At 37.6% G+C, this 109270-nt stretch overlaps 4 protein-coding genes and 1 long non-coding RNA gene across 12 annotated transcripts; 4 read left to right on the top strand and 1 right to left on the bottom strand.

Annotated features, from left to right (window-relative positions):
* Window positions 1-13666: 13666 nt before the first annotated feature.
* LOC113110986 (DNA-binding protein inhibitor ID-1) lies at window positions 13667-14747 on the top strand. The gene is made up of 2 exons (XM_026275338.1): window positions 13667-14139; window positions 14253-14747. Exons 1-2 carry the CDS (start codon window positions 13789-13791, stop codon window positions 14286-14288), a joined length of 387 nt encoding a protein of 128 aa, XP_026131123.1. The 5' UTR covers window positions 13667-13788; the 3' UTR covers window positions 14289-14747.
* A 2354-nt stretch (window positions 14748-17101) lies between these two features.
* LOC113110985 (uncharacterized) lies at window positions 17102-18876 on the top strand. Its single transcript, XR_003293242.1, has 2 exons — window positions 17102-18240; window positions 18650-18876. It is a non-coding gene; the product is annotated as an uncharacterized LOC113110985 (long non-coding RNA).
* ncoa3 (nuclear receptor coactivator 3) lies at window positions 18657-54902 on the bottom strand. Its single transcript, XM_026275337.1, is given in 25 exon segments — window positions 18657-19461; window positions 20301-20481; window positions 20923-21103; window positions 21234-21257; window positions 21260-21365; window positions 21368-21406; window positions 22097-22162; window positions 22248-22349; window positions 23181-23534; window positions 23674-23845; window positions 23956-24070; window positions 24167-24385; window positions 24485-24643; window positions 24833-24959; window positions 25548-26542; window positions 26890-27368; window positions 27473-27620; window positions 27860-28003; window positions 29675-29761; window positions 29891-30076; window positions 30186-30360; window positions 30488-30588; window positions 31416-31576; window positions 31671-31775; window positions 54773-54902. Coding segments are annotated over 24 exon segments (4419 nt in total). The 5' UTR covers window positions 31757-31775; window positions 54773-54902; the 3' UTR covers window positions 18657-19449.
* Window positions 54903-59048: 4146 nt separating this feature from the next.
* Window positions 59049-78423, top strand: LOC113110982 (protein kinase C-binding protein 1-like). 8 transcript variants are annotated; one of them, XM_026275335.1, is made up of 21 exons: window positions 59054-59147; window positions 59221-59501; window positions 64747-64814; window positions 64958-65109; window positions 66798-67019; window positions 67997-68110; window positions 68557-68649; window positions 68767-68854; window positions 68935-68990; window positions 69073-69150; window positions 69256-69371; window positions 70552-71048; window positions 71504-71641; window positions 72504-72665; window positions 73095-73634; window positions 74839-75342; window positions 75775-75956; window positions 76072-76152; window positions 76253-76331; window positions 77591-77830; window positions 78179-78423. In XM_026275335.1, exons 3-21 carry the CDS (start codon window positions 64790-64792, stop codon window positions 78343-78345), a joined length of 3534 nt encoding a protein of 1177 aa, XP_026131120.1. In that variant the 5' UTR covers window positions 59054-59147; window positions 59221-59501; window positions 64747-64789; the 3' UTR covers window positions 78346-78423. The 8 variants fall into 8 exon arrangements, with proteins under 8 accessions (XP_026131117.1, XP_026131121.1, XP_026131116.1 ...); XM_026275332.1 differs by lacking the exon at window positions 59221-59501 and having other exon boundaries at window positions 59049-59147; window positions 75778-75956; XM_026275336.1 differs by lacking the exon at window positions 59221-59501 and having other exon boundaries at window positions 59050-59147; window positions 66876-67019.
* Window positions 78424-81230: 2807 nt separating this feature from the next.
* LOC113110981 (death-inducer obliterator 1-like) lies at window positions 81231-101761 on the top strand. Its single transcript, XM_026275328.1, is given in 18 exon segments — window positions 81231-81354; window positions 83610-83659; window positions 84704-84817; window positions 85170-86061; window positions 88540-88885; window positions 90221-90436; window positions 90710-90926; window positions 93460-94039; window positions 94284-94443; window positions 94546-94662; window positions 94740-94904; window positions 95169-95325; window positions 95458-95923; window positions 96040-96187; window positions 96280-96369; window positions 96462-96657; window positions 97707-98109; window positions 98111-101761. Coding segments are annotated over 16 exon segments (7404 nt in total). The 5' UTR covers window positions 81231-81354; window positions 83610-83659; window positions 84704-84735; the 3' UTR covers window positions 101280-101761.
* The last annotated feature ends 7509 nt before the right edge of the window (window positions 101762-109270 follow it).

The following is a 109270-nucleotide window of genomic DNA, read 5'->3' as shown; positions in this document are numbered from 1 at the left end:
AAGTTTTCACCTACTGTAAAGGGCTTTGTGAGGCGGTGCTTCCTTTCATTAAGGATGCATCAGGTTGCTAATGGATCATTAGCACTTTTAACACCAGCCCTTGAACCTCAGGACCTTGAGTCTAAGGCAAAGTCAAAGTTTTATTTGACAAATGCAGCAAACCACAAGCCTGATAACGAAATAGATTTTCTGCTAGGTCCTTTGAGCAATAAAAAAACTATAAGTAATAATTCTACAAATATAATTTTTAAAAATAATACTTATTTATTTGCTTTACATTCTTTTATATTATATGACATATGTATGATTATACTATGTATATGAAAAAATGACTATATTTATATATTAAAAATAATATATTGTCAATATAATAAATTAATAATCAACTCTGAATGATCCTATTTATTGTTTATATATTTATATTATGTTATTTAGTTTATATTATGTATATAATTATAACATGTATATGTATAATTTATATTATGTATATAATTATTAATTTATATATTTTTATATATTAAAAATGAAAAAAAAACATCATATCTTGTGCGTGTGTATTCTGTATGTTTATAATTTAGATTGATTTTATAGTTATAATTATTATTTATAATTTATTTAAAAATTGTTTCTCGGTAACAATTTTTATATTTAAAAATTTACTTTGAATACTCATTTTTTGTTAATTATATAATATATCAATAAAAAAATCTAAATATATTTAAAAAGAAAACTTATTTAGTTATTAAACATTGTTACTGCAAGACTTTGTTTTTTTTTTATAGTAACTTGAATTTGGAAAAAATTAAGAACTGAATAAATAACTAATATAGGCACAAAAACACAAATTTATAACAAATGCTGATCAAGTAGTCTTACTTAAAAATCTCTCACATAGAATGTCAGTATCTCCAACTATGTTAATTAGCAAGACCTCCTTTGTTTTGATTATTGCATTTAAGTTGGACAGGGTGTGCAGGGAGCAAATAAAGCAGTAAGCATAATAGTTTCTCTTATTATTAAATCAAAGGTGCCACATTTCATGTGACCTTTTCATGTTATTAAGATATCAAACTCAAATCTAAAAGCAAATGAAAAACATCACAATACCACAAGGACAGACAATCTGAGCTTTTACATTGCTGCGACTGACTGGCATTAGCTTAGCATCCGCGCAGACAAAACACAGCTCCCACAGAAACATCGCAGACATAATTCAGCACAGCTTTATCACTATGTACGATATTATATCACATTGTGTTGCATTTCCACAGGGTGCACACAGAGACGGAGACACACACAGACACACATCTTGGCTGATAGAAACATGGATCCCTTCTGCTCCTGGTTGTATTACGTCTTACAGAATTTCAGGAATTTTGTGTCTCAAACTTTGGTCATTTCAAACTCATTTTGAGCAGAGGCTTTGATCACCTCACACAGCTGCCCTGAACCACTTTCACTGCTCTCACAATAGAAGAAGAGTGTTTTTCTGCAGAAGAAAGGCTGGGGTTTAGTTCCCAAAGAAAGCTGAAGTTTAGCTCCTTCACTTTCTCAGCATTGTTATGCTAACAGGGCCAGGGCTAAAGAAACATCCCATTAGCATGTGAAGAAGACCCCACATCTTCCAGAAAGACAATCTCCCATTCCTCTCTTTCACTCTCTTTCACTTATTCATTCACTCCTTCTCATTCAGCTCTGATCCTTCTCTCTCCTTTTCCCTGTCTTTCAGGCTTTTATTGTTGTGTGTTTCCAAAGATCCTCCATCTGTTTCCCTCTCAAACTAAGAAAGTGCATATGATTTCTTTTTTGGAAATTTCTTTAAATATAGACTCTAAATGCTAAACAATATTTATTGTTAATCACATGGCAATGATCTTTTCCATGGCTCTCGCTGTTATAGCAGCCCTAAATGTATCCTTCAGAGTCGGGATGAATTCATCACGTATATGGCAACAGCGTGTGGCTTAACTGGTGACAGATGTGCAGATCCTCAACACGGGCCGAGTCTGTGTGTGCGTTCAAACGTGCACGTGTGTAAATCACGATAAGTATGACCACACCGATTTCTGTCTCGCACTAAAACTCCATCCGTCTTATAACACAGAGCCAGAGTAAATGTATATATGTTTAGATGCCATATTGAGCCCAGAGCTGTTGGATTACAGACATATGTTTCTGCTGAAAGTCAGAAAGCTATCTAGGTCAAAATGAAGCACATACCTCATAATGACAATCTATCTGGGTGTGTGAGCGTTTTTACTTACTTAGCTATACTTTAGGGAAAAAACTGTCCTTGAAACTTAGCTAAAACTGTCAAAAATAAAATGTACCTCAAAGGTAAAATAATAAAATAAAATAAAATGATAAATAGGTTTTAATAAAATGCTTTATATATTTTTGATTTTATTATCAATATTATACATACGATTTAGTATTTATAATTATTACAATTACACTTGCAAAATGAAATGTATAAATAATTATATATATATATATATATATATATATATATATATATATATATATATATATATATGTGTGTGTGCGTGTGTGTGTGTGTGTGTTATATGTGACCATGGACCACAAAACCAGTCATAAGGGTCAATTTTTTGAAATTGAGATTTGTACATCATCTGACAGCTGAATAAATAAGCTTTCTAATGATGTCAGGATTGGACAATATTTGGCCGAGATACAACTATTTGAAAATCTTGAATCTGCTGGTACAAATTATTGAAAAAAATCGTTGTTAAAGTTACCCAAATAAAGGTCTTAGCAATGCATATTACTAATCAAAAATTACATTTGAAAATATTTACAGAAGGAAATCTATCATTTTGACCCATACAATATATTTTGGGCTTTTGCTACAAATGTCCCCGTGTTCCTTATGACTGGTTTTGTGGTCCAGGGTCACATATAATTTATATTATATTAATTAAATTACTTACTTTTTTTCTCCATATGTATGATATATATTCCTCTAAAGGTTTCTCTTATAAGTGAGAGAATTCACTTTTTGAATGATCATAAATAAAAAATAAGATGAAGGTGCTCTGTAGGCTATGCTGTGCCGGTCTGTATGTTGATACACAAGCTTGTCTATAGAAGCATAACATCAAAATCACACCATGCTCTGCCTGAGCTATGGCATGTGCTCATTTTGATCGCTAGGTAAACTTGTGAAGGTGTCAATAAGCAAGCTGATTATCACTCTGAGTGTATGATAAACAGTAGTGAGTGATGTGACACTCAGCCTGCTCTCGTCTCTAGAAACAGAAACTCCTGCCAGCTGTACAAAGAGTCAGAAGCGGTGCACAGGCCCATCTGCCAGAACACACACACACACACACACACACACATATGAAAGCCTGGAAACTCCAGAGTCATGGTCCTTGGCGCCTGCGTGTGTGAGTGATGCTTTCAGTAAACACTGAGACAGCTGGGCTGTTGGGGAGCAGCTAAATTGTTGATTACAACATGTACCTGTGACTAGCACTGTGGTGTAACTTAACATCACATCACGCTCGCTTAATAAGGAGCTGCATCGAGTCACCCACACATGCTTAAGAGGATGACTAAGTCCTGCACCTGCTGGGCTGTCAGGGCATTTCACTAAAGACACTTACACAGGCAGGGAAGGGGAACGAGGGAGGAAGGGAGGGGAGTTAAAGAGGATATTTCCAGTGAAGGCAGAAGGAGGATGTTGTGAAATCATGTTGCGTATGTGGCTGCACAGCTGCAGCTTCGTAGAGAGGGCCGGACTGAGCATGTGCAATCACGAGGAGTCACATACAGCAATGCTGACATTTCTTGATTGGGGATGGTATCACAGATAATGTGCGAACATGATATGACCTGTCAACGTGGGAGGACTGGCAGTGGTGGAGGACGCAGAGAGCTGCGCACATAAGCACATGTACCTTTCGTTTCCTGTATTTATTAGGCTCTGATCCAGCACATTCCTCTGTTTGGGAAGGAAATGCCTTACAGCTTCGGCCTCTCTGATGGTTCAAACCAGAGAAACACCCTGCACATTGACTTCTTTTGTTCTTGCTGACATATTTATGAAAGGTCTTGCAGGTGTTGAGGTCAACTATTCGTTAATACAAATAATGAATTAAAAATCTAACTCAAAATCATGTTTGAGGTAGCCAGCTTTTTTGACTCCATAGATTCATTTATTTAGCAGTTCATTAGCATTTTTTATTTTTAACTTCAGGACATGACCCTGAAACTGAATGCTTGATGTTTGAAAATAAACTTTGTAAATAATATGAAAAAATAAAGTAATTCACCTAATTAAATTATTATAATTTATAACTTTGATTTATAGCATCATTGATATAATTATTTTCAACATTAAAATTTAATGTTTAATATAATTATCGATGAAACACTTTTATAATACAATAAAATATAGAAATGTACAAAGTAGTTACAAAGTAATGGAAAATATGAAACACTTCATTATGACAAATGATTGTAAAAAAAAATAAATAAAATAAACAGTTTAATTTAGAGTTAGTCTTTGGTATTTAAAATTAGGAAATACGGCAATATTATACTAGTAAAAGTATAAAATAAAGTTTAAATTTAAAGGTAATTTTTATATGTAGAAGGCTCTTATGCTGACCAAACAGTAAAAACAGTAATCTTATTAAATATTATTACAATTACAAATATATATATATCAGAATGTATTATTATTGTCAGTATATTATTGAATGTATTATTAAAAATGTATTATAAAAAATGATGACAATAAACCTTTTATCTAAATCTAAATGTATATTCACATATTTTTCTAAATTGAATCTTTCCTTGTCACAAAACCGCTAACGCGAACCAAGTAGTGCATGTTAATTTAGACTTGTGAGGTCTGTAACCACTGAAGCCATTTATGGTGAGATGGCCTCCAAAAACACAGTATAAGGGTGAATGAAGCCAAGCGTCCTTCCATACAGGCGCTGTGTGGTCCAGCTCCCCCAGGAAATGTGCGTGGGAGCCCTGGGTTTTGCTTTGATGCCCGATCTAAAGACTAGTGCAACGGGTGGTGTATATGCATTAAGATATATGCATGACCTAATATTGCATGTCTTTGTTCACAGTTGCGAGGTTGAGTGTGTGTACATAGGTAAGATGTGTCATTTAGGTCCTCATGTGTTTTGTAGATATAAATTTGTGTATGAGAATGTGTTTGGGGGGGGGGGCACAGGGGTCCCCTCCTGTCTGGTTGCCAAGCAAGCACCATATGGGCTGCCTGTTAGGGTGCAGCTGAGGTCTCTAGCCCGTTCCCAGAATTGAAATGGTAATGAGAGTGGCTCTCTTTAACTGGACACTGGACTCAAGCTGGAGCTGAGAGGAGACGCTGCCTTTCACTGCCTTCAACAGGCTGTGGGACAGCCCACCTCTGCAAGACGCAGCCCCTCCAACAGGGCCAAACCACCTGTTTGATTTTCTCATGAAGAGGTGCAGGGGGCACGGCAAGAAAGAATAAAGAGAGCGGGAGAAAGCAGAGGAATGTGCTCTGTTAATTCTGTTCATGAGTGTCTCCTTCTCTTCATTCAACTTTTTCCACAAACCCACTCGGCAGCGCACACATACACACCAGAGTAATTTAGAGTCTGTGCTCACAGATGTACTGCAGTAGAGGACGATGGTGTGAACGTACCACACACACAATGTTCACCCATTCTCCTTTTGTTACTGTAACCCCCAGAAACAATGCAAAGAAGAAAAGAAGAATGTCAAAGAACTGGGGCACCTTCTGCTGCCTGTTGCACACAATTGGATTCCTGCAAGTCAAGCCTGGTAGATGCATGTGTGTCCAAGTGTATGGCGTTGCTCGGGTCTGACTGTGGGAAAAGAGATAGCGTCACTGTATGTGTGTGTGTGTGTGTGTGTGCAGGGGACACATTCTTGTACCGTGAGAATGCCCAGGGGAGATGGGATGCATCCTCTGCATCCAGATTGTAGCCTCATTCATTCCCATTCCCGTGGTCATTCCTATGGATTCTCAGGCTTGTTCACAGACAAACTCTTCTGATTGTGTTGAAAACGGCAAAAACAGGATTTTGATATTAAATATTAGATCTGTTTGTGTTTACTTATTTGTTTGTGTGTATGACAGTGTTTGCCTGACATGTTGTGTTATTTGTATTTTATTTATACAACTCAATAAAAGGCAACACACTGCAGAAAAACTAGTTTAAGCATGTGGCCAAATGTAACATTTATGCAAAAAAAATGCAGATGCTTAACTATTTTTTTACAAAGATCTTTTTTAACACAACACATTTTGTGCTTAATGTGCGGAAGTAGTGCTGGGGTCCAACTAAAGATACACTTAAGTAAATTTGATTGTGCTTAAACGTCTTAAATATAAATATCTGATATTATACAGATATCATACAACTTTTATTAATAGTGACATTTAAACACAGTAAAAACTCATTAAAACATATTTTAGGCATAATATTAAGAAATGTGCATTGTGGCATAAAATAACTCTTTTTTATATATAAGTAAGTCTTGCGTGTCAGTAAATATGATAATTGATTACTTAGTAAGAAATAAATGTATTTTATATAAAATATAGCATATGTTTTATTTTTTTTATTATTTTATTTTTTTACTATGGTGAGATTGACAGATTATTCCACTCTTGTGGTTTAATTTTGTACCTATAAAACAGGTGAGAGGTTGAATTCTGGCTGTATTATATTTAACAGCCCAGCCCTGCCATATGGCAGATGGGCAGCTGAATTGATCCAGGCAGCTTTAGGCAATGAGTGTACATTTTTAAACTTAAAGGCAAAATGGCTGATGTGCTTCACTTGTATTAAAGCTGCAGGCTAAACACCTGTGCGGAGGGTGTATGTGTGTGTGTGAGAAACACAGGGTGAGTGTGTGTATATTAGGGTGTGGCTAACTGCCTCGCGTCTGTGGACAAACAGCCTCACAGCAGCACCTGATACACGTGAGTTTCTGGTTACCTCTTTCTGATGTGATTTCAAATCTATTTACACTTTAATAAAGGAATGAAACCAATGAGTCAAAACTAAACTATTCTTGCCTGCAGACTCAATTGCCTCACTACGTTCTGCCATTCCTCGCACCTGTTGATCCCGAGGCTTAAGAAGCGGTCGAAAACATTTCTTAAAGTAGAACGTCATCCCCACAGTCGAGCTAGTCTGCTTTTATATGCAAGAACAAAACATGTTGATGACCAACATAATTAAAAAACAATCACTAATTGTGTCTTAAAGGTATATTCTGGGTTTAGTATGGTTAAGATTACTTGACAAGCTTAACTGTGGTATAATGTTGATAACCACAAATATACCACAGAAGGTTAGGCACTTCAAATGTGATTTTAAAGTCTCCAAGATATATATGACAAATATGACTCTTAAAATGCATACATTTCTGCAAAAAAATGTATATTATTTGAGCTGTAATGTTGTTTTCATAATTTGTATGACCATTCTAAGTCTTGTAAAATCATATATAACTTCTCATCAAAAGTGTTAGTTTGCATTTTTCACACTCAAATAATCTTCATACTCATATGGCCCGATTAACTTTTATTTTTGTGTTAGTCAACATTATCCCACAAGTGCCTAGAATATTCCTTTAATGACCATACAACTCGAATCAAAGTATCTTGAGAGTGCCGTACCACCCAGAGGGGAACAATCTTACAATCCACAATGATCCAGATTACATAGGTGCAATACTGAAAACAAAAGAACTGGAAAGGTCTGTTCAGTGTCAACGCCGGCGGCCATTTATCAGGACCATCAACGGGTTTCATTCTCAGGCGACTAGCACAATACGCCCTGACAAACAGGAGGGCTTCCCATTCTTTGAGACTGCCACTGGGAAAACGGATTTGAGGAATTAATCTTACTGTGGAGCTGAAGAGGAGAGAGCAACCAGGCTTAGGTATTGTCCCCTTTTCTCTGAATAGGGCTTTGTGAGGGAAGCACAGCTGCCACCATCATCACACCCATCTTTGGGCCGTACTTTTGTCAAGTATCCAGATGGGTTCAGAGGTATTTTCGCACGTAGAGGTATGTGGAGGAAGTCAGGTGATTTGAGCACACAAAGATCTATTAGCTGCAACCCGACCATACTATAAGCAACAAGTTGCGACAAGCTGCGGGACCGTGAATAGTTGCTGACGGCATCTTTTTTGACAGCTCCATATGGTAACAGAAACAGCACTGCACCTGACACACAGGGAGCTCTGGGTTTAGAATAGAACGAGCAGAAGCTCTCCAGAGGGTCTCTGGTTAAATGGCCTCTGTCCCTCTCCCCTGCTGGTGGTGACAGCTGCCCGGTAGTAAGGGTCTTCCCTCCAAAATTTGGCCATTATACCCCAGCTGTGAGCAGCTGGTCTCCCATAAACACACACACACACATCCTCTGGATCTGCCTTTTCAATAGCAATGTGATGTAAATGAGGGCAAGGCGAGAACATCATTCAGCTTTTCTTGTTTTGAGGTGGGACCAGAGTCATCTAAACATCTTTAGCAATCAACTTCTATCCACCTGGAAGGATTTTAAGACATTTGAATGCAAATAAAAAAAAATCACGTAATGAAGAAGAAGGTGCAGTCACATTAGTAAAATCCATTAGTGTCTATAGTGTAGCTTAAGGTGACCATAAGCCCTCTTTTTCCAGGACATTTCCTTGCCAGGATTTCTTAATTGTCCAAAATTGATTTTTTAATATATATTGACATTATTTATCCTTGTACATTATATGTACAGAATTATGCATAGTTTTGACTGTTCCCTGTAGATCCCACCTTCTTGCACACTGTGAGCCTGGATTTTATTGGTCGACCTACCTTTCAATCATTACCTCCAGAAAGTATGAAAATAGAAAAACAAAGGCAAAATCTGGACATTTTTGGTCATCTTATTGTAATACACATACAAATCACTTTCAAAACTAAGCAGCTCTCTGTTGGCCGGCGCAGCAAATACACACAAAACTTAAAACCATTGCAAATCTGCGTAGGGATCGCATGGGTTCCTATTGAAGTGACTGGATTTAGCCAGCAGTAATAGTGGCAAATGTGACCACAGCTTTAGTGTCCACTTTGTATTTGCTTTGTTTACATCACACAGACCGGACGTTACCACCACTATGGTTCTATCTGAAGCTCTGCCTTCTGTCGCTTTTCGAGGATGTTAATATGGTGCTGTCTGGTTGCATTTATTACCCCACTAACAGCACAAAACAAACGTCTGTTCCCAGAAGATGACACAGTCACAGATTAACTCGAAGAAGGAGAGCTGTCTCCAATGAGCATGAGAAAAAAGGAGGAGGAAAACAAAATGTGTTTGTGCGCGCAGGGGGGTGGCGGGGGGGCATCCAGGGGACAGAAAGAACTCCGACATTATTAGATTTGCAACAAGCCTCTACACTGCGGCCCTTTGTGTACCGGCGTCCTCCCCCGTCCAATCCCGTGCGCCTCCTGAAGTCCAAAGCTTGTCTACTCCCTTTCCGTAACCCTGGCTCCCCTGTCCCATCCCTTCCAGAGGTCCAAGTCCTCTCCAGGCAATCTCCAATGAAGTGGAAACTATTCCGGGACACAATGCCCACTTTCTGAATGGGCTTCAGCATACCACCGGTGCTCTGTCACCAGCAGATGGGGAGCTAATTAGGAGCCATTAAGGCACTTTGATATTGTGTGTGGTTGCAGGCGGAGAGTGTGGAGTGTGAAAGTGTGTGGCAAGCGGGGACACATTAACAAGCTGCTACAGCAGGACCACTATATAGAAACAATATGTCAGGACCGTTGACATATCATCAGGACCAAGACATTATGATGTCAAACAGACTGTATTTGATCATTTCTAATAAATGCAAATGCAAATGGAATTGGAATGTTTATTTTCAATGTAACTTCACAATGTAACTTCACAATGTAACTTCACAATGTAACTTCACAATGTAACGAAAGTAGCATTAGATATTTTTGTCTGTAGTGTCATGTACATCCAAGTAGAACAAATTATTGAAAAGAGTGTAAAGCAGGGCTTACGTTCTGCACATTGGATGTTTATTGGATGGAGGAAGATTTGATAGCATGAAAGGGGCAGAATTTATGCAACCAAAATGGTTGATCCAGTTATGACATTTTGATAAAGAATTACAAAGTAAAAAAAAAATCAGGGATAAATCACTATAAGAGCAATAAATGCTATATGAAAATATCAATAACATGCTTTTTGAAAAAAAGAAAAAAGGCTGACATTACTTAGGTGTCACTTAGGCCTTAGAATATTTAACCATATTCTGTTTGAATATGTGGAATAATCTCTAAATAGTCATTAAGCAAACATTTATTATTTTTGACTTTTAACGGCCACCATCCAATCAATTCTCAAAGGATAAAATCAGTTCCCGCCCTATATTTCTTTCCTCATTACCATGTTTCAGAAATACATAATCCTACAGTAGTCAGATGTGTTGTCAAAAGCTATTCTTTTTACTTTATGTCATAGTATGACTCACAAAGTCTAATTAGGTCATTTGATGTCTGTTCCTGTATTGTCTTATTGCGTTTTGCATTGAACACTTCCTTTCTCTGTCTACTGCTTTGTGTCGCTGTGATGTTGTGAATTAAAGAGTCCATAGCCAGCTGATGACACAGCACAGAACACTACAGCCTTGTCAGAGAGCGATCACATGACTTCTGACAGGATGTGATTCCCTCGAGGACAATTATCTGAGGCCACTATTCCCATGAGAGGGAGAAGTCAAAGATACATGCAGATGCTACAACAAGAAGAAGAGCATTCGCACTCATCCCACACCAGATTTTTCTGCTATATGACATATTGTGAGAAATAATTAGCCATAAAACAGTTCAGGGTGGAACTGGGAAAAGAGCAACATGTCTGGATTCACCATTTAAAAACAAGCTTTCTATTACACATTTCAGACAAAGAGTCATTTACACAAATAATGTGTATAGCCTATTTTTACAGAATGTACATGCATTTATATATGTGTGTGCTAAAAACCATAGGAACACTAGATGCAGATAAAACAGATGCATATAAAAAAAGAGAAATTGCTGTCCAGTGGTCATCACATGAGGTCATCAAACAATAAAGCATATATATTTGTAACTTTTTCTTCGAACTTCCTTTCTCCGCTTCTAAGAATATGTTTTGTATTTTACCAAGAGTTCATAAGGGTGTGCGAGTATGTCAGGGGGATGTTACACTCTTTGCCTCTCTTTGCATTGATGTGCAGTAAACAGGCTTTGGAGAGCCCAGCTGTGAGGGCTTATTGTTGGAGTCGGTAGGAAGTGCTGATAGCTTGCGCAGCTGAACAAAAGCGGGATGAGCGAGTGGAGGGGCGCTCCAGACTCGTCGGCTCCAGCCGAGGTTCTCTCTCACAGTCCCGATACTGCACACCCATTGTTCAGCTCCTCCTCCGCCTCCCCTCAACCCCGCTCAGCTGTGACCGAGCCAGAAACGCTCCAGTCCCTCTTAACTCTTGCAGGATGTACAGCTAGCATGTGCTCGAGCCATCGGTAAAAAATAAAATAAAAAATAAATACGTGCGCACGTTTATGCACGTGCATTTAGGCACTATTTTGACAAAAATATTATAAAGGCATTTTGTTTTTACACACTGCAGCTTTATTAGGATTTTTAATTATGAAGGTGTTCTCTGTTTTCTTGTCATAATAAAATGGCTTATTGCATGTATTTTTTTATTTTATTGCTTATTTTCCAGAAATTAAAATAATATAAAAATGCATATCTTCCTAAGAAATAAATATTTGAAAGTTAATGTTAAAGGGTCATGATTACATGCGGTCAACAATTAATTAACTTTCTTAAAATTGCGATTAAGTAAAATGGTCCATGGAATGCAAAAAGAAAAAAGGCTCAATAGGCTATTTTTCACTTTGTCTCTTACTTTTGTGTCTTAACAAGAGTCTTTCGGCACAACAATGGCAGTTTGCAGGTGCGCGGAGCGGTAATCGCATCAGAGGTTTGAAGTGATAAATGAGCGCTGACCAGTTTGTTCTCAGGATTCAGCCGCGCGCAGGTGAATGGGGGAGAGTGGAGGGATGCGAGCCTGTTGTTTGTTGTTGCTATAGAGACCGCCCGCTCGGCGCCAGGCTGACAGGCGTCAAGGCTCGAATGAATGGGTGACGTCACAGCGCTGGCGCCCGGCAGTCTGCTCGGGTTTGTTTGGACAATCTGGGGGAAGAATCAGAGCACAGCGATGCAAAGTTATGCGAGTGTGAGTGCGCGCTCAAGGCGACGCGCACATATGAAGGAATTTGGAAGTTTTCGCGAGGAAACGCATTCAAAGAAAGACAATGAGAGACGAACTTTTGTGCATGTGAAATAAACAGAAAGCGATACATTTGAATATAAATGGGATTGTGGCAAGACTCGATTGCACAATAAACCTCAGCACTATACAAGTGATGCACTTACTGTTGGTTATTGGCCTATGAATATTTTATGTGCATACACAATAGTTTAAAGCTGGTAAAAAAAATAATAATGATAGCCTACTTATCATTAACAGTAGCCCAGCATGTAAACGTATAATTAGGCAACAGTTAATACAATAAATGTATTGTTTATTGAAACATGAAATCTCATACAATTCAATACTTTTGGACCACGATTTTAGCAGATTTTGTACAAACCACAAAACAACTATTTGATATTAAGCAACGATTTATTAATGTATAACTTTTTGGTTTAAAATGCATTGTAAAAAAATTTACTGAAAGTTTAACAGTATGAAAATCTTGCAAAGCAATATATCATAAATAGTTTGTTTGGCATAGCCTACACCTTTATACTCTTTTTAAAAAAAACAGTGAAGCAGAAGTTTTTAAAAAATAAAACAGCTTAATGTCAGGGAAGTTTTAGAATATTATTAATATTGAACAAATATTTGTTAGTGAAATGGCATAGCCTAACTAAAATGCATGAAGCCATTTTGATGTCATGTGACAATAAAATAACACCAGAGATGATCCTTTAGTCACTCATAATGTCAAGGTCATTCAGTTAACAGAAGAAAATATATGTTTCGTTCAGGTTGTTATTTTCTAACAGATCCACATTATATTATTGTTGTTATTATTAGCTATTGAAATGTTATTGTTTTTATTATTATCATAACTTATAAATATGTTATGTTGGGGCCGTATATTCACGCACGTGTTCAAAGAGCACAATTCGCCCAGTAATAACAGAAATGCCTGTGACACGCAGTAAATGGATGGACACAAAGATGCTGATGAAACATTTTACAGTGTGCTTTGTTTCTTGAAGCAGCCCACATACGAAGAAAGCTTGTTTCATTTGAAAGTAATAACTGTTGTCTGTTGATCCTCGACCACCCCCACCCTCCGCGTGATCTGTCTGCTTCACCTGTGGACTGCACAGACAGCTGGATACCCACAGATCATTCGCAGAAGACACATTTGTTTCCATTTGTAACACCATCCCCCAACATTATTGTAACTGCGATAACAGAGCCGGGTTGTCATTGGCTGAGCGAGCGACTCCGGTGAAACCCTATTGGCCAAAGCCTGCAAACACGAGCGTTTGGTGACGCCCACAAGCACCGACATCCTATAAATACCGAACAGCTCGGCTCTAGCAAGCATGTGGTGAACTGTCATCGCGAATCCCGACGCCTAAAGAACCTGAAGGAGTACGAGCGAATCGCCTCAGCTAATCTCAGTGATTAAACCGTCAACCTTTACAGCCAAAATGAAAGTTGTGGGACCTACCTGCGCGCTGAAGAGCGGCAAAGTTGGAGGGGAAGATGTTGTCCGCTGCCTCTCCGACCAGAGCCTGGCCATCTCCAAATGCAAGATCCCGCTGCTTGACGAGCAGATGACCATGTTTCTCCAGGACATGAACAGCTGCTACAGCAAACTGAAGGAACTGGTGCCCACGCTACCGACCAACAAGAAAGCCAGCAAGGTGGAGATCCTGCAGCACGTTATTGATTACATCTGGGACTTGCAGGTGGAGTTGGATAGCAAGAAGAACCAGAGCTCCGCTCCCAGAACTCCCCTGACGACCCTGAACGCGGAACTGGCCAGCATCTCTGTCGAGGTAAATATTAAAATACATAGCGTGTGATATCTTGCGCTCAAATAAATGACATTCATAAACAGCGTACGTGTATGAATGACTTAACTCATGATGTTTCCTCTTTTGTCTTGCAGAACGGCTGTTCAGATGACCGAATCATGTGCCGTTAAAGTTGACCTGGTTTCACGTCAACTGAACGAGAAGCATCGCAAAGAACGAACAAGGTGCGCGGAGGAGACGATGGAGCAGAACCGCCGTGATGCCTTGAACTGTTGTTGTTGGGAGACTCTCCTTCTCCTATTGTAGAAGAAAACAACTTTCAGTGGAGAGTCACAAAACTGTCACGAGCAGTGAAGTGTGATGTTCCCTGAGATCTTCCCAAACATATCGATGTGTGTTAGCTGTGGAATCCATGGCGATTATTCACTTATAATTCATACATTTCCATTTCGATCAAAGTTTCTCCATTGTTTTGATAACTTTTTAGAAAAATGTCTATTTTGTTGTAAAGTGTTCTCAGATTACTGAGCGAAATAATGTATTGTATATTACAATGACATACTATGTGAATGCCTTATTGTGTTTTTTACAATGTATATTGTGTTTTTAATTAAAACAAGTAAATGAGAGATTTCGGATTTGTTTTATCACTTGTGTGAGGGTGAATGAATGGAAGTTGGGCTGAACTGAGAAAATGCTGCTTAGCTACTTCGTAATTACAAAGTTTAGCTGTCAGTTTTACTGACATCCAAAATGAGTTAGTCTCACAAGGTTAAAGGTCATCATTTAGCCCAGTTAACACATTAAACGATTAGCTTTAACGTTATCATGTTACAACATGACAATTTCAGTCATTACAGTCCAACTTTTGTCAATAGCAACTTGAATTGAAAGTATAACTTCAGATTGTAACTAAGTGCAAAATTTAACTTTCGCTTTAAGTGTGTTTTTTTTTTATAATAGCTTTTTAAAAAATGTAATTGCAGAATGTTTGGAAAATAAAGCATTCTGTTCGCCTATAGTCACGTTTCATCTTCAGATATATCTAATAAATAATTACAATGAGTGACTATAAACAAACAGCAAAATAAAAGTCTAGTGTAGCCTACATGAAAATATCTATAGGGGTAAATACATGTCTCGTTAAATTAATAATTAAAATAAATATTTTAATTGGTAAACGTTTGTTTCATGAGGTTATTTTTAGCTAGTGAGGTTCGCAAACTCTTTCTAAACTCAGCTTATTTTTACGCATCCCAGTATTTAAAATGCGGGTAGCGGAAGGGTTAAGTGTTTTCCGAGAAAAAGGCAGTTCGTTATAAGATTTATTCCGTCTCCCTGGTGCAATGTTTTTCTCATTTCCCTGCGGTGTGATGCGCGCAGCTGCAGGCCTCGCGATGTGCGGCTCGGCCAGTGTGTGTGATTGTGTTTGTGTGAGCGCTTTGTGCCAAGGGCAGGGGAGGGCGCAGACTGAGCGGCGCCGCCGCACACCTGGGGAAGTTCAGGTTAAATCGCTCCACATTCCTCGGCACACAGCTGATTGAAACATTAACAAACAGTAATCCGCAAGCCCGGGCTGCAGATGGGCCGGGAACACGGCCAAGGAACTCACTCCCTCTGTATAGTTTCCCACATAGCCCACTACAACGAAAGCTTCTTTTAATATGAACTTAGCGCATTTAAACATAGCGCCACGCAGCCAATTTTTCCACTAGAGCATCAAATAAAACAAAAGCAGGCGCTTTGAAAACAGCGTACAAAGGGAACACGCTGTTTTTTGGGCTAGTGTGAAATACTTCAAATTAATTTATGTAGCCATAAAGTGTTTTCCCTCCTAAATTAAGGCAATTTTATGTCAATTAAGAAGCGTTTAGCTAGTCTAAGCATGTTTGTATACTGAAACTTCACTCAGACAGACTTGACAGAAAAGTGATTGATAATCTGTAGGCTCGATCAATTTTTTGTTAATTATTATGCTCGTTGTTGTTTTTGGATGCTACTCACGCTTTATTAATAATGAGGTAGATGAAGACAATCCTCTTTTCAAGGATAAAGCTCGTTTTGTAGCTCTGAAGACGGACATTCTAGCCTCTTGCGCCGCTCTGTGGCAACACGACGAGCTTTATTTTCACGTCATGCCAAGCACGTACACAGAGTGGTATTATTATTATTATTATTAGGATATAATCACTAACAATATTTTCTGTACCTTAACCTACACAGAAACCTTTTTAGGTATTTAGGTTTTAATTAAATTCTTAATTGGTCACGTTAGGCCACTTGAACAGATTGGGAGATAGGCTAAATGATTTTAAGTTGCCTTACATATTGGGGACAGACTCAGTTAAACTGAAATTTTGAAGCAGAAAACCAGAAATAAACAGTACGCAAACAGTCTTTGTTTTCTGAATTATTATGCAAGCCCTTCAAGTGATTTTTTTTTATTAAGTTCAACGTTGCACTATATTCTGATATTGGCTATTTTCAACAATATGCCCAGGTATAGGCAAAATTATTATACTGTAAAGCTAAAACCATTAAAAAATAGGTTACCTGAAATAAAGTAAACATTAACATTAACTCATTTCATTTAGATCCCAAGACAAAATTTCTCATTTTCTTTTAGTTTAACTTGAACTAAAAAAAAAGACAATAAAAAACAATAACTAATAAAAATTAAAACAACAAAATTATTTAAATTACAACTGAAAAATGGAGAACAAAAACGATTTGATATGGTTAAAAACTACATTTTTTAGTTTTAATAGTGTTAAATTATTAAATCAAAATCATTTTATAGTTTTATAGTGTTCCTGTGGCTCAGTGGTAGAGCATTGTGTTAGCAAAGTAAAAGGTTGTGGGATCGATTCCCAGGGAACATGTTAAAAAAAGTTAGCCTGATTGCACTGTAAGTTGCTTTGGATAAAAGTGTCTGCTAAAAGCATACATTTAATAAATTGATCTCACTGAACACACACACACACACACACACAGAGACTATATGGAATACATGTCCCGTTTAAATAGAACTTTTATTTACAACGATATCAACATCAAGCAAAATAATTAAGTGTATTGTAATTTACATCCTGTAAAATTTGAGCTTATCTTCCATGTTCACACCCCTCAGTCAACCTGTTCTGAAAACACCAAATTAACCTCAATTTCCTGGAATTATGATTCCAAAATATACTCGTCACAATCAACAGTAACCTATAGCGAAACGAACACAGATGATAGTGTTGCTTTCCTGAAAAGACTGAAGAGAATGATGTATTATTCGTTTCCCCACTGTATTTCATTCCCACATCTGGGAATCAGCACTATTTGAAGTCACTGATGGTAAAGACTGGACTAATGAAGCGGCCGAGGATCACTTCACTACACTACAGAGACACATGGATGAGCACCTTTGTCAGAATGGATTCCTTATTACTCGTACTTTTAAAAAGCACATCCAAGAGGCTCTCAAAAGTGGTTTAGGAAAGGTTGTTAAACGAGGTGTGAAGTAACAAGTTATGAGTCTTGGCAGTTCTGTAGATAAATCATAATCATCAAAATCATACAAAACTTAAACTGAAGAGCGAATAAACCGCATGATAGAGAAACCCTCCAAAAGCACAGACAATACTGCTAAAATATTAACTGGCCTCAAAATAAAAAACAGGTATACTTTGTTTTTGTATGTATACAGTATATAGTACAAAATCATAATATGTAGTAATATGTTCATATGATATGTACCTTTTACCCCGCGCATTTGCACGAAAACATATAAATGGATACATTTCTGTAATCAAACTTGAGAAAACAGGAAAAAATATCTTTGGATTGTGCATGTTTCTTAAAGGTAGATTTCTGAAGAACCAACAGTATGATACAGTGAGAAAGTGAGTCATTTTTCTTATTAAGAGCTAGCTTAAAAAGCAACAACAAACAAAATCTTTGCGCATCATTGGACAACTTGCACCAATTTTTTTTTTTTTTTTTCGGTCAGGAGAACAAATAGAAATGAAAATAAAATGATGAAACCATCACTGCACAACATTTCCGTGATGTTAGAAAAAGTGCCATCCAAAAATAATGGAGGTCACTGTTGGAAGGAAAAAAAAAAAGAAAAAGGTGGAAAAATAAGATGGACCTAACCGGGCCCAAACTCTGTGCAAAAAAATATGTAGTAAAAGCATGTATAATACATATGTAGCATACAGTATTTACAATTCCAATCTTATTCACACACACAAAAAAAAAAGAAAAAAGAAAAATCCTGTCTAATACTGCAGTACCATATGCTTTTTGTTGACACAACCACTTTGAGCCGGTCGCTTTGAGAGGAGGATTATTGCTTTGATATGCGTAAGTCATGAAGTTCTGGTGTTTACAAATTCCCACGGTTTTCTTTAAAACGAGGCTTATCCGAAACAAATCAAAATAGACAATATGCACATAATCGTTCTATAAGGCTAGGAAAGCAAGAAATATATTGCACTACCTTTTCCGTGCTAGCCTTAAAATAAAGTGCTCCCCCAAGGAAAGAAAAAGAGCTGTGCTGGAAAAGATACAAATCTAATATTTTCTCCCTTTGACAAAAGTTATAACAGATGTAAAACCCAGAGCAGTATTGACCTAAAATATAGATAAGATGGACCTAACCGGGCCCAAACTCTGTGCAAAAAAAGTATGTAGTAAAAGCATGTATGATACATATGTAGCATACAGTATTTACAATTCCAATCTTATTCACACACACAAAAAAAAGAAAAAAAAAATCCTGTCTAATACTGCAGTACCATATGCTTTTTGTTGACACACCACTTTGAGCCGGTTGCTTTGAGAGGAGGATTATTGCTTTGATATGCGTAAGTCATGAAGTTCTGGTGTTTACAATTCCCACGGTTTTCTTTAAAACGAGGCTTATCCGAAACAAATTCAAAATAGACAATATGCACATAATCGTTCTATAAGGCTAGGAAAGCAAGAAATATATTGCAACTATCCTTTTCCGTGCTAGCCTTAAAATAAAGTGCTCCCCCACACTGTCGAGTTGTACCACAACCATTCCTACTCTGATCCCCCTGGTGGTTATGTTGTGTACTGCAGTAAAGCCACATGGAACAGGAGAGAGAGCCTTCTGCACTCGCTACTGGGCATATTCAGAAAGAAGCCCACATGTCCATGTCTTTCTCTCTCTCTCAGTCAAGTTTTCACTGGAGATTTCCAGTGATTTATCCCCTACGAGGGGGATTTTATAGCTTTCTGTTGACCTTTCCTCACTGGACTAATGTGTGAGTCCGAGTTCGAATCCAGCTTTGACAGAGATGGCTCATCCCCTCAGCAGTACTTCTGTAAAACACATATAATACATGTGCAGATAAGTAAAAGTAACATATTGTATCTTTTCATGCAGTTAGAGAAGAGTTCACCCACAAAAGATTCCTCACACTTAGACGATGTTTCTTCATCAAAATCGATAAGCAAAATTTAGCATTACATGACTTGCTCACCAATGGATCCTCTGCAGTGAATGGGTGCTGTCAGAATCAGAGTTCAATAAAAACATAACAATAATCCACAAGTAATCCACAGTACTCCAGTCCATCAGTTAAGGTCTTGTAAAGTAAAAAAGTGTTGTGTTTGTAAGAAACAAATCCAAATCTGCATTTTATCTTTAAACGGTCACTTGTGGCCAAAACAGCAGTCTGTATAATAATGGTTCCTCCAATAAAAAAAAGTCAAAAATCCAAACCAAAATCCACCAACATATTGGTTTAGAACAGTTTTGGACTGTTTTTGCTTTTAAACAGCGTTTTGTCTGTGCACATTTCTCTCTTAATTCAGATTCAAGTTTTCTTTCTTTTCTTTTTTTTACTGGAGAAAGCAATATTATGGCTATTGGACACTCTTTCAATTTGTTACAAACATGCATTGTTTCCCTTCACAAGATGCTCACTGATGGACTGGAGTCATTTGGATTAGCTGTAGATTATTGTAATGTTATTATCAGCTGTTCGAACTCTCATTCTGATGGCACCCATTCACTGCAGAAGATCCGTTGGTGAGCAAGTCATGTAATGCTAAATTTCAGTAATTACTGTTAATGAAGAAACAAGCTCATCTACATCTTGGATTTCAGGAAACTGAATTGCTTTAAGCAAATGTAACTAAATCAATGCAGTCTGTACCTGATCGGGTCCCATTGGCATGCGCCCCATACCCATGGCGTTCATGCCCATCTGGCCCTGCATTGGGGGCATCTGTCCTGCACCGTTGCCATTTACACCTCCCTGCATGGAACCGTTCATCATCATTCCCCCATACTGTCCCGGCGCCCCCTGCTGGGGATATTGCTGCTGCGAGTATGAACTAAGAAACAGATAAAACAGAAGAATAATCAAATTAAATACACCCAATATAAAGATGAGCTACGTACTACGGATTGTGAGGTTCATTTTACTTGACAGGTTGATTTTACTTACTACTTGGCACAGTGTTCCACACAAGTCTAATTGTAGTATTATTTCTATACTTTTAAAGCATTAGTATATACTATTAATATTATTTATATTTTGAATTACCTTTAATGTTTATATCTTTATTATCTTTCAGATGTAGATTTAGCTTTAATATATTTTTATTTCACATATGGTTAACAATAAACAATAATTTTACAGTAATTTCCATAACATTTGCAAGACTAACTGTAATTGTAATTTCATGATATTTGTAACTGTAAATATTTTTCAAGACCCGAAGGCAAAAAAATCACTGACATTTTCAGGGTGCTATAAAGGTTTTATGACTTACTTATTCATGGGCATAGGACCCTGTCCCCAGCCTTTCATCTCTGCAGACTGGTACATGGGATTGCTCTGAGGGTGCTGTTGCATCATGGGATTCTGAGGGCCACCCATACGGCCAGACATCATATTATTAGGGGGGCTGCTGCCTGTTCCCACAAATGAAGGATCCCCCTGCTGGCCCATACCTGGAATCACAACCCAGAGACATTTATAAAAAGAAAACAACAAGAAATGCATAGCATGTTAATCAGCAATCAATCTACCCAAGCAAACTGATATTCTATTCCAATGATTTTATCCCCCAATTCTCCTTACCATAGCTGCCTCCATAGTTAAATGCTGCTGGCCGGGCTGGGTCATTGGCGGGCCACCCATAGGGTTGTCCATTACTGTGGGAGCTGTGACATTAGGAGGGGGACTGAAGCCTCCGGCTGCAACCTGCTGCTGTGCTGCTGCTGCATCATCATCATCATCCTCTGTCTTCTCATCTATAGAAAGGAAGAAAATAATGGTTAAACATTTTACATAAGACACTGGTTATGATCAGTCTTATATAAAATAGAAATAGTACATTTCAGAAATTCAGGAAGCTTATAGGTGCTGGAACCTTCTGTAAAGTGTTTTTTTTTTTTTTTTTTTTAAGTAAAACACAATACTGTCAATTACATTCAGAACATTGGAAACACTGACTATTAGAAAACATCTCTCTGTTGCTTCAGAGGCCATAACATACTAAGTCCAACTCTCAATAACCTTGGCCAAAACAATAAAGAGTTCAACATAAACTGTTGCACCAACAAAATAATACATAGTTCAACATAAAGTGTAAAGTCCACGCTAGCTGCTATATGTTTTGTGTTGAGGTGATACTTGAGACTCGATGTGCTGCGTGATATGCGAACGCTAGTTGGTGCTCCAGTATAATCGGTCCTGCCGAAACTCATCCAGTGAGAAACGTTCCGCGGTGCAAAAATAAGTTATTAAAAATGCGGGAATTTTTTTTCCTGTAATTAATCAATCTTAGTTAACGCGTTTTTTTTTTGTGTAATTAATTAATCTCAACGTAATTAATTTCAGTAACACTACATACATTGTCAATGGGGGTCAAGTATCATATATGCAATTCCACATCACTGACAGACACACAAATGCATATCTTGAAAATGACATATTTATACCTCTGTTTGAAGATTCATCATTTCTCTGCTGCGCTGGGCCATCATCTGTGCATTCAGAAAACCAGGCTGAAAGATAAAGGAGGGATGATATTAGAAAGAGAAAATGAACACGTATAAGGCTTCAGATATCATTAAAAGATAAAAAAGGTACCTGGCCGCCCATGCCTGGCTGCATGGTAGGTCTCATTCCAGGGTTTCCTGCAGGGTTGTTATCTGGCCTCATCCCCATGCCCTGCCTGCTCTGGTTCAAAAACTGTAGCAAAGGAACATTTAAATGTTATGAGATATGCTAAATTCTAAAGTTGTCCTTAATCCAAATAATGAAGTGATTCTGGAAGTATATTGAGTCAATTGTCTTAAAAAAAAAAAAAGCAATGTTCTTAATAAAAGCACCACATTTTCTGCAATTCCTAAATGTGTTTGAAATTGTATTTGAATTTATACCTCTGAAACTGCGGAGCCAAATTTGTGAAGTGAAGTACTACAAGCAAACATTACCAATTTGGTATTTAAACTTAAAAATATTATTTTTGAACTAAACTTTGGAAGGAAAATTTTTATTATTAAATTTTGTGAAATGTTTCAAATATTCACTGCTTAAAAACAGGAAACCATACAACTGCATTCCTCAAAAATGCAAACTTTCAATACAATATATTTTATTATTTTCTTAAAGATAATGTTGTCATTAAAATCTACCATTATACGGTTAAGGTAAAAAAAGAACACTCACATTAAAAACAATTAAATTTAAGTAATTTTTTTAAATACACATAAGAAAAAATATATATATATAAAAAAGGCAACAAGACCTGTCTTATCAATACTGCTTTATAATTTTAGATTATAATGCTTAGAATGTTCACTATTTTTTATCATTTTCACTATTAACTGTTATTAATTAATAATCACAGCCCTACATTACTCAAAATAATATAGCCAAAGAAATTCTGGGACACTATAATTTCTAAAATAGTAATAGCCAAAATCAGGTTTTTGATTACACTTCTACACTGACCACTCATATTTGTGTCTTTTTTTTATAGAAACTATAAATTGAGTGTTATTGGATGCAGGTGCTTACCTGCTGTCCCTGCAGTCTCTGCTGGAGCTGGTATCTGGTTGGATTCCCCATCCGAGGCCTTGTCATATTAGCACGAGGATGCATAGCGCCCATACCACCCATTCCGGGGAAGCCACCCTGCTGATTCATCGGACTCATCATGGGGTTAAACCCTGGTCCAGTCTGCCCTGGCATGGGACCAGGTCCAGGACCAGGGTTGGGACCACGGCCATATCCACCCTGCATTCCCATGGAAGGGGGGCCTGGGTAGCCCTGCCCATACATGCCCTTGGGGTCCATACCCACAGAGGAGTCAGGTCCCGGACAAGGACCAGAGAAGGGGTCCGTCGGAGGGGGCTGGTCTGAACTATGACCCTGAAGAGAGAAAAGACCAAGACGCTGGTTTTCAGTGAAAGTGCCTGGCAGCAGATCTAGCATATTTAACACCACAGCACTGAGGGTTGTCATTTATAAACGGAACGCATCTCTTCCATGAAGCGGACTGGCTGGGTACCTGGTTGATGAGATCTGGTATGCCAAGGGCACGGTCGATCTCCTCCAGAGCGATGACGTCGGTGTTGTTGAGTAGAGAGTCCAGCTGGTCCAGAAGAGCGCGCTCATCACTCTGACCCTCAGTGGTGGACGGAGGGACCAGAAGGTCATCCAGAGAGTTATTAAAAGGCAGCCTGATGTATAAAAAGCAGAAAAAAGGATGTTATTGACATTTATAAAAAAATCATTCCTTAAACCAATGATTCAACTTTATTTAACTATTGGAACTTTTCGTTTATGTTACCTGTTTGCATTCTGTGCTCCCTCCATTCCCATCCCACTGTCTGGCCACGAAGGTGACTGTGGTGGAGGTGCCTGCCCACTGAATGAATTCATACCCATTCCTACATCATAAGGCCCTGCAAAATCAACATCATGCAGTTTGAAAGATTTCATCGGATGTTTTATCCGTCGTAACAGGCCCACACTGCTGGTGTTGAGTTAACAGAACTTACCCATATCCATCAACTGCTGCTGCAGCATAGATCTGGTAGCAGGAACACTGTTTGATCGGTTAACCATGGGTCCTCCCATCATGCTCTTGGGATTGTGGTCGATGCCTGTGCGACCCATGCCAGGGTGTCCAACAGGGCTACCAGAACCAGACATTCCCCAGTCTCCTGCACCTGCCATTGGGGGCCGATTGGGCATTCCCATTGGCCTGTTTGGACCTCCTGGGAAAAGCATGTCGGGAATGTTAAAATTCAGCTAAAAAATGAATGCATGTAGAGTTGTAGCTACATAAATTAAAGCTGAATACATGAGACACTCACCCATGCCTATCAGGGTGTCAGTATGCTCCTGTTTGACAAGAGAGGAAGGGGCGCTCCTCCTACCAGTCATGCCCGGACCACTCAGGGGTTTACCATCGACAGACACAGCCCTCTGGAAGGGCACACGTTGACCAGAGCCCATACCAACACCCTCCCGGTCTGAGATACACAGCAATTCATACACATTGCATTATGAATAAAAACAAAGGGCAGGATTTGTTTTTCATCCTCATGGTCATCAGCAGTTACCTGCATAATATATGCTCAATATATTTTCTATTGATCTTTACATTCAATTTTAAACATCCCTTTCCAGACTTTTGAGGCCCTTAAGGTGTTGTTACTCACCATGTGCGGTGCTGTTAGGTCCATTTCCCTGCTTATTGCCCCCTTCCGTTCCTCCAGTTCCAGAATCAGCAAACATTCCAGAACCAGAATTCCTCAGACCTCCGAGAATACTCTCCAAATTATCCAGCTGGAAAAATAAAACAAAAAGATTGATGTTAGAATGATAAATGAGTAATTGCACATTTGCATGAGAGTGCCGCATGTCAACAGAGCAATTTAATAACTGCCAGTATTTTTTCAAAATGTGGAAAGATAGTCTGAAGTTGTTTATAAAACTACAGCTGAGATTTTTAAGCAATGACTTAACATAATAAATTATAAGATCATGTTGAAAAGTATTTTTAATGCATTATGTATTTATTGGACCAAAAACAGATATATTTACAATTTAACTAAAATATTATTACAATTTAAAATGACTTGAGGTTTCTATTTTAATATATTCCAAAATATAATGTATTCCTTGAATGGAACTTACTTTGGATTCTGTCTTTTAGATTTTTGATGAAAGTTTATTTGAAAATAGAAAACTTTTATAACATTCTAAGTCTTTACTCTGACTTGTTCAGTTTAAAAAAGTAATAGTGTTATATATTACATTTATTAATTTATTTAAAATTAATTCCAAAATATAAGACTGATGTGATCTTGAGAAGTATAGAAATATGAACCCAACATGAGAAGTACTTGAGCAGTATGAATCAACCATAAATACCTCATCGGGAGGTTCGATCTTGACTTTGCCCTCCTGGCTGTTAGAATTTGAGGTTGTGACCCCTGACCCCTGCCCTCCAGTGACCCCTCTCCCTTCCAGCTCCTCCAGCTTTGGCTTGACCTCTGCTGCATTGGGCTCTTTGGAGTCGTCCTTATTGAGGAGGTAGTGAAGGAGGGCTTGTGGTTTTTTTCCTTCTTTCGGGCTGTGCTGTTCCTGCTTGAGATCTAGATTCCTCCCGTCAGCGCCTGGGACCTCTGAACCAAGAGAGGCCTTCCCAGTGGCCTCGGCTGTGATGCGAGCCACCTCGTCGGGTGTGTTTCCATTTTGAAGAAGTTTGTGGAGTATCTTGTGTTTCTCCTGTAAGGTGTGAGAGCCGTGTTGTCCACCGGGACAAGCCGTGGATGACACTCCTCCTGAGCCTTGCTGATTTACGTTATTCCCCGATGAGGAGGACACTCCTGTTGATGAAGGACTCATCATGCCACTTCCTGCCTCCTTTGAGTCAGGGCCCATTGGAGTGGAGGCACGACCTGGGACAGGTCCACCAGACCCAATCCCAATCTCTTCAGTTGGGGATGTGAGCAACTGAAGTAACTTCTTGTGACCCTTGCCATCAGGGACTCTTCGGTTGGCTTCGGCCGCGGTGGAACCGTCCTTGCTGGACTGACTGTCTGGTTTATCTGTGGCCTCCGATGAAGAAGCCTGTTGCTGCTCTAAACCTGTGCTGTGAGCACCTGATGGGCTCTTGGAGTCCCCAGCGGTGGGTTTGCTGATGCCGGTATGGCTTTGCTGACTGGACTGGGTCGAGTTGATGCTGGGAGAGCTGTCAGATTTGTGGGCAGGTGAGTTGAGAGCTGAAGGTAGAGAAGAGCCAACGCCTTCACTGATGGCCTGGAGAGCATTCAAAGAACTATTGGAGAAAGTGTTTCCAACTGATGGACCAGAAGATCCACCACTGCCGCCCATTCCCACAGAACCCATGGGAGAATGCATGCCTAAAACAAGAAAATATAGCCAAATCTTGAGCTTGTTTTCAAATTAAGCACTAATGGAGACAGCACAACTATTATATTTTTCGGAATTCATCGAAAATATCTTAATTTGTGTTCTGAAAATGAATGAAGATCTAATGGGTTTGGATCAACATGAATGTGAGTAATTAATGACAGAATTACAAATTGTGGGTGAACAATCCCTTTAATAAGCAAATGCACAAGGTGCCTGGGATGTTTAGAACTTTGGAAGGGATATTTTTAAATTCTGTGGAACTGAATGGAGCTGTCTATGGAATTCTGTTAGATTCCTATCTTACTTCCATCTAATGCAAAAACAGGACACTTACCTCCTGGTGAGAAAGGACTTGCACCCATTTTAGGACTCCCTCGTATCCGTGGTGAGCCCATGAGATTCTGCTGAGCAGGGTTCATACCAGGGCTTCCTTGGGAGGGACTTGTCATGCCCATTCCATAGCCACCACCGTGAAACTGACCCTGCTGGTGTTGATTCATACCGGGATGGCCCATCTGATTCATGGAGTTCATTTGATTCATAGTGCTCATCTGATTCATGCAATTCATCTGATTCATATTCATTTGATTCATTGAATTCATCTGGTTCATTTGATTCATCTGATGCATCGGGTTCATTTGATTCATCCTGTTGCCTGGGCCGTACATAGCTCCTCCTCTGGGTCCCATGTGACCTTGCTCATTCATGCCATAGCCTCTGGTATTGCCCATGCCCATCTGGGCATTCGGATTGGCATTGCTCATAACTGAACGCATTACACCACCCTGATTAGGTCGGTATCCATTTTGCTCCCTGTGTGAAAGTGATTGAAATATAAGTAAAGGTGAGGATATTGCAGGGGCATTTTCATGTAAAATCAGAGTAGTGTATAACTGTTGACTTGGAGAGGAACAAACCTCTGCAGAAGATGAGTAGAGAGGAAAGTGACCGGGTCATTGGTGACAGGGTTTCGGCAGAGCTCACTGCGCGTTTGTGCTGTTACTGGAGTGCCATCTGACAACGAGAACCGATAGAGTGGAGTCTCTGCTCTACCATGAACATATGCTGAAAAGAAGATGAATACAAACAACATTAATAAAACATGTATTCAATCTGTCAAACTCATTTCACACCGCATGCAAAAGCAGCCTGTTTTTATTTCTGCCATATTAAGAAGTTACAGAATTCACATTTCTATTTTATAAAGTAAATGAAGTAATTAACTTATTTTACACAATTAACTAAAGTAAAGACTAAAGCTGAGAAAAATCGGAAAAGATCCATGCAGGTGTAGTAGCACATACCTTCATGATAGTGTCTCTTGTAGGACCAGGGCTGACCCTCACTGCGATGCAGGAACATCTGCATACACCTGCGCACTAAATCCTCCCAGCCAGGACGCATGGTGGTGTTCAACAGGCTCTGCTGCTCGATCTCGATCAGTTTACCTGGGGTCAAACATACACGCTCAGATGTAGTACTACAGCTGACTCCAAATAGAATTCTACGTTACCTATGTATGTATGTGTGTGTGTGTGTGTGTGTGTGTGTGTGTGTGTGTGTGTATGTGTGTGTGTGTGTATGTGTGTATATATATATATATATATATATATATATATATATATATATATATATATATATATATATATATAAATATAAACAATTATATGAATGTAAATATATACATGTAATACATATTTCCACAACATATCCTGTTTGTGTGTGTATTTATAAATACATACAAATATACACAGTACACACATATATATTTTGTAAACAAAAACGTTTATTTTGTATAGTATGATTCATTTAATGTAATGTGGTTATGCATTTGTTGAAGTAATATAAAATGTTGTAGTTATTATTTAGAATTAAAGGGGGGGTGAAATGCTATTTCATGCATACTGAGTTTTTTACACTGTTAAAGAGTTGGATTCCCATGCTAAACATGGACAAAAGTTTCAAAAATTAAGTTGTACGTTTGAAGGAGTATTTCTGTTCCAAAAATACCTCTTCCGGTTTGTCACAAGTTTCGGAAAGTTTTTTTCGAGTATGGGTCTGTGTGACGTTAGATGGAGCGGAATTTCCTTATATGGGTCCTAAGGGCACGTCTGCCGGAAGAGCGCGCGCTCCCGTAGAGCAGAGACATTCACTGATCAGAGCGAGAGCGAAATGTCACAAAAGAAGTGTGTTTTTGGTTGCCAGGGCAAGACAACCCTGCACAGATTACCAAAAAAAAAAAAACAGCATTAAGGGACCAGTGGATGGAGTTTATTTTTACAGAGCATCAGCGGAGTTGTGCAAGTGTTTTTGTTTGTTCCCTGCATTTCGAAGATGCTTGTTTTACAAACAAGGCCCAGTTTGACGACGGATTTGCATATCGTTTATTTCTTAAGGATAATGCAGTCCCAACGAAAAAGGGTCACGATCGTGTGTTGGAACCGCAGGTGGTGAGTAAAACTGCTTCAAATATCTCTGTGTTGTTAACTTAGCTTTCGGCGCGTAAGCACATCAAGTAAACAACATGCAATGTTGTCATCAAACTACACTTTCCACATGTACAGCTTAAAAAAAAAAAAAAGACAAATATATACAGTTTGAAAACATACCACATAGAGACGTCGTTGCTGATGCTGCTCTTGTTAAATTTCAGCCTCTGGATCTGATTCTGGATCATAAATATACGCTGAATCTGACTGTTAGCCGTGGTTTGTTTTGGTTGGTTTTGTCCTCACAGTGTCACAGCTTCCAAACGCTCTCAACGCAAAAGCCTACTGGCGCTCGTGATTCTTTAGTTCCGCCCACACGTCACGCCTCCAGGCGCTCGTGTTTTTCCGGGAAAAATCGGTACAGACTATCTTTCTCTTATAAATATAATAAAACTAAAGACTTTTTGGAGTTACGAAGGATGCAGTACTACTCTATAGGTACTCAAGATTAACAGGATATTGAGTGAAAACGAGCATTTCACCCCCCCTTTAAAGTAATTTTAATAAATATTGTTCAATTACTGTCATGACAAATTTAAGACTTATTTTCAGATAGATAAATCAAAGAAAATCAGCAGTTTCATTGATGAGATTAACACAGAGTTAAAATTGCACTGTAATCAATTTTACCTGTCAGTTCGTGTCTAGTACTGAATCGTTCTGTCCTCTCCACTGCCGTCACTCTCCGTGCTACACAAATCATACAAGACTGCAGATCTGAAAGAAGAAAAACACCCTTAATACTTAGACGACACTTTAATTCACAAATGGCACAATAAAACAAAGTATATCGACTTCAATCTTTATAGAAGTACTGAAATCATCAATTCTAAATTTACTACAGACCTTCCCCTTCCTCCATCATTGCTTTAGGCTGTGTGAGAGCGAAACATTGCATGGTCTCGTAGCGAGGCCCACCGGTGCCATCTTCACCTCCAGGACCTCCATGGCCAAACTTCACCAGCATTCGACAGTTAAACGTGTGACTCTTCTGACGGGAGGCATCACCGCCCCATGACACACTGTTGGGACCTTTAAATACATACAAAATGCATGATGCTTAGTCATATCTATGTGTTCATGTTTTAGTGACCAGATAAAGAGCAACATTCACTTAAAATATATACATTGACAGATATACCATTGTTTTTGGGCAGGTTTTTATGCAGTTCGTCTCTGTCTTCCTCATGCAGTATGTTGTAGATGCTGGTGTTAATCAGTTCCTCCTGTTTATACTGCAAGTACTGAGTCACATTATCTGACACAAACACGATGCTGCCTTCACGACTCACCACAAACAAAAACCCATCCAGAGCCTGACAGAGAGAGTGACATTCAGAATTATTATTATAAAACTAGTAATGCTAGTATGAGATAATGCTAGTATGAGATGTGAGCAAATGTGCTTCTGTTGACCTTTGACCTCTAGGTCCCTGTTCTTACCTGCAGCAACAGAGGACCCAGATGGTCCTTGTCGATGACCCCTTGACCGGTAGAGGACACATCCGCCTTCTGGACATCATCATTACCACATGAGCTTTTACCTGTGAAGCGTGTGAATACATCTCAGAAACATTTCAGAAAAATATTCATCTGTAAAGAGTTTTTTTGTTGTTGTTGTTGTTGTTATTTTTTTGTGCAATACATTTTTTGAAAGGTAGTGTTAGTGCATATTGGTCTCACCATATTATAGCAAGGGAACAGCAGAAAAACGGTCTGCTTATTTTGATATGTAGATTTGTAGGTTTCATTCCCGTAAGACACTATTAGCCAATGGAATGTCAAATAAGGAAGAATGAACAACAATGCCTTATCATCGTTTCACCGTATGACCTCCGGATTATAGTCCAAATGAAAAAAGGCATGCATCGGCCTGTCTCGCGCAACAAGCTTGTGCAGACTACAGTTCTGAATGCTATATATAATTATGAGAAAAATGAGCACAGGAGTATAACTAGAAAATAAACCTCAAATCTGATAATTAAGTTACATTTTTCTTCATGAAAAATAATTTACTGATTTTAGTCAAATTAGATTTGCTAGGTTTTGCTGCTGGATAAACTCACTTATACATTTAAATCCACAGATGTAGTCATATTCGCACTGCACGAAAAAAAAAAAAAAAAAAAAAAAAGAGAAAGAAAGATTTTTTTGTTTAAATCTGCATTTTCTATTAACTAAAACTAGCAAAGGTGTAACAAAATAAACAAAATGTCACTCGTGAATATTTGCAATATCACAATATTCCACATGCCACCAGGTGGCAGCGTTTTTATTAAACCGAGGAAATTCATCCGTTTCCCCACATTGTGGGTTTAGTAAATATTTTTACAGACCGATATGTAAAAGAGCCGTTTGAGCAGATGTGTACCTTGCTCTTTGATCTGTCGTATCTGGCGCACTGTCTCTTTAAGGATGGCACATTTGTCTGGTTTGACATTGAAGCTGTCGATGTCACTAAGGTTGGCCGAAATGAGTTCGGCCAGCTCCTCGATATACTTGCTCTCCTGTTCCCTCCTGCGCTTATCACATCTGTAGATTAAAAACACACACACATACAATTTTAGGAAGAAAATCATTACAAGACCTAAAACACCGCTTGTTATCACACCCTAAAATGTCTCACCCTTGTCCTGGTGTGTCACATGTGGAGAGTTTGCGCTTTCGGTCCGAGCACAATGGCTCCAGTGAGTTCTCACCCACTCCGCTCATGTTTAAAACATATCAGCACCTAAGAAACATGCAAAGTTTAGATTAGGGGCAGAAAACACACAACCAAAGGCATATTATGATCTCTAAAAGAATGGAAAACTAAACTAAAGCACTTCTATTTCAGCACAAGTGCACTACAAACAAATAATGAGCTGACTTTGGCACTTCTAGACAATGCACTTGAAGGTTTCATCTCTTTTCAAACGGTTTTGGTAAAAAACTGCAAATGTGTGTACGTGTCTATGGCTTATTTTTAAGTGTTCCCACATACAGCTGAATGCGTGGAATGTTCCAGGCCTCAGCAGCGGTGCTGCATGTGTGTGTGTGTGTGTGTGTGTGTTTGTGTGACAGTTTGTCTGAGAAGAGACACTGATTATGATGGAGTGAAACGGGGGCCCCAGGGGAAATGGATCAACCCTTAGTGTGTTTGTGTGTGTGCGTGTGTATTTCTGTAGCAGGGACTGGGTCAATTATCTCAATCCATGAAGCCGTACGCTGCACAACATATAAATGAAATGTATGAATGATCTAATTAAAAAGCAGCCTAATGAATCTGAATAACTAATACAGAATTAAAGCTTCAGAATTCCTTTCATAATGTATGTCAGAAACATAGTGATAAAATGTCCTTCCTCCACACGTCTCATGATGACACACAATCACACCATTTCTTCCTACTTTTACCGTCACCGCTCCGCCCACTTCACTAACGACAACACTTCCTCCTCTTTGGTGATACTTCTCACTTCTCTGCCTCTCTGTGATCATGTCCTGTTTTGTTATTAGAACTGGCCTTTCTGATTGTCTGTCTTCCTTCAAGTTATGTACGCAAAGACATACTGTGGCCCAAAATATTAATCGCACTTAAGCCACACTTAAAATGTATGAAGGTCATTGCATTAGATATAAAATATCAAACCATTTGGCATTTATTTGAAAGGTGAAGTATGATTTCTGTGCCACTGTAAGGGCTGGATTAAAATATTGATCTTAAATTGGCTTCTTTTAAATAGTCCCAATATTGACTTCAATATCACGCAAGCCATTTGTCAGAATGAATGAATCTTCTGAGCCGGCTCTTATTGGTGAATCAGAATACAAACTGATTGACCTGTGTAGTCCGGTTCTTAAAAGTGAATGACTCTTATGAGCCAGTTCCTGCTAGTAAGTGAATAAGACAAAAACAAAACAAGAAAACTGCCAGAGCAGCATAGTCTGATTCCTGAAATGAATAAATCTTAGAAAGCCGGTTCTTTTTAATGAACCAAAAAAAACAAACAGCCAATCATACGTGTCAATCAAAACTGGAACGCCACTAGAGTGCAAGAACGATGACCATTTTGCTAAAATTTGCATGTCTGTCCCGCCCCAAACCCACAGCACTGTTTGAGTTCAATGTTCAACTTTAGTTTGAGTATAGATTTTGGCATTTTGAATGCATTTCTATTTGTGGTGTAATTATTATTTATTACTCAAAGCCTATGGTGACTGCACCTTTTTGCGAAATATATATGGCTAATGTGTTAAACTACACCTGTGGTTACTCTGCTGGGGCATTAGTGTGAACTTGACAGGGAATTACATCATACATTCACTAGAAATCACTTGAGGTAATAAAAATACTCAGAAATGTCAACTTATTTCTGTTTTCATTTGGTTTAATATTTAAACAGAATTGATTTTAAACTGTGCCTTCAGCGTCCAATTACTATTAAAGAGTCACTGTATATAAATGCACACATGGCTGTCTTTTCGTCTCCATTCTTTTCATTCTCTCTGGCTTCTGCTGCTGTTATCAGTCTCTGTCACTCTGGTCATAGACCCTCTGCTGTATGCGTGCATGTGAGCAAGTGTGTTTGTTTAGAGCCCTGACCTTGCCCCGTGCCTGACCCCTCCCAGAGTTCAGCGGAAATCTCAGAGCACAGACCATCGGCTTGCAGTCTTTTCCCCTTCCCTCGTGGAGCACAGACAAGCGAATTTGCCTTTTCCTCTCATTTAAAGGGATAGTTCACCGAAATATGAAATTTCTGTCATTTACTCAACCATGTGACACGTTAAGACTATTTCTCCTCTTCAAAACAAATGTTTTGTTTATTCAATATTCTTTTATCATTTGTGTCCTGCCTTTTAAAGCATGTGTCACCATCATTCTCACATTTCAAAGTTTATGAAAACATCGTAAAAGTGATCCATATGAATTGAGCCGTTGAATCCAAGTCTTCAAAACTGGTACAATTGCTTATAACAAACTTGATTTCATTTAGGTTTTAATTAGCATAAACACTGATAAATGCACATAGCGCATCAAATAAGGTAAAGAGAAGCACAAACAAGCCAAGTCTTGTGGATTACTTTTGGATGTCTTTATGTACTTCTGAAGCACGAAAATGTTTGACTTTAAATGGATGGACAAATATTTGAGAGAGAATTTTAATACATTCATTGTTGTTCCAAAGATGAAGGAAAGTCATACAGGGTTGGAGCAACACAGGTAAATGATAATAGTAAATAGTAAAAGATAGTAAAATGATTTCAGGGTGAACTATTTCTTTAAAGAAAACTCCCACAGTTTGCTCTCAGTCACCAAAAAACTTTAAGTATGAGTTCATCATTCCTGAGTCTGACAGAGAGACATTACACAACTGTGCCCATACTGCACTGCCTGTGCTGACACGTACAGCTGTCTGTCACAAACCTATAACACACCAGAAAAATGCTGCAGAACCGACTGCATCTTCACTACTTTTATCTCCTTCACCCTTTCTATCTCCTTGAACTTCGCAGTTAAATAGAGTTGAATAAATGATAAGCGTACAGACATTCATGATGGTTAAGGTCAAGGCACCAGTCAGATCTAAAAGTCACATCTTTAAAGAGACAGTTCACCCAAAATCAAAAATTCAGTCTTAATATATTTACCTTTTGTCATTCCAAATGTTTTTCCTTCATGGAACAAAGATATTTTAAATCTACATGTGCCGGTCAAATCGTTAGAATATCATCAAAAAGTTGATTTCATTAATTACATTCAAAAAGTGAAACTTGTATTTTCATTCATTACACACAGACTGATACATTTCAAATGATTATTTCTTTTAATTTTGATGATTATAACTGACAAGGAAAATCCCAAATTCAGTATCTCAGAAAATTAGAATATTGTGAAAAGGTTCAATATTGAAGACACTTGGTGCCACACTCTAATCATTTAATTAACTCAAAACACCTGCAAAGCCTTTAAATGGTCTCGCAGTCTAGTTCTGTATGCTACACAATCATGGCGAAGACTGCTGACTTGACAGTTGTGCAAAAGACGACCATTGGCACCTTGCACAAGGAGGGCAAGACACAAAAGGTCATTGCAAAAGAGGCTGACTGTTCACAAAGCTCTGTGTCCAAGCACATTAATAGAGAGGCGAAGGGAAGCAAAAGATATGGTAGAAAAAAAGTGTACAAGCAATATGGATAGGCGCACCCTGGAGAGGATTGTGAAACAAATTCAAAAATGTGGGGGAGATTCACAAAGAGTGGACTGCAGCTGGAGTCAGTGCTTCAAGAACCACTACGCACAGATGTATGCATGGGTTTCAGCTGTCGCAAAAAATAAGTATTGAGTGATGTACTTGCTCATACTTTCCATGTTCATACTTTTCAGTTGGCCAAGATCCTTTCTTTGTATTGGTCTTAAGTAATTTTCTAATTTTATTAAAGTTGGCTTAAGCTGACCAATCCACATTCAGGACTGAAATATACATTTTATAACTAAATATGCGTGTACGCACATGAGAGTTCACATTTGGGTGTTCCTCAAATAAACTATAACAGGACCAGAAAATTTGAATATAGTGAATGAGTCACAAGGACCTTTTTTGTAATGCTTTTATGGCGTTTTTATGTAATTTTGAAGCTCAATTGCCCCAGTTCCTATTTGTTTTTATTATATTAGATGTGGAGGTCATTTACAGGTCATGCTAGCTTGGAATAACAGTTGTACTGAAAAGAGAAAAACTAGTTCCTAGTTTTCTGATGCAAATTGGTCTGTGCTGGTTTAAGATGTTTTTTTGGTCAGTTAAATGTTAATAATACTGTTCCTCGTGTATTATTATCGTTATTTTTTAAACTCTTTCTTTGCCTGAAATAATAATAATAATAATAATAATAATAATAATTATTATTATTATTATTATTATTATAAGGGCAGTGTTCTCTTTACTCAAATTCTTTTTTTTAATCTGGTATCTTAAACCGCTGTGCTTAATCATAGCCAATACACCATCATCCTTTCTAGATTTTGACATATTTTAAAAGTATTTTTTCAAGATATTAAAAAATGTTTGCTACATTGTTAAACAACACTGCTCATATAAAATTGAATTTTGAGAGGAAAAAAAACATAGGCCAAGTCACATATAGACTCACATCTCTTTTTATGATTACATTGAGAAATAATGTAGGCAAAAAAATGCAGGTAAAGTTCCCTTCTCTCCACAAAAAAAATCCATTTGGCGATTTAAAGAGTTCAGACTATATAAATGTCAAAAGACAAATTAATTAATTGAAGAGTTTGATTTTTATGCATGGGGGGGTACCCACTGGCAGACAAGCCTTGAGTACTTTATATGTTCTACATCTCTTATACGTTCTACATCAATGCTGGTATACAGATAGAAGCAAGACATTCAAAACTGTCAAGCTTTTTTTTGCAAATTGAATACAACTTTAAAATAAATAAAACTGTAAAGCTTTTGCAAAAAGAATACTACTTTCTGCTGTGTCGTTTTCTTTTCCATGAACTTTAGATCATGTCACAATAATCCTTAACTCGTTTTGTTAATCTGTCAATGATTTAAGTGAAATCTATTTTGTTTATAGGCCTACATTTCCTTTTTATGCAAGCCTACAGTTGTATTCCATTTTCTCCATTCACAGAATGGATGTGTGCGTCAGCGTCACATTTGCAGGCCGTAGCTACTATTTTACTTCGTGATTGGTTGACAGCAAATTTCAAATATTAAATGGAATGATAAAATAACATTATCAACCGGTTAATGGCCATTTAAAATGTTCTTATTCTTTTCAGAACTATAAAATTTGATTTAGTTTTGGTTTCTGTAAAAATTAAGTTAAGTTTCCGGTTTTGTTTTCATTCCTTGAACTGCTTCAGAGCCCTGCCAGCAACAAAACCAGACGGCACATCAACATTCTGCTCAAGAGAGCATAAAAGAGCCAGGGCGAGCATGAATGAGAATGTGAGGAGATGAACACAACGAGTTAAAGCAAAACACTGAAAGGAAAAGAACAAGAGCGAGAAAACTTCAGTCCAAGCCGAGGATGAGCACTTCACATACGCCTTTAATTAAGCAGGAGATGTGGAGCCCACAGTAGAATCAAGGATACAAGCAAGAGTGAAACTTCAGCCTGTATCTTGCTCTAATGTTTCCGATCTAGCAGTCATGATAGCAGGTGGGTTTAAGGTCATTACAACTCCATTCTACAGTGATACAATTCCAATTCTTTCAGAAGTTTGAAAGTGAACACTGAACATCTGATAAAAAACACAGAAAAGCACAGCTCATTATTGCCGAGCTTGTGCAAAGACTTCTTACAGAATGCACCAGATGAGCATCTCCAAGTGAAGATCCACTTCCAGTCTATCTGAAAATAATGGCTATTTTAATGGGAAAGTTATCAAGAATATCCGAATCAGGAAGCAGCAAAAGCAGGCATCCTGTTTGCGCCTTCCTACACACAAGTTCTGCGTCACCACTTCCTCTTCCTGGAAAAAGCCTGGTGGCTCTTTGCAATCATATTTACATATTCAACCTCATGGGTTCAACCGGTTCTTGTTCTCTCTTCGAAGCTAATCTGTCTGTCTCTTTCTGTGGGGACTTTATCTCTCAACAACACCCATTATCTCTCTCTCTCTCTCTCCCTCTCGATCTCTTAAAAACTTTATTTCAGAAAATTATGTTAAAGGAGCTTTATTTACAACTCAGAAGTTTTTATAATGAATAACTCTATAAAATCCAATTGATGTTATATGAATAATATATTACATATACATAAAATAATTAAGTACACACGTACATTAAATACAAGAAAATGTTTCATTTAAATGGAAAAACGGTAATAAACAACAATTGATAAGCACAGAGGATTATTCTTCACAAAAACATTTTAATACATGCAAAATGTCTCACTGGGACAAATGGTTCAGACATCTGAACTGTTTCACTGAAGCAGACAGTTTGAACTGAACTTCCCAAATCTACCACCATTTCCGCAACTTAGTTTCAAATCAGGCGTGATATTAAATGGTGACGAGACAAAAGCATATTAATCCACTGCATTATTCACAATGATTTAAACATTCAGACGTCGACCAGTCATAACTAATAAGTGGATTACTCTAAACACAATCATTGTTTGCTATTCAGTTGTAAAACTCCTGTTATAAAATGCAGCACCAGTGAATTCAATGGCTTTTTGTAAACACAAATCTATCTGTTTTATGGAAACTAATACACTGGCTGGAGGGGAAAGAATATTTTATAAATGAAAATTAAAGAGATGAACAAAATAGAGATTTACTGACTGCAAATTCTACAGATATAGACTACAAAACCACAACCACCCTCCCCAATTGCTGCTGTCTCCTCTGCCTGTTTCCCTGACGACCAGTAGGGTAACATCTTAATATCCCATCATGCCTTGACCCCATACAGAGAGAACCTACATTATTGATGGGGCTGCCTCCTGTCGCCACATACACACCACACACAGTCCAGCTCAACACCTTCTTCATACATATCAGCAGTCAAATTCAATGGGCCGTTCAAAACAATCACACCGAGTTAAAGGGAGAAATACATTATTGAAAGAAACAGACTTATAATTATGTCAGCGGCACCTGTGACTGCCAGTTCTCCTTGTACAATAAAAGGGCCATCAAGCCATTTAACAAATCACACCTCAATCATGCATTAAGATTAAAGACATTATTAGCTTATTTTCTATACCTCATAAAAACTCCGCTTGGCATTTTATATAAAACTGACGGTGTTTTAAAACAAACTGCCACTTACAGTGAAGGAAAAGCAAGACATAAGCCATGCACTGACTGTCAAAGGAAACCAGCCATTACACAGGTTCTCTCACTGAATACCCATTTATACTGGGAAATGTGCACGTCAGACCCGGCATATTGCCGGAACATTGCCGGGTCGCCTTCTGTGTGAAAGCAAACACGTCCCGGGATTGATTCCGGCATTGATCCAGGGTCGGAGGCCTAGTAACATTGCCGGGTTCAATCCCGGGATGAGCGCTGTGTGAACAAAAGCCAGATCTAACACAGTGTCGAAGTGATGACGCACGTTATCACGCGACTCTTTTACCGGCTGTTTTGAAGAAAGATCAACATAGTAGTAATAACAACAATAACATGTATTTTAATATTTTATTACCATTAAAAAAAATGTATAATTATAATAACAATAGTGTTATTATTAATAATAATAGCATGTATTTTGATACTTCTTACTATTAAGAAAATAACAATAACAATAACATTATTATTATTATTATTATTATTATCATCATCCATTACAATACATTAAATAGTCTCGGCCTCAGACGTCACACCCACAGACCGCTGGCTGAACGTCTGATGCATATGGCACATAACAGTGGAAACGCTTCAGGAATGTCGAAGTCCTCATCGGATTGGTCGAATTCTACAGGATTACCGCGAGACGTGTGTCGCGTTCTGTAACATTCCACCAGGAAACAAAGATACCGTGGCGCCAAACCCTCTCACGCAAGAGGAAAGCCTAGTGTTTATAATTGTGACAACGAGTGCTTATCAGGATCAACTAAATGCAGGATTTTCAAAAGTATTGAAATATTTAAAGTTCACGGCTTTAAAATATGTCCGAGAGTTTTACACACCGGTCTGTTATTGTGCCAACATTTGCACGCCTCGAAACGTGACGATGAACGAAACGAACTGTGATTGGTTGTTTTACATGTCGGTCAAACGGCCTCATGGGTGGGCCTTGGCCAATGAAAGCTGCTACAGATTCCAGACCTTCAGTCTGAAGCTCTGGCTATGCGAGACTATATATTACATAACATAGCCATATTTAGCCAATTACACATTTACCGAACCAGTTCACTTTGCATTTATATTGTATCTGGAGTTGGATTGGACTTTAATTTTTTGTGTACTTCAATTTGAATTCAATTGAAGTTTCCTATATCAAATTTCATAACAGGTTATTTTGTAATTATTCAACAACATGTTTTATTATTATTATTATTATTATTATGATGATGATGCAGTACTTTTTGACCTACTTCAGTTTCACTTGCATCTGATAATTTATTTGACATCATAAAAATAACACTATTATTATTATTAGTTATTTGCACGAATGCTTTTAACTGGAGCTTTTTCATTAGGGACAGGCAAGTACTACATATGTCTGCACATGTATCTGCCCAGTCATGCTTTCATTGAGTATATGGTGGATAATGTCTCAATGGTAAGACAACACAGTGTTAACTGTGCATATGAATCCAATGCATCTTTACAAACAGATGAATGAATTGTAAAGGAAGGGAAGAAAAATAAGGAACATATAAAGAGAGACATGAAGAATGACTCTAAAGCAAGACCCATTCAGACCCAAAATAGTCACCCCATTCTGGCAGAGCCTGAAATAAAAAGCATGAAATCTGAGCTCAGTGCAAACACTCACTAAATAACAAACACATTCACAACAAAACCTCTGCAGACTATACGGCACGCACACGCTCTGGATTTTCAAAACGAGGATGAAAACCCTGTGGAAATGAACTGTGGCAATATCTATTCGGACACGCTGCAAGAGGAGGATGAGGTGGCACAAGTTACTGGCTGCCGCCGCATGACCACTCTGGACGGCTCCATTCTGCAGCAGAGACGAGCGAGACAGCAAGTGCAAGAGATGAGCCAAGGTAGAACAAAAAGAAAAGGAGGGAGGGAGTGAGAAAGAAAAAGAAAACAGCACAAGAGCAAGGGACATAGAGTGGTTATGACTGGAGGAGGAGGATGGTGAGAAAAACCAAGAGAGAGAACAATAGCGAACAGCCCAGACACGCAGACATGTGCCAAGCATGTGTGTACATGTGCAGAGATCCAAAAGCTTTTCACAGCAACACTCTGCATTATCTGAACTCAAGCGTACTGACACACAATTCACTTCACCAAACCTGGACGCACTCACTGTCCAGCGCTGAAAAAAAGTGGCAAAGATATCTGAGGATGCAGTAGGTGATGAAATAGTCAAGTAAAGAAGATCACATTCAAAGAATACTGCATAAGCGCACTCTTTAATTGAAGCTTCTTCCCACTAAACTGTTTCCAACAAAGTATTTTAATTTGTGTACCAATATAGATGTAGAGGGAGTGGCCATAGCTGTGTGTTAAGGTGCCATACTTGGATTAAATATTATATTAAATACTTTGATTTTAAAGGGTTAATTCACCCAAAATTGAAAATTCGGTCGTTAATTACTCCTAGTAACCGTAGGACTTTTTTTTCATCTTCGGAACACAAATTGAGGACAAAGCAAGGACATCTGTAAAATAGTCCATGTGATGCAACACCAGTAGTTCAACTGTAATTTTACGAAGCTACGAGAATACATTTTGTGCACAAACAAAACAATAATAACAATTTATTCAACAAATCTTCTCCCGGAGTTACTGTCCTCCACCATTTTACAAAGTGGCCCAGAACGTAATCAACATAATCAGCGTTCACCAAAACATTATTGAGGTCATGTATATAAAATTATATAATAATTTTTGGTGAGGCAATATATCGCCCATAATATTTACTTAAATTAAATGTCACCATGTTTTTGGTACATTCCACTTGCGCCGGTGTCTTCTGCAGCTTCTCGTGCATAACGTGTTGTGGTCATGAAGTGCTAGTTCAAATGTAAAAAATGCTTCTACCAAAAAAAAAAAAATAATAAAGTTTCATCTGAAGATATGGCTTTGTTTAGGGATCTGTGCCTTTGTGCATACGGATATCCGGGTAGGAATTGTATTTTACAGCAATAGTGTAGACCCTTAATTACAGAGAAAAGAAGGTCAGGAAAAAATCTGCAGTTGTGTAAAAAATCTGTACAAGTTCTTTGTGCAATTTTCTTTTTTCTACATGTTACTTTTCACATTTTGTTGGAAAATGTTCATATTATTCATATATATATATATATATATATATATATATATATATATAGTCATTAATGTTAAATCTTAAGTTGAGATTTAAAATAAATATTTTAACTGGTATGTAAAAGGAATACTGCTGTAAAAAAAAAGCACCTTATTTATTTAAAGTGTTTGCAAACCAAATGTTATTGCACGTTTTTTATAAAGTAGTACTTTTAAGTGAAAAAAGTGCACAATACACTACTTTTGAATGAATTATTGAATTTTGTGCTTAATGCGATTAATTAAAGACAATTGTGATTAATCACTATATATATATACAAACAGATCAGAACGCATGTCCTTCACTGTGAAGCACACTACACAGTTATATTTATTGAATTAAATCACAGCCTTTTGAGGTTTAATACCACCATATCACACCAGGCCATATCACAATTTTGATTTTAAGCCGATTAATTGTGCAGCCCTAGTGTGTATGCTGTGTTGCTTATGGGTGTGCCACAGGCCCACTTTTTGATTCATAAAAATTAATCTGTTAATCCAACTGTGTTACTGTAACAGACCACCAGATAATAAGTCATTCCTGCTGTGCAAAACTAACACATACACACATTACACGTCTTTAAGTACTATATTAGGGGGAAGATGAAGCGTCAGCCTTCCCTCTCGTTCAAGAAACCGGCACATGCAACCTCATACCAACATTGCAGAGCAAAAACTGTAGAGTTCAAGGAAAAATGCAACAAACTCTGGGAGAATCACCTCCGCAGGAAAGAGAGAGAGAGCAAAAACAAGCAAGCATAAGGGTAAAAAAAAAATTTGAACACAAAGTCCATACAAATTCATTCATTAATCTATGACAGAGAGGCTTTTCAGCAGCCTGACGGGGGGAAAAAAACAAGGAAGGAAAGAAAAAGACTGCAAAAGGGATGGAGAAAAGGGAAACTGGTCATCCAGCCTCGGTTTTATCCAGTGAGCTAATGCAGCATCGACTCTTTCAAACACATAAAAACACAGCACTCTGAGGGCAAATGGAAAAAGCAGAGGGTGGGCCTCATTTTCCTCATAAAAAAGTCCATTTAAATAGCACAGCTCCATTCTGGAAAACAACCACAGATTTTGAACCCAGAAGGAAGGGAGAAAAGAGAGAGAAAGAAACTAGTGCAGCCTAAAACTCCACTGCATTTCTTTCCAGAAATGTTTTTTTTATTTTTTCTTGAACTCGCGTTGACTGCTCTGTGCTGTTGAACAATTTATTCATTCCAGACTGTGACTGTGTCGATTCCTTTTTCCAGCCTCCGCTCTTTCTCCCTCTCCCTCTTTCTCAGAGTAAACATAGGAAGAGCGTAGGCTCCATTCCAAACTGGTTCTGGGTGTTCCTGCGCAGCTCCGGCAGGGTCAAAAGTTTACAGTGGTTTTAATTTCACCTTTCCTCAGCCAATAGCGACACAGCAGCTGAACTCTGACCTCTACAAAAGGATTCTACTGGCAGGAGGATCGCTGCTCTCTTTCGCTCTCCCATATCCCCCTGCACTCTCTCTTTTACTTATCCGTTTCTTTCTCACCGCTTGGATTTGTTTTGAAATTGGTAGAATGTGGGATTTCAAACAATGTTAAAAGCAGGATGACTCAAGAGCTACAGCAAAGGTTTTAGTGCTCAAGAGAAAGTAATGTTATAAACCTGAATTTGAAAACTTTTTTAAAAGGTTTTTTTTTTTTTTAATGTTTACTATATTTTTGTTTGACATCAATGTCCAACCTCAAATGCCAAACCAATGTTGAATGACAATTAACTTATGCCTCTACAATTTATTGTTTTTGGTCAATAATATGTCAGAAATTTGCATATGGCACTGTAACAATTTTAATTTTAAATTATTCAATAATTTAATAATTAAATGAAATATAAATAAATAAATGAAACAAATGAAATAAATGAAAGTCGTGACATTTGCCAAGTATGGTTACCCATACTCGGAATTCATGCTCTGCATTTAACCCATCCAAGTGCACACACACAGCAGTAAGAAGTGAATACACACCCGGAGCAGTGGGCAGCTATAGATCCAGTGGCCCGGGGAGCAACTTGAGGTTCAGTGCCTTGCTCAAGGCCACTTCAGCCATGGGTATTGAGGGTGGAAGAGAGCACTGTTCATTCACTCCCTCCCAACTACAACTCCTGCCAGCACCAAGACTTGAACCGGCAACCTTTTAGTAACTAGTCTGGCTCTATAACCATTAGGCCACAGCTGCCCCAATACATTATTCATACTGTATTATTTAGAGGACATTTTGAACAAAATTGTTTAGTGGTCAACCGATATATCGGCCGATATTTGTAATTTTTCAAATATTGGCATTGGCCGATAAGTTTTTCTGCTTGGCTAATGTGTTCGAGGCAGGACGACAGCATCTGAGCACACAGTGCTTATATTCGCCCTCTTGTGTCGTTGTTAACAGTGGTGTCTAATACGGTAAGAACTCGGTCTAATAATATAATAGCACGGTTAAACAAATGAATTAATGTATACAGAAAGTATTATGACGATTGCTTTTATATTATTAGTACTAGAAAGGCAAATATTATAATACTTTCTCATTTGCCGTCAGCATTAAGCAAATACGCATTTATATAATTTAAACAAAGCTTTGAATGAATAATGAACATTTAATTTTACAAACCTTGCAAACTTCGATGGTCGAATCCAGCTGTAAGATCTTGTAAAGTGTGTACGTGTATCCAAACTTCCGAGAATACTGAAATCCCTGTTGATTACAGTGTTTACTTCATTTTTAATTATATTTTTATTAATATTTATTTATTTGTTAAAAAATACTTTGTCATCTAAAGTATAATTATGTTTATTTTACACAGTTATTTTTTAATCCATTGTCAAATGATTTCACATTTCTTAAATATTAATAACAATAATAAATAATATCGGCTTTATATCGGCTATCGGTACCCCTGCTTTTCAAGATATCGACATTGACTGTAAAAAAACAAAACAATATCTGTCGACTACTATTTTCTGTAATGTAAAATGAAGACCCTGATGCAAATCAGGACCGGCCTAAAACAGGCCTTGTCTGTGTCTTTCTTTGCTTTTTTCTCCTCCATCATCCTAATTCACAAATCAAATTATGCAGTTTTCATAGTAAAGGGAGCTAAGTGCCCCATGCTGACCTCTTCTGTTCTCCAGGTTCTCTTTCCTCTCCCTCACCACATGCTGCCCCAACACGGGCTAAACGCCAGTTCAACATAGACTAACACTATTAAAAGCGTGTTTAAATGACTTATGAGCACTGAGACAACAGAGAGGTCGAACAGGCCGAGCACCCAGGGAGCACGAGAGAAAGGCCGAAGGCTGGGGAACGCTCCAAAATTGCAGATAAAAATCAACTAATCGAGTTTTAACTGCCAATACGTTTGATGAAGCCCGGTCCAGTTCTAAAGGCTTCTCTGAATATTTCAAGGTTACACTCTTAGTCACCTTGGCAGAAAACCGTTGGCTGACTGGCAAGTCACAGTTATTTCATGAAAACGAATTGAGCTACAAGCAAATTGAAGGTCTGGAACCAGTCAAATAGTAAAAGCTACACGAAAGGTTTGATCGGGACATCACCTTTTTTCATTTACAATGTCAAAAGAGAAGGAAAACAGTAATTAAATGTGTCGCTCTCAAAAAGAGGGGTGCGTGATGGAAAACTAACTGCAAAATGGTGCTAGCAAGTCTTTTACACAGCCAACAAATGTCAACCAAGTCAAATTCTCCAACATATCAGTGCAAAAACCACAGTTATGCTGCGACCTTCCTCACCTGAATTAAATCAAAACTAAACCTATAAATAAACCTAGAAACTTCCTGTAACAGCGTATTCTACATCTAGAACTGCTAAAGCAAAGTGGCAGCTAGCTTTCAGCGCTCTACAGAGCAGAATAAGCAAGGTTAAAGGCCAGTTGCTTTTGTTGGCTTGTTCTTTTCTTAAAGATAACCTCTGACCTGCTCTGGGGTCAGCAGTGTGCTCTCGCCACTACTGATGGTGTCTGACTGGGTGCTGAGTGAGAGATCGGTCACTACGCACTGATCCTGAACACTGTTTGGTCAGATGCTGATTGGAGACAAGCTCAGGTGATGAGTCAAACTGTCAGGAAGAATTGTGACACTTTCCTTAGGCAAAAAAGACACATCGACCTTTTAAAGTGCTCCAATGTCTAAGCATCTGACAACTTATAAATCATTTTGGATCAATTTACTCTATAAGGCAGATATTGGTAAATTTCAATCAATCAGTGAAATTAACGGCAGTATCTGCACAGTAAGTAGCCTACATTCAGTACAAACATAGATGGTACAGACATCAGCATTTAGCTTTTGTTTTTAAATTGGGTTGAAACTACATAGAACTGGCCTTAAATTAAAAGATGAACTGAAACCATGTGAAATTAAAGTCAACAACTGCATAGTTCTACAGTCCAAACAACACAATCAACACACATTCAATAAGATGTTTCTTAATCAGCATTCAGTATTAAATTTGGTTTTAAATTTTTAAAAAAAGGTCTCGAGTTAAAAAAATAGAGATGTGAATCATTACCCTAAATTTTTTTTATTGGATAAATGAAACACTTTTTTCAGTGTGCTACAGCAGGTGATTTTATATCAAAAGTCGATGTAATTTTAATGTAAAATAAAAAATAATCATCCTATAAGTGACGTTTATTTCTGTCTTTTCAAATGTTTATGCAAGTTCTTTTTTACAAAAAACCTTTACCTTTCAGTTTTGTCACAGGTCGCGCAAATTCAGTAAACGCAGGAAAGGGGCTCTTGTTTTTCCGCTAGTACACCAACAGCTGATGGCTTCCTGCTATCTGTGACTTAGATGTGTAGCTCTGCACTTCCAGGGCTGTACGGATGCCCGTGTCCTGCACACGGATTTCTAAATACCACACACAAATGACATGATAGCGAATGATTAAAGTAGGCGCGTTCGACTTTAAGCAGCGTTACACAGAATGATCACTGTATGACATCATAGTACCACGAGAGCGATTCGAATGCATTGGATCCGTGGTACTCTCGCGGTACTTTGATGCCATACAGTGATCATTCTGTGAAGCGCTGCTTCAAGTTGAACGCACCTAATGTAGTCATTGCATGCGACCACACATCCGTAAAAATTCGGCCGGAAAAAAATTTTTTTTATGGACCAGTGCATCCCTACTTAACTGTAGGGGGCTTCAAAGTTGCAAACCTTAGTTCACCTAAAAATTTAAATTCTGTCATTAATTACCCTTGTGCTGTTAAAAACACATCAAGACCTTTGTTCATCTTCTAAGCACAAATTAAGATACTTTTTATGAAATCCGATTAAATATTTTCTGATCCTACATAGAGAGCAATGCAACTACCGCATAGATGCGAAATCAACATAACAGATCATCCAAATTGTGTATATCTGCTTTCTTGGCATCAGGGTTCTGTATCATAATTTCCAAACCACAAAGGGTGAAAGGTAAAGCAGCTCATGGCAGTATGATGTGATATATATAGTGGTAGGACTTTGGCTTTGTGTGTGTGTGTGTGTGTGTGTGTATACATAATTCAATTTTAATTAAAATTTAGTAATGACAAAAGGCCAATGCATTTGCCAGCCGCTCTATTAATAGTGCATTGGATAGATGGACCTCCTAGAGGGAAGAGGACGCCCATCATCTTTTCCACAGCGAAGAGAGCTGTCCCCGCCCACGAATGGCCTCGTCACCTTGACAACAGGCCACAAACATGAGTGAAGCTATGGCGACAGGCAGACAGACAGCACAGAGACCAGGATGTAATCTGTTTTACCACACGGTCTTGGACTCTAACCAGTAGAATGACATGCATTTCAAACCGAAAGCCATAAAACCCTCCCACATCCTGTGGCACAAGCATCTAAATGCAGAATCTTAATATGGATCGACATGGATATTTTCAATATATTCAATGCAAATATGCACTGGCGAACCACAGAACGCAGATTGTGGTGTCCGTTCAGTCGGTCACGCTCTGTGATGAGTGACACATGTGTCTCAGGTGTGTGACCGCCTCTGCACAGCACACAACGGCTGTGACAGTGGCTAATTAAAACATAAATGATGTGATTAAAGGGACAGAGCGTTGCTTTTCCCCACCTGGTGCAACCTATTCTACTGAGGCCGGAGCATGAGGTGCATCTGCTCTGCTGCAAAGCTATGATGGCACCGCGTACCAGCTTGTATTCTACCTTTGATTTAATCACTCCAAAGCTAAAATCCTATTCAGCGTTGTCCCTTCAACATCATCAGATTATCGGCCTGAGACCGAGAGATTATGGACTCTGTGACGCTCCTCAGGAACAAAAGAATAAGCTGAAACCTATGGAAATACATAGTGCAAAAGAGGGGTGCATCAACCTTGGATGCAAATTGGCTTTGCGGTATGAAGGCTGACATAAAAAGAACATCAGACACCATGCAAAAATTATAGTCCACCTTTCAAATAGTGTTTGCAAAGGGTGCTTCCATAACATGCCTTGTCTAGTGTACTTATTTATAGTCTACTAAATTATTAAAGATGTTACCTTTTTTTTGGAACACGTTATCAGAAAATAATTATTACAACATAATTGTATGATTGCAAGTCAAAAGGTGAGGACAGGTCCTACTTTAAGCAGGAAGAGTTACACATTCAGATATAAAGGGGAACGTGAGAGTCGAAAGAAGTGGAAAAGAACAGTTAGTTCATGTTCAACAATCACTTTCAAATGTCAGCAGCAATACTGAAAGACTGAACTTGTACATGAGACTAAATTTGGCCCCATGACCCACAACCGCACTAAAACAAAACCCTCACTTGGAGTAATGCAGAGTTAAAAGGCATCGTTCACCCAGAAATGAAGGTCCTTGATATACTTTCTTTTATGAAGTATAAAATAAGATGTTTTTAACAGCAGGGGTGTAACAATGCACACATTCGTTTTGAACCATTCGTTACGAGTCTTTCGGTTAGCGCATAACAAACCGAACTATTTAATTTCGTTGGACTAGTCCTATTACAAATTTTTTTATTAAAATTAAAATTAAACTGCTTAGTATGTGAAATATAATGTTCTCAGTGCCACTGCGCTCAACAAGGCAGCCCAAACGACGTAACAGGCAAAGTGCTGTCTGCCCAGTGGCATAACGATAGTCAACGGACACGCAAGGCACGCACTGCGAAAAGGCCCTACGATAACCTCCCCTTGCTGGGGTGTGTCTAAAGACGATGATCTTGTATCGATGATAGCCAGAGATATTGTCAAAAACATCAATTGTTGGCAATGATAAGATATTTGGCATTTCTTATTTTTACTAGGCCTATTATTATTATGATTTCGTTATAATAAATTGCCCTGCAATAATTTCCAAAATAACTGATGCAACTGGGACCAGGATTAAAGTGGTAGTTCACCCAAAAATGAAACTTCTGTCATCAATTACTCACCTTCATGTCATTCCAAACCAGTAGGAAATTCAGGGTTCTACCACAGTCAAGACACAGAAACGCAGCAAGGACATCAGTAAAACAGTCCATGTGACATCAGTAGTTTATTTTCTTTCCACACAAAACGTAGCTTCATAAAATTACAGTTGAACCACTAAAGTCAAATGGACTATTTTAACAATGTCCTTACTGCATTTCTGTGCCTTGACCGTGGTAGTTCTCTTGCTGTCTATTGAGGGTCAGAAAGCTCTCGGATTTCATCACAAGTACGTTAATTTGTGTTCTAAAGATAAATGAAGGTCTTGCAGGTTTGGAACGACATGAGGATGAGTAATTAATAACTAAATTTTCATTTCGGGTGAACTATCCCTTTAAGAACCGCTGCCTTAGATGTTCTTCAAAATATATTATTTGGCGTTGCACAGATAAAATAATAGTCGCACAGGTTTGGAACGACATGAGTGTGAATAAACAATGACAGCACATTCATTTTTCAGTGAACTAATCCTTTAATTGTAGAGTAAATATTCTACAGTAATGCAGCTCAGTTGTAAAAGTTTTCCAGCACTACAGTGGAGTTTTGTACGTTTGGAATTCTGAGTAACTCTCCACAAACCTTTCGCCAAATTGGGGGGTGGGGATGCTGGCAAAATGAAAACAAGGTGGCCGCTAAGCAGTTGAAAAGTTCATCCAAAGTTGACTTTTTCTCTTTCCATCTACTTCTTTTTCTCTCTCTCTCTCTCTCTCCCCTGTTCTTCCTCTAGGCTCGACTGCTGGAGAACGCATCTGTTAACGTTTACCTCATGACTTCTCTACTATTATACAACAGGGCCCTAAACACAACACAAACACACACAGAGTCTTGCTAACTTTTTACAACGGTAACAAGACCAGACCAGGGCTAACTCTCCCATGGGCTTATTCAGGTGAACCCGTTTTACGAGCATTCTTCAGCAGAGGGTGAGAAAGCCAAAAAAGCGAGAGAAAAAAAAAACAGGAGTGTGCACTTTTCACTCTTTAAACCTCATTAGCCACCCCCCCCCCTCCACTTTTAACAGGAAAACAACTACGGATCGCAGTGAAATGTGTACTGGGCTGGAAAATTTACCAAATTAAGTTTGACGGCATTGAGAAAATAAAAAACCAAACACAATATTTTCCTTCATGAGCCCGATCACAGTCTCAAGTGAAAGTCTTCATGCACAGAACGTGTTTGCATGTATTTCCAAGTTTCACTTTCAGCCACCCACAGCACTGCAGAGAGCTTCCTTCCGCGTATGTGTGCATATCGTGCACACGCCATCACAAGGCACATCCAGCTCGTCGTCACCGCCCAAACGACCTTGAGCCAGTCGTGCAAGAGTGTCGTCATGGCAACACAGCTTTACACAAGCAGCCACAGCTGGATGCAACTTACACATTCCTCTTAAATTCGACTCGTGCTATAGGACACTGAAGGAAGCTGTAAAGCGAAGCATCAACGCTCGCACACAGATGCCATGCAGAGACTCTTAATTATGACTCACAAGTTTCCAAATGATTCGCGCAGAATTTCTGACTTGTGAAAGACAAACCTTCACAGTCGAGCTCTTGACTGGATGTCAAAAAAGTGAAGGGAGAAAGTTGCTGTTTAAAAACTGGAAATTTTATTCCATGATAAACAACCTGGCATTCATTCGAAGGGCTAAAGATGTCCAAAAGTGGATGAGTGAAAGGAATTCAATTTATTACTCACTCCGGTCTTCACTGAGGAGGACTAACTTTACTTTTTCCCCTGGTTAGCAGAACAGAAAGTTACAAGGATCTACAAATTAGTGCTGTAAATCATGGCACAGGCTGCAAATCAGAAATATTTATGTTTGAAAATGTTTTCGTTGCAAAATCTGCACGGTGCAATAAATCTTTAAAATCCTGTAACCTCCAAACGGTTCGTTTTCCGATTCATTTTGCACACATGAGTCACTGAGATGTGAGTCAACCTCGGCACACGTATTAAAAGTTAACAGGGCTGAAATACCCGCCTGCACCGACACCTTTAACTACTCCAAGCAAAAAGCCATCACAAGTAGCAGGTATCACATTTCAATTAGTGCAACAATCAAGCTTTTGTTTCAACCCACTGCCACCAACACAAGCGCCTCGGAGCAACACTATACACCCCCCACCATTAATCTTACATTTGAAACAAACACACAGATACGTGATATAACTGGACCATTTTCCCTGTTCTGAAAATAACAAGCACACTCTTGACGCGCTTAGAGAACAGCAGCAGTTCAACTCCTTCAACTATTGTGGACAAACAAATGCTAAATGAGCGGGGACCATCAGATAAGTGTCTAAAGGTGACGAGAAGCACATTAGTCATTCTGCTGTTTCGCTAGTCACAACCTCCTGCCATCCAAGAGGAAATGTGAAATATGCAAAAAGGAACATTTATAATAGATAAGACATTTATAATAACAACATTATTTCTGTTTTTGCGTGGAGCGCAAAAGGTGAATTCTGGAGGAATGCACTGATCGCTCTTTTTAAAATAATGGAAGTAAATGAGGACTGGGGCGGTCAAGCGCCAAATTTTATGAAATTAAATAAATAAAACCATAAAAGTGGGTCATAAGACTTTGTGCAAGTGTTCTGAAGTCACATGATAGTTTGTGATAAACAGACCAAGACTAAAGTCATCTCTGAAACATGTGAATGAATCGTTCTTTTGAGTCGGATCATTTCACTGAAAAGGCTGATCCAGTTCACAAAAATGGAAAGTCACGGGTTCAAATCACTGACCGGTATTTATTCAAGACAATTAAAATAAAACTATTAAACTGACAAAAAGCATGTTTTTACCCAAAGGAAGAAAAAAAAGCAAAAATGTTAATAAATACTATATTATTATTTAAATAATACTAAAATAACAGTCACAGGCTCATGGTGCATCAGTTTACGGCCACTAGATGGCAAGACTATCAGCGAATAATAACTTAAATTTTGGTCTGTTCACCACACAAGGCTTCAGAATACATGAAATAAAGCGCACAAACCAAACAGTTGACTTTTATGACACTTCAGGGTGCTTTTGCCGTCAGGATGTTCTTAAAAATGTTAATGAAAATATGATAATAATGACAGTTTTCATATTATTTGGATTAACGACTCCTTTAACCACGACAATGGACACTAAAAGAAGACAAAACATAAGAAGTTTAATTGTTCAAATCAAAACTCAGATGCTCCTTCAAAAATCCTGGGAAATCTTTTCTTCCCCTGACAGCGTCCGAGTTAATGAGTTATAGAACCCAAGCTAACAAATGGACGAGGACAGAGAATCTATGCGCCCTTTAATTCTTAACCCCATCTGCAGTCAAAGCGTTCAACACAAGATTGATTCATAGTTAATGCAGCCTGACGCTCGGCGTGTGAGAGAGAGGGAGCTGGGGAGAAAGAACAGATAAAGGGGGAAGGGGGGCTCAGCCTGCGTCCAGTGTGAAGAAGAGTTCAGAGGGTCTTTTCCCACACGCAGTCAGGGCATTTGTGGGTCCCGTAGCGTGTGAGCACCAACATACACTGCTGTGCATAAAAGCATGTTCTGTTCTCATGCCTTCAACTACAGAATTGCATGCTTATATTAAACTATTTTTATACACTGAATAAGTGCACTACAGGATAAAGGGGCTGCAGCTTTGAAATGTAATAACATAATTATTAGGAAGATTCTTACTGCACTGTGGAGGCAATAAAAGCTAATCGGCCATGGTTCTAAAAATATGTTATTAAACAGTCAGAGTGCAAGCATGCTATCTACCTGTACCTTCAGTGTCCAAATAACAAGCAGAATACATTTCAAGGCGTCTATATGTGTCAGCGTGAGTGCATGTGGATTTTGGGGAAACGTTGTTCCTACAAATGTGGTTCTGTGATCTTTCTATAAATGGTCAGTGAATATTTTCAAAACAGTGGGATGTGGTCAAGCTCTCCTAGCTCAGAATCTGTTGCACTTGGATCACTACATAACATGAATCGCTGTGAATTCAGAGAAACTTCCACCAACTTTCCAGCAGCGCTGCAGTGCACTGAATACCTCAGGCTAAATCATTGCAATTAACATTGCAAGAGCAAAGAATAGGAGTGTTAAAAATAGTATCTCTGATAAGAATCGTTCACGTTCCTGCGTTCACAATGTGCACGTTTAAAAGACTCCGGTCATGTCCTACAACACTCTCTGGGTGGCTAGAGAGTTCAATGGGGTTTGAGACACAGCCATAATTACAGCATCTAATACAGTCAGTATGACCTACATCACACTTTATCATGACAAATATGACAGCAAAAATAAATAAAAAGTCTAATAGTTATCACAGGGACATATCCTCCATCATAAATCAAGTGGCCAACACTGACGTGAACAGTTTTCTTATCTAATCAACACACCACAAAGCAAAAACAAAAAACATTGTAAATATTCCCCAGCTTCAATTTGTTCATTTCTGACTTATGGTCATTCAATCTCCACCCTCTTTTTGTCATTGACCAGGAAACTATCTTGTTTGGGTCATTTGAATTTCATCATATTGAACTGAGAGCAAAGTTACAAAACATCCGCATAATAAAACACACCACTCGTCCGAGAACAGATCGTTTGAGGTCAGGAAGTTGTTCATTAAAGGTCAGAATGAAAGAGTTGGAAGAATTAATAAGAAATAAGTATTTAAGATAGTGACAGATAATGGGTTAAGATTATGTTACGCTTAAACAAACTATCTTTAGTCCATGTAAACTATCAGGTGATCCAAAAACTGGTTACAAACTTGATGCTGACAAAATAATAAAAACAACCAAAACTCCATATTATATTAATCTCAATATTATATGAACCAGCAACGGGAATTGTACAGCAATTAAAAAAAATAACTTAATCGTTTAGGGTTGTTGTGTATCTAAACAGATTCAGAATGGATTTAAAACCTTTACAAAATGTTCATTAACTTCGGAAACAAACTGAGACTTAATGGCAAAATATTAATAAGATCGCAAAAGAATTAAAGAAATAAAATCCACAAACGGATCTTGTTATGAAAAGTAAACAAACATGCTGGAGAATGTTGTCTTTGGCAACACTGTGTTACTACGATTATTGTCTCAAAGGCAGAGTAACTAGGTGGCAAGATCCCCACCGTGGACAAGAATGTACTTCTGAACAACCGGCATCACGTAACATTGCTTAGCGAACACAACAATTGCTTAAATGTATCCATTTACGAACGCGATGAAGTGATTCGGTTCACTTACCGGTTTAAATGTATCCTGTGAAACACTCCAGTTTCTTTAAGCCACTTCTACGCATCCGCCATCTTCAGCATTAGCTATGTTTGTTTAAATGGGAAACACTCCCAAAGCTTAAAGAAGCCTGCCCGAACCATGCGCGCGGGGACTTCTGGGTAATGTAGTTGCGCCATCTGGCCGATCCGCGCATTCTACACAGAGCTAGAGAGAAAATAAACTACAAATACATGAACCCCCGCAGATCGAAAAATAGACACCCAGTAGGAGATGGACAGTAGTAGCAATATCGTAAAACAATGTAGTGCATTTATTTTTAGCTCATCCAAGGACCACATAGATGTAACAGTAACGTATATCTAATGAGTAGGCTGACGTACGCCTTTATTTACATAAATTGAGTGTGATGAATTCGCTTGTTTTCGCTAGAGATCGATTTATTTGTTTTTTAGCACACCTTTTTATTCATAATCTGTAAAATCAAATCACTTTATTGGTACTAAAACATATGCATGTCTCGTGCGGTCCACTAACAATGTAGCCACTGTGTGAGTCAATGTACAAGATCACACTGCACAGTTTACACAATACACACAAAGTTTAAATTACACAATATCCACGATGTACAAGCAATTTAACAGTTAACGCTACTTGAAGTTATACACGTTGCAGAATGCTTTTCAGTATGCACGATGTTGCATAATAATAATAAATATATAAAATAATGTTCAAACTGGAAAGTGGAAAGCCTACAAAAAAGACTGTAATGTGCAATATATATGCTTGATAGCATTACTGTAAATTATCAAAGGCATGTGTTTCTATGACTGATATACATTACATAGACTCTCATATTTTCGTGCATATTTATATATTTACATCTTCATGTAAAGAGAAATAAATGGTCAAAAAGGCATTTTAGGACACATTCATATTGTTGTGGTCTGCAGAGGCTGTAAGTGCTCTGCCCTCTGAAGACCAGACCTAGAAGATAGCAATGAACTCGTCTCCATGGTGATCTCTGAGGCATACCAGTGTAGAATTTCAACTGTTGGAGGAGACAGCACTAAAGAGGGAGGGAGGGAGGGAGGTAAGGAAAAAGAGAGGGGAGGTAGGAACAGTGGGAGGGAGGGGGAGGGGAGAACGGGAGAGAGAGAGAGAGAGAGAGAGAGAGAGAGAGAGAAGTAATTAGCTCAATGCTTGCTGTTTCCGGTCATGATAGTTCCCTGCTATACAACCCTTGATCTGGCCAAAAAAACATAGACATGAACCTGAAGAATTAAGCAGTTTAGCCATAATAATCATGGAGGGGAAAACCCATATAGCTATAAAATATATATTTTCAAATTTAATTTGTGGACTTGTATGTATGTGCAAAGTTGAAGCAGAGTTGTACTTTTTAAATCTTAATTTTAAATACCGAAGAATAATAACATGCCGTACGAGATAAAACATTTCAGTTATAGCATATTTGACCACAAAACTGAGAGTACCCCAATAACATTCTTCAGAAAGAGGCCCGTAGACCTGTTGTTCCCTCCCCCAATTCACAGCACAATCTGACTTCCCCCTTCCTAGAGTGTGAGATGGTTTACCCCCCAACCCCCTCACTGTTTGTCCCCTTTGAAAGGACAGGGGATTGCAGTTTTTTTATTTTTTAAGGACAGGAGATAGCCCCCAATCATCAGGATCTATAGATTCTCTACCTGGCAAGCATGCAGTCATGAACCTCTCGTTCGCCCATCCCCTCTCCAGATGAAGTGCTTTTAAGATTTACTAGGTTAAATCACCTCTTCAGGAATGTATGAATGAAGAGTGAGTAAAAAAAGCGCAATGATTTCATCTGTTTATTTCAAGGTTAGGAAATTGTATCACTATGCTTGCCGCTCTTTAAAGGGATTGTTCACCTGAAAATAAGCATTCTGTCATCATTTACTCACTGGGAAACCTGTATTACTTTACGAAATGGCTCAGTGTTGTTGTTGTTTAGTTTTTTTGTTTAGTTTTTTGTTTTTGTTTTCCCACAATAGAAGTCAGTGGGTACTGAAACAGTTTGGTTATCAAAATTCTTCAAAATATCTTCTTTTGTGTTCTGCCGGGGAAAAAAAAGACTTGAAATGACACAAGGTTGACTAAATGATAACAGATTTTAAATTTTGGGGTGAATTATCCCTTTCAGGCAACTGAGGGTTTTAATAAGAGAGAAACTAAATGCTATATATATATATAGAGAGAGAGAGAGAGAGAGAGAGAGATAGATAAATAGATAGATAGATAGATAGATAGATAGATAGATAGATAGATAGATAGATAGATAGATAGATAGATATTACCTCTAGAGATCGTCTAGGCTGTCGATATATATATATATAAAAACACATACAATATATTTATGCATACAGTTTTAATAACTAAACTGCATTTTAAACCTGTGACTCATGTGAAAGTATTAAGATACTGTAGATATGGAGCTGAATGAAATCAGTGTGCCTTTGAAAAACTCTCCATATCACCAATATTTCTTTGGCTTGAGATCTTGCATGCTGTGTGAGTGTGTGTCTGTGTCAGTATGTGTTTTGATTTATTAATGCAGCAGGGAGTCTCAGACAGCTGTCCTCGGCATAGATGACAGCATGAGGAGCAGAAAGCTGAATAGCCTCCTCTAGTGGGAATACAGTGACATGACCTACCAGCTCTCTGAACGGTACTGACCTTAATGTGTCTTGTTAATTGACGAAGGACTGTGTTATGCATTCTGTTTAATGGTTTTGAATAATATAATTACAAAAGCTCCTGTTTTGCTTAGCACTATAAATCAGAATATCTTCTCTTGTGTTCCACTGAAAATAGAAAGAGGTTTGGAATGATGTGATTGTGAGTATACGATGACAGAATAATTTTTTTTGACGAACTATCCTTCAGGAATTAGTCATGGAACAGCCCATGTTGATTTACTGCTAATATTGAGGTGAGCCTGACCCTTTAATTTTCTTACTGTGTTGTCTAAGGAACTGGGCTAGTAAGGAAGCACCCAGAACACAGCATAGCAACAACCCACAAAAGCCTGGCAACCTGTTATTGAGATTTGCATGGGCAAGAAAATCTAAAAATCCAAATGTGTAATATGGAGCATCTAGTCATGTTCGCATATTCATTGTAAAACTAGGAATTGATCCTTGATTAAATGTGCACGTGTTGTTGGTTCATTTTAGATATTAAAAACACAAAATCTGGTTTTGTAAGGAGACAACGAGCGTGGGGTGTGTTTTGGCAGCTGACTCACTGCAAGGTGCTTCAGAACCTGTCTAACTAGAGTGGGTTTTAGATAAGCTGTGCCCAAGCCCAACCCCCTCTGATCTGTTGGAAACATATGGTCATGGCATTCTGAGTATAAGTTAAGGATTGAATACACTATCTGAACAGCTTTTAAAACAATAGGCATCACACATTTACCGACTGTTGAAAATTGGACATCATACACTAAATGCCTGAGGATCACACACTACCAGCCTGTTCAAATTATTCAGGACACAACAAATTTACATAGACACGTGCATCATTAGGAGACTCATTACACATGAAAACAATGTATTTTCTTAAACAGGCTCAAAATATCCCATCCTCCTCTGATAGAACCGATTCATTATCCGAAGATGGAAAATCAGAGTCTGATATCTAAAAGCATTGCTGCTGGTCCCAACTGACTTGTATTTTCCCCATACTATTGAAGTCATCGGGCACCAGCAATTGTTTAGCTGCCAAAATATCGTAGAAAGAAACTTGAGAGTGATTAAATGATGACAGAATTTTCATTTTGGGGGAAACTGTTCCTTTAAGGATCTCTCTGTACTGTTCAAGTAGAAAAATCACTTTTAACGGTAATGTACTTGAAGAAACAACTATTACCAATCCAATCATTTGTAAAATCAATGATGTGGTAAGAATTTGTGAATGATTCAGAGTTTCTATCACTCAAGGCCTTGACTGTGTATAGTGACACCTTTTTATTACAGGAGTAATTATTTGTTTTAAATGTAACGTAAAACGCCTTTAACAAGAGGTTGACTGTAAGTAATTTAGCTCAGTTTTTAACTGTTCACATCAAGGCCTAGCTTCTTTTTCAATCCTGCCACAGCCTGTCTACACTGAACAAAAGACATTTACTCAGGAAACCCGTCAGCCAATCAGCGGCTGCCTTTCATCCTGCCTGTACAAACCGGCCAATCACAGAAGTGCTTTCATAGCTGTTATCAGAATGTTGGCTTGGCTGGCTTGGAGAGCAGAGACTACTGTGTAGAGAGAGAGAGAGAGAGAGGGAGGGTTGTCCTCCATGTTTTAATAAGCATTGACATTACCAACTGTTTTAAGCCATGCATCCACAGAGGTAAGAGGTTTTTCATTGCTTGTATGCTTTTTACACTACCTGTTCATGCTAATGGTTGAATTGTGTCATGCAGAAATACAGGATTTTCTGAGAGACAGGGGACAGAAACCTGTCCCAACACCAAAGAGCTGGATCCTGGCAGGCAGAGGCAACTCAGAAATCACACTCACACTGTGTTTTAGTCTCCAGGCTCGCATGGCTGACCTGTGCGAACACATGTGACCAAAATGGCCTCTCCTGGCCTCTCTCCTAGAAATGTTTCTTTAAAGCTGGAGAGGAGCACAGCCGTGTCAGGTTGTGTCACAGGCCAGACCTCTCAAAATGGAAGGCCCTGAGGAGCAGACAGTACAGAGTGTAAGAGGAAGCGCACATGTAGACTGGCAGAAAGATCGAGCAGCAGTTTTGGCTCAGGTTGCAAGTTAAGGGAACACTTTTCAATGGCTGAATGACGCTGAATGTCCATTTTGCTCAGGATATATGCCTAATTAGCAAAAGCACACATCAGAATGCTTCTGCTGAAAGATTTATTGGATTATAAATAGAAGAGACTTTATTTTCTATAAACCGATGCATATAGATGGTGAATTAGTCTTGTGTTTGCCTTTCTTGGTTAAATAGCTACAGGCTTCTGTCTGTTGACTCAAGCTGTAAAGACTCTGGACAGGCCAGGCATTTTATCAAAACTTTAGTTGTGGTATGAGCTGGCAGCCATTTCAGACAGACTTCCGCTTATGACTTTGCAACCACAAAGACTGTATCTGTGTCTGTGAATGCAAGCATTTTTTCTTAATGTGGCATACTTGATGCTACATTTGTAGCCAGTATTTCAAATATTTCTCTTGGATGGCATGTCATTGGATACTGTATTTATTACAGCAGGGGTCTGATCAGAAGGTCAAAGCAGTGGACTAGTTGTGTTTTTCCACCACCATAATGTCAAACTTTAGGCTTTTGTAGTTGTTCTTGATTTGCTATAACAGTCATTGTCAGCAAAATAACCTGCGCGTTTGACAGTTTGTCTGTTAACGCAAGTTATTAAACCTGATTGTTTATCGGCCTCACCTGATTGACAGCACCAGGCACTTGTTGAGTTCATGATATCTCTTTGAGATTATAGCCTATTTCTAGAAATATGATTTATTATTTAACTGCTGATATTTGAGGGGGGTGATTCAGTTTGGTTGTTTAAAAAAAGAGCAGAGGATTAAATACGCGCGCTTTTTCTGAGCACTTAACGTTACACCACAAAAAAAAAAAAACGAGTGATTACTGAACTAAGTTAGCTTTTGCGCTAATACTATTAAAACACTGAATATTTATGTATAGACTCAGTTGGTTATGTTTCAAGTGAAAACAAACCATTGAAAGAGAAACGGATAAGTGCCTGTATATTATTAGATGCGTGCAGCTCTTAAAGGGACAGAACTAAACATGTCATGCTGTCGACTGTCATTAAAGGGATAGAGCACCCTGAAACCCTGTAATAACATCTTTCTTGTGCTGAACACAAAAGCAGATATTTTGAAGAATTTGGGTAACCAAACGGTTGCTGGTCCACGCTGAATTTGATATTAGGAAAAAAAAAATACTATGGAAGTCGCTGTGGACCAGCAACTGTTTACATATTCACATTCTTCAACATAACATTTATGTTCAGCCCAAGAAACCCATTAAGGTTTTAAGCAACCTTTGAGTGAGTAAATTATTATTTAATGTTAATAAAACACAAAGAGAAAAATCACTCACTGTTGATTTAAAAACGTTAATAGAGTTGCTTTAAAAGGAATCAATTTATATAGTGTTTTATTTTTATATTTGTTGATTCAGTTTCTTGAATTCTCCTGCTAATTACACACATTTTACCTGAAAATAGTTTTTTTATTAGTAAATGATGTGTATTTGTATTGTGTAACTTTGGTCTCAGTTTTTAATAATAAAGATAAAATCATGACAAAGATTTTTTTTTTCTTTGACCTAAATATATGGCATTCTTTTTACAAATATTTTGGTTACCTTGAAAGGCTTTGTGTTTGTTATAGGGAAATTAGTTTGGCTGTAATGCTCAGACCACTTGCAAAATAGTTAAACCAACAATGATGAACAATCATGATAAATCATGATTGAGAGAGATGATATTTTTTGCCATATCGCCCACCCCTAATTTGAATGATAAAATCATTATTAATAATTGTAGACAAATGAAAGTTACCATGATAAAAAAAAAATATTTCCAAAATAATATTCATTTTTGTTTTATTGTAAAAAAAAAAAAAAGATAAGTTTAAATGTATTTTACTCCAACAAATGTCATGTGTAACCATAATTTTTTGCTCCTTGAATAAAATTGCACATTTTAATAATCATTGTCAAAAAAAGTTGCAATGTATTTTTTCAAGGTGAAAAAAAATACATATTTAAAGCTGCAGTAGGTAACTTTTGTAAAAATATATTTTTTACATATTCGTTAAACCTGTCATTATGTCCTGACAGTAGAATATGAGACAGATAATCTGTGAAAAAAATCAAGCTCCTCTGGCTCCTCCCAGTGGTTCTATTGCCATTTGCAGAAATTAATCCGCTCCCTGTAAGAAACAACCAATCAGAGCTGCGGTCCGTAACTTTGTTTGTGTTCAAAATGTAGAAAAATTTATATAATAAGCGAGTACACCATGAATCCATTTTCCAAACCGTGTTTTTGGCTTGTCCTGAATCACTAGGTTGCACCTATAATAAGTGTTTATATTCAGACTATTTTAGATTGCTTCGGGGATACCGCGGCGGAGTAACCCAGTACCTTTGTGATTCTTCATTGAGATAAACAGAGAGAAGTATTTCCGGCTACCATGTTTTTCCGCAAGACGCAAGCAGTTCTGTTTATTAACCGCTAGAGCGTCAAAAGTTACCTACCGCAGCTTTAATATAGGCTTTTTTTATTTTTTTTTAACTTTTTATTATTATTATTATTATTAATTATTTTTTTATTATTTTAATGAAGCTTTTTTTCATTATGATATAAAGACTTCGGGGTTCACCCTAACTAAAATAAAAATAAAAATAACAGATGCATAAAGAAAGCTCATTAAAAACAGTCATTGTATGTGCACATCTTTTAACATGCATGTGAATGAATCAATGGATCCAGACTGGACAATGAGCATCCTTGACCCTATTACAAAATCACTGTGCAATTAAAATTATTTTAAATGGGTATGTGAGCTCATTTTGGCAGCCGACTGAGTGTAAGTCAGTCTTGAGCATCTATATTCCCCAGACATGCAATTTAACTCCCGTTACATTTTCCAGCCTTTTCTTTGACTCTTGGTGTTAAAAGGCCCTTGCTGCATTCCTGCGAGTCGCTCATTTGTCAAATCTCCATTCGGCTCCTACTTAACAAAATGGACGCCCTTCACTGTGACCGCAAGAAGGGAAGGAGAATAAAACCAGCTGACATGTTTGTCCGAACATCTACATCCTGTGTTTATTCACACTGGTAGTTTTCAAGGTAGAATATGAGTATTTTCTCAGTGAATGGCAGCAGCAGCCCTCCCTGCATTGCAGCAGTGTATCAGAGCAGAGAGAGGGGAGCAGAGAGAGCCTGTGTGGCACACACAGCCCCAGCCGTCCAATCACGCGTCTCCGTGTGGCTCTCAAACCAATCGGCAGCACACGGCTGAGGTTAAAGATTGACAATCGCTCTGAGAGCAGCAGGGAGAGCAGCAGGGAGAGCAAGGCCCTTCTGGAAAATTCTGCACCTATCTTTGTCTCATCCCTCACTGCCTTAATATCTGAAAAAACACATTTAAAAGGCTCAGCCTGAAGAATCTGTGTACTGTGCCTGTAAAGAAAAAGGTATGCTGTTATTATATGTCAGTTTTTAGATGGACAGTCATGCAATGCTAGTATGACTGTGTGTTTTTGGGGAGGAAGCTTGTTTAAGGGTAAGGTTCTAGGTGGATCTGTGATTGTATTTTGCCTTTTTTAACTCATGTGTTCGGGTTGTTGTTTGCGTAAGAGGAACTGGATCTTGCTGCGGGTGGGGAGTGGATGGTGCATGCAGGTTGGACGTGAGAAGGCCAAAAGATGGCAAGAGCTCAAGCTCTACAGATGTTTGCCTTGTGCATGCTGTCAGCACCCCCCTCCCCCTCCCCATCTGCATCTCTGAAGGTTGGGGGTGGAGGACGGAGCAAGATATCACTGCCACTTCAGGGCAAGCGCATTAGATAGACCTGGTAAATGTCAATAACAGTGTGATTCTCTGATCAGCTTGAGGTTTGTTCATGGAGGATGTTCTGTGTTCCTCTGTTTGTGAACAAGAGATGGTGGGGATGGCGTGTGTGATAATAACCCAGGCATCAGGAGAGAAAAGGAGCCTTTTTAAAACCGCTCAAGCTGCAAAATGATCGGAAACGTTATGTCGCTTGGAAGGTCTCAAGTCCAAGTGCCGCATCAAAATGGAAATTTACACAGAGGTTCAGCAATGGCATCAAACGACGCCTAATCTGATGAGTTATGGGCCATCGGTCTGATGTGCATATCATATTCAGATGGCATTTGTGAGTTTATTGAGATTTCTAATGGAAAGTTCTCTCTTGGCAATTAGAGGAAACCATCTCGACGCTACTTCAGGCAGTAATAAACTGCAAAATATAATTCTCTTACTCAGTATTTTTGTATTGTTTCAGTAAAAACATTCTTAAATGTAGATATTTCATTGAGAAGCAAAATTATATATTTTTTTATAAAATATAAATATCAAAATTCAGAGTCTTTGCTTAAAACAAAATCAATTAAATCAAGTTAAAAGTTCTTACCCCATAGGCAGATATTTTATTTTGTTTTAATCATAAACTGGCATAATTGTCATCTGTTTTTCAGTAAAGAAGACCTAATATCTTAAATGTTTCTTGTTTTGAAGAAATGGTGGGATATTTTAGCTAGTATTTCGGTTTTTGCAGTGCATAATTAAACTGGGTTGCCGGTTGTGTTCTTGAAGTGGAGAAAAGCACATTATTGTTTACTGAAATTAAAAAGCTTTGTCTTTTGTGTATATTATATAAAATTTTATGTTTTTATGCCATGTCACTTGTTAACGAAACCATCAGAAAATGCCACGATTCGTTTTTGCTAGTATCAAATACTCACACTTGACACAAAATGTTTTATTTAATCAGCTTATCCTTAATGTTGGATTTCTACAACAAAAAAATTTAGATTAGAATTTAGTAGGAGTGCAGAATAAGCATTCTGTGTCGAGTCTGATGGAGGCCATGCTGTGAATTTGACAAAACGTCCTTTTCTGCATTCAAACTGTTGAAATAAAACTTAAATTCAGTGAAGTACCTATATGAAGACATTTGCTTGCTCGATGTTTGATCAAATGGTGAAGTTATGATAGATTTTGTTGTCTTTTTAGCATCACTGCTAAAAAGACTACTCACTTCCCAAACACAATAAAATCAAAAATTCAAGCATAATTTTCTTCAACCGAAAAGAATGGCATGAGGAATAGCGGTGCCTTAATGCCAAAACAGCAGGTATACAAAATGAATATTTAAATATCACTGATTTTCTTTTTCTTTTCTTTTTTTCATTGTGGCAGTTTGGCTGAAGGAGGAGGGAAGGAGTCAGATGCAACTGAAGGGATGGAAATCGCAACACGATCCAAGGGTGAGAGCCACATTGATTTCCACATTCAAGTGTGAACCCAGTGCAAAAAATGTCCTCATATTTGTTGATGCTTTGTGGTCAAATTACATTTTTTTCAGTATGGTTTAGTTTATAAGTCAGTAATTTGTACCATTGCTGTGCAGTCTCTGATCAAGGGTCAGCAGAAAGGACCGTCCCGAAGCGCAAGGTTTCCAGCCCTCCTCATTCCTCAAATGGACACTCGCCTTCGGAAACCTCCTCTAGTCCTGTAAAAAAGAAGAAGAAACCAGGAGCTGTCAATAACAGTAAAGACCAGGTGCAACTTTCCCTCTTTTTACAAGCCCTTGTTCGGTCCGGCATGTCCATCATTCACTAATCACAGTGTCCATCTGTTTTTTGTTTTTTTTTTGTCTTTTGGTTGGCTTTGCCGTGGTGATACACCGCAAGATTATATGGTATTAATCATTACCTTCTCCCTAATAGGGATAAACAATTTAATGATGTAGTTCATTAAAGGTCACTTGTTTTTCAAATTTTCACCTGATTTGCTAAACGTGTAAAGAAGGCTACCCAGTATTTGGCCACTTTTAAGATTTGTGTGAATTTATGTGGGAAAAAAAATGAATAATGCAATTTTCCGGCTACAAACATTGTTAAATTTATTTATTTAATTTTAGTTATTATCAAAATCTTGTCACTCTTAACACACAAAATATTTAGGCCTATATTTAAGATTTATGTATTTTAAATACCATATTAGATTTAAATTCATTTGGATTAAACCGTTTTAACATAAACTAATAAATATAATCTGATGGATATTTTTTTGACATTTTTAGACAACTGAAATAAGTATTTATGTAACTGTACAAAAAACTAAACATGTTTTAAATAATATAAAGGTGTTTATATATTTGAATCCAATGTATTAAATTTAAACTAATTCATGCATGTTAACCACTTTTTTCATGTAAAAAAACATTTTACTGATTAAATGTAATTGTTCTAACAATTAAAAGATTTATGCAGATTCTAAAAATCAAACAGAGGCAAATACTTAATTTTCCTGTTGTTTTTCAAGCATATTTTCTTGAAACATAAAACATTTTGTTAGTGTTTTAGCAAGAAGAAAATGAAACATTTAGCTGTTTTAGCCAAGTTTTTTAATGAAGTGTCAGATGTGGAGTAAATTATCTTTAACAGTTTAAAACGTCAAGTTTAAACTTCGTTTTTAGGAATTAAAGAACTATAATAATATGGATTTATGATTTGAATAACAGCTATATATTTATACAAAAGCAAAGCCACATCTTGAATGCATAAAGGACTGATCTTAATAAATAAATCAAAAGTTCTGTTTTATCAAGCTATTATAGTAGCAAGAGTTTATACATTTCTTAATGCATTCCTGTGTTCTTGTTTTATTTGTGAATTGTTGGTATACATGTTTTGACCAATATAGCCATTGCATCACACCTTAAACATCATCACATCCACTATTTCACACCATAAGCATTTGCTTAACGCCAACCATATGTGATCAGACAGAGCATCCTTACTGTCAAGCCCTGGTATAGGTTATTGATAAATCCTGGAGCTGACCAATACTGTTTTTGCAGGGGATCCAAACAAAACATTTTACCTTCTATAAAAGTGTCACCTTTCAACAGTGAAATTCATTTTTGCAAACAACCTAAGGTCCCAGCCCAGCCAAACAAACGCAAGGCAGGTGGCAGTCATGCAAGCTAAGCGGGGACAGCCTATGATTCAGCTGCAATGAATTATTAGTTTTTAGCTTGTTTTCTTCTCTAACATGGTTGCGTTTCCTTTCATGTTACAAGTTGAATTCCATTAATTCAATGTTAATTAGTCTACATTTGCCGCCGCCTGTCCTTCCATGCCACTTCTTGATCGATAACCTTTGTGCCTGTTGGTTTTGTCTTGTTATCTTTAATACCCATGTTTTGAAACCCCAACCTTCTGTTTCTCTCGCCCGCATTCCAGTCAGAACTAAGACACGGTCCCTTTTACTATGTGAAGCAGCCCGCACTCACCACAGACCCTGTTGATGTTGTGCCGCAGGACGGGCGGAATGACTTCTACTGCTGGGTGTGCCACCGCGAGGGCCAGGTGCTCTGCTGTGAGCTCTGCCCGCGCGTCTACCACGCTAAGTGCCTCAAACTGGCGGCAGAGCCCGAAGGAGACTGGTTCTGCCCTGAATGTGAGGTACTGGCGCACCCGGGCTCCACTTTGTCTAAAAAAAATCATCTTCACAATGCAGATTGTTAGTAATTTGTAAATATTTTATTTAGGGCAAGATACTACAGGCAAAAATGTTGTTTATTTTATGAGCTTTCTCTATTTGTGTCTAGATTTCAAATGCAATACATATCTTTAAGGCTGTTTTCAGACCCCCCACTCCGACTTAATTTTACAGTCTTGTTCCATCTTTATTCTAAAAATAAAGTTGTTGTTTTTTTTAGAAAGGTTTTCATATTTAATTTACATGATTATACATATTTTTCCCATTTAAAAAACATTGTGATTTTTTTTCCTAGCTGTATTTTTTGATTTATGAAGTGATAAATAAGGACAGAAATCAATTCTGTAAAAACCTTTCATCTTGAATGTCAACAAAGTGAAAGAATCATTTTGAATCTGGCTTTATCTTGTGTTTAATTATCATACATTTCCAGAGCAGAAATGTATTGCATATTGATTTAGATAATACAAGTTTTGTATATTCTTAAACATGACATTTTAGAAAGCTTGCAATACAATTTTTTTTTACTAATAAAGAAACTGGGAAAGTATGGTGATATCTTTCAGCTATGTTTACTTACAACTTTATACTTTTTTTTTTTTTTCAAATTCCATTAATAATAACAATAATAAAGTTTTCTTTCACCAAGAAGTCAAATTTTAGATTTACCTGACAATTTTCTGACTGGTTAATTTTGCTTCTGTAATTTTATAATATAATAACACTTTTATAATTAAATTATAATTTACTTCTTGCATTTGACATTTGTAATTGCTGAATAATAAACACAAGCTGTAACTGGCGGCATACCATGCCATTTATATCTAAATTGTATCAAAAAAAGGAAGAAAATGTATGTCAATTTTTTATGACATAGAAACATCCCTTTAATATTTTGCATTAAAATAAAGCTTTAAGTATTTCTCATTTTTGTTTACAGAAAATAACAGTTGCAGAGTGCATAGAGACTCAGAGTAAAGCTATGACGATGCTCACATTGGACCAGCTGTCTTTCCTGCTGAAGTTTGCCCTCCAGAAGATGAAGCAGCCTGGTGTAAGTTTCATGACTTTCCATGGCTCTGCAGATCTATGATTCAGTCCCTAGATCCCACACAAAAACAATGCAACAATCAGACATTGTATATTTACCACTTTTTTTTTTTTTTACATTGTACACTTCATTATGAAATGAGTATTACATTTAAGCCCCTTTCCTCATGGAACAAGCTCAGGCACATTTTACCCACCTAAAAAACTTAATGAATGTTTCGGTGGTGCTCTTTAGGATTGCTTTCACACTAGAGCTTTTCACATCATTAAAAGTGTTTTTTAAATGGCATGCCAACACAAGTGTCATTCTGTGCGTGCAATGTTCCATTCAAATTACTGTAAGAAACGGGAAGCAGTGCTTGCCAAAAACTAATGGTAAAAATAATACTGTGATAGTGATTCTGTTTTATTTGTAACTTGAATGCAAAAATATTTGTTTCTTTTCTTCAGACGGAGCCATTTCAGAAGCCGGTGTCACTGGAACAGCATCCTGATTATGCTGAGTATATATTTCATCCCATGGATCTCTGCACTTTAGAAAAGGTGAAAGTGAAGCATTGATTCTGAAAAATTGACACACACAGGTCACTTAGGAATGTATAATATCTGCCATCTTATAGAAGTGCTTTATTAGTGTGTTCACTTTTTGTTCTAATTCAGAATATTAAAAAGAAAATGTATGGCTCCACTGAGGCTTTCCTGGCTGATGTGAAGTGGATTTTGCACAACTGCATCATTTATAATGGAGGTCGGTTGCTAACTGTTCAACAGTATTGTCAAATTGGTTTCTGCTGAATGTCTATGACTCTTTGTCTATTTTTCTCTTAGGCAACCATAAGCTTACAGCAACGGCTAAAGTTATTGTAAAGATCTGTGAACATGAAGTACGTACTGTAAATTATAAGCCAAAATATGCAAACACTTTATTCAGTTCCAGTTTTTTTTTTTAAACCAATTACTTTTCAGATGAATGAGATCGAGGTCTGTCCAGAGTGCTATCTCTCTGCATGCCAGAAAAGGGACAACTGGTTTTGTGAACCATGTGTGAGTGTGTTAGTGTGTTCAACAAAATGAAATTCTTTCTTCACATTGTAACTAGTGTGAGTTAACCATCTGTTCATGCGGTTTTTGTGTGCTTCACATTATCAGAGCAACCCCCACCCTCTGGTCTGGGCCAAGCTGAAGGGATTCCCATTTTGGCCCGCAAAAGCTCTTCGAGACAAAGATGGACAAGTGGATGCACGGTTCTTTGGGCAACATGACAGGTGAGGACTGCTGAACTGGGTCCTCCTAACCATCCACAAAAAGTTTCTTTGATTAATTGGATAAAAAATAATTTAAAAACATTTATTATTTTTTATTATTATTATAGTATTTAAAAAAGTTATTCCACATTCTGCCTAGTGTTCTGAAGTCGATATGTGTATTAAATATTAGAATTGTTATTGCATAAATAATATTACATATCAATAATATTTATGTAATTCATATTTATCATGTAATAAATATTACAATTGTGTATATAGATATATGAATGTTACCGTGCTAGCAATTAAAGGTTTAAATATGAATGCTACATTTACAAAAAAATACATAATTTTATATCTGTATATGTGTTACAAGCAGGATGTCAATGAAGTATTAATAACTGAAATTTTCAAAGTTACATTTTTATGAAATAAGAACGTACTTCAGCAAAATGATTATTTTTATTGTTTTATTGACATGTAAGTAAATTTTGTAATTTCTTTTTTTTTTTTACATATTTGTGTTTACATAAAGCACTATTGGTGAGCTTCTACTCTATATGCACAGACCCAACTAATAAAATCTTTTTTTTTTTTTTGCTGCAATTTTGCTGCCCTACTTTTCTGAATTTAACTATGGAACTGTGCTAGCAATTAAAGGTTTAAATATGAAGGCTACGTTATTACAAAAATACAATATTTTATAAAAGGATCTTCATAAATTAATATCCTGTTACAGTTACTGTTCCAGTACAGTTTCATGTGTTCATGTGTTAAGTGCAGCTTTTCAATTAAGTATTAATTTAAACTTTAAATAGGAAAGTACTTCATCAAATGGAATATTTTAATTATTTTACTGATATTTAACCTTATTGTGCTACCTTATTTTTTATTTGTGTGTGTTTGTGTGTGTTTACATAAATCAATGTTACTGAGCTTCTGTGTGCACAGACTCAACAAATCTTTTGTATTTTTTTTTGCAATTTTATCAATAAGATGTTGCAACCCTACATTTCTCCGAAACACCATTTCTCGTAACTAAAACTACCTAATATGTTTTTATTGGCTGTGAATGATATTGTGATGTTTTTTCAGTCTAGGTGAAGACTGACATAACATGACATCTCAAAATCGATAGAAAACAGTTGGGATCAAGCATAACTTCATTTTATTTTAACTTATTAATTTTTATTTAAAGGGCCTGGGTTCCTATTAACAACTGCTACCTCATGTCCAAAGAGATCCCCTTCTCTGTGAAGAAGACCAAGAGCATCTTTAACAGTGCCATGCAGGAAATGGAAGTATACGTAGAGAATATCCGGAAAAAATTCGGAGTCTTCAATTATGCTCCATTCCGCACACCTTATACACCAGAAAACCAGTTCCAGATGCTCCTGGATCCCGCAAACCCTAGCGCGGGCTTTGTCAAACCTGACAAACAGGAGAAGATCAAGTTCAGCTTTGATGTAACGGCATCTCCTAAGTTGCTCGTGGGAAAGAGCATGGTGTCCGGTGGAAACCTAGGGAGTGGAAGAGGAAGGCGAATCTCCATGTCGGACATGCCTCGTTCACCAATGAGCACCAACTCCTCTGCCCATACGGGATCTGATGGAGAACAGGAGACTGCAGAGAAAGGTCATGCGAGAGCGGCTCTGCCACATTACAACACTGGAGAGGAGTCAGTGGACTGCACTGGTATATCGAACATTAAAACACTGCTGCTTTGTGTAGACTATGTACTTTTCACGTCCAACATATGAAAAAGAGCTGTATAGGAGAAACTGAAGCAACCTGCCAAAAAACATGTACTGCTGTAGTTTTAGACTCTGAAAAAAATATGGTAACACTTTAGTATTGGGACCAGTTCTCACTATCAACTAACTGCTTATTAGCATGCCTATTATTAACATATTGGCTGTTTATTAGTGCATATAAAGCACATATTCTACATGACCATATTGTACATCCCTAATCCTAGCCAATACCTAAATTTAACTACTATCTCACTAACCACTAATAAGCCACAAGTCAGGAGATAATTGAGGCAAAAGTTGTAGTTAATGGTTTGTTAATAGCGAGAATTGGATGGTATTTCATAATAATATTTAAACAGCGGCATGTATGATTAAAACTTGTTTCTGCTATTACAGCATCACCTGCCCCTCCTAGAGCAGGTCTCACAGGAAACACCTTAGAGAGCCCCAAACCTTTCCATTCGCCGGCTCCCAGCACCCCTGTTAAACAGGAGAAGACCCCCACTACCGGCAGCATCCTCAACCTCAACCTCGGTAAACTTCCTTCAGTTGATTTAATTCATTGATTAATTTGACGATAGCGAAAAGTGTGGGGTCAGTAAGAATTTTTATATTTTTTTTCAAACGGTGCATTTATTTGATAGAAAACACAGTTTTTACAGAAATATTGTAAATGAACTGTTTCTGTTTTAATACAATTTCAAATATAATTTATTTCTGTCATGGCTTTTCAGGAGCATTACTTCCAGTCTTCTAATATGCTGATTTTCTGTTCAGGAAACATTACTTATAATAATAATAATAATAATAATAATAATAATAACAGTGGTAAATATTTGTAAAGGATTCTTTGATAAATACAAAGTTTCGAAAAGAATAGCATTTATTTGAAATATTTTTCTTAAATGCCACTTTTGATAAATTTAATGCGTACTTTCAGAATAAAAGTGGGGGGGGGGGTAGTACTGACTCCTAAGTTGTGAACGGTAGCTTTTATAAAGCATGTTAAATCACATCCTGCAAATAAATTAAAATGAATGTATGTATGGAGACAACGGTATGCAATGTGCATAAATATAAATATAACATTAATTGATTTACGATGTGAACAGAAACAAGGCAATATGTTGTCGTGTGTCCAATTAAGCATGAAATCAAAATTGACCCTACTTAATTTCTTCATAATAAGACATTAAAATCTTAATGTGGATAATTCATTCACAAAAAGCCTTTCTACATCTTCCTAGAAATGATTTATGCATGATTTGATCTTGTAGCTCAAAAAAGGATGTCGTGAATTAAAATTTAAAACTTCAGTATTAGTCAGTTCAGTCTGTATGCTTTAAGATATGCTCCTAATGAGAGCTCATAGTGAGAGCCTTGTGATCTCTTTCAGATCGTAGTAAAGCAGAGATGGACCTGAAGGAGCTGAGTGAGAGTGTCCAGCAACAACAGCAGCAGGGGGTTCAGCCTTCCCTGACCTCCCCTAAGAGACAGATCAGGAGCCGTTTCCAACTCAACCTGGACAAGACCATCGAGAGCTGCAAAGCACAGCTGGGTCAGTTCAGATTGAGATCTGTCAAGGTTACGTCATCAGCCATTTTACCAGTTGAAATTGATGTTCGAACAGCTTCCAGTGTATCGCTGCAATTCACAAACAATTCCATTAAAACTCTCCTGATGTATTTTCTTATGTTTCATAAGAAGTTTGTGTGTTGTTAGTCCAAGCGTGGTTTTGTGACAAAACATGAATCATTTTTGACTAATTATGCCTATATGTTCTCTGTTAGGTAAAATACAGTTTTGCATAACTAATTACACCTTCTGGAATATCTAATAGTTTTTAGAATAGCATTTTTAGAATTCTTAATATAATGAAAATGTTGTCCCTGAAAAAACACTCAAAATGTGCAGACATTTTATTACTTTACTGAAAATAAACCATGCATTACTTTCCTGAAGCTAAAACATTTTCTCTATCTCACAGGTATAGATGAAATATCTGAGGATGTGTATAAAGGAGTAGAGCACAGTGATTCAGAGGAATCCGACAAGTCTGACTGCAGTGACAGTGAATATGGCAGCGAGGATGAACAGAAATCTAAGAGCGGCCAAGATGACAAAAACGCAGTTGATGATAAAAATGAGAAAGAGCCACCCAAGAAAAAGTCAAAACCATCAGTGGCTACTGCTGGGGAAAATGCCAGCAGCACAGAGTCTGTTGCAACAGCCAGTACAACAACCAAAGGAGAAACCAGCCAAAAAACAAGCACCTCCGAGCCTATAGCTAAAGACAAACCAGGTATGGATTCCGAGAAGGAACCTGTTGCACCCCCAGACTCCAGAGAGAAACCCAAGGGCTCTGAAGAGGTCATGCAGCTGGCATCTGTGGATGTAGACTCGGACTCTGAGAGGGAGCTGGTCATCGACCTGGGAGAAGAGCAGGCAGGGAAGGAGAGGAAGAGGAACAGGAAAGATTCAGCCGCTGTCACTGCACTCAAAGAGCCCACAGCCTCCAAACCTGAAGGTCAGATTTCCTTAATGAATCAGTGTAAGAATCAAGTCTGGGTCAAACTTCTAGCAACATCGGCCAATTGCCATTAGACCAGCAGCATCACGCTAGTTTTACAGTGGTGGCCAAAATTATTACAACACCTGGCATATTTAAGAGGTTTCAGTTGTTTTTGTTGAATTGGCCATTAGAGTACCCATAAAACGAACTATTGCCAGAATTACCTGCGATTGAAGGAATCTGCTGGAACATTGAAAATGATGGACAAGCCCCCTCAAAGTCTGGACCTCAGATCTGTCAGGTATTTTAATAATTGTCGCCACCTATGTCAACATTAAAAGTGAACCAGTGTGCAAAAACAAAAATATCAGCCAATCAGATGATAGTTAATGTTTAAAGGTGCACTCAAATAAATCAAAGAAATATTGAAAAATAGTTAATAAATTATATAAAATGAATACATAGCTTATAAAATGACATCTATAAAGCAACCTAGATTCACGTAAAATAAAACTGCTTTTATTAGTTTTATTTTTACATGGATCCGAATTCCTTCATGCCGATCGCTAAATGATCACATGACTTGCCGAATGCTGCTACTATTACTAAGTAACTCCATTATTATCAGACATGTTCACTTACAGAATAAATAAATGATGAGTGACTGCAAATGTATCTTGCCACACATCGCAATCTCTCTCTCGTCTCATACAAACGCAACTGCGCCATCTTGTGTCTCAGTTAATGATTGTGATGAAATTGAAAATCACCTCAGAGTAGTTTTATTAATATTACCGTCATATTGTTGTAGTCTTTGTCTTGATTCTGAGTCAGTATTTTGTACATGGGCATAGACGTTTTTGTAGCTAAAAACCTTTATCTTAAATCAATATTTCATGCCCATGTATGTACTTATCAAGTCTAAGATAACTGCCATATTTATTAACATTAATGACTGAGTGCGATATTAATTGGGGCGGATTTAGAATCCGGTTCAACTGGACAAACCAAACCAGTCATTTTTATATTTTCAGTTTTCATTTTAGTTATAATAGTTTGTCGTTTTATTGTGTTTTTGACATTTTTATCAGTATTTTTTTTTATATCTGTTAATTGTTAATCTACATCAGGTTAAACTAAGTTAAAACGAGAAGTGTTACTTCAGCAGCTATCTTAGCTATAGCCTAATGTTTCATGCTATAATTTTCTTTGATTGCAGGTAAAGCCACTCCAATTTCAAGCAGCCTAACCCAGCCTCAAATCTCAACGGTCCTTTCCTCCTCCCCAACTGTTAAGGATCCATCTCAGTCCCCTTTGGCCTTACCGCTTAACATAATACCCCTCACAGCAGCTCCAACCAGCACCACTCTGACCTCCTCCACCCTCCCCATCACCAGTGCCTCCACCGCCAACAGTTCATCACCCATCTCCACCAACACAGTAAAGAAGCAGCGGCCCTTACTGCCCCGAGAGACTGTACCTGTGGTGCAGCAGGCCGTCGTGTGGAACCCCACCACCAAGTTTCAGACGTCCTCTCAAAAGTGGCACATGCAGAAGGTGCATAGGCAGCAGCAGGGCCAAACTCAACCGGCCACGCAGGCGCAGGTGTTAACGCAGGTGCAGCGCAGCCAACAACCGCAGCAGCAAGCTCAGGTCTCCTCATCCTCGTCGGGGCAGCAGCCTTCATCCAGCACCAGATACCAAACACGACAGTCTGTGAAAAGTATGCAGCTGATTTGAATTAATTCTATATAAATGTCATAAGTACATTACCGGTAGATAGAGGCTACAATGACCAAAGTTGTATTTATTTGATTAAAAATGCAAAAAAAAAAACATTATTCGACTGTATTTCAACAGTATTCAAGAACTGGGCACCAAATCAGCATATTAGAATGATTTCTGAAGGATATTGTGACTAATGTAGTAATGGCTGCTAAAAATGTAGCTTTGTGTTACAGGAATAAATAACGTTTTAAAATGAATTAAAATAGAAAGTTAATTGAAACTGCAATAATGTTTCACAATGTTCCTGTTTTACTGTATTTTGAATAAAATAAATGCAGCTTTGCTGGGCATAAGAGACTGCTTTCAAAAACATTCAAACATCCTAATTATTCCAAACTTTGTAATATTGTTGGTTGTGTTTATCCAGCAGTACAACAGAAAGACTCGCCACACACCACCTCCACCTCTGCCGTCACACTGGTGACCAGCACACCTGCGTCAGCCTCCATGAGCTCTTCCTCTTCATCATCAACATCCATGACTGCAGACTTCCAGATCCCCACCACATCTGCAGATGTAGCAGCTGATATAGCGAAGTACACTAACAAAGTGAGACTGCTATGGAAATGGGGGTTGCAAACTATGTGTTTAGACGAAAACCATTTTAATTGTTCTATTAACACAGTTATTGATGTTTAACACACTGTTTTTAAATGATTAACAGATCATGGATGCAATTAAAGGGACAATGACTGAGATATATAATGACCTTACCAAAAGCACGTCGGGAAACACAATAGCAGAGGTTTGTATTTAAGTCAATCTGGAGAAGTGCAAAGCACTGTGGGTGAATTAAACATCTTAGAAATATGAATAAAACAGCAATTTTTATCTTTATGTTACAGATTAGAAGGTTGCGAATCGAAATTGAAAAACTGCAGTGGCTGCATCAACAAGAATTATCAGAGATGAAGCACAATTTAGGTAAGCAAATTATTATTATTTTTTGATAATACAGTACTAGTCAAGTTTTAAAGTCCCCCTAAGACAAGAACGTATTTTGGATTTAGGTTTTAAGACCACTTTGATGAAAGGTTTTGATCCACTTCAAATGTTGACTAGTGTAGTTTATTTAATAAAGGGTTGCACCAATAATGAAATGAGTGTGTAGGGGATGAGCAAGTATTGTCCAATATCTGCCTAAAGCAATAAATAAAATCTGTAATCTCTACTGTTAAATGATATAGATCCTTGTGATTTCCGCGGTGGGGAAAATAATGGCCTGAATTGCGGAATCCAGTCATACAATTTTTATTTACATTATAATGCAGAGTTTGTCAGATTTATGAATTTATAAATCAAAATAGGCAGTACACCCAAGTAACATGATATGAATAAGCATGCTATGACAATACAAAGTCTGCATGTCTGTGTGCAATTTCCTTTACTACACAAACATGTCAAGCACATTACAGCACTTCGATTTTGGAAAATCGAAAACAAATTTCATAGAGCCCTAACAATTACATTTTGTTATCTTTTTCAACTAATTAGACATGCTTTTTTTAACTAAAATTTAAAGGGATACTCCACCTCAAAATAAAAATGTTGTCATTAATCACTTCCCCCATGTCGTTCCAAACCCTTAAAAGCTTCATTCGTCTTCGGAACACAATTTAAGATATTTTGGATGAAAATTGTGACTGTCCCATTGACTGCCAAGTAAATTATACTGTCAAGGTCCAGAAAAGTATGAAAGACATCGTCAGAATAGTCCATCTGCCATCATTGTTCAACTGTAAAGTTCTGAAGCAACGAGAACACTTTGTACACAAATAAAACAAAAATAACGAATTATATAACAATTTGTGTCCTCTGTCTCTCTCCACATCAGCGTAGCACCATTTTGGAGAATATGGGCAGCTTACACTCTTCTGTGTCAGCTGCACCACAAAGATACGCTGTTTTTTTAATTATTTTTTATTTTTTATCAAAGCATAAATATACATAGAAAACGTGCGTATCCTCGCTTTTCATACTTTTCTGGACCCTGAGTGTGCAATTTACTCGGCAGTAAATTTTTGGTCTTCATCCAAAATATCTTAAATTGTGTTCCAAAAACGAACAAAGTTTTTATGGGTTTGGAATGACACGGGGATAAGAATTTTCATCTTGGGGTGGAGAGCCTCAACAATCCATACTGACTGCATATTTGTGTTATTTGGTAAATCTGATGTACTCAGAGCTAACCATGGCAGAGATGAGGCAGAGTCTTGAGCAGGAGCGAGAGCGAATCGTGACGGAGGTCAAGAAACAGATGGAGGTGGAGAAACAACAGGCTGTAGATGAAACTAAAAAGAAGCAATGGTGTGCAAACTGCAGAAAGGAGGCCATTTTCTACTGCTGCTGGAACACCAGCTACTGCGACTATCCCTGCCAACAAGCACACTGGCCTGAGCACATGAAGTCATGCACACAGTCTGGTAAGACATAATATCAGACTATATATATTATAAATATATAGTCCAAGGCTTCGGTGTTACATGATCATTCAGAAATCATTCTAATATGCTGATTCGGCACTCACAAAAATCGTATTATTTTTACCAATGTTGAAAGCAGTTGTGCTGCTTCATAGTTTTTGTGGCAGCCATGATATATTTCACTATTCTAGAAGACTTCTGTAACATCAATTTCATGCATTCTTGTTGAATAAAAGTATTTCTTTCAAAAAAAAAAAAAAAAGAAACTTTGAACGCTAGTGTATATAAGTAGTGTATGAAATAACTTGTCTTATTAATAGGTTTATAAAATGACTTTGTGCATTCCAGCAACATCATCACAGCAAGAACAAGAGTCAGAAAGCAGCACAGATGCTACTCTCAAAGCCCCTGGACAGCCGAACAACTCCCCTAGAGAGACTGTATCTGCTACACCTGCAGACAAAGACAGTGAAGGGGATAAAGCCAAGGACAGTGTCTCTGCCACTATGTCCTAGCTCACATGTACAAAACATACACTACATCAGCACTTATGTCTGTACAGCTGTACATAGATGTTGTCAAATTCTTCACTACAGATTGTTTTAACATTTGTCTTGCCTTTTTTGTGCTTATGTGTTTTTTTTTTTTCTGTGTATGACCATCTGAATGTTCCAAATCTAATACACAAAGACCATCCAAACATTTCCTGCTGCAGGTTTGAGAAGGTTGTCTGCTTCTATGTTGGGTTCGATTATAAACAACAACAAAAAAGACCAGTTTATTTGTAATTATAATTTTTTTTATCTTTTAGTACGTGGGGTCTGATAACTTTTAAGTTTATCTTTTTAATGTTGCCCAAATATATTTATAATATTCCGAACCCCTCATCTGCTGGTAATCTTTCAAAGATGAGTTACATCAAACATTTTAAAAATGATTGCAGCGAAAACAATTATTATTATTTTTTTTCAGTTTCAAAAGCTAAAATAAAAATATTATTGTGTTGAATTAATTTTTTTATTCATGTTATTCCATCAAAAGAACATTTGTGACCTTGGACCAAAAAAAACTCTCTTAAGTTCCAATTTTTCCGAAATTGAGATTTATGGAAAATCAGAAAGCTGAATGAATAAGCTTTCCATTGATGGTTTATTAGATTCGGACAATATTAGGCCAAGATTCAACTATTTGAAAATCTGGAATCTGAAGGTGCAAAAAAATCTAAATACTGAGAAAATCGTTGTTGTCCGAATGAATTCTTAGCAATGCATATTACTAATCAAAAATTCAGTTTTGATATATTAACAGTAGGAAATGAACAAAATATCTTAATGGAACATGATTTTTACTGAATATCCTAATGATTTTTGGCATAAAAGTAAATCTATAATTTTGACCCATACAATGTTTTTTGGGCTATTGCAAAAAATATTCCCCAGCGATTTAAGACTGTTTTTTTTTTTTGTGGTCCAGGGTCACATTTGGTTATATAAAACTCAAAAAACTACATTATATCTTGATACAACGATAAGATGAGTTTAAACACTGTTTCACAAACATGACTACTTTATCACTATCTTGTTCGATTGTGTGTCTCAATGGAAAAGAGATGGTTAAAACATGTTGTAAAACTATTATCACTTGATAAGAGTGCAAATTATAAATTTGTTTATTTTCTGTCCTGTATCTCAAATGCCTTTGTTTTTTTTCTGTTCACTTCTGTGATCTGTTGTATGTTGAAGTTCGTGACATCAGTAGGATCTCATGGTTCTCTTTTTAAGTTGACCTTAAAGTGGAAAGGTAGTGTTAGATCATTGATGAATGATAATAGATTTTGTCATGTTTATATTGTTGGTGTCAAAGAATTGTTAAGATGATAAGTCTTCATTTTATTTGAACATTGGTGAGATCTATTTTTTTTATATTACATTTTAATATTAACAGGACCGTAACTTCTCACCAGTACAGGTGATTAAGAAAGTACTTGTTTGATGCTGTTTTTTGTTAGTTATAATTTTGCATATATCATTCATATGATGCTGTATTCTCAATGTTTGAAGAACAGATTCTAAAGAACGCATAAGATACTGTATCTATGAACCACAAACAGAAACATTCCTCATGTTATGCTGTTAATAGTGCATACGTATGTTACTTCAAACCATATACAGAAAAGGAGAGTGGTTGAGAGTGGCTGTCAGTATAAAGAAGAACAGATTGATGTTTACATATTGTATATAAATAAAGGTCTGGTGGTCTAAATTATAATTTAATAGTTTTTGTATGGTGCAAGTGTATTAAAGAGAACACCTGATAAAAGTGTTATACATTGGAGTCATTCTGTGATTGACTAAAAATTCCTACTTTATTTGGACCTTGTTTTAATGTGACAGTATTCACAAAAATCTTTGAAATTGATATGTAGAGCATGAATTCTGAGTATGGGTCACCATACTTGGCTGAATGTCATGTCACTTTTTAATAAAATGCCCTCATTTGCAGTGACACAACTTCTGAGTTGTGTTAAAGTGTAAAAATAAACATAAGCAATAATAAACTTTGTTTTCGCCACAGAATGATTGTGGTGACTTATTACTTTAGAGTTTTGTGGATGTCTCTGTTTGCTGCCAAATCTTGTATTGATGGCTGAATCTGAAGGCAACAAGGAGAAGTTGTGGCCTAATGGTTAGAGAGTTTGACTCCTTACCCTAAGGTTGTGGGTTTGAGTCTCGGGCCGGCAATACCATGACTGAGGTGCCCTTAAGCAAGACACTGAACCGCCAACTGCTCCATGGGCCTCGCAGCATAAATGATTGCCCACTGCTTGGGGTGTGTGTTGACTGCTGTGTGTGTGCACTTTAAATGGGTTAAATGCAGTATGGTTCACCATGCTTGGCTGTATGTCACATCACTTTTTAATTATATGCCCTCATTTGCAACGTGTCTGTCAAAAATGAAATCCTGGTGTGTAAAAATGGAAAATGCATTACTGAAACTTCAGTGCATCAAAATAGGATTCTTATAATGCATTCTAATTAGTCTACTATAATACCCAGTGTAATACAAGTAGCTATCATATGCAAATACAAGTATATTCTATTTAAAAATTATATATTTTAATTAAAATATGTTTATCAATTGTTTGACTACTAATACTAATTGAACTACGACTACTAATAGTATTAACGAATCGTATCAGAATAATATAATTAAATAGTACCAGTTTGATTTTTTTTTAATGGGGTATTGCATGCATGCATGGTTTTTACTAAGCAGGAGGAGGTCAGATGTTCAACTGAAAACTAGAGGGCGCACTTCTGCGCGCCAGATATTGTCAGATGGTGCATTTCCACCCCCACGACACTGCGTCGCTGTTCTACAACTTCAGCTTCGAATGTGCTTTGCCTCATGCCATGCACTACAAGCAAAGCAAATACTGCAATCGCCACCATCATCAACAAGAAGAGAAAATGGAGGTCATACCGTTGCACTGACCGTAGGCCGAACGATCTTAATGCTAACAAGTGAGTATGCATTTCTAGTTATGTTGACCACTAATGCACGCTATTCCGCCGTTCGTCTGTGCTGAATAAATACAGACAAGTTACAGTTTGTCAGTTTTACAGCAGAGAACCTCGCGCTTCAGTAATGGCGCCATGAGACTCCATATTTATTTGAAATGCTAAGAAAGATTATTCCAGATGGAGTTCAACAACCCGGGCATACTAACGTTAGTAAACAGCACCGGTTGTGTCTCTAAATGAAATAAAGCCGAATCGCTGCTTTGGTAGCGTTATACGAGTTTAAACATGTAACGTTAACTTTTATGTCTCCCATGTGTATTGGTAGTCACGTTTTTGATATAATTTGATTGTACGTTATTCTCCAAACTAAGTTACCGATTGCTTTGTATTCGATTGCATCCGTCTTTATTAAATGTGGTTAACGTTACTACAATTTCTTTCGATGCAGTGGCGGTTTTTGATTTTACTGTGTCGACAAAGTGGGTGTGTGCGGTCCTCTGGTTTTGCACTAAATCTGTGCATTGTTTTCCCGGTTTTAAATCGGATTTATCGTAATGTGAAGGACTTTTATTCATGTATGTTTTATGTATTTTCTTGCACGAGGGGAAGGTAACGTTATATAAAACTAGTCAGTGCAGATCTGTTGTATTGTTTATTCCTGTTGTGGAAAGTCAGTGTTTTTTAATTGTCTCCAGCATATTTTTGCACGAATACGTACTCTCTCTAAATTAGTTTGGCATTAATTAAATTATTACGTGTGAATGATAACCGCTTCTCACGTGGCAGCTCTCCGTGACCAGTGTGTTCTTACTAACGTTACTTACGGTTAGCAAACGAATCCCTTTTTCATCGGTTCTAGAAACCAGTCGGTATGATTCGTTTGAATTACTAGGATACATTAAATCCTGTAAGCATACCATAAACACGCTTATCAATAACGTAATAATTAGCAGCTGATAGGCCAGGACGTAGAGACCACGTCATGGCGTCACAACCAGATGACGAAGAAGAACCACTTTATCGGATGTAACGTTCATTGATTCGTTGGTTGTTCGAAAGAACCGATTCGCAAAAATGAGTTAGATTTAACACCAGTAGTACACTCTGCAGAGCCCATGTAGAATTATATTTCTGAGTTATATACACCGTGAGACCGTTGTGTGTCTAAGGAACAACATAGCTGGAATGAAAGGATCTCTTGTGTAAGCGAGACTGCGCACGAATGGGAGAGTGAAATGGAGGTCGCGCGCTAGCGATTAGCTAAAGCTAACTGGCAAGTAACACTTGAAAACTGTTGTTTTTTTCTCATGTTGCACCTTCTTTGCATTACGCAAATGTGTATCTTACAGCAGTTCGGGCGGTTAGTTTTCCGTGTCAGTTTTGTTGGGGTTTATGTGTGTTGCTATGACACTTAACGCTGTGGGCGGCCATGCCACAACACAACGATGTATGTTTTATTTATTTAAAAATGTAGCATGCAGGAATGCTGTATTTATAAATACATCAGAAACCCTTTTGAGATTGGATTATCTTTCCTTAAATTACACTAGACAAGGGTGAATTCATGGATCTCAGACACGTTTAATAATTTGGCCTGTAGTAACAATTATGCGTGTTGTTTTTAAAACTGTAAGTTACGTTTTGTTCCCCTGCTTAGTTTGTACTTAATGTTATCTTAATATTATTGGATTGCAAGTGTATTGTAGATTACGCCCAGTATGTTATAACTGCTATAATCCCTCTTACACACAATTACTGTCATCTGCTTGTTTGTATAGGCCTTAATTTATATGAGTAAAATCCATTAACTGTACATGAATTTTGCATTTGTGTTTTGCAAAGTGTAGGACTTGAAGGTGGTTGGGTCTTGTGCATTGGTTGAGCTATTTTTAATGGTTGTTTAAGATGAAACAAGAAAGAGGCAAATCAAATATGACATTGTAATCCTGTATAGATTAATTTGCTTATAGTATTCAGGTAGACAGGTTATTTGTTTAAATGTATTTTTTTTATTTTTAGATTAACTCATTTGTAATTCTCATGTCATGTTTTTACCGAAAATATGCAAGATTTTGTGACGTGTAGGCTACTGTCTTTTAGTTGAAGATTAAGGACAATTATATACAGAAAGCTATATTTGAAGTAATAAAGTACAGAAAGTTATACATCCTGATATGTTGATGTAACCACCTTCCTAACCTCATATAGCTTGTATCTTAAATCAATTTTTAATTGTTTTTGTGTTTTGTTTATAGATCTGTATCTTAAATAGAAGAGTTCCAGTCATCGTCTTCATAGCACACAGGTACAGCATTACACTACTGTTATTGCGAGAGACTGCATGTTTTTTTGGAGAACATAAGTCACACTGTAATTTTTTTGTGCAAGCTGTTGGCAGTATTTGTGTACTGGTAACTTGAACCTTACAAATGCAACTTATGACACATTATCTCCTTTGCCAAATGCATGTTAGAGACTGCAGCTGTTGTCTTACAGCAGGTCTGGTTTGCACTCGATTTCATTGTATTTGTAACCTTTTTTAATGTTTAATAATGCCGCCTTTTTTAATTTAAATGTCTTTCATTGTGATGTGCAGCGTTATGAATTCTGTTAGCTTTAAACCAGATGTATTTGAGTTTATTATAAAAGGCCACAAAAGATGACATGTTGTATGAAACCCAAAATAATAAAAAGTAATTTTTTGCAACTTAATATTAAATAAATCCCTAGCGTCTACAAATGTGAAATGCATTGCAATAATGTGGAAAATAGCTGAAAAGGCATCAGTTATGGAATTCAGAAATGCATTATTATTAATATACAGTAGCAAAACTACTGGTTTATACTGTTGTATCATGATACTCAAAATGCACACCTAAATTGTGGAGGTTTCCGCATTCTCTGAATTATTCAGATTTAATTTAACAACAAAGATGATATGGTTAGTCTTTGTTAGTTTAAGTTGCTTGAGGAAATAGAAAGGCAAAAAATATTTCTTAAGTAATTTAGGCTAGTTTTGAGGAGTCCAGTGTGCATCTTGAGCACAAACAACGAGTAGCTATGTAATAATGCAGTTATATTCTAAACAGTTTAGGTACATCCTTAAATTATATAGTGGATTTTGACTTGACACCACTCTGGATGCAATAGATCAAGGATAGAGCACTGTTAAGCATATGAATCATCCTTTTTATATGCCCTGTAGACACATTACACTAAATGCATGATAAGAAAAAAAGGCAAACTGGCACTTTCTGCTGAGAAGCCACATGACTTCAGATGAGAACACTTGTAGTAAATATTTGGGAGTTGTGCTCTCTATTGAATCTGTCTTCTTTCTTAATTATAGACATTCTGTTTGAAAAATAGTGTCTCTCTGCTATGGAGGAGAGTGTGAGCTCTGAGCTGGCTCAAGCCCTTGAGCCTGAGCCCAGCCAGGATCCTGTGGATACCAGCTCACAAGGTACCCACGGTCCACTCCACCACATGCACTCCTGTACAAGAGAGCCGTGGGATTTACTCCAGTCAGGGTTTCAGATTGAGAAATTACTGAAACGGGATGTAATCACTGAGATTCAAGAGTCTCTTAATCCATTCTGGGCATGCACTGTCTGGGAAACATTAAAGGGCTTTTTTTAACAATCTTTTTTTTATCAGAATATGGTGTCACCATATTAAATTTCATCCAGGTTTTCATTGATTTGAAAGCTTGTACCACAACTTTAATTGTCACCCGAATCGCATAGCTGCAGCATGCTGATAATTAAATATTTATTTTTGAATTGAATTATAATTTAGCCATGTCTTGCACACAGAACCAACATCGGTCTCCGAAGAAGTCAAAAATCAAGGGGATGTTAGTGAAGACAAAGTAGAGGACCCTGACAAATCCGCAAAACCCTCACGTGAGTTTAAGAAGACTTGGGGCTTTCGTCGGACCACCATTGCCAAAAGGGAAATCCCTGGAGAAATGCCAGCGGAGACCCCGGAGGGTAAGGGCGCCCCAGTGCGTCGCAGCGGCCGGCAGGCGAAACGCACTGACAAACTGGAAGAGTTTCTGGTCACAGTTAAGCGAGGAAGAGGAACGGGCAGGAAAAGTTGTCCCTCACGACTTGAGGGAGGAGATCCTCCATCCCAGACCCCAACCGATGCCGAAACGGCCTCCGAAGCCAGCTTTGACGGAAATGCAGATGCTAAAATAGAGGAACAGAAAGTGGCCTCACCAGAGAAAAAGAAGAGGGGTCGGGGAAGGACGAGGAGGGCAGTGAAGCCTAAAGCTGGCTCGGCGAGTGACGATGGCAGCTCTGAAAACGAAGAAAAGGCCACCGTTGAGGTAACGACAGAGACCCAAGAAACTGTTGAGACTGCGGGTAGTGCTGGAGAGGGAAAGGATGTGGAAGCAAAAGAAGAACAAGCGAAGGATGTGGAGATGAAAGACGAGGAAGGTGAGGAGGACTGTGATGAGAACAAAGAGAAGACCTCAAACGAGTCCATAAATAGACGTCCTACTAGAGCAGTCCGTGAAGACTCCAAAAGAGACCCTAAACCCAAAGCAGGAGTGAAGCTCCGCAACGAGAAGAAAGAAGAAGAGGAGGAGGAGGATGATGATGATGAAGATGGTGAAGAGTCTTCGTCCAGTGAGTCTGACAGTGATGGTTATGACCCTAATGCACTTTACTGCATCTGCAGGCAGAAACACAACAAAAGGTATGTGTCTTTGGAGGTGCACAAGATGCTGATTTGTTATTTGATGAAAACTGGGAGAATTAAATTATTGCTGCACGTAGATTCACCATAAAGAATGCATATGATGCAAAGTTTTAATCAAACATAAGATTTTGTAAAAATGTAATTTATACAATGCTTTTTTAAAATGATTGTCGTTTTTTAAATATTACATAAAGAATAATGTTATACATTATAAAATACTATGAAACAACTTTATTACAAATGCTGGTATGAGTATGTTATGTAATGAATGTTTTATTACTATTATAATGTAATTAGCACTTACATAATAGTTATTATACAAGTTAAATGTTAAAGTGAGTTTATAGATGTTTAATGTGAGTAAAGTATGTTTTAAATGTAAGATTCTTCTATAAGTGTCGAGCAGAAGAGCGAAAACACTAAGGGCCTCATTTATAGTGTGCATACTCTCAGATTTGATCTTAGAATGTGTGTAACGCTTAAATCCACATCCGCCAACTGTATTTAACGTGGAAAAGTGAGCAGATGTACGCGTTTTTTCTTGTTGGAGTACTGCAGGTTTTTGAAAATGTAAGTTGTTCTTGCAGCTCGCTGTTCCAAGTTATAGAATTTGGATGATGACTGGTGATCTTTTACATGTAACATTAATTAGGAGTCGTTTACAAGGCAGAGAGCTGAAACTGTTAATTTGTGAGCAAGTTCAAGATAATTTGTGATTCATTGATTTTACATCTGAAAAAGACATGTACGTGCGTTGTCTGTGCATATGTTCATTTTATGAATCACACGTACACACATTTGAGAGATGATTGCAAGATTAAATTTAGGATGGTTTCTGTGCAACATTGTATAAATGAGGCCCTAAGGAACTAAAGTGAAGTGTTCTTATACTCTTAAGTATGTGCACATTTTAATCAAATCATGAGACTTAAGAGTTTTATTGACTTAAAGCCCAAAAGGTATCTACAGTGTTGAGTAAAAAAAATATATATATATTTATTTATTTGAAAAATTAACACTGTAACCTCAGAGTTGGTATTTTAGATTTTTATATGATCATCAGACAACTGCACATAACTTTTATGAAAATCATCACAATTGTATGTTATGTCTCATTAGAATGGCCACATCTGATGCACTAAGTGCAACTATTGAGTATTAATGCAGTTCATTAAGTTTTCATCAACTTACAGTTCATAATGTTTATTGTAGCTATATGGGAGATTAGAATTTGTTGCTTAATACATTTGGACAAAATATCATAATGCACCGGATATTTAAAACACAAAAATCTGTGACCCTGGACCACAAAACCAGTCTTAAGTCGTAGTTAGCCAACAATACATTGTATGGGTCAAAATTATAGATTTATTTTTGCCAGAAATCATTAGGATATTAAGTAAAGATGATGTTCCATAAAAAATATTTTTTAAATGTATCTCAACTTAATTTTTAGCTAGTAATATGCATTGCTTAGGACTGGATAACTTTAAAGGCAATTTTTCTCAGTATTTAGATTTTTTTGCACCTTCAGATTCCCAATTTTCAAATATTGTTCTATCTCAACAAACCATACATCAATAGAAAGTTTATTTATTCAGCTTTCAGATGATGTATAAATTAAGATGACTGGTTTTGTGGTCCTGGGTCACATATTGGCCAGATGGCAAACAAGTTACAAGGTTTAAACTGACAGTTTGAGGATCCAGTGGAGTCACAAGCTCGTTTGAATGCTTTTCATTGGTTAAATTTGTTTTAAACCCATAAATGGACATAGGGATGATAATAATAATAACAGTAAAATAAAATGGAGATAGGAAGTTGTGATAATTTTTCACAGTATATCTGACAACCTGCACTGTGCTTGAAATTGGTTTGCATGCTGAAAACAATTTGGTCTTGTTAAAGTTATATGCCTTTTTAAAATTAAACTACTTTGCAGTGTTACATTATAAAATCTTCTGGTATGAAAATCACACTTTAGATTCACAGAATGCAGTATGCATATGAAAGTGTGTAAGTGTGGTCCAGAAGGATACAGTTTTTTTAAGCTGTATGATGTTGCTGTATGATTATTTTAAGATTTGTGCCATGTTACATTGTGTTTGGGCTCAAAATTGAATCAATCTGCAGTAAGTAACTGCCATTTTCTAAAAATCTTGAATCATAATTGTGAATGACAACTCAGAATGCAATTATGAAACTGTGAATGCAATTGAGTATTTTAACAAATATTATTGTTGTCGATTACATGATTCCCTATTGGTACATTCCTAATCTTTTTATAATAATTGTTAATTCAACACTTGCTTAATGTTGCACTGTCCTCGTCCTCGATTCAAGAATCATGGCAAGTGTTTGTTCAAAGCAGAAATTGTCCATTGTTTTCTTTTTTGTCAGCAGAAGTTTTTATATCTCTTGTGGGTTTAATGATTGTTGAGGGTGTTTGGTCATTATTTAAATCCTTGTGCATAGGTTTATGATCTGCTGTGATCGCTGTGAGGAGTGGTTTCATGGTGACTGTGTTGGCATCTCTGAGGCACGTGGCCGACTGATGGAGAGAAACGGAGAGGACTATGTCTGTCCAAACTGCTACACACAGAAAGGACCGTATTCCAAGACTGGTTCTTCCACAGCAGCTGCAGAGAATGGCAAACGGCCTGCAGCTGGCCTTCGTAAAAGTGAGACCGGTCTTGCTACACCATCTAGCACTGCTGCTGCCGCCACAGAGGAGAAAGCTTCCGATGACCTGGGTATCAAGGGCAGGATCGAGAAGGCTACCAATCCTAGTGGGAAAAAGAAAATAAAGATTTTCCAGCCGGTATGTCTCTGTAAGATACACAAGTTTGAAATACTGCACTCTTGTTCACATGTACAATCCCATGAAATTACAAGTCATCCTGTGGGTTTTGGATACAGTTTTGCTGCTTTATACCTCTGCATGAAATTTGTTAACGTTTCTTACAGGAATTTACCATCAGCCGCATTGCTTGAAAGCTTCATTTTAATTGAATGTAACTTAAATTGCAAGATCAATAACTTTATAATATATATAAACTTTCCAAATTTGATGGTCATTAAAAATTGGCCACTATCATATCTGGGTGTTTTTGCAACATTTTGAGTTTTGACCACTAATAATTAGATTAATGTCAGGCAAACATTTTTGGTGGTAGTAATATCTGAGAACCATGGTTTTAATGCCATTACAAAGCATGTAAAATAATGGTTTAATGGTTTTATTGGGTTTCATGTCATTATTGGGTGTTTTTCTCAACTGAGAACCTTTCCTGCTGATGTAATGGGAGTTTTTTACAAAATCAACCCTTAAATGCATGTTTTAAAAAAGGCATTTATTTATTTATTTATTTATTTATTTTTGTAATACATGTAATAATTAAGTTGGTGAGTGGTTCCTTAACAATAAAAAAAATTATGGCTGTAAATGACCCACTCTATATACATAACTATGAGACTGAGAGTAAATGCAATGAAAAGTCTAATTTCTAAATTATCTTGCCATAATATTAACTATTTTTGTGCATATTTATTTACAAGAATCATTTTAATTTCACCTTTATTTATTTTTTACTGTCCAATTTTGGGGGTACTGGAGTTGTCCTTAGTAAAATTCCCGACCAAAAAGAAAAATCATCTGCTGAAAAATCAGTCTGAACATTTGAATTTGCATACTAGCATGCTACTCTTTCTAATGCTGCAGTATATATATATATATATATACTGTGGATTTACCCAGAAAACCCAGATCAGCTACTAGTGTGACTGAAATGTGCAGTATAGAACAGAGCTTTATGCTTTTTGAATACTGGATTCTTCAAAGCAGTGACTTTTATTAGTGCCGTGGATGACCTTGGAAGTAATATTAGCCACAGACTTAATTTGATCAGACCACAAAATTACAACTTTTTTTTTTTTTTTGGATTAAGAATATTTTCTAAACATTTTCAACTTGATGACATTTGATGAGTTCACGTGACAACATGCATTTTACTGTTTTAAAAATGAATAGTGCAAAAATGCTACTGGTTTACTTGCTATTTAAAAAAGGAAGCAATATACATCAATATATATAAGGTGCACATCTGTTGCTGTAATCTTGTGGCCACAAAGGTTTGACATCCCTGAGTTTCAGCAGGTGTCCGCAGTTGAGGGATCTTCCCTCCCAAAGTGCATCGGCCCTGGCTGTGAGAGAGATGCGCTCCCTGACTCCGTTTACTGTGGGAACGACTGCATACTCAAACACGCTGCTGCCGCCATGAAGACCATCACCACAGATGGAAAAGACTCCAAACAGAAAGAGAGGGGCAAGCCCAAAGCAAAGAAAAAGACCACGAATAAAACACCAAATAAGGTACTATTCATAGGCACCAAATAATAATTATGGGTTTAATGGTAGTAAACAGTTTCTGGTATATTTATATAAAAATGTAGAATTTATTTTGTGGCTAAATTACTCTTTTGTGAGGATACGTTAAAATTGATGTTTAGGTTTAATGATTGTTCAGCAGTTGCTAATTCAGGTACTCACTATCAGAAAGACGAGGATTGTCCTAACATTATAGAGAAAGAGCTGGTACATGTAAATCTATAAATGCTAATGGTGCCTACTGGTTTTTGACTACAGAGCAGGTCTGGCATGGAAAGGAGGTCGTCTAACCAAGGGGATAAGGAGGAGTCAGAGTCTGGGACTGAGGAAGGTGATGGTGACGATGAAGACGACAAGCATGCAGAGGAGCATCCACCGCCACCAGCCATGTCATCCTGGTCCAGTGATCATAATTACATTGCAGTTACGCCTGAAAAGACTTCACCCATATCAGCATCTGTTTTAAACAAACCGTGTATGTATCTCTCTGAGGGTTTTCCACATTTTATTGACCTGTCTCTACCAATGATGAACTGTCAAGAACAGCAGATTGAAACTGTTGCAATCTAGAAGATTCACAGATTTTAAAACAACAACAACAAATCATCTCTTTTCTGGTGAAAATTGGATTGAAATTTTTGAAATTCTGTGCCTTTAAAGGGATATTAGTGCTGGAAAATGTTAGCACAGCTATACTTATGAATTTTCTAAGTTGGACACCCTGTGCTACAATTGAAAATATTTTGTCAGTGTTTTTATGCAACACTGCAAGGTGATAATATTTGGAAAGTATCTGTATCAGGCCATTCGGCACCACAGCAGGTAAGTTTAAAAAATAGAAAAGGGGTAAGTATTTTAGATAAATGCATAAAGACTGTTTTTTACAGTCTATAACTAAGTATTTAATCCAAGTAAATTTAGTTTTGCACCAAAAAGTGATATAAGAAATGTAGATCCTATGGATCTGAGCCCAAACTGTAGTGCCTTGCCTTGATATGCTTTTGTAAAGCTTTCTGACCAACAAAGTATGTATGCGTGTGATTGAGTCTCTCAATGTATGGAATGCCTTTGCCACTTATCTCCAAATCCCTGCCATCATCGGGGCAAAAACTTCATCCCAAAAGATGTACTGACCTCACACCAGAACAGGTAGGTTTGGTGTCTTTTTCTCCTGCCCTCCTTCCCCGACTAAAAATAGAACATCTTTGATCATATGGATGTTTGAATACGTTGCTGTTACATATTAATGAAAACATGTAACTTTTTAACTATTTAGCTAACAGATTTTAGTTTGATAGTCCTTTAACTTGCATGCACTGCATTTATATATCCTCATTGGATAAAGTGGCATTCAAAATAAAGTGAAATTGCGGATAATACACTTCTGGCCTTGTGCTTCAATTGTGAGAGAAGTCTGTTTATTGGATGACAACATGGGATGGCATGGTCTCTGCCTGTTTTTGGTTTTGTCAGCCATCTGCTAAATGTCTCAGCTTGATTTGCAAAAAGAAGCCTACAGTCGTTGGAGCCGGCCTGAGAGAAGAACTGTGGCATGTCAGAAAGTCCAAGAGCCCAGAGAGTGAGCAGAAGTAATGAGGGATCGTATGAAGAACAGCTGAGGACACCATATCAGCCCACACCAGACAACAACAGAATTCACATGCCTCATAACTGCAGCACACAAGGAAATGTCATACTGTATTTATACAAGTACACAGAATGTAGACCAAAGCTGATATGCTTGTTATTTAATATTTAAATATGAACATATTACATATTGAGAGCATAGTGTACCTGTTGAAAGCTGAGTGCAGAGATTTTTGAGCACAAGTTTTTGCGTTTGTAGGAATGGTTGACTTGCAGAGGGCAGGTTTTCAGTTATTCATATGCAAAAATTACAAAAGAAGAAAAGATACCTCAAGCTCAATGTGGGGCATTTGTTTGATACCAGAATATAATGAAATAGAAAAAAATCAAAATAAATGCCAATCATTGTTTGCGTGGTCCCAGCAGCGTTTTTTTTCTTTTGTGGTTTTTAGACTTAAAAGTGGTACTAGTGTACGTAAGGTTGCCTAGGGTTGTGTTGTGTTGATCAGGATCTAGAGAAATTTGTCTGATATAGGTAACACATAAATGAGATTACATTGATTCTCTGTGGTACATTGTATACCTGCTTTTGGAAGTGCTTTTTTTAGGATGCGGTTCTATAATAGAAAGTGATGTTTCATTGTTGTACAGTTATTATGTACTTAAATATATGGGTGTTCTTCATTTTGAACATTGAAATGTTTAACCCCTCCCTGTAGGAGGTAAGATAATCATTTATAAATTACTTGTGTTCTATTTCATCAGGATATTTATGCTTTATGTACTTAATGTGCTAGGTTGTACTGTAGTGTACTACTGCCATTTTAATTGATATAAAATGTATAATTAATATATAAATAATTAAAACAAGGCATGGTATCTGAATTTTGCTCCAAGATCAAGTCTTCACTTTCCTATGAACCTTTAAAATCCTGCATTTATACATAATTCTTTTTATATTTTGCTGATACCTGCCCTGTGCTCCAGGTATATTCAATATTTACACCTATATATATATATATATATATATATATATATGCGCACACACGCATACAAATACAGCTGACTGGTATGGGAGTCAACTACCATTAAATACTGACTGGAATATATGAATATTTTATTAATATTCATATTATAATTTAATTTATAAAATTAATAATTGAAAGTTAAAACAATTCTTTGAAGCAATTCTTTACTGGTATTTGTGGTCATCATGTTGAGTAACTTGAGAAAGCTATTACAGTGTCAAGGCAAGGCACTACTATTGAGCATACTATATGTTTTTCTTTTCTTTTTTTGGTATTGACCAAAACAAAGCTGTGAAATTTCTTGAAATTGTGATTTGTAACTACTTTTTGTTCCTTTGGGTTTGTCATTTAATTTCTGTGTTCATGGATCAATTTATTCCATCTGTTTTCCAGCAGCTGCCCAAAAAGAGAAAGAAAAGGAGGACCATGAAGAAGTCAAACCAGAGAAGGAAATGGTGTCCGCTGACAAGAAACCACCTGCTTCAAATGTTGCACCCAAAGGTGGGAAGAAGTCTCCTGGCTCCAAGGGGACAAAGGCAGCTGCTGCCACAACCTCGCCTCTTCCCAAAGGCAAAGCAAGTGCAGCACCTTTGAGCAGCGGAAGAGAGTTAAGAAAACAGCCTGTACCCATACAAGCCAAACCAAAAAAGCCAGGACCTCCCATACCACCAATTCCGGTTTTATCACCTTTAGGCCCCCCGGGATCTCGTCACCATCCGTCTGGAGCTCTCCGTGTGGGCAAGAGCACTTTTACTATTCCAAAAAAGCAGCCACAGGTGGTGCAAAAGGACTCTGCAGAGCCTGGTCCGTCTCCAAAGTCTAGAACCCCATCGTCATCAGTGTCATCCACCCAGCATTCAGCACCTAAACCAACCCAACCCACTGCGCCTGCTGTTTCTGCTTCACAGCCCCCACCCAACAACCAGATGAGATCCAACATCAGACGATCACTGACCGACATCCTATATAAAAGGTTAGAGATGTTTCAGAGGAATAACATATACTTAAGTACATAAGTATTTGTTCATATCAAACTTGATTAACTGATTTGTTGGTTCTGTTTTTGAAATATTGAATAGCTGTTTATATATATATATATATATATATATATTTTTTTTTTTTTTTGCATTTGTTCTTCTGACTCATGGAATTGAAAAATACAATGGTTTTTAATAGTATTGCAAAAATATGTTTTTAAATTCATCTTTGTGTCACAGGGTCAGTGATGGTGATGATCTTTCAATGTCTGAGAGTGAAGTGGGAAGGTTGGCGGTCAGCATTGAGAAGGAGATGTTTAACCTTTATTTGAACACTGATAACAAATACAAGAACAAGTACAGGTCCCTTATGTTCAATTTAAAGGACCCCAAAAACAAGGTTAGTCACTTTATTTATATATTTATGTGTCTACTGAAATCTACATAGACCTTTTTAGTAGTTTTGGAGAGAGTTGCATTATTTTACATATCTGTGTGGCAGGGCCTTTTCTATCGTGTGGTTGGTGGCGAGATCAGTCCTTTCAGGTTGGTGAGACTGAGTCCAGAAGAACTTCTTTCCAAGGAGATGTCAGACTGGAGAAAATCAGAGATCTCTGAGGTAAAACAAGTTGGAATTTGTTTTTTGTAAACTATATAGCTACACTGAGTGCTTAAATGAAGTACTTATTCTTAAAGAGTCTGGATGTGAGTGGGAGATCCCAGTCAGGACAGCCCAAAAGTGGTTCCAGACAGGAGGGTGTGCCCACAGATGTGGACATGGAGGAGGCTCCTCCTACTATGTCTGATGGAGATGTATGTATGCCTGCCACTTCCCAATCTTCCCACTTGGCTTCCGCTGCTGTAAGTGCTGGCTTTCTTGCTTTCTGCATCTGTCTGATCTTGCACACACCTTTGTATCTGTACCGCTCTCATTTCAGTTTCTAAAGCAACTTTGCTGAATGCACTATTTGTGTTTATACCTGCCACATTCCTTGTCTTAATTTTTCCTTTATTTTACATGGGTGCATATAAACATGTATGACTAAATGGATGAGAATAGCATTCTAAAATTATTAAAAGATTGTTTATTGATCCTTTCCTTCTATGTTTGTCTTTTTTGAGCAGGACTCCCAGGAGGACACACGGCCTACTTCTGCACCACAAGCCTCAGTCTCCACTGGGAAAGGCAGTTCAATGCCAGATATCTTCAGTAGTATGCTAAAAGACACTACAGCAGAGCACAGGGCTCATCTCTTTGACCTGAACTGCAAGATCTGTACAGGTGGGACTATATTACTACAATAAAAAGCCACATACCCTTAAGACCTACTGAAAAGTGGCTCTTACTGGTTGTATATATACCGATGATCTTTTTAATAACTTGCATTTAAATAACACATTGCTTATTTTTCAGGCCAGAAGTTGGCAGATGATGAGCCACCATCTAAAAAAAACAAAATGTCTGTGCCTAAAAAGCCAGAGCAGTCTTTTAAGCCTAAATCCGAGCCAAGACCATCCAAATCCCATGCTGATCTCCCTCAGGTTTCCTCTGTTTCTGGTCTTGAGACGCCCATGTCTGATTCTACATCTGTGGTGGAAGATCCAAGCAGTTTATTTCCTGTGGCTCAGGCCCCAGTCCCTGCTGTTGTACCTGCAGTCTCTTCCGTTACAATAACTCGGAGGGATCCTCGTACTGCTGGTCACCGCTCATCTGTGCCTCCGATAGTTCCCGATGCTGTTGTGCCAGCAAATGTTCCTATCTCTGTTGAACCTGTGGTTGTAGAAGCAAAGGGACCTTTGCCTATGCCCCCTCCTGCCCCAGTGTCTATACCCAGACCAGTGATCCCGAAACCAGCCTCTTATGGGTCCGGTACTGCCAGGTGCAGGAATATATATATATAATATTTTTTGAATGTAAAATGTATTTCAATCTGCTTTGCTGGCAGTTTAATATGTGGTAATATTAGTAAATATTTATTTTTATTTTTTAAATCAGTGTCTCAGAGCCCTCACCTGAAGGTGAAACAGCTTTGTTCTTGTCTGGACAAGAGATGATGTGGAAAGGATTCATAAACATGCACTCTGTTGCCAAGTTTGTCACAAAAGCCTACTTGGTGTCAGGATCATTTGAGCATATTAAGGAGGTTTGTTTTCAAAGTATTTCCTTAAAACTTAATATTATACTAAAGGGTTAATGTTACGGTTTCAATTTAACCACTGTTAAATTTTTTCGCAGGACTTGCCTGACACTATTCATATTGGTGGTAGAATATCACCACACACTGTATGGGATTATGTGGGAAAGTTGAAGACTTCACTTTCAAAAGTATGGAAAGAAAAAAAACATATTCATTAGAATTACATTTAAAACAAAAGTTATTTTAAACTGTACTTCATTCATCCTCATTCTTTTTTCAGGAACTCAGTCTCATTCGTTTCCATCCAGCAACTGAAGAGGAGGAGGTGGCGTATGTGTCTCTGTTTTCTTATTTCAGTAGCCGTAAGCGGTTTGGGGTTGTGGCAAACAGCAACAAGCGCATTAAAGACCTTTACCTCATCCCTCTGAGCTCAAAAGACCCACTTCCTGCAAAACTTCTGCCATTTGATGGACCAGGTAAGCATATACAAGGATATTATAACATTTCTTTAAAGAATCATCATCAGTTTTTCTCCCAAACGTTTAATGGAAAGCAATTTTTTATGTTAACATCAGGTAAGCATGATTTCACAATTCTTTATTTTGTGAATGAAAAGCTTGTTCCACTATTTACAAAAAGGAAAACACACCATGGCCATATCAAATGTGCTAAAATACAGTACAAGTTTGTTCAGGACAAAGTTGTGTGTGTGCTACTTTTTGGCGTGTCTTGTTTTTGTTTTCAAGTTGTCATGTATTGTAAGACTTTCTAATAAAGTATATTATGAATCCAAGTTTGATGTCCTAGATATTTGTGTCCCAGTCTTAATTTTTCAGGTTCATATTTAATTGTAAGAAGTGTTTTTGAGTTTTGCAAAGTGTCTACCTAAAAATGTATTATATAACTTATGCCACCTTACTGAATATCAAATTTAAAAATGCCCATTTATGCTGGCTAATTTTGGACTAGCTGTAATATCATGGCAACCGTGGTAAGTTATATGCTGGAAAGCATCTTGTCTTTTAAGAACAAGAAGGGAGTATTCCGATCTACCCAAAGATGACTGACTTATTGATGTTCACAAGCAAGTTTTCCATCCTGAGACGAATTGTTGCATAAAATTAGCATGTTTGAAAAGATCATTATTGACATAAGTCTGCAAAAGGATCATTAGTGCTATCATTAATCAAATGCAGCTTTTTTTGTAACTTTTATATAATTAAGGGGTATGTGCAAGGGAATATTTATTCTTAAATTAACAAGCCATTTGTGATCTTATTTGCCAATAAATGTGTACACGTGAGGGTAATTTGGTGGGTACATAAAAAATAAATGTGTATTCAAGTTTTTATTAAATGGTTTGTTGTGCTTTTGTATTATGTGGAACAAGCTCTTCTAATGTGTATTTCTTGCCTATTACCATCTACCTGAAATTTGTTGTAGTACATAGTTGTTATATTAGATGTATCTGCAGATGATAATCGAGAACTTATTTGTGAAATAATGTTTCATATTTGTTTTGCAGGGCTAGAACCAGCTCGGCCCAATCTCCTTCTGGGGTTGTTAATTTGCCAGAAGGACAAGAAGCGTCCTGGAGCCCCTCTAGAGAATGAGGATAAACGATCTAAAACTTTAAGAGATGATGAGACCGGCCTACCAAAACCATCCACTACTAGTAAATCTGAAATAAAACAGGACAAAGTTCTTCGATCTAGTCTGGATGCCATAAGCACAACTCCCCCAGGCACCCCTCCACCCATCAGTGCCTCAGAGTCTTCAAAATCTGTTTCAACTGTGTTCTCAATACTGTCCTCTGTGAAAGCACCTGGTGTTAGCGCTAGCACAGGCAGTAATTCTCCCTCCTCCAATGTCTCAGCAACATCCATGGGTTCTTCCACACCACTTCAGACTATCCTGAAAAACACTTTTTGGCAAGAAGCAAGATTCCGATGTCTCGTTATCACCTTCAGATCAAAGTGCTGTCAATGTCTCTGTGCCTTCTGTATCCCTGTTAGATCCAATTGTACAGCAGTTTGCAGTAACCAAGGGTAGAGAGGTAGAAGTACAGGATGATAGACCATATGATCCTGAGGAAGAATATGATCCAGCTGTTGGCTATAGTACAGAAAATACCCATGATACAACAAAAATAACTACTGCAGTAAAGCAAGCAGAGGTCAACTATGTGGTCGAAGATGTAGCTTATGACCCTGAGGATGACTCTCTTTTTGATGACGTTGATCCAAGTGCTAAGAAATTAGCTGAGCATCAAAAGGTGCTTGAAGAAAAACAGACCAAGGAACAGAAGCATGAGGACCTAGTTAATCATCAAATACCAGAGACTTTGATTTCACAGCCTGTTACATCTCTGTTGGCTAACAGTCAACTGCTCCAGCTTGGTAAAAAGGTTGAAGAGTTGGTGGTAAAGAGTTCAGCTGCTCCTATTATTAACCAGAGAAGAGACCCAAGGCAGAGTAGAGACCCTAGACAGGCAGCTGCATGTAGAAGACAGACGTCTGATTCCACAGAAGCAGAGGAAGAATCTCCTCTTACTACAGAAAATCTATCTCCTCAACATGATACAGCGACAGATGCAATACCAACACAAGCATGTACAGTTGCAGACGCACAAACTGAACAATCAGACACTACTGAGGATACAACAGTAGAGAAACCTTCTGCAACCACAGATATGCCCCTTTTGCAAGTTGCTGCCACCTTAGATTCAGTGCAGCCTGCCATCCAGCAGCCAGAAACATCAAAATCTGAAGAGGTGAGTGAGAGTGAAGAAGGAAGCAAAACTGAAGAGCTGCCTTTTCTTGATACAAAGAGCACAGAGGTTTCAATTCCATTACTTGGGGAAAAGATTGATCCAGAGTTAGTTGAAAGTTACATGGAAAAAGAGCTTGAAGAGGAACCCAAAAAGGATGAACCCATTGAATCTGAGATCAAAAGTTTTGAGGAGGTTTGGCCTAATTCTGCCAGTATTTTAAAAGCTGATAAAGTTTCATCCATTGGACAGGCTGTTTTAAAAGCCGATCAGGTTGTATCCATTGGGAAGCCCATTGAGACCACTGCAACCACATACTATAACATTTCAACAATCAGTACTTCATCTACTTCTTTACACTCAGGAGTGCCACCAGATGTCATCCAAGAAAACTTATCTTATATGGATTCTCACAGTTCCCATATACAGCACATACCAACAACAAACCCTGCTAACATTCCACCCCCAATGTCTTTTCCTCCTCCTATTGGCCCTCCACCTATTCTTGGTCCACCTCCCATCCAAGGCCCACCACCAATTGCTGTTCCACCACCTATGCATATCCCTCCTCCAATGTCAGGTCCACTGCCATTACAGATTCCCCCAATTCAAGGTCCACCTCCTCACCTTGGGGATAGTGATCATTCTCAGTATCAACCACCTGGATCTTATACGCCTTTCCAGAATCAGTGGGGTAGCAGTTCTCAGTTTGATGCTGCTCCAAGAGGTCCACCACCTCCTAATTTTACACCAAGAGGACTACCTCCTTTCCAGCCAATGGGTCAGAGAGGTCCCCCTCCTCAGATATTTGACAATTCCATGAATTCAATGCCCCCTCATCATATCGGACCAAGAGGCCCACCTGCGGGGCCTCTACCACCTGGGCCACCTCCCAGCTTTGATGGACAAAGGTTTAATGGGCCTCCACCACCTTTTAATTTCTCTACACCCAGGGGTCCACCGCTACCATTTCCTGGTCCCCCTCCAAATCACTTTGATAATAGAGCACCACCACCATCCCACTTCCCTGGTCCAAGAGGGCCACCTCCACTTCATAACATTGGGGATCATGGCCCTCCTTCTAATATGTCAAGAGGGCCTGGCGATCAATTTGAAGATGGTGGAAACTCTTATCATCAGGGATTAGAGAAGCCCCAGATACCTTCACAAGGGCCTCCTTTTAGGGGACCACCGCCAAACCACTTTGATGGACGAAGGGGACCCCCTGGACCTTCAGGTGAAATGTCGGGACAGCGATTTCCACCTCCAAACCAATTCCGTGGTTCACCTCAACACAGAGGATCATTTGAGGAACCACGGGGAACTTCACCTCAAGACTTTGAAAGGCATCGGGGACCATCAGTACAGCAGTTTGGTGGCCCTAGAGGTCCACCACCAGGACATTATGATAAGGAACCTGTTGGTCAGTCAGCACGATTTAACTACAATGATGACAACCCAGGTGATGTTCGAGATGTTAGACCTGTTCGTGGACCTCTGCTTCCAACACCTCCCGAAGGTCCCATCCAAATACAGGGCCGTATGGGTGGACACAGCCCAGACACCCACCGTGATGACCACTGGAGACGGCACTCCCCTGAAATGAGAAGGCGAAGCGGTTCCTCCAGAGATAGTTCAGAGCCACATAACCGTCCAAGTAGATTTGATGGTGGTTTACGTGACAGAGATGCCTCCTCTAGGTTGTCTGAAGAGAGACAGCGGGATTTGTCTGAAGATAGGAGAAGAGACCGAGATCGAGAAGGTGGTCATGGTGGACGATCATGGGGCTGGAACAGGGAGCATGAGTATGACCGGGGCAGAGAAAGGGATCGTGAAAGAGATCGCAGCAGGGAAAGAGATAGGGAGCGGGGCCGCAGCAGGGAAAGGGAGAGAGAACACAGTAGAGAGCGGGATCGCAGTAGAGGCAGAGAATCTGACCGACACAGAGATGGAGATGGAGACAAGAGGAGAGACCGGGATCGAGACAGGGACCGCGGCAGGGAGAGAGATCAAGACCGAAAAGACCATGACAGAGACAGAGCAAAGAACAGAGACAGAGAAAGAGACCGAGAAAGAGAAAGAGACAGAGACCATGACCGGGATCGAGACAACAGGGACAGGAAAAGAGAACGCTCAAGAAGTCGTGAACGAGAGCGTGGAAAAGATCGTGACAGAAGAGATCGTGACCGAGAACGTGACAAAGACAGAGGCAAGGAAAAGAACAGAGACAGACGGGACAGAAGCAGGAGCAAGGAAAAGAGAGACGACAAAAAAGAAAGATCTGACAGCTCAAGAGCAAAGTCTACAGAATCTGAAAACCCATCATGAAGGTCATTCATCTTGACGGTTTCTTTCTAAATTTGCATGGGTTTGAGCATTTCACTTGAAAGTCTCTTTTGTAGTCTTTTCTTGCTGCATATTTTATGCTTTTTACTTACAAGTCCTTGATGTTAACATCATCTGGTGTACCTCTTATGTGATGATAATTTTGTCAGCACAACACTCCCTGTGCTTCTATTTTAAAGAAAAATCTGGAAAACTTCACTGATAAGAATAAAACAAGACTGTAAATATGTATTTGTGTATATACAGGTACGTTTTTAACTACTTTTTTCTAAATAGAGATGTCATAAGCCATATAGCTTTAAAATTATGTTTAAAGGAAAAAATGTCTTCAAAAGAAGGTCTTTGTATGGTAAAAGCGTAACCAGCATTTAATGAATGTGTCTAAAGGCTATTGGTAATGATTGACCTGAATACACTCCTTATGTTCATTACATTTGTTCGATTAAATTCGCTGTGATAATTCATTTCTTTGTGTTTTCTTTTAAGTCTTTGAAGAGTAAAAAAAAAAAAAAAAGAAGTTTTCAGTGTTTTATACATGACCAAGTAATCTTTCATTTAGGTTTAATTGTATGTATTAAAACTTGCTGTTTAAATTGTTCTAAAATGTAAGCAATATTAGGCAGGGCACATTTAAATTCTTAAAATTCTTTAAAAACAAATTCATTATAATGTCATTTTAATAATTTAATGTAGGAATCACAACCATGAATCCCTGCATCACAATCACGTCCTACCTCATATAGCCTAGTAAGCTAGGGCTGCCTGATTTTAGAATTAGAAATAGTAAAATGTTGGAAAAACTGTTGCATAGATGAATGAACAAAGTTTATTTTTAGGGGTAAGAATTTCACTCCACTCTCTCCATTTAGCACAGAATAGCTTCTGGTTCATTTATGAACATACAACTGAACTTAATTCTTTTGTGATTTTTAATTTGTGTTCTAAAAATTGACAACAACATGGTGCACTAAAGATTATTGTGCAATTTAGAGATATGTGAGGTGGTCATGAGTACAGACAAAACACGTATCAACAATGTTGCCACAACTGCATCTGACATCACAATTGGTAACTGAATAAGAGTAAATTAATTAACACTGAGTGTGTAAATTAATAATTGTCTAATGTAACAGTTAAGCAAATAGTGTTCTAACAGGATACTCTGTCTAGTCTTTACATTACATCTTAGAAAAGGTTCATGAAAGAACCTTAAATATGCTAGGTTCTAATATGAACCTTTTACCACAGCAAAGGTTCTTAAAATAACTGCCAAATAACCAGTGGATCATTATTAGAACCTGTAAGTTCAACTTTGACCCTTTTGGATTTAGCCTAAATTTAACAAATTATGATATTAATAATAATGTATAGGAAATTATTATTGATAAAGAAAAAGCTGCTTATCTCATTCTAAAACTGCCTAATTTATCTTTCTGAAGTGAAAAAGAAATTTCAAATGAATAAAATTTCAAAGTGAATATATATAGTTTCAAGTGAATATATATAGTATATATGATAATATATAGTAATGAATAAATTATTTTAATCGAGATAAAAAAACATAGGACACTTATAATATTTATTTAGTTTTTTAGTGTATGTATTTATTTTCAAAGGTCATACTAGATTTCATATACTTTACGCTGCAAATAATGAATGATAGACCCTTCTATGTCATTGCAATAGCTCATCAGTAGGTGGTGGTAGATGCTCAGAGAGAAAACCGTGGCAAAGAATGAAACCTATCCATTCCAGTGGGAAAATTAAGGTAATGCTGTATGTTTTCATAATTTTATGAAAATAGATGGATGCACCTGAATTATCAGTTTGAAAAAAATTAATCTTTAATGTCTGATGTAAACAAAAATAAATGCAAGAATAAAATTCTGTTATTATTTAATAATGTTTTGACAATGTCACCCTATGTATTTTAATAAATAACTGTAAATCCTTGTTCACAGGACATTTTGGCCTGGTAGCACAAATATATGGTTTGTGATATCTATCAGTCCTGCCCTTTTTAAGGACATTCAGAATGATACCCTCAAAGTCATTTCAGTTCAGGTCAGGTGTCTTATCATTCATCACAGCCAGACTGTGAAAAGCGCAAGCAAAAGGCCCATAGAATCCAAAATAAAATGTTCTTTTTACTGAACCTCTCCATCATTCTGTTGAGCTGTAAGCTTTTTTGGTTTGTCTCACATAGAAACCTACACACACTAACTGTCTGATATTTTATCCGTGTGCATGTGATGGTAATTGTACTAGAAACCCAGCAAAATATATCAGACACAACTGAAGTGTGCTGTGACATGGAAATAGACAGTGACATCCATCCAACATTTGTTCATCATCTTAAGGTTATGTGGGTTTCATTCTGGTGTTTGGGGGATACAACAGAATGGCATTAGTGATGTTCCTACTCTGTTCCATAGAGTGTTTGCATATGTTTATGAAGGTGACTGTGGGTTTTTGTTATGGTTTGTGTCAATGCATTGTTGTTGAGTATTGTACAGGCCCCTCATTAAAGATCTGAATGGCTTTGAAAAGGTTCAGGAGGAGTTACTACCACCATGCTTGACCCTAAAGTTGCAGTGAAAATAAGTTTTTGTATGAGTTCTGGGCTCCTTAATGATTTTTCTTGCCTTAGTCTTGTTCTTGCACCCGTGTTGAGAATAAAGATGATATTCAGCTGCAGAAAAAAAAGGGTTGCAGGTTTTCTGGCCTGCCTTTGCAGGATCTCCCTTTGGCCATTTTCTCCCATGCAAACTAGTGAATCAAATTTAGATTCAGTTAGATTATTTTACTGAATGCAAAAATGTTTTGATTCACTTCTGTTTGTGAGTTCAAAGTTAAATTGTTGATTTGTGACATCAGGCCCCCATTGAATAGGCACATGGAAGTATGTGCAATACAAACAATAATAATAATAATAATAATAGCACATTTGAATTGATCTGACACATTTATTACATGAACACTGCAGAGATGCTGCTTAGGACAGGGAGATGGGAGGGGGGTGGGTTGCACTGAATGATTGATTATTCTCTTATACCGTTGTGGTTTGATTAAAGCGTCCATGATTTATCTGCACCACTCACAACATCATTACACCATGTACAGTATGTGTGTGTGACATTGTGAGTGTGTGTGTAATCTCAAGGTATATTGAATCGCATGCTAAAAATATCACAAACAATGGCCTGCCAAGGTGTTTGCATAAAAGTCTGTTGTCTCAAATATTTTCTCGTCTACTGACACTTAATATTAAAATGGGAATCATCCTGCCATGCATCCTGCACATATTAGGTTATTTAATACTTGATGGATGTGTTTACTTTAAGCAGATGTTGCCTAGAGTCTAATCATTTAGCAACCATCAGTTGTGTGTTTGGTCCACTTGCTTAGGCTTTTCCTTCAGCTCAGTTTCATAATTTCTGTAGTCTGCATAAATTTGTGTTGTTTTGAATAACAGCGTTAACTAGATAAGGGGTTTCAAACTGGGATCCACAGAAAATTAAATAAAAATGGGATCCATTATAAAATAATTGTATAATAATAATTATTATTATAGGCTCTAATAATTATGTAAGCATGCTAGATATTTATACATGCTTTCTAAATGGTTGTACAATAAATCTGTCATTGTATGTTGTATGTATATATATATATATATATATATATATATATATATATATATATATATATATATATATATATATATATATATATATATATATATATATATATATATTCCAAAATGTATAATAAATCAGCAATGATTTCTGAAGAAGACAGGAATAAATTACATTTTGAACATATTAAAATAAAAAAATAAATTATTTTAATTGTAATAAAATAAATCCAATAAATGCAGCCTTAATGAGCAAAAGAGATGTCTTTAAAAACATTAACAGCTTACTGATCCCAAACGTTTTAATAATAGTGTGTGTGTGTGTGTGTTCGTGATAAACCATCCAGATAATATTTGAATTAAACACAATTCATTTGTATTTTAATTATATAATATATATATATATATACTATGAGATAAATTAATTTACGGTAAAATTGTTTCAGTGTATATAATGTAATGCACCTTTGTTTTAGTATAATGACAGTATCAAATCAAATTAATTCATATTTTTCTCTTATAGAATAAATGGGTCTTTGTATGTCAAAGTTTATTTATACCTTTATATTTTAGCAGGTGGATCACTTTTGAAGGGAAGTCGTGGCCTAGTGGTTAGGGAGTTTGACTCCTAACCCTAGGGTTGTTCATTGTGAAAGTAGGAGATTCATGAAGACATAAAGCATGAAATAATCTTTTTATTTTCAAAATTTGTATTCACTTCAAAGCATATTGGCCAAATAGGCCTATTCAGTATAAGATGTCTGGCTCATGTGAAGGTCTATGCTAAAGGTCTGTTACTGGTATGCGAGCAAGGTTGAGATTTCTGTGTACTCCCTGGTTGGAGGGGTGGGTTGTGGATGCTGGTTTGCACTTTGTGCTTCCTGTCTCTGATGGGCCAGGCCCTTCAGCACTTCCTGCTTAGAGGGGTGGAGGGCGTACTGTGACCTTGCCTCATGTTTTTCCCGCTGGGTTGTCCCATTAAGCCATTCTAAGATGGGGACACTGCAGTACTCTGGCTAGTGGGGGAAAGGAACCATAAGTAATAGAGGAACAGAAGATGTTAACTGAGGTCTGATTGGGTTTTATGGTATGGACTGTGCTTATATATTTACATACTTACAGTATATAAGTTTTAGAGTTCCATGATTTGGGGGAAAATTGTGATTATATACCAATATGACTATAAAATAATAAATTATTACATATTTAAATGTAAAAAAATGCATTATTATGAATAATAATCATAATTCTTATTATTTGCTATTCTTATTATTTATTTAAAATATTTAATAAAATAAGAATATTATGGCCCTTATTTCAATGTAAAATAAAATAAAAAATTCAGTCTAACTGTAAAATTACAGTGCTAATATTTATGGCTCAATGAGTCTTCATTTTTCAAATGTTAAACCATCAAGTTTTTATTTTGGCAGAAAAAGGCAGGGAGCCCTTAAAGCGTATTTTTTGTTGACAGACAGCAGTTTTATTTTGATGATTCGTGCAGGAATGCTACATAAAACCGCTCTCTGGATCTAGATTTTAAGGATAGAGTTGTTGTCATTCTTGTAGTAGGCCCTGCACTGAAAGAGGGAAATTACCCCCTTCTCTATTTCTGCTCTCATTTATTCCTGCCTCTGCTTCCTGTTTCCTGTCTCCCTCAGTCTACTTCCTGTCACGCCCCACCTGTGTGCAAACCAGAAGATGTTTAGGGTGAGCCACACATGAATTAGAAAGAAAAAAATGAATCAACATGTCTTCTAAGCATTATTATTTTCAGTTGTGCTGAATTAGTCTCTATAACTAACATTTTTAAAGGAATAGTTAACCTAAAAAATTTACTCACCCTTAGGCCATCCAAGATGTAGATCTTGTTCCAGTGAAGAAACAAACGTATGGATGGGCCTGAGGGTGGGGACATTTTCAGCAATTTTTCATTTTGAGGTGAACTTTTTCTTTAATTTGGCTGTAGACTTAACTGCATCATTTTAAAGCAACTAAGAAGGGTTTTCATGAACCATTAATGAAAGCATAAATAATCATATTGATCGGACTCGAGCATTTTGACAAAGCACACAGCACAATACCAGGAGATGTGTTCCAGCACACAGAGCTCACAAAGGAATGCGGTGTGCTTCCAGAGATCCAGCACACTGTCTGTTGTGAGGGATCCCACCCACAGGTTAATTCCTCTGGGAGTCTTTAAGCCAAAATGTAATTCTCTCCTCTTCTTTCCCCGTGTGCGATGCACATGCTAGGGTGTGGAGCTCAGGGAAGTAGGGTATATCCTTCCTCCCAGTTGAGGACATGTTGAATGGGGGAGGGTGGTTGTGGGTTCTCAAACACTGATTGGAATGGGGATATTGAGCACTTTCTATTTTACACACCAAAATGTTTTATTTAGATACAAGCATTATGGGTAGATTTAATATTCTGGGGTTTGTTCAAGGGTTTACATTTCATTATATCTATGCTTCTTTTGTACTGTGTTATCACTTGAAGTTCATGGAGATGTATAACAATATATTATTATAACAATATGTAAGTAGGATTACAAGTATTTGTCATGACATTAATATAAATCCGTATGTATTTTTGTTTCTCAGGTTAAACATTGACGTGTGTTTTCTCCTTCACGTCTGCGTTCTGGATAATACATCCTTAAAAGTTTTGGAGTTATTGTTTATAATCACGTTGGTCTTTGAATGTCACTGAGAGATAAATATGTATCTGTGAAACAAGCTCTTTGTGAATGCTGTGTGATAAATTCTGTGTGTATATATATATATATATATATATATATATATATATATATATATATATATATATATTTTTATCTTCTGATACGAGCCAAGCCAATGCATTTGACTTGCAATGGTTTGATGACATACGTTTATACACGGGGGAAACCTATTCTATCTATGATTAGTACAGTAAAGAGAGATCATTAGTTCGGCCCCTAGAGAGCCCAAAGCAGACAGCGTGCAGGATTTCCTCAGTGGTTTGCCACATATTTATTATAGCACAGTTGTGAGGACCTTTGATTAAAATCAATCCTATCCATGGCACACACTTCATTTGAACCATTTTTCCCAAGCATAGGTGTTTCTCAACACTAATCAATGAAGTGATGGATGGCAGCTGGTGTACTTAGGGAAAATAATGCATGCGCACACATGCACGCATGCACGCATGAAGGCGAGCGTTCTCATGACTGAACCATGTCGCCGTGTGTCACTGTCATGCTGCATTGCCCAGAGTGATTGCCGACTCTGACATGCGTATGCTTGCAGCAATAACAGCCCTAAATGCCCAGGAAATTAAATGCTCCACAGAGATAATAAGGAGAGTAAATCCAAGGGCTCGGTGCTACTGAGTGGGAGGGTTGAGAAAGTTATATTTCATTTTACCTCAGACAAAAAAGAAAGCACTTATGCAGATGTGTATTATTGAGTCAGTGGTTTGTGCAGTATTTAACACTGTGATGTAGGCTGTTGTAATCTGAATTTGTGCACATGCATAATGTTTGTTCTAATAAACAAACATTAAAGTCATGGGCTAATGGTTAGAGGGTCGGACTCCCATTCGAAAGGTTGTGAGTTCGAGTCCCGGGCCAGCAGGAATTGTGGGTGGGGGGAGTGCATGTACAGTTCTCTCTCCACCTTCAATACCATGACTTAGGTGCCCTTTAGCAAGGCACCGAACCCCCAACTGCTCCACCGCAGCATAAATGGCTGCCCACTGCTCTGTGTGTGTGTGTGTGTTCACTGCTCTGTGTGTGTGTGTTCACTGCTCTGTGTGTGTGCACTTTGGATGGGTTGAATGCAGAGCATGAATTCTGAGTATGGGTCACCATACTTGGCTGAATGTCACGTCACTTTCACTTTTTTTTTAATAACAAATGCACATCTGTTCCGACTCCATTCAGGTATATTTCTCTCTATTGTTCTGTGATCCAATCAATTCCTGAAGCTTAAAATCAAAGCCCGCTGTATATTTTTCTTGACACATTTCTTGAGATTCCAGTTTCACTTGGAAATGTCCCATTACAGAAGTAAAATGCTTCTGCAATTACTGTTGACGTTAAATTCAATTGTTAGACAAATGTCTTTGTCAGCGTTTCATAAATATATGACTACTGTACTATACACTACATGAAATGATGATTATCTTTAATGATGTCATTTAAGAAAAATCATTTTTGGGTCAGTCACAAATAATCAACACTAAATCCCAAATGCAAGCTTCAATATTTTTTTTTCATTTTATTTTATTTTATAACATCTCTTTGGGTTTATTGTTAGTAAGGGTTTGCATGATTTAAACACACACACACAGGCCC

This window comes from Carassius auratus, chromosome 11 (genome assembly GCF_003368295.1).
Source record: "Carassius auratus strain Wakin chromosome 11, ASM336829v1, whole genome shotgun sequence".
Classification (NCBI taxonomy): Eukaryota; Metazoa; Chordata; class Actinopteri; order Cypriniformes; family Cyprinidae; genus Carassius; species Carassius auratus.
The sequence above is the reverse complement of the archived record's forward strand: the minus strand, read 5'-3'. Positions and strand labels throughout refer to the sequence as shown.

Bases quoted from the DNA above. Each gene is read 5' to 3' on its own strand.
- LOC113110986 (XM_026275338.1), top strand. From the start codon at position 13,789: ATGAAAGTTGTGGGACCTACCTGCGCGCTGAAGAGCGGCAAAGTTGGA. The intron at 14,140-14,252 runs GTAAATATTAAA...TTTGTCTTGCAG, and splicing joins TGGCCAGCATCTCTGTCGAG to AACGGCTGTTCAGATGACCG.
- LOC113110982 (XM_026275329.1), top strand. From the start codon at position 63,657: ATGGGCCATCGGTCTGATGTGCATATCATATTCAGATGGCATTT. The intron at 69,372-70,551 runs GTGAGGACTGCT...TTTTATTTAAAG, and splicing joins TTCTTTGGGCAACATGACAG to GGCCTGGGTTCCTATTAACA. The intron at 71,049-71,503 runs GTATATCGAACA...CTGCTATTACAG, and splicing joins GGAGTCAGTGGACTGCACTG to CATCACCTGCCCCTCCTAGA.